The 144,179-nt window shown below is 42.8% G+C and overlaps 1 protein-coding gene and 1 pseudogene across 1 annotated transcript; one reads left to right on the forward strand and one right to left on the reverse strand.

Moving 5' to 3' along the window:
• Window positions 1-15,041: 15,041 nt before the first annotated feature.
• Window positions 15,042-118,164, reverse strand: LOC124798062 (ejaculatory bulb-specific protein 3-like). Its single transcript, XM_047261290.1, has 2 exons — window positions 117,944-118,164; window positions 15,042-16,538 (listed from the first exon to the last, which is right to left on the reverse strand). Exons 1-2 carry the CDS (start codon window positions 118,125-118,127, stop codon window positions 16,327-16,329), a joined length of 396 nt encoding a protein of 131 aa, XP_047117246.1. The 5' UTR covers window positions 118,128-118,164; the 3' UTR covers window positions 15,042-16,326.
• LOC124799617 lies at window positions 46,453-46,570 on the forward strand (annotated as a pseudogene).
• Window positions 118,165-144,179: the final 26,015 nt, after the last annotated feature.

Raw genomic sequence — 144,179 nt, forward strand, 5'->3', positions numbered from 1 at the left:
GGCTCATCTCCTTGGCTCATGATCATTTTCGTTGGACTCTAGACGACAGAAAAATCGTGGCCTTGTCGGATAAGGTGTGGGCTGTGTTAACATGGAATGGACTGTGTCCTCTGGTTCGGTTGCTTGGAGGCCATTTGCCGCCATTCGTGGACTTCATGTTTTAGACGACAGTGCGCCGTGTCACCAGGTCGCAGTTGTTCGCGATTGGTTTGAAGAACATTCTGGACAATTTGAGAGACTGATTTGGCCACCCAGATAGCTTGTCATGAATCGCATAGAACTTTTACAGAACTTAATCGAGAAGTCAGTTCGTGCACGAAATTCTTCACCGGTAACACTTTCGCTATTAAGAACGGCTACAGGGGCAACATGGTTCAACATTTCTGCGAGCGACTTCCAACGACTTGTTCGTGTCACGTCGAGATGCTGCACCACTCCAGGTATAAGAAGCTCAGACACGGTATTCGGAGGTATCCCTTGAGTTTTCTCATCTCAGTGTGTCTTCAGGAAAGACTTCCTATCAATTAAATTTTTTTTTGATATTAACAAACTACTTTTTTCCAGAACTGCTTTTTTGCTATGTCCTCCCTATTCCGACCATCATCAGTTACTTCTCCATGCGTATTCGATACCTCTTCTGCTGCTGATTATACCAGCGTCGAATAAATGAACTGTTATTGTTTTACTTTTGTTGTTCATGTTATAAACTCTTTTCAGTGGCTATCCAATCTATTCAGATCGTCACTAAAGTCCACTGGCGTCTCTGGCAGTAATACCGTGGCATAGGCAAACAATATTTCAATATCTTCTCCCTAAATTTTAACTCCGTTTCCAAAGCTTCACGGCTTACTGAATATCACTCCGTCTTCAGGCCACAAGTGGCCCATCGGGACCATCCGACCGCCGTGTCATCCTCAGTGGAGGATGCGGATAGAAGGGGCGTGTGGTCAGCACACCGCTCTCCCGGTCGTTATGATGGTATTCTTGACCGAAGCCGCTACTGTTCGGTCGAGTAGCTCCTCAATTGGCATCACGAGGCTGAGTGCACCCCGAAAAATTGCAACAGCGCATGGCGGCCTGGATGGTCACCCATACAAGTGCCGACCACGCTCGACAGTGCTTAACTTCGGTGATCTCACGGGAACCGGTGTATCCACTGCGGCAAGGCCGTTGCCCTTACTGAGTATGCGTACTGAATAAAATCAGAGATAAGCTACAAGTGTCAGTCCCTTCTCAACTACTTGTGCCTTTAAAAGTCCTTCGAATCTTATAGTAAAGGCTGGTTTCTGCACAAGTTGCGGATTACCTTTTACTTCCTTTACTTTATCCCTGATACCTTCAGAATTTCAAAGGGTATATTCTAGTCAATACTGTCAAACGATATGTAGAAATTTACAGATGCCATAAACCTAGGTTTGCCTTTCTTCAATCTTTCTTCTACGATAACTCTTTGAGGCTATATTACCTCGCATATTCCTACATTTCTCCGGAACCCAAACTAGCCTTCCCGAAGGTCGGTTATTACTGTTTTGTATTCTTGTTCAAATAGTTTGTGTCAGTATTTTGGAACTGTGACCTATTGAACGGTTGGTTCGGAGATATTCACAACTACCAACACCTGCCTTCCTTGGAACTGGAAATGCTACATTATTCCTGAGGTCTGACCATATTTCATCTGTATCATATCCACCGGTGAGCCAAAACACTATCATTACCTAGTCAATACCTTGTTGGTAAGATTGGAAGGCAATACAGCAGCGATTTTGCGTGACATGGATTCGATAAATCGTTGGTAGGTTTCCGGAAGTGTGCGGCACCAAGTATATACGCACAGATAAAATGATTCCAGTAAATTACGGACTGGTAGTTTGTGGGTGAGGATGTGGCATCCTATAGCGAGCCGGATGTGTTTCTCCGGGTTCAGATCAGGCTAATTTGGTGGCCATGACAGCAACGTGAGTGTACTATTACGCTCCTCAAACCTTTCTAGCACGATTCTGGCCTTTTGCCACGGACAGTTACCCTGCTGGAAGATGCCATGACCATACGGGAAGTCATAAACCGTGAAGACAGTCGATGATTCTGCTGTCATGGTGCAACAGATTCCAAGGAAGACGTGAGAAATTCCACCCATAGCATAAAACTGCCCCCATCGGCTTGCGCCCTTGGAATGGTGCATGGTTTGAGCAGCCGTTTGCCTAGTTGGCGGCCGACATATCCCAACGTGGCCATCGACTTTGTATAACAACAAACGTGATTCGTCGGACCTGATGACACATTTAAAATAATCCACTTTCCATTCTCAACGATCTATTGCCCACTGCAGCCGTAATTAATGATTTCGTTACGCAACATGGATAGCCTATTACGGTGCCCTGTGTTAAACATCGCGCTGGACGGTGAATTCCGAAACACTAGAGCTTGCACTAACATTGTATTCTGCTTCAGATCTGCCACAGATCAACGTATGTCCTGATTAACAGAGCGGGCAAGCAGACAACCTCTGCATTCTGTGACGGGTCTTGGATCTTCAACACTTTGCTGCCTACTCCCTGTTTCACCGTCATTCAACCATTTTCCGTAGATGCTCACGACAATACGACACGAGCAGCCGACCAGTTTCGCCGTTTGCGAGATTCTCGTTCGCATGAGCGATGCCGTGACGGTTTGCCCTCTAAGTCGCTCTTGTATCTGAATTTTCCCATCTGTGCCCGGATCGTCGATAGAATTATTCCCCATTCTCCTCTCTTCCATTTCTATACTTCCCTTACTCGTCAAGTGCTTGCAGCGCCGCCAGTGGGTATTCGGTCTAGGGGTGGGCAGTGGTCATACTGTTTTGACTCATATGTATTTATTGCATAGGATGTGAAAGAAAGACTGGCTTTCCCACGGGCTCAGTGATGAGGAAATGCCGTCTACTGACTTGTTTCTACTTAGGTATTTCAGTGCTTTGTTGATCTCATCTCGCAGTATATTATCTCGCATCTCATCTTCATCTACTATATCTCCACTTTCTAAAAATTGCCTTCCATTTCGTTTCCTTAGTATGTCATAATTATTTTATAGGAATTATATCCATTTTACAATCGTGAATAAAAATACATATGACTCGTAAAATTTCTTAAGTTCCGAGTGATGAATTTAAGAACATTTGCCAACGGTGATATCGTGCTATAATGAATGTTGAAATTTAAAAAAAAAAAGGTTCCTATGGGGTTCATCATCAAATATTAAACGCAACTGCTGGTTAATGTAGCCATTTTTCTCTGTCCTTCGCCGTTTGTATCATTTCTTTTCACTGATAACATTTCGTGATAAGGACAATTTGGGCCTGTCTCAGGTTTTTTCCCCCAATATTTTTCTTTTTAACATTTTTTTAAGAACCTGTTATATCGAATGAGGTGTCTAATTAATTTATTTTATCGAATTTTAGGCATGTGAGTTAGTAATTCCCACACACCATCTTTTACACATTACATAATAACAATTCTTTTACGGAAGAGGAGAACTTGTCAGGGGGAAACTTTTTCAATTTGTTTCCAACCATGACTTTTTTGTCTGTCAGAAATTTTATATAATTGCGTAAGTAATCAAAAGTTTTGGTGGCAACATTCTGCATTCCTTTCTGTGCTAAAAACAACTTTAATGTGGGTTAATGAATGACATTTTTTCTTGTCGTGTCGTAACTATTTACAACATGGTTTCTTTTGAATGCAGTGCATTGTTTACGACAAACTTCATGAGGTAATAAATATACGAAGGCTATTCGGAAAGTACGGAATGATCGATAGCGAAATGGAAACCACACTGAAAATCCGATGAAGCTTCGCATAGATGTGATGGGCAGTGTCCCTAGTATGCGTCTTTATAGAATCAAGTCACTCTTCTCATTTCTCAGTCCACAGTCCACAGTGAGCGCGTAAAGATGCCTAGTTTCTCCGCCTCCCCTCCTCCCTCCCCCCCCCCCCCTCGCAAATATGGACGCTTGCCGGGAGATCTCGTCTGATTTCGTGCAACCGAGAATCGAGCATAGCATAACTGTCATGTTGTTTCTGCTTCAAAAACGGAATGAGGACGCTCCTGCAGTGTTTCCAATGGAAAGTGTTTCATTGCCCACCATATGATCCGGACCTGCTTCCGTCTGATTTTCATCTCTGCTCAAATGATCCGTTAGCTCTGGAGACAAATTTTTGACACACACAACGAGCTGTAGTCTAGCGTAGAAATATGTCGGAAAGCACAGAGTGTGTCTTCAACGCCGAGGGTATTGGAAATTCGGTACAACGCTACGATACATGTCTAAGTCGGAGCGGCGACTGTGTAGAGAAGTGGCTGGAAGGTGTAGATAACTGTTGCCAATAAAACAGTTTTAATTTTCACTGTGGTTTCCATTTAGCGACCGGTCGTTTCTTTCTTTCCGAATAGCCCTCGTATTTGAAGTAGTAGTCAAAATGTCTAGCTCCTTCAACAGGTATCTACAAGATGATCATGGGTGACACCACGTATTTCTTACAGGGCACGTGTTTGAGCAATGAAAGCTTTCTTTCTTAAAGATGAGTTACCCCAGAACATTATATTATATGACATTGTGGAATGCAAACGCTCAAAATACGTCAGTTTAATGATTTATCCCTCTAGAAGATTTGCAGTGATCGTAAGTGCTAAATGAGACTGAGCCCACACCAGGATGGACAGCGAAGAAGAAATTTCGAAAGGAAATCGAAATTGAATGAGAAGAAATAAAAACGTCCAGGTTTGCCGACGACGTTTCAGTTCTGTCGGAGACGCCGAAGACCTTGGAAGAGCAGATGAACGGAATGGACACTGTCTAGAAACAAGAATATAAATTGAACTCAACAAAAGTAAAATAAAGGTTATGGAACGCAGTCGAATTAAACTGGACGATGCAGAAGGAATTATATTAGGAAACGAGACACCAAAAATAGTATGTGAATTTTTCCTACACGGTCAGTAAAAACACTGCTGAGGCCGAAGTGGAGAGGATATCGCATGCTGACTGGCAATAACAAGAAACACATTTCTGATAAAGAGGGATTTGTTAACATCGAATATAAATTTACATGTCAGGAAATCTTTTCTGAAGGTATTTGCCTGGAGTGTAGATCTGTACGGAAATGAAGCGTGGACGATAAGCATTTCAGACGAGTAGACAATAGAAGCTTTGGAAATGTGGTGTGCAGAATAATGCTGAAGATTACGTAGGTAGATCAAATAAGTAGTAAGAGATACTGAATAAAATTGAGGAAAAAAGCAATTTTCGGCACAATTTGACAAAAAGAAGGGATCAATTGCTAAGAGAGATCTTAGCAGGTGTCTGGCTTATACTGAAGGGAAGTGTGGGTGCTAAAAATTGCAGAGTGAGACCAAACCATGAATACAGTAATGAGACTGAAAAGGGTGGTTGTTGCCGTAGTTATTCAGTGATAAAGATGCTTGTACAGGTCAGGCTAGAGCGGAGTGCTGCATCAAACCAGTCTTCAGTCCCCAACAACCGTACCTCTCCAGTCTACTCCAGTTTTATTTAGTTTTCCAAACAGTATCTTCAAGTTCATTTTACCAAAAACCTGCTCTGAGTCAAGGAATGCGGCATTAATTTACGTGTTCCTTTCAATTATTCTTTCAAACATTATTCGTAGTGACATTTAGGCTTCCCTGCTTCCCTATCTTTCCCTAAATCTAAATTAGTCTTCTTCTAAATGTTAGATAATTTAATTTTTTAGTTTTCCTTTAACGATACTGAGTATCATTTTTGAAGCATGGCTTATAAGTGCCGAGGTTCTTCAGTTTGAAGACCATTGGCATTTCCTTTCTTAGATGTGATAGTTGTTCCATTTTATTAATTCCATTGATAGTGTTCCACACACACACACACACACACACACACACACACACACACACACAGAGAGATTTTTACACTTGTTGTTTCTTCTTACCTCCAGCATTCCCTTTCACTGACTGCGGGACGTATACTTACCACCAACTGTATTCCTTTATTGCATTCATAGGTAAATGTCGTACCACCTCAGTACACCTCCGGCAACTAGTTATAATTTTCTGCACCTGTTGTAGTTTCTGTTTGTTGCGAAATATTGCTTTTAATTCCCACGGAATGTCTCTTCAGACTTTCATGGGCCGCCGGAAGTATACATACCACCAAATAAAATTGTTATGGAGGCCAGTGGGAATATGCTTCCTACAAAAGAAATTTTTCTACGAGTTATGGGAATTGTACACTGAGATGACAAAACTCATGGAACAGCGATATGCACAAATGCAGATGGCGGTGTTATCGCGTACGCAAGGTATAAAACGGCGGTCCATTGATGGAGCTGTCATTTGTATTCAGGTGATTCATGTGAGAATCTTCCCGACGTGTTTATGCCATACGACGCGAATTAATTGAATTTGAACACGGAAAGGTAGTTGGAGCTAGACGAATGAGACATACCACTTAGGAAATCGTTAAGGGATTAAGTATTCCACAATCCACAGTTTCAAGAGTGTGTCGAGAATACCAACTTTGACGCATTACCTCTCACGCCGGACAAGGCAGTGGCCGACAGCCTTCACTTCACGACCGAGAGCAGTGGCGTTTGCTTATAGTTGCCAGTGCTAACAGACTAGCAACACTGCTTCAAATAACCGAAGAAATCAATGAGGGAAGTACGACGAATGTAACCGTTAGGACAGTGCGCCGAAATTTGGCGTAACAGTACGACATATCCTGCAGCGCCTATCTTGGGCTCCTGACCATATCGGCTGGATCCTAGACGACTGGAGTACTGTGGCCCCATCAGAGGAGTCCCGATTTCAGCTGGTTAGAGCTGATGGTAGTGTTCGAGTGTGGCGAGGACCCCAAGAAATCGTGGGCCCAAGTTGTTAACAAGGCACTTCGCAAGCTGGTGGTGGCTCCATGACGGTGTGGATTGTGTTTACATGGAATAGACTGTGTCCTCTCGTCCAACTGAACCGCTCATTGACTGGAAATGGTTATGTTCGGCCACTTGGAGGCCATTTACAGCCACTCATGGACTTCATGTTTCCAAATAATAGTTCGCAATTGGTTTGAAGAGCATTCTGGACAATTCGAGCGAATGCTTTGGCCACCCAGATCGCCCGACATGAATCCCATCGAACACTTACGGGGCATAATCGAGAGGTCAGTTGGTGCACAACATCCTGCACTGGTAACACTTTCGCTATTGTCGACAGCTGGAGAGGCAGCATGGTTCAATATACCGGCAGGGGGCTTACAACTATATGTTGAGTGCATGCCACGTCGAGGTGCTGCACTACGACAGGCAAAAGCCGGCCGTTGTGGCCGAGCGGTTGTAGGTGCTTCAGTCCGGAACCGCACTGCTGCTACGATCCCAGTTTCGAATCCTGCCTCGGACATGTATGTGTGTGCTGTCCTTAGGTTAGTTAGGTTTAAGTAGTTCTAAGTCTAGGGGACTGATGACCTCAGATGTTAAGTCCCATAGTGCTCAGAGCCATTTGAACCATTTTTGAACAAGTAAAGGGAGGTCCGACACAATATTAACTGGAATTCCATGACTTTTGTCACCTCAGTACAATTGCCTTAAATTAATATTCCTTTTTGCGGACTTCAGGAAACATACTTATCACCAAATTAATTGTTTACTACGCTCATGAGAATATGTCTTACTACAATTATTATGGTAGCACGCTGTAACTGGTGTACAAAAACTGCGTGGCTGACGTGTTTTACGCTATATCAGGTGTATAAGAACTGCTACAACTGTCAGTTTTTGTTTCTCGTAAAATTACTACTGTCGTCACGTCTTGTGTAGTCAGAACACACTGCCCTCTTTCTTCACTAAATACTATTGCGAATTGCTGCGCATTGATACACTCCTGGGAACGAGCAGAAATCGCCAAATTTTCAAATCTGGCGTACAGCGAGTCGCCTTCTACAGCTGTTTAGCGTCGTTAAGGGAATTTCGAAGTTTGTATTGTTGCAACCCATAACAGCATACAAAAGGGCGGTGCGAAGGATACTTACCACCATAGTTGCTGGTCCTAAATCACAAAAATAAAATTTTAAAAAGTTAAATATAGTCAGTTAATCACAGTTATAACATGATGCAAAAAAGTTGTCTTCGTTGAGTCGCTAGCTCAACTGCACTACGAAAGTGTTGAAAACTCAGCAAGGATGTTATCTTTTCGAGTCTCTTTGTTGTTGTCCAAGTTGTTTGAAGTGGTGTTGAATTCCGACTAGGTAATAAGTGTTCCTGTGAATTCATTTTCAATCCTTCCAGTTATTTAATCTAAATCGTAACTATGGAAACGGAAACGCAAAAATTGAGAGCTATCATATCTTCTTCCTTTGCTTTTAACGTGAGTCAAAGAGCAGTTTCGTCTAGCGATGCTGCACATTTTTACGAGCAACATTCAAATAAGCGAACAATATTTTAAATGATAATTGAGTCTTTTGTGTAGTTGTGATGATATTGTTTCGATACGTTACCTTCGAAAGAATGACGCTTCATAGAAAAACAGGCGAAAAAATATCATACAATATAAGCTTTCTCGGCTTGTACTGACATCACTCAAAATTTCCGGGCTACTGGGCCGTGGTCGATGTGTAAAACTTTTTCCTAACGTTTCCTCTAAGACTGCGGGAAACATCTTCGGAGGTAAAATGGAGAACTCCAATCAGAGCTCGACGGAGCTGTATAGGGGCCACCATAGTTTATCACGTGACGTCGGCTACGAGATTATCGCCGGCATTGCCAACGTTCTCGATTGGAAGTAATCGATCGTCGTTCTTACGTTGCATTGTTGATATCCGAATTTTGTTTAATTTAAAAGGTTCAAGCCCTCCAGAAAGAGTCATCACTTCTGTCTCCATACTGTTCATTTTTGGAGCACAACCTACCACCAGCTTAGAGACAGAAGTGATGACACTTTCTGCAGGACCTAACCATCATTTTGCAGGACAATGCTCAAGCACGTACAGTGCAACCTGTTACTGATTTGTTTGACTGACGGGGCCATACCACCTGCTGTACTCCCCTGACTTAAGCCCTAGTGAGTTCAACTCGATTTCTCAACTTAAGGAAACACTTCACGGCATTCGCTTCAAAACTGCTACAAATTCGCCAGTCAATAGACTGCGCCGCTCGAACTGTCAACACAACTGGCACTGCTAAGAGTATCCTACGACTTCCACATCGCTGGAAACGGGTTATACACAATGCTGGTGCCTACGTTGAAGGTCAGTAAAACTTTGAAACACGTATCTATTTTGTTCGAGCTGTAAATAAATAGTTGCCACTATTTAAGTTCCAACCTTCGTATTTAAGTCAGAGTATGTTCTCTCAAGAGGTCTAGCTATCTGGAGAGCATTTATGAATGTGTGGTTTGATCCCAGTATTAATAATTGGGTGTAACAAATGAAAATCACAACCTCCCCTAGGATGGAACGGACAACGTTAAAAAACATATAAATTTTTCATACTGTTGGTGTATTTGTGACTTCTTGTTGACAGGTGAAATTAATTAAGAAGACAGAAATCATTTTACGGACTTTCACAGATCACAAGTTCTTATCCATTATCAGTCCAGAAGTAGCTTCTATGTTGCTACCCTCACACATCTTGCAGTCTGGACATGGTCACAATATTGGTGTTCAGTGCTGCAAGTGTGATCTAACCGAGGCCTTTGATCTAGAGCATATCTAATTAGTATTTTGATTAATGTGAGCAGCTACTCTTGTCTGGGAGCAGTCGATTAACGTTAATGTGGCGACCGTCCTTTATTCATTTAGTTCAGTGAGCCCCAAGGGCACAGTCTGTCAAGAGTATTAAATGAGACAGAGGCAGTTAATTAGTCTCAGGTGTAGACCGACGAGAGGGCACAACGACATTCCTACAATAAAGACGAGAATCTGATGTTTCCTGCCAGCTGTTCCTTCACATAAGGATCCAGATGTTGGTTGACTATTTTGTTCAAATGGTTCAAATGGCTCTGAGCACTATGGTACTTAACATCTCAGGTCATCAGTCCCCTAGACTTAGAAATACTTAAACCTAACTAACCTAAGGACAGCACATACATCCATGCCTGGGGCAGGATTCGAACCTGCGACCGTAGCAGCAGCGCGGTTCCGGACTTAAGCGCCTAGAACCGCTCGGCACAGTGGACGGCTAACTATTTTGTCCGTTAGGACATAGTATGTTTTTATAAGGAAACTTATAATTCCTTGGTGACGAGAAAAGGAGTGGTGCATGGCAGACAGTATGTGAACGCTCGCTTCTTGTTTGTAATGCAGAGCGTGGTTTCGGAAATTAAGGTCATGTGCCCATAAAACATTTTTTATAGGAAAAGATTGGCAGTTTTTGTTTCTTAAGAACCTACCTCACTTTTTACTACAGTCTCGATGTCTACTTCGAAGCTTGTTGCACCAGCTTCTTCAACCTTTCTACACACAGTTTTTCCTCCTGGGAACTGAACGGCCTTGAGTTTCTTGCCATGATGAAAGCGCTATCCAGCAAGCAATTGTCAAAAGTACTAAACAGGTCGGTATTGAACGGTGGGTGGTCTATAACTGTCTGAAGTGGTCCAAAATCGCTAATATGATTGAGAGTCTTTGCTGTTTATGTTCGTCAGTAAACAATTTTGCTATCCATCTTGCGCACCATTGCTGTATCCGAACGTTTACGTGTAAATAATGTAAGCAGTGATGAGATCAAGACTACAAAATTCTTCAGTCAGAGCACCAGTAGCCAATTACTGATCTGATAGCAGTTCTTGGTCCGCTTGTAGTACGATTTCATCTGTCTGGATACTGTGCCTTCCACTCTGCTATTCATCATGAACATTTGTAAGGCAATTTTTCTCTCTCGACAGCGTCATCTATTTTTTCCTTTACTGGATACCCATAAAGTAGGGATCAAAGTGAAAGCATCTCATTGTATTGTATTGTATTATAGGGAACTGGGGACCTAAAAACGACAGAGAGGCTTCGTCCCCGCCATAGCCCTCAGTGGCTCACAACCCCACAACAGGCTACAACAGTCCACTCACCCCACCGCCGCCCCACATCGAACCCAGGTTTATTGTGCGGTTCGGTCCCCAGTAGAACCCCCCCCCCCCCCCCCCCCAGCCCACTCCACCGCCACGGCCGGGAACGTCTCTCACCAGACGAGTGTATCCCCAGCGTTTATGTGGTAGAGTAATTATGGTGTACGCGTACGTGGAGAAAGTGTTCGCGCAGCAGTCGCCGACATAGTAGTGTAACTCAGGCGGAATAAGGGGATCCATCCCGCATTGGCCGAGGCAGATGGAAAACCGCCTTAAAAACCATACAAAGACTGACCGGCACAGCGGACTTCGACACTAATCTGCCGGGCGGATTCGTGCCGGGGACCGGCACGCCTTCCCGCCCGGAAAGCAGAAGCATCCCATACTCAGGGAATGAGCGTAGAGGAGTAAATGCAAGACTCCTGTTTCGTCGCTATAGGCAAAGCTCTAGTGGAGGTGGTTTGCCGTTCTTTTGTTCCTGCCCGTTATGAAATGTCAAGTGTGAGTCTTTGATGGACCGCTACGGTCGCAGGTTCGAATCCTGCCTCGGTCATGGATGTGAGTGATGCCCTTAGGCTAGTTAGGTTTAAGTAGTTCTAAGTTCTAGGGGACTGATGACCTCAGGAGTTAAGCCCCATAGTGCTCAGAGCCATTTTAACCATTTTTGTTTTTTTTTTGTTTTTGGCGAGTGGATGAGTGTGACGGGAGCTTGTGCGGTTTAGCGTGGGGTTTTGTTTTGTTACGGACGAAGGGAAGGGAGAGAGTGAAACACGTTACCGTCACATAACCCGCACCTGCCGAATATTACCATGGGGGCTGCTGAGCTTAACGTCCCCATCCGACACACTGGTTACCATCATATGTGTCGCGTGTCCTCACTTCAAGAGGCTTGGAATTTAATCCAGGACATTGGCACAAAGACTGATGATCAGGAACTTCAGCCACCATTTCTTCAACCCTTACCGCCCAAATACTGGCAGCGAAAATTTTCCAGCATCAGAATTCCAACCGGTTTACCTATGAGTCGAGCGCCACCGCTCAGGTATGTGTTAGCAACCTCGACTACAGAGGTGCCTCAGGTAGATACCACTACTAATAAATCTGAGCAGCAATAAATCCTTTACACAAAACGTTCAATTACGCACGTACTTCGCTTCTGGCGGGATCAACTATTTTCGAAGCCATTGTTGTTTGTTTCCTGCTACAGTCAAACGCCTACTGCATCAAATCAGGAACTTCTGTATCTTCGTAAATAATCAAGAGATGGCGCTGGATTAGTGGGAGTTTATTCTGATCTGATAACGTTTAAATATAAGCAAACGGCTCCTGTTTTTCAGTTATACCTAGTATTTGTTGAAGCATAGCGCATGTTTTACTGAGCCGTTTTTGTTTCTTTATTTACGGCTCTGAAGGATGTTAAAATTAAGCGGATAGCTGAAGTACGAAATCAAGAAATATGGAAAGAATAGTTGAAGGAAGAGGTGCATGTTCGTAAACTCTTACCAAAAGACAGGGTGGACTGATGGTACTCGACTTAGAAATCCTGTACGGTTATCTTAGCTTAGGAAGGAGCAGTAAGGAGAATTTTTTAAGGAAAGAGAAGCACTAGAATATTTTGTAATGATTTCCTCTGATCTTTTGTATAATAATCCCTATACACGTGGACTGTGAATAAACCTCTCGTAAAAGTGGTCGCCGGTACACGTAGATTTCGCAATGTCTTGATGTATAGGTAGAACATAGATAGAATTGATATCTGAGCGGCCGTAATTTTCTAAAGACAACATGCTCTGTCTTCTAAAAAGTGAAATGGAAGATTAGGGTTTAATGTCTCGTCGGCATCGTGGTCAATAGAGACGGTTCTAAGAAGTCTTCATGCTTGAACACAGTACGGTTCCGTAGATCTGACAGTATTCGTCATCAATATAGCTCTGTAGCAGTACGCATCTCATGCTACGTGCTTTGCTTTGGTTTGCTCCACATATCATTATTTTTATTTTTAAACATATCTTAGGTACTAGCGATCAGGTTTATCGTGGATTTATTGGCTGTCCACGCATACAAGGATTAGTACACAAAAGAACAGAGAGCGACTGATCTGAGGACTTCCTTAAAGGTAAAATCCAATTTGGATTCCTCAGTGAGGAGACGCAGTGTTGGTTGTACGAGGCGGGGGATGTGGTTTAAAGAAAATCCGCGCTGCTGTCAGTTCAGAGTGACCGAGAAGAGCGTCATTCCATGTCAATACAGGTGAAACATAAAATGAAAGATATGTTAGGAAGTGAGAAACCTGCCTTCCAAATATCAAAGAACCCACTTATCTAAAAGGGACACTGAGTACAACAACCAGGACTGCCGTTTCTCAACGAATACTTCCTGCTGTCAAATATGAGTTTAAAAGCAGCGCAACAGAATAATTTTTGGAAACTTAATTTGTACCATAATGAGCGCCGCAGTCACATATGTAATAAATGAAAGTGGCATTTTTGCACTTAGGCTGTATTTACTTACACCTTCTTTTCTAAAAGCTGATTACTTATGGCACTGGGGGAAAAACTCTGCAAATCATTACAGTGTCTCCATATGCAGAGTTTGTAAATGTCTATCTGCTTTCATTTTCTGCCATCCTCTCCCCTCTCTCTTTTCTGTATTTCAAACATTCCTGTGATGCTGTCTTCCTCTCAGAGACAGTCTCGCTTCTCCTGCTGTGTGTCTCAGTTGGTTTTCTCGTTTCTCCGTTCACTTGTATTCGCCAACTCGTAGCACCGGTAAATGAATCCTTCATGTGTTTACATATTTGTCTTGTATGGATTGGTTCAAATGGCTCTGAGCGCTATGGGACTCAACTGCTGTGGTCATCAGTCCCCTAGAACTTAGAACTACTTAAACCTAACTAACCTAAGGACATCACACACACCCATGCCCGAGGCAGGATTCGAACCTGCGACCGTAGCAGCAGGGCGGCTCCGGACTGGAGAGCCTAGAACCGCACGGCCACCGCGGCCGGCTGTCTTATATGGAACGAACAATTTTCCGCAGCACACATTTTCTTTACAGGCTAAAGGAGAAATTATACTTTGCAACGCAAATCAGTACCATGCCGTTGAATAAGTCTTTTTGGGAACTTTGATTTATGCTTCGTCTCTTTTCTGATAGTTCTGCTTGTACTGTATTAATACTAACCAACTTTTTTTATTTCGTCAGTATAAAATGTTCCATCGTTTACCTGACTTTAAATTGTATAAATATATCAGTATCTTTTGAATGACTTCTTGAAGGCACGTACATTTTTAGGAGTTTCTGTAACAGCTCATTTCCATTTGCTGCCTGCGATTACATTTATCTCGAAACTAGGTACTTGTCTGAAATGATGTATTACATAACAATTTGCATTTCTCTGGGATTTTGCCCATTGAACAATGTATAATCACTTGATCATCAATTAGTGAGCTTCTATGGCCCGGGATAGCTCTCGGCTGCAACGATCACTGCTTCAAAGTGTTTTACATTTTGCAACAAGTCATACGGTAGAGAAAGACATAGATTCCATTCAGCAGTTTGTCATTACAATCATAAAATGTTCGTTTTAATAACTTGCATGTACGTTTTGTATTCTCTTTTTATGATATACGAAGATCAGATCGTTTCCTTTTTATGTGGTACAGTCACATTTTCGTCTAGAATTCTGTATAAAATATTCCTTACATAAATTTTTATCTTTACAATCCTTTCGATTCCGTTTCCTGATACATAAAAAAAATGAAATATCAGTTTCTGGTCCACTAGAAACGCTCGTCAAAAATATTAATATTTCCAGTTGCAAAGACATAAAAATACCGTAAAGTTTGTCACAAAAGTGTAATGTAAATAAGTAGTGTCATTAATTGTAGTGTAATAGCGAACATGAAGACATGAAATGCAGATGAACTGTTTCACAAAAACAAGTGACTAATCTGTACTACTTCTTTGTTTCATACTTTATCGTATAAAAGCCTTTATTTACATTTTATTATTACATCCAGAAGGCTAATCGAATACAAAGACACATAATAAATATCATGTTCTTAATAATATATGGTTAGTTATTTTAAATCGACCGTACGCCTTGTTTGAAAAAAAGGTATAGAGCAAAAGTGTTTATGTAAGACATTGTTTCTTTGGTCATCTCAGAGCGTTTTGAGACTTCTGAGTCATGATAAAGTATTTTCGCTTATTTACACCTATTGTCGCAAATATTTAATTTCGGTATTTATTATCCTAACCAACAGAAACGAATGTCTAGTGTTCATCTGAACTGTAAACGCTGCTGTGGATTGTCTATCCGCTGCCTCTCAGCAGACTTATGTGCTACATATAATGTATTCAGTGCTTAAACTAATGTAATATTTTCATGGAATATAAGTATGAGAGCCTCTGTTAGGCTGATGATTATTTTTGAGCTCTGTACCAAAGCTTCTGTCTCTATTTTCTACCAGACTGTTTCGTTGCCTGAGTGTTGACTTAGAAAGATGCAGTCTAACTTACGATTTACACATCCACTTGAAACAAGAAAATAGTTGTTTGGTAATGTTCTTGCACTGTTCCCAAACGAGCACATTCTGTAACATAAAGTATATAACCCTCCAAAAACTTCAAAGTGTAATGATCGTTTTGTATGAAAGAAATAGGCCAACAGAAAAGTGAGAAAATGAAAATGAGGAGAAAAGAATCCACTGCTAGAGAAGTACCTCAATGATAGTGAAAAACCGGATTAAACATGAATGACGGTGTTATCACCTGACATGATGCCCTGCATTATCAATGCCCCTAAAATTCTTATTATATTTCCTTACTGTAATTTGGTGATCACTAACCTCTTTCAGTAAAGGTACAATAGTAATAAAACATGTACCCGAAAAAGAAATAGTTAGGGAGAGATAGTGGAATTTGCACTTTGAAGTAGAGAAGTCGTGACGAGAGGCAGTGCATTCGAAAGTAGTAGTCCGTCGATCACACAGCGCCTGAATGCAGGCCGTGCGCAGGAGCGTCTGCTGGTTTGCATAACCAGCAGGCGTAGCCTCGCACACAGCAATCAGCTTTCTGCGTCTCGCAAATGCCTCGCTACCGTACACTCATTATTACGACACGATGACGAACAAGCAATATGAGCTAATCTTCCTACACAATTTAGGAAGGTATAGAATGTTTATCAGTCTCTTTCCTCCTCCACCATTCGAAAAGAGTTGTGCTGTAGACTACGTGTGGTAAAGGTGGCTGCGCCTACGCGTGCAGGAGGCGGCGATCGGGGCGCCGCCTGAGCAGGGCGCGCTCGAAGCTCTTGAGGTGTACGCCGGTGGGGTCCCAGTGCGCCTGCAGCTCTGCCCATTCGGCGGGGTAGTCTGCCCGCAGGCGTCGAATCACGCGAATGGCAGCAGCCTTCTGCACCGTCGTACACCTTGCACAGCGCGTAGCGATAGCCTCTGGCAGTATTCCTGCACAATACATGAAAAAGACTAATTAGGCACGATGTAGGATCCACAACATTTTATGGAATCATAAACAATTCTATATCAACGATAATCCGCATACTGCAACTGAAGACGTTACCAAAGAATCGAAAAGAAAGCATGGGGATGCTCACTGCTACTTGAAATCTTTCGACGAAAAAGTTAAATCGGATAAAAAGATATAAACGGTGGCCAATAGACTCTGGCTAAAGACATCTTAGTGTTGGAAAATTTGTTGTTGTGGTCTTCAGTCCGAAAACTGGTTTGATGCAGTCCTCCATGCTGCCCTATCCTATGCAAGCCTCTTCATCCGAGCATAACTACTGCAGCCAACATCCATGTGAACCTGTTTAATGTAGTAAAGCCTTGATATCTCCCTATATTGCACCCTCCCCCAACCAAAACTCTCTCTCTCTCTCTCTCTCTCTCTCTCTCTCTCTCTCTCTCTCTCTCTCTCTCTCTCTCTCTCACACACACACACACACACACACACACACACACACACACACACACACACACACACTATAACACGACCACACAACAGTGCTTGATAATTCAGATACTATTTATTTTTTCAATCTAGATTTTTCTCAATTTAAATGTGTATATTTTATTACTTTATCGTCAATGATAACTAACTGAAGGAATGTAATGTGCGTTTATGATAGACCATTTGAAATCAAAATTATAAACAATACAGCAACCGCGCCGGTAATGTCTGGGACCTTGGATTGTGTAGAATTCAAAGATAATGTTAAGGGCATGAGACTAAAATCGTAGACACAAGAGCGCGTGCAGACACAGAGAAAGAGTTGCAAGCCAACAGTGGTTGAGGGCTGACATAAAGTTGCTATGCTAGCGTGCCCAATTAAGTGTATTGTCGACTTGGTATTCAAAGTGCGACGAGACATGGTGAATTTACGAGTGGGAATTTACACAGGCCACAGTACAACGTTTAATCAAGAAGGATTGACAAAACAGATTATTTGAAGAACACTGTGTGGACAATATTAATGCTACGATATTGCAGCGATGCATGTCCCAAGGAACAGGTGCTACCGCGACTTCATCCGTCATGAAATACATTAAGTGAATTCGCAATTGCGAATGAAGACAACCATGAACTGTAGAATGAAATGACGACAATGAAAATTTGTGCCGGACCGGGATTCAAACCGCAGACGCATGGTTGACGAAATAAGGAAGTTTGGGTCTGGCCGTGAGTCGTGCACGGATAGCCAAATGGTAGGGCGACCGCTCGCACTACGCGGGTTTGATTCACGGCGCGTCACAAATTTTCGTTGTCGTCATTCCATTCTACAGTTGATGGTTGTCTTCATTCGCAATTACGAATTCACTTCATGTAATATTAATATTGACTGCTCGTTACTGGGAGAAGAATATGTTGCTATTTACTGTTTAACAAAATCATTATGTCGTGCCAACTACTGGTTCACCAGAAACTAAGAGTGTGCCATTTAGCAGTTTAGTATTGTAAAAAAATTGCAGATGTGATGGACTCAATATCTACGAACACTGCAGTGCATTCTGATAAAGTATAAGTAGCACTGATTGCCAATGATTTCCCTATGTCATAAACCGGCAGTAGCATCATTCATCTGTCATTGTTATTGCCTAGTGGCTCTTTAGTAATAAGACATGTTATTTACCTAAAATAACTTGAAAGCACCAGCTTGTAAAATTTAGTTTTTGCTTTTTCATGAAAGGAGAAAGTAATAAGTAATGAAAGCCATTAATTCATTGTAATACGTTTACTGTCTTCTGTAATTATTTGAGAGAGAAGTTTGTGCAAAATTGTAGGATGTGAGGTCCACCAGTTATGCAAAACACCGTTTTGTCAAGTACCCAAACATGTTTCAGCACCACTTTGCCATCATCAGTGGGTTTCCGTTTTATTTAATCTGTAATGTGAAAATTTTTACTAAATGATTACAAAATTATGTGGATATTTAGTTCAAACAATAGTTCCTGTCTTTTTGTTTATACCTTTACACTTGGTGTGCATGATTTTTTACGACCACTTCAGTGTTATTTATTACAGGTAGCGTGTCACACTGGCAGACCTCAAATCCTACAGTTTTAATGGCAAAAACGGGAAACACAAGCAGCTGAAGATCCAAGTGATGGAAATTTGTGCATTTAAAACTAACTCCAAAATATTGACAAACTGAAGTGATATATTATGATCAACGAAACGGGTTATAAGCTATGTGCTCTATAAATATCTTTGCGGGCGTAATTTCAAAATGGTTCAAATGGCTCTGAGCACTATGGGACGTAACATCTATGGTCATCAGCCCCCTAAAACTTAGAACTACTTAAACCTAACTAACCTAAGGACATCACACAATACCAAGTCATCACGAGGCGTAATTTCGGCGTTCCCTAACTGATTGCTGCTGTTTTATGACGTCATGTTGAAGTTCAGTGTTACAGAAGCTGTTACGGCGTTTTGATAAATCGTAGATGTTACTTCACAAACCCTACCGACAACAGACTTTGGGGGGAGTAACGTTGCTCTATCTATACCGCATTACGTTTTGCTACTAGATAAAGTGATTAGATTTTCACTGGTTCTAAATTGTTCCGTACAGGGATAGTTAAATTTCATTCAAGTCATTATCGTGGCATTTTCATTAGAGCTTCCACGTATGCATTTATCGTTGCCGTCTAAACATTTGTCAGTAATTGTTACATAACAACAGTTTCAAACTAACGTATAAAAATTCATAACTTTTGCTCAAACACAAGCTGTAGACAGAATATTCTCATTCAATAATTAATATTTCAGTTATGTAACTGATTACAAGCTTGAGTAACTACACATAATTAATTAACTTCATTACAAAGTTGTTTTCGATTGTTGTCTGTGCTTTAACGATCAGTAGTGCACTCGTCGGCATCCTTTCGCTCAACCATTCCTCGAAATAGATGCCCCTTCTGGAAGTTACAGAACACTAAGTCATACGTGTCATTAATGTAAGGGAAGATTTTGATTGGGTTACAAACCCTCCATAGCAATACTGTCTGTTCCTTCATGCTTCAGGATGTGTCCTTCTGTTAGACTCGTTGTGCCATGAATTTCATTTCTCCCCAATTCTATTCAGTACCTCTTCGTTAATTACCCGGTCTACCCGCCTCATCTTCAACAATACCCTGTAGCGGCACATTTCAAAAACAGCTATTCTCTTCTTGTCTATATTATGTACCGTCCACGTTTCGCTTCCGTACAAGGCTGCACTCCAGATAAACTACTTCACGAAAGACTTGCAAGCGCTTAAATTTACACGGAATGTTAAGAAATCTGTCTCTTTCAGAAGTTTTTTCTTGCTTTAGCCAGTCTGCTGTTTATGTCCTATCTACACCGGCCATCGTTTATTTTACTGCCAAAGTACCAAAATCCCTCTAGTAATTTTTACTTCTCATTTCATAGTATAATTTCCACAGCACTACCCGATTTAATTCGAATACTTTCCATTACCGTGTGGCCCAAGGAAGTGTGATGTCGTCTCTGAAGTTCTCAGTATACATAAGCGATTTCTCAGAACAGGGTCAGCGGCACTTTAAGGGTGTGAATGGATGATGCTGTTGTGTATGGGAGGGTATTACCGTTGAATGATCGTAAGAAATTTGCAAAAAGTCACGGCTAAACATTCCTGTTGGTATAATAAATGATAGCTCTCCTCAGGTGTGGATGAATGAGTAATGCTGCCTATGACGAAAAGAAAGAACCCGATAGATTCAAATTACAGAATTAGTAGTGAACACCTTGATCGCCACGGGTATGATTATTTATGGGTTGTACTTAGAAGCCATAAAATTGGGCGGTAAGAGAAGGCGAATGGAAGGTACAGTTTTGTTGGAAGTGTTCTCTGAGTGTGCAGTGCATCAGTAAAGCAAATCGCATACAAGATGCCTGTGAGACCAGTTTTGGAGCATTGATCCAGTGGTTGGAGTCATTAACAAGTATACGACACAATACACATCAGACGAATCCAGAGACGCGTTGCTGGACTTGTAACAGGTCGCTACGATCAATAAGAAAGGATGAGATTAATGTTCGTGGAACCTAAATGTGATTCTCCGATGACGTAGTTCTCAGGACAATCTACGGGTAAATTTCGACAACCTGGATTCGAAGGAAACCGTACGACCATTATGCCGTCAACATCGCATGTCTCCCGTTGAGACTGTGGGAATAGTAAAACATAGATTAGAGCACGTACAGAGGCACAAATTTAGTAATTTTTTGTTCCCCCGATACCTGAAAGGAATAGGACAGAAGAATGATGTATTGTTAGGATGTAGCTACCGCTATGCTCTGTACAGTGGTTTGGGGAGTATTTATGCAGAAGTTGATGTGGACATAGATGCATTATATCTACTGCATGATTCAACTAATCTTAGGGCACGAATTTCTGTATTTAATTAAAAATCTGGAGATAAGACGTAATTAAACGCAAAGACGAATGTTCCTTGCAGCCATCAATGTCTCTTTGCCTTTGTGAAGCCATTTGTCACAAACAGAAGAGATCGCAGTGATTGTGCTACACGAAAAAAGCACTGCCACACGCCGTAAGGTGGCTTCAGGCGTATAAATATAGATAGATGTCGGTGCATGTAGACATCCATTGATCTGGAACTGGATTTACAAAGCGCGACATAGCAATCGCCTGCTTGAAGAGAACAAGCACAGTGCAGCAGTTCGCTGGGTTGCCTGACCAGCAGGCGCTGTGCTTCTGCCTACGCTTGACAGTAGAGACTGCTCTGGTACGCTGCTGTCGTACATACTCTTTAACCTATCATTGTCATTATCATCTATACGCATGTTTACTTATTATTTCAGTATGATAAGAGAGTGCATAGGTGACAAGCGCAAGAATAACTTTCTAAATTGAATATCACATAAAGGTTTGTTTTATTGCTGTTGTAATATATCTTCTCACACTATTTCCTAATTTGCTCACTCTTAATTACTTTTCGCAACTTCTGAGCGAGAGTAGAAAGATAGTTAATGAGGGTATAATTCTTCTTTCTTAATGAAGATATGCAGTGTCTGACTATCGACATTTGATGCGCAACATTGTCGACTACAGTCAATGAAGTAATAATTCAGAGCGATGAGGATACAGCTTCTATTACAGAAGGAAAGGAGCAAGGGAGAGGTAAACATATATTCAGTTACTTATAATATGACGAGGTAAACAGATGCATGGATTCGACAAGTCCTTAGGAGGTTCTCGTGGTATGTGGCAGAAGGTGTATATGCACAAATCACGCAGTTAGCGTAAATTAAGAACCAGTGGGTAGAGAGCGCGTAAGTGGCAACGAATAGCGTTCCAGATATGACTCATGGGGTTCAGATCAGGCCAATTTGTTGGGCAGGACGTCAACATGAGATCGGTATTACGCTCCTCAAGCCGTTTAGTGCGATTCTGGCCTTAGGGTACAAACAGATACGCTGCTGGAAGATTCCATCGCCCTCAGAGAAAGACATCAACATTAAAGGATTAGGGTGGTCCACAATCAAGTTCACATCGTCCAGAACTGTCACAGTGCCCGTCATTACTACCACAGGTGGCATGGAAGCACAGGTGAATGTCTTCCATAGCATAATACGGTCCGCAATGACCTGTGTCAGGATACGGGTTTCCAGAAGTTTTTCGTCTGGGTGACAGCGTATCCAGAAACGACGCTATATTTTTGTGAGAGGAAATGAAAGAACATGGTTCCATCGATTCACGACCCAGACTCGATGACACCACATCCACTGTAACCGTAATAGACATTGTTGACGGGTAGTAAAGGGAGCAAGTAGGATGGTTTGCTGCGGAGCTCCATTTTCAAGAATGTTAGCTGGACATCGTGCTCGGAAACATTTGTGCCACTAGCAGCATTGGTTTTTGTCCCCAGGTCTGCCAAAAATCCTTCTTTATAGAGGACGAGCCTCCGACCTCCACGTTCTGTGATGGGTCGTGTGATGGATCGTAGTTTCACCATCGTTCAATCACTTTCCGTATCTGTTCACGATTGCAGCACGTGAACAGCCGACCAGTTTCGTCCTTTCCGCGATACTCGTTCCTAGACACTGAGGCATAAAAAATCTGTCCTTGTGAAAGACCATTAGACCCTTAAGTTAATGGATTTCCCCATTTTCGATCCTTGCCGTCGCCAGAATGAGTTCAGATTCGTATCTGCTCCGCATATGTATCGTCCCTGCCGCGTCACGTGCCACAACACCACATTCAGTGTCGCAGTGAGCTGCTGTCGTAATGTTTGGCTGATAAGTGTACTCAGTCCCAGCTAGAAATAGTCATTTTTCAGGAAATTTCAAAGGACTGTTGAACAAAACCTGAAAAGTACTAATTTACTGTTACTTTCTCTGTCGGAAAACGCCAAGATTTTCCAGTTTCAAATCGATAGTTTCTTAATATAGCAAAAGTTTTACTAGGTTTCTACATCACTTCAAAAGTGTGCGGCATCTTCAGTAACACTGTGATGAGTTTATTCTGTTACGCTTTACGGGAGAAATGTATTGTCTGCTCCCCCTGTCTCTCTCTCTCTCTCTCTCTCTCTCTCTCTCTCTCTCTCTCTCTCTCTGATGACGTAGAAAACCAGTTATTAATTCCTAACCTCCTGTCGATGCAATCGAAGTGCTGTTTTTGCAGGTGTTTCCTCACCTCGGCGTCGGAATCCGTGCAAATCAGATTGTTAAGGCCAAAGGGAAGACCTCTCCATCTCTGATCGTTCGTAGCGCGGCGTGACTGGAAATCGTTTCCAACAGGTTGGAGCAGCAGCCGGTGGAAATGCGAGCGAGCGCCAGGTCAAGACCGACCTGTCTGTTGGCTTTTAATGACGGATGCAGCCGGCGGCCGGCAGCCAGCAGTGCCGGCCAGTTTCGCAAACCATGAGCGCACCGGCCGCTGCCGCTCTCACCTGGACCATCGCGAGCGCGTACGCGCCTAGCTGGCGCCGGCGCCGCTTAGCGCACTCCTATCGTAGCGTATACAGCGTCTTTCATGAGGAATACACAGCATTGCCGATGATAGCATACACTAATTCGAATCAAACAGTACATATAACATGTCTACAATCTTCATTGGTTAGAGAGAGAAAAAAATGTGTGTGAAATCGTATGGGACTTACCTGCTAAGTTCATCAGTCCCTAAGCTTACACACTACTTAACCTAAATTATCCTAAGGACAATCTCACACACCCATGCCCTAGGGAGGAGTCGAATCTCCGCCTGGACCAGTCGGGTTATTGAGAGAGAGAGAGACAGAGAGAGAGAGAGAGAGAGAGAGAGAGAGAGAGAGAGAGAGAGAGAGAGAGAGAGAGAGAGAGAGGAGCGCTCTTAGAATGTAACCCAAAGAAAGACCCACAGTAAGTATTAAGCAAACGAAATTGATTTAAGTTCAGTTTTTTCATAATCTGGTCCTCCAACATCAAGCACTATTCACAGTTCGAACGATCAATTCGTCTCTTGGGTTTATGTTCCTTCGCCTTTCGTCCATCGACAAAGAAAAAATTTAAAGCGGTAAAAAGTCCGGGAGCCTTGGTGACCAGGAAATTTGACCATTTCTGCCTATCCATCACCCGGGAATGTTAGATTTAGATGATATGTAATGTTAGATTTAGATGATATGTCACCTGACAACTAGGATGTGCATTGGCCCACGACTCATAGTTGTGGCCAAAGGAATATCTTCCAGTAATGCCGGAAGCTCGTTTACAGGAAATTCGAGAAAACGAGGTCCTCTGATATGATGTACTGACACAACAGACCCAGTCAACTGGTTGTCTATCACACAACATTACATATTTTTAAGAGCGTGCTCCCGATATGAGCTACGACTGTTATTGATACCGTTAAGATTGAAAGTGGCTTCTTCAGTAAATAGTATTTATCTAATTTCTCGGCAATTGGCAGTTAGTGAACGACAAAATTCTAATTGTCTACCTTCATCTCCATCTGGAAGATGTTAAATTCTCTGTAAATTATAAGGATAACGGATGTCAGTATGTAATGTCCGTCATATTCTGGAGCACTGATACATATAGAAATTCTGCTTGTTCTTATTAAAGGAAATTATACTGTCCGAATAATATCTTCTAGTACCATTCAATGTGTTCATTTGACGTTCAGATGAAATATGATTGCTCGGTACTCCACGACTCCCACGCAGTTACTTGAAAACACGAGTAAACGTTCTTGAATCTGGTTCTCTGCAGTTAGAAAATCGCTACAGCATTCCCTAATAGCAGAGTTTCTAGTACAAAACCCACACACAAATATATTACAGGCAAAGTCAGCATCTGTAATTATGTGATACATGCTTAAACGACGTGACACAAATTCCTTATCACTTGTAGGCTTCTTCCTTTTCACTGACTTCTATGAAGCTCTGAAGGAATAAATCCTGTTCATTTATTTGTTTGGAAGTCAATAATTTGAGCGTATAACTCTGTCTTACTTCCCTACGTTATCTTAGTTCTCATGCATTTCATCCGATAACTGGAAATAGAATTATGTATTCAATTGAATTGAATTTTCTGCATTAGTGTGCTCACTGTGGTAATTAAACCTTAATTTTGAAGCAGTACTATGTTTCAGGTTAGAAATCAGTTGCAATCGTATCCACGAAGTTTTGGTTGACCTCTATTCCCTTTCCAATTTGTATATGTTTTAATTTTCACTTTTTCTCGTTTTATGCCTACATGTTTCAGAAACTCCAAAGCATTCTTTCTTTTTTTCGTTACTTCCTGACGTTTGTCGCTAACATCACCATTGCCTGACTTTTACCATCAATAACAATATAAATCGATTAAACCAAACAATAAAAGACAATATCTCCTGTTCTCTCTGTTTAAAACAGTGCTGACAACTTAAAATTTTTAGAAAGCCCCTACACTTTGTACTTGCGGTGTTTCTCCACAGTTAAGGTGAAACAATAGTTGCATAACAATACGAAAAATTCCAGAATGTATGAGTTTTCTCTGTATCAAGATATGTTTGAAGTACAAAATCATAGGTAACTCAGTTCTGTCAAAAAAATGGACATGTGGGATTTCTCAATATTCCCATTCAGTTAGTGTATCAACACACGACCTGAAAACTTGTGTTCGTAAACAGCTTTCTCTCCCTACAACCAATGAAAACTGAAAACATGTCATATTGAAAGCTTTATTTGAATTAGCCGATACTACTTCTTCCTAAAGTATTTAAAGTATTTGTTTTTCCTCGTGCAACACCTTATAATTAAACTTTGCCTTTGGCCTAGATTATTCTACAACCTGTTACCCATTCCAGAGATGTTTAAGTATTTATACTGCCCTCATAACACAGGTGCAATACATAGTTGAAATCAAGTAATGAAATATTAACACATATATCTGTGAAAATAATGTTTCATTTTGTTAGCTGTTCATTTCCGCTCACTGTGAACAAGTTGTGCAACAAGTAGTAATAAACAACAACTGAATACTTTCAGATGAACCTTTATTCTTCGACATGCATTCGTGCAAATTTCTCGAAACTGCAACTGTTACTCTATTCCAGTTGGTTATATTCCAGTTAAAGCGTGAGTAGTTCATTTTCATTTCTATTAATAAACTGTTGTCGTACACCACCATTTAAATACAACATAATATAAACAACTTATAATTTGTATAATACAGCCAACCGGTTCCAATAATATTTAACTTGACCTGGTTTCGACACCAGCTACTGGTATCTCCATCAGAAAAACTAAGAACAATTACCTATAAAAAAAACCATTAATACAGAGGAAAACCAAAAATAGATGGTTATTACACCGAAAATGCTTTTGTGGTGGCTATACTCAAATGTAAAGACAAATGAAAACTGATTGACGAGAAAAATTCTCTCGTCTTATAAAATAACTTCTTAAAATCGTATTTCAAACCATATAAAGTATAGTCACCTCAAAAAATTTGTCCTGTATAATAAACATGTATTCTTGGTTTTCCTCTGTGTTAATGGATTTGTTACCTTTATAGGTACTTGTTTTTGGTCTTTCTGGTGAAGTCACCTATAGTCAGTGGCGAAACCAGGTTAAGTTAAATTTTGTTGCAATGATTATAAAAATCATATTCTTGAACCATGTTTAAAACTGGAATATAAACAACGTTGAATGTAATTTCATACTTAATAAATTATTGACTTTCTTGTCATAAATATAAGGCAAGCTAAATCCTACTTCTGTTTTCTTACCTTACGCGCCAAACCTGAAAGCAGAGTTCACAGATTCGCAAATGGTTTTTCACATTTCCTTAGTTAAATATGTTTCGATTTTCCTTCTAATGCGATGTATTTTCCTTGACTCTGCTAACTTAATCGCAGTCTAGCGTTTCTTCAATTACGAGATTCGAGCTAGTAATGTACATAGATACATACATCAAAAAAAGTTTTTCATCACCTCGGTTCCGGAACCTGTACAGAAAATTAGAATAGAGAGAAACATAAACATCATTTCCGCCCTTTTTATTGCTTATGAAAACCACACATTTGCGTGTTGTACCACCAGACAGGGAGACCTTCAGAGGTGGTGGTCCAGATTTCTGTACACGCCGGTACCTCTAATACCCAGTAGCACGTCCTCTTGCATTGATGCATACCTGTATTCGTCGTGGCATACTATCCACAAGTTCATCAAGGCACTGTTGGTCCAGATTGTCCCACTCCTCAAGGACGATTCGGCGTAGACCCCTCAGAGTGCTTGGTGGATGACGTCGTCCATAAACAGCCATTTTCAATCTATCCCAGACATGTTCGATAGGGTTCATGTCTGGAGAACATGCTGGTCAATCTACTCGAGCGATGTCGTTATCCTGAAGGAAGTCATTCACAAGATGTGCACTATGGGGGCGTGATAGGGTTCATGTCTGGAGAACATGCTGGCCAATCTACTCGAGCGATGTCGTTATCCTGAAGGAAGTCATTCACAAGATGTGCACTATGGGGGCGCGAATTGTCGTCCATGAAGACGAATGCCTCGCCAGTATGCTGCCGATGTGGTTGCACTATCGGTCAGAGGGTGGCATTCACGTATTGTACAGCCGTTACGGCGCCTTCCATGACCAACAGCTGCGTAAGTCGGTCCCACATAATGGTACCCCAAAACAGCAGGGAACCTTGCTTCACTCGCTGGACAGTGTGTCTAAGGCGTTCAGCCTGACCGGGTTCCCTCCAGACACGTCTCCGACGGTTGTCTGGTTGAAGGAATATGCGACACTCATCGGTGAAGAGAAAGTGATGCCAATCCTGAGCAGTTCATTCGGCATGTTGTTGGGCCCATCTGTACCGCGCTGCATGGTGTCGTCGTTGCACAGATGGACCTGGCCATTGATGTCGGGAGTGAAGTTGCGCATCATGCAGCCTATTGCGCACAGTTTGAGTCGTAACACGGCGTCCTGTGGCTGCACGAAAAGCATTATTCAACATCGTGGCATTGCTGTCAAGGTTCCTCCGAGACATAGTAGGTAGCGGCCATCCAGTGCATTAGTAGCGCTTGGGCTGCCTGAGCGAGGCATCTCAGGTTCCTTTATGGTACAGTATATACAGTCAACGTCTATTTTCAGGAGTTCTGGGAACCGTGGTGGTGCAAAGCCTTTTTTGACATGAGTATATTTTAAAAATTGCCGACTTTCTGTTTCACTATATAATTTTACTCTCCACACAGAACGAAGTTCTAAGTCGATTTCCCAAAGTCTTTGTGGTTATAAAGTAAAAATTCGAGATCTACATTCTGTAGTCTACGTGACGTAAGCTCTTAAAAGCAGGTCCTTTATTGGAAAGTGAAGATTAAATGGTCCGGATTCATACGCGTGAAGATGATTCCAATGGAGCCTGCCGAAGTGGCCGTGCAGTTCTAGGCGATGCAGTCTGGAACCGCGAGACCGCTACGGTCGCAGGTTCGAATCCTGCCTCGGGCATGGATGTGTGTGGTGTCCTTAGGTTAGTTAGGTTTAACTAGTTCTAAGTTCTAGGGGACTAATGACCTCAGAAGTTGAGTCCCATAGTGCTCAGAGCCATTTTTTTGATTCCAATGGAAACATCAAAAGTGCATATTCCTAAAAACTGTACTTTCTATATGGCATTTTGCAGGAGTTACCCTTGCACTTAGACAAATGCCCAACAGTTGGCTACTCTTGTTGTATCACAGAAAATCCAGCTGTGTCATTACAAAGATGGTCGCCCCCTTGCCCACTTACACTGCGTTGAAGCAGCGACCTGCGAAAAGTTTTCGAGTGGTGAAGGTGTTAAATTTTGGAAATCCGCCGCAGGATGACACTACAGCGTGGTGATTAGTATATGTCCTGCAATAGGTGTGAGATAGGTGCTGGAAGATTAAAAGAGGCGCAGCTTCCGTGGAGGACGCCTCGCTCCCGGCCAAACACACGAACGAAAACATGTGCACAGTGAAAGAGCATTTGAAGGAAAACAAGCGTATTACTGTAAGTGAAATAGTCCTGTTTTGGATATTAGTGTTGGTTGGCTGCCAACTGCCAACTGACTGTACTGGTTCTCAGCAAGTCAGCGTAATTTTGTACTTAGAACCAACACTAATATCTAAAACAGTGACTATTTCGCTTACAGTAATACGCTTGTTTTCCTTCAAATGCTCTTTCACTGTGCCCATGTTTTCGTTCGTGTGTCTGGCCGGGAGCGAGGCGTCCTCCACGGAAGCTACGCCTCTTTTAATCTTGGCTGGCAGAACTGTTACAGGAAATGGAACCTGGGTACACCATCACCAATCTGAAACGAAAAGATTAAATAAAGAATGGCGCTATAGTTCTTCGCCAAAACTAAAATAAAATCCCCACTCAATCTCCGGCAGAGAAACTCATGCCTATTCTCTTTTTGGATGAAGAACAGGTAATTTTGGAGCTTTACCGGCAAAAGGGATTAACAGTGTGCAGATCTACTCTGAAATCACTTATCATTTTCGCCCTGCAATCAAGAATAAGCGACGAGCACTTTTCACTGCTTCGTTCCAAAACGACTACGTTGTCGTAGTACTGCCTGTTCAACAACTGTACAGGATGCGAAATACGAATGTCTCGAACACCCGGCGCTCAAAGAAGCTCTGGCACGAAAGCGTCAGAAGCGATGAAAAGGTGAAAAACGCGGGGGTACACACACACTTCCGAGGCAATGGAATGCGTGCGCTAAATATTAAATAAATAGTCAAGCTTTTCATTTGACTCACCATGGAATACGCACGGAGAAGTGGTAATAAAGAGTACACCCATGGTGGTACAATACGGTCAACATACTTATCATTTGTGAACAGCATGACGCGCTCCTGTTTGACTTAAATGCTTGGAGCGTACCGATATACTATGTACTGTTCGTTACAATTAATCAGCCACAACGAATACCAACAATGAGGTTTCCACAGCTTACAGGTGTACAGGTTTCAAGTAGTAATGAAACAGGAGAAATGCAGTTATCTGCGTGTCAGTAACCAGTTCAGTACGATAGCGACTAACATGGATTCACACTGATGTAACTTTAACATCACTGCTACTTCATTTCCTGGAAAGAGATTCACGATAGGAATATTGAGCAGAAAGCTTGCCGTAAGTTTGGTTCACCTCTTTTGATGCCGTTCTGCAAGTGTTATCTCGTTACGTTGTTACGGTACAGGTACAGGATATGCTAGTCAATTTGTGACCCTTCACCCACGTTTCGCGTTGGCTATAAGCAGTGAGTGCATCGAAGAAAGACTCATATCAGTAGTTAGAGCTGATAAACAACGTTTACTGAAGTAATATTGTCACTTGGCAGGTGGGCCACAAAAGTACGTTCAGCCGTAAAACATTTTCAAATAAAAATTTAAATTACAATTAGTTTGCTGGACGACCAGTACTGCACGAAATAGCGTGGTATAATTACTGGGGAGCTATTTGTGGTGCAGAAGTAGACCTCGACGGTGTCTCGACCACGAACTGTGTCCAGACTCTGTTAGAATTTTCGCTATAATGGATGAACTTACTGGTAGTTAATCGACAGCTTACTACAGTCGCTTTCCTGCCTTCAACGCAAGGCAAAACTGGCGGAGCTCCGATGTAGCCCAGAGAAAACTACAAAAATGCTTCGAGCAAAGTAAGCAGGGAATGCAGACCTGTACAGTCTTAACTGAGTTCTAGCATGGCGGTTCCCAGCACAAACTGAACACAATCTATCTGATGAAACGTACCCGGCACCTCTATGTAACGCTGATGCCACGAAGGGCGGACCCACCAGTTTGAAAGACAACTGTGATAGGGAAGGTGAATGACCGTCTTCAGTTTATTGGAAGAATTATAGGCAACAATGCTTCAGCGGAGACCGCCTATGGGCACTGGTGTGTCCTATTCTTGAGCACTGCTCGAGTGTTTGGGATCCATACCAGGTGGGACTGGAGGAGGACATCGAAGCAATTTAGAGGCGGGCTGCTATATTTGTTACCGATAGTTTCGAACAACACATAAGTTACGGAGATGCTTCGGGAACTCAACTGGAAATCCCTGGAGGGAAGGCTACGTTCTTCTCGAGAAACACTATTGAGAAAGTTTAGAGAGCTGGCATTTGAAGGTGACTGTCACACAATTCTACTGCAGCGAACATACAGTGCGTGCAAGGACCACGAACGTAGGAGGCCTATAGGCAGTCGTTTTTTGCTCGCTCTATTTGCGAGTGTAACAGGACATGTCCGAAAGAACAGATACCATCTTAGTATATATATAGTTAAGGTTCACCGGCCACTTGACCATCTTCTTCTTCTGTGCGAACGCACCAACAGTGCCCGAACTCTTACGGGAATCGGCAACGCGCCGCGAGTAATGAGTATAATGGGCGGGAGCACTACGAATGCAGTGCGGGACAAAACGTTGAGAATGTGGGTTTCGCGGGAGGCGTGCCAGAGATAAATCCCTGCAGTCGCACTATCCTCTGTGTCCTAGGTGGCTCAGACGGATAGAGCGTCTGACATGTAAGCAGGAGATCCCGGGTTCGAGTCCCAGTCGGGGGGCACATTTTCATGTATCCCCGTTGACGTATGTCAACGCCTGTAAGCAGCTAAGGGTGTTCATTTCATTGAAATGACTAGTAACGGTAGAGGCTACCCTCCGCCACGCACCGTACGATGGCTTGCGGAGTATCTATGTAGATGTGTATGTAGAAAAGGAGGTGTGTAGTATTGAGTCATCGCCAGAGCAGCAGTAGCCGCAGAATGAGTCGGTCAGGAGCGCTCAACGACTTCGAACGTGAACTAGTTACGTGAGTAACAAATCCATTAGGGGCATTTCAATCATTCTGATGGTATCCAAATAGATTGCTGGTGGTGTGACTATTATGTGGAAACTTGAGGCAACAACCACAGCTAAACCGAGAGCTGGCAGGCGTCTCGTGCTGACGGACAGGGATCACTGAGCACTGCGGAGGGTGGCAGGAATAAGATCACATGAAATCAGCCGAAGGAATCACTTGTGAGTTCCAAAGTGTTGCCAACAATCCAGCTAGCGCAATGACTGTGCGTATGGAGTTTAAAAGAATGGGGTAAAATTGCCGAGCAACTCCTCATAAGCCACAAATTTCTCTAGTCAAATTGACGAGGCAGTAGAAACTCTCACTAACGCCGTCCAGGACGCAATGGCGGGCACCATACCTGATCGCACCTCACAGCAACACAGTGCGTCCCTGTCCCAGGAAATCCTGCGCCTAATCTCAATGAGGAATCGCCTCAGGAGACAATGGCAGCGCACCAGGCGTCAGTACTTCAAACGGCACATTAACAGGCTACACGATAAAATACAAACACATAGAACACAACAGTGGAACCAAAAACTCGAAGGGCTGGACACCGCGCGACCTGGCGTGTGGCAACTAGCCCGTCACTTCACCATGGAGAAAATATATACCCCAACGCTTCAAGGACCTGACGGATCTGCGTACTCAGCAGAAAAGAATGCAGAACTAATGGCCCGCACACTCGCAGCGGCATTCACACCGAACCTGGTACCATCAGATCCAGTGTTCACACTTGCTACTGACCAGGAGGTTACACGCACTTTAACCCAACCATCGCGCGACGACGTTCAACATGCCAGCACAGCCTAAATCTCCTGGGCTATAATGCATTCCGCTGCTAGGAAAGCCCCTGGTCATGATGGCATTCAAAACCTTCTCCTCCAGGAGTTCACGGATAAAGCTACTGAGTACCTAACACACGTAACGAATGCCATAGTAAAACACCAACGCTTCCCCGCCTTTTGGAAGACGGTCAAGGTCCTGATGTTCAGGAAGCCGGGGAAAGACCACAGCCTCCCACAAAATTATCGACCCATCAGCCTTCTGAGCTCGCTCAGTAAGATTGTTGAGAAGGTGCTTCTCAGGTGCTTCTCAAACGCATCACTAGGCACTGCATAACAAATGACACCCTGAGACCGGAGCAATTCGGCTTCAGGAGTCACCACTCCACAACACAACGACTCTTACGGGTCGTGGAACATATAATACATGGCTTCAACACAAACAAAGCAACAGGGGCGGTGTTCCTGGACATCGAAAAGGTTTTCGACCGTCTATGGCACAACGGCCCCCCCATGAACCATGGACCTTGCCGTTGGTGGGGAGGCTTGCGTGCCTCAGCGATACAGATAGCTGTACCGTAGGTACAACCACAGCGGAGGGGTATCTGTTGAGAGGCCAGGCAAACGTGTGGTTCCTGAAGAGGGGCAGCAGCCTTTTCAGTAGTTGCAGGGGCAGGAGTCTTGATGATTGACTGATCTGGCCTTGTAACAATAACCAAAACGGCCTTGCTGTGCTGGTACTGCGAACGGCTGAAAGCGAGGGGAAACTACAGCCGTAATTTTTGCCGAGGGCATGCAGCTTTACTGTAAAGTAGTAAAAGAGTTTTGCTATTTGGGGAGCAAAATAACCGATGATGGTCGAAGTAGAGAGGACATAAAATGTAGACTGGCAATGGCAAGGAAAGCGTTTCTGAAGAAGAGAAATTTGTTAACATCGTGTATAGATTTAAGTGTCAGGAAGTCATTTCTGAAAGTATTTGTGGAAGTGAAACATGGATGATAAATAGTTTGGACAAGAAGAGAATCTAAGCTTTCGAAATGTGGTGCTACAGAAGAATGCTGAAGATTAGATGGGTAGATCACATATCTAATGGGGAAGTACTGAATAGAATTGGGGAGAAGAAGTTTGTGGCACAACTTGACCAGCAGAAGGGATCGGTTGGTAGGACATGTTCTGAAGCATCAAGGGATCACCAATTTAGTATTGGAGGGCAGCGTGGAGGGTAAAAATCGAAGAGGGAGACCAAGAGATGAATACACTAAGCAGATTCAGAAGGATGTAAGTTGCAGTAGGTACTGGGAGATGAAGAAGCTTGCACAGGATAGAGTAGCATGGAGAGCTGCATCAAACCAGTCTCAGGACTGAAGACCACAACAACAACGACATGGCACAACGGCCTCATTCACAAACTCGGCGACGCGGGATTCCCCGGCGGGCTGGTGCGTCTAATACACTCATACCTCACAGAAAAGAGTTTCAACACTGACGTGCAGGGATAACAATCAACACGACACGGTATACACGCGGGAGTACCCCAGGGAAGCATCCTAGGGCCCCTACTGTTTAACCTCTACATAAACGATCTCCCAACCACACACAACACAACGATGGCAATCTACGCGGATGACACAGCCAGCCTCGCCCATGATTCGAAACCATCAAACATTACATCAGACTGCATTTAGAGTGGCTGAGCCATGGTTGGAGAAATGGAGTGTTAGAGTAAACTTCGACAAGTGCGAAGCCGTTCTGTTCACTAGAAGACCGAAGCAACTGTGCAAACACCGATACTGCAGACCAGTAACTCTTCATGCACGCCGAATACGTTTGCGTGAGAAAGTCAAATACCTCAGTGTCTGGCTGGACCGGAAATTACTCTGGGGGGATCACATACAACACATGACCAACCGAGCAAGCGCGAGGCTCAAACAGCTCTACCCTATGCTCAACAGGCGTAGTACACTGAACAGAAGGGTGTCGAGGTCCATGTACATGGCACTTATTCGACCCCTGATGACGTACGCAGCTCCTGTCTGGGGATACGCTGCGCCTACACGTCTGCGCCGTCTGCAGCTCATACAAAACAAAGTACTCAAAATCATAAGCAATGCTCCACGATAGACACGCATCGCGGACCTTCACCGGGAATTCCGACTTGAGACTCTCACAGAGGTAATCCACAAACTCACCACAAGACTATACAGAAACTCCAAACATTCGCAAAACCCGTCTATTCTGAATCTGAGGAACTACAACCACAACCATAGATGGAAACATAAAAGACCAAAAGACATTCTTGTAAGGACCAAACATCTATGGCCAAGCACATGCAAACACAACGGTACAGGTGAGTCCCTGTTAATCAGACGCCATTACTGGATATCCAGCTGGAACACACTGCCGAATAACTGGCACCACGCAGGGAAGCCGTACCGTACACTGCATGAAGACAAGCTCCACACCCCCCCCCCCCCCCCCCCCACACATTGAGATGATCTATGGCCGATCTCCCACTACTATATAACGACCTTGATTGTTCCAGGAATGTAGCGGCTGCAGCAACTGGGATGCATCGTCATCGCTTGCCACGGTAATGATGCATGACCCATACTAACAAACCCAACCTTGCATGAACTATCGCAGCTATTAAGCCACTGCTGCTCTTACTACCCATCCCACTGTCGTAGAGGTTTTTTTCCCACGACACGAGCCTTGGCACTTTTTTCCCTCTGCTCTTCAAATTGCTACCCTCACTCCGTTTCGTCCACTATCTATCACCTGATGGACCGTGTTAATGCTTAATCTTACCCAGACGCACGGATAACACCACAGCCCAGCATCCTGTGATCCACTTACTAGATAACTAACGTGTTGACGGAGGTAGGAGTAGAACTTTTGGTCTGGTCACCACGTTGGTGCGGGCGTGGAGTGGCCCCATCTCTATTTTTGACTGAACTGTCGTGTTCACCACGCCTCAAGGACCTGAAGGCAAGGGCTCAGAACATCTTGAACTGTCTATACGACCCGTTGAGAGGGCAGGATGCGTATGCTCCAATTTTATAGGGCCTACATGTGATCGAGGCTGGACTTTGGTTGCTCAGGGTATGGGACAGCGAAGCCTTTTTACTTGAAGATCTTTGATGCTGTACTCTATGAGCGGATCAGGCTGGCCAGATTTGCTCAAAGGACCAACCTCATACCCAGTCTGTGTGCTGAACCGCCACTTATCATTCGGTGGCAATTTCTCATGGTGCGTCATGCGTGGAAGTTCTTCACTACTCCCACTTCCCCCAGCGTATCATACCGTTACTCGTCTGGCTATGGAATGCCTCTTTGCCAATCTTTTGGGATCCGCGCGAAGTGTGTGCTGGTGTGTGGCCATGCACAGGCTCAAATCTAGGGTTTTAACTGGGTGCCACCTTGCTTACTCCAGAGGTCCACACTGATTTTAGATTTAATGCCGTAGAGGAGAGCCACAACTATGTACCTTTATTCACGGATGGGTCTAACCGGTGGGATTCCGTTTAATCCTCATCGAGTTCTCAAGTACTCACTGGTTTTGATGCCGAATTATCCGCGATCTTAAGGGCACTGGAGGAGATGAGAGGTGTCGCGCGTTGCCAAACTCTCCATCTATTGCTCGTTCCTGAGTGCCCTTCAGCCTCAGAAACGCATGTATCCAGCCTATGAAGTAGTCCAGAATACCAAGAACGCCCTTCCCAACTTACAAAATCTGGGGAAGGACGTGTCCTTATCTTGGGTACCAGGGAGAACGAAAGGGCGGATAAAGCAGCCACGGTCGTGTGACGTGATCCTCAGTTAGCTCAGAGTGCCACTCCACTGCATGCTATCATCTCTCCGCCGATGGAAGAAGAGTGGGTGGAAGTGAGAGACAATAAGCTACGTTTATTAAAGTCCACAAAGCGGCTGTTGCGTACCTCCTTCCAGCCGAGCAAGAGGGATGAGGTACTCCTTAATCGTCTTCGCATAGGCCACAGCGCTATGATGCATAGCCTCTTGTTTCACCAAGAGGACCCTGCAATGTGTTTTATTTTCAGACATGAGGGCAGTGGTAGATTTACTGAAAGATCTGCCCGCTACTTTAAGTGACATTCGAACAAATGTGGTTAGTGTTTCGAAGTTTTGTGATATCTCCAACTTGCTCCCTAAAACTTAATGGCACGTTCCTAATGTATTAATAGGGTGATTGGCTCAACAATGTTTTCTGTAAGTGGCCAGTCAGTCACACTTCCGTGTGCTATTATTTTGGCTCCCCTGTCGTCTTTCTTTTTTAATCCCAGGTTTAGCACCTTTCACTCTTTCTCCGTTGTCTTATGACGCGACTGTGTAACAAAGCGAGTGAGGTGGTTGTGAGTGAGTGTCACTTTGTAGGTTCTAGGCCTTTTATGTACAGTCTTTTCTTTTAATATTTCGGGCACTGATAACCTCGTTGTTGTGCGCCCTAAAACACTAATAATCTTTTAATATTTGTGAGGGTGCTGATAGCCTCGCCGCTGTGCGTCCATTGACTGCAAGCCCACACAATGTAGTCAGTGCTAAGCGGTGCTTGAGGTGATGTAATGAGCAACGTCACAGGACAATGGACAACTGGAAACGAGTGATGAATCACGCTGTACTCTGCGGCAGTCCGGTGCAAAGGTTTGTGTCTGGCGAATGCCTGGAGGGTGAAATACGAAGGAGGCGGTGTAACGGTATGTGGGCGTTTTTCGTGGTCAGGGTGTGGTCCCCTCATTGCGGTTAAGAAAACGTCAGATCCTGTAAGACATGAACACGTTTAACAGAAACGTCTTCTGCGTGCAGAAACGAACAGCTCTGAGACGGTATTTCATCAGTATGACAGAGCACCCTGTCATAAAGCAGCATCTGTAAGGCAATGATTTGTAGACAATAACATTGCTCATGCACTGGCCTGCCCATAACTCCGTCCTGGACCCCATGAATATCTTTGGGATGAACCGAAAGTTCGAGTTCGCTCGAGACCATGGAGTCCATCGTCACTGGCTTCTATGATTTCGCCTGTTGAGGAAGAATGGGCTGGTAGTCGTGCACAGGCATTCAGACACATCACTGAAAGTATCTCTAGCTGAATCCAAGCCGTCATAGGGGTGAAGGTCGCCAAACCCCACGTTAATGTCCGCCAACAGGTCTCCAGGTATTTTTGATAAGATAATGTTTTTGATAAGTGCACATATTTCTGGCACCAGATTTCTTCATTTCATGTCAGATATTGCGCATTTTTTTAGGCACGGCACAAGCCTGTAGTAAATGTCATTAATACGCGATGACAAATAGTTTACTAGTAATGCAGTGTCCTTTACTTTTCTTGTGCAGTAGCACCCGTAGTCAAAGGATGTCAGAGGGTGTTCATTCAGAGCGTTAGCTGCCCTCTGTAATATAAAAACTGAGTGGACGGATCAACGATGAACTTTAGCAGGTGTCATGGACGTCCGCCCCGAACATATACAACGAACAAATTTACATCAGAAAAAAGGTGTAGCGTCTTTGATTCATAATCAAAACGTCTTCGGTCCCGGGTTCGAATCCCAACACTGCTTAAAATTTTGATTAATAATCAGCATTGGCGGCCGAAGACTTCCAGCATTCTGCCAACGGCCATGTCAAAGAGGGTGGAGGGGCGTACAGAGGTTCAGGGCACTGTCTTGTCCTAGGGGTGGGAAACTGCCCCTGAGGGCGGAATAATCAGCAATGATCAGTAGCATGAGGATGCAGAAGGCAATGGAAACCACTGCATTAAAGACACGTAACGTGTATCCACAGGACATGTGACCTGTAATTGAAGAAGTTTCATGATGTTCTCTCCATTGGCAAAAGATTCCTGAATAGCCCCACATTCAGATCTCCGGGAGGTAAACTCCAAGGGGGAGGTTACCACGAGAAAAAGATTTAATAATCAACGAAAGTATAAAGTTCTACGAGTTGGGGCGTGGAATGTTAGAAGCTTGAACGTGGTAAGGAAACTAGAAAATCTGAAAAGGGAAATGCAAAGACTTGATGTAGATATAGTAGGGGTCAGTGAAATGAAGTGGAAAGAAGGTAAGGATTTCTGATCAGATGAGTATAGGGTAATATCAACAGCAGCAGAAAATGGTATAACGGGAGTAGGATTCGTTATGAATACGAAGGTACGGCAGAGAGTGTGATACCGTAAACAGTTCAGTGGCAGGGTTATTCTTATCAGAATCAACAGCAAATCAACACCGACAACGATAGTTCAGGTATGCATGCCGACGTCGCAAGCTTAAGATGAAGAGACAGAGAAAGTGTACGAGGATATTGAAAGGGTAATATAGTGTGTAAAGGGGGATGAAAATCTAACAGTCATGGGGGACTGGAATGCAGTTGTAGGGGAAAGAATAGAAGAAAAGGTTACAGGAGAATATGGGCTTGGGACAAGGAACAAGAGAGGAGAAAGACTAATTGATTTCTGTAACAAGATTCAGCTAGTAATAGCGAATACTCTGCTCAAGAATCACAAGAGGATGAGGCCGGGTGATACGGGAAGATTTCAGTTAGATTACATCAGGGTCAGACAGAGATTCCGAAATCAGATACTGAACTGTAAGGTGTACCCAGGAGCAGATATAGACTCAGATCACAATATGTTAGTGATGAAGAGTAGGCTGAAGTTTAAGACATTAGTCAGGAAGAATCAATACGCAAGGAAGTGGGGTACTGAAGTACTAAGGAATGACACGGCTGAAGTTCTGTAAGGCTATGGATACAGCAATAAGGAATAGCTCAGTAGGCAGTACAGTCGAAGAGGAATGAACATCTCTAAAAAGAGCCATCACAGAAGTTGGAAAGGGAAACGTAGATACAAAGAACGTAACTGCGAAGGAACCATGGGTAACAGGAGAAATAACTCAACTGATCGATGAAAGGAGGAAGTACAAAAATGTTCCGGGCAACTCAGGAATACAGAAATACAAGGCGCTGAGGAATGAAATAAAGAGGAAGTGCAGGGAAGCTAAGATAAAATGGCTGCAGGAAAAGTGTGAAGACTTCGAAAAAGAAATGATTGTCGGAAGGACAGACTCAGCACACAGGAAAGTCAAAACAGCCTTCGGTGACATTAAAAGCAAGGATGATAAAATTAAGAGTGCAACGGGAATTCCGCTGTTAAATGTAGAGGAGAGAGCGGATGGGTGGGAAGAATTCATTGAAAGGCTTTATAAGGGGGAAGATGTGATAGAACAAACAGGAGTCGATTTAGAAGGGATAGGGAATCCAGCATTAGAATCAGAATTTAAAAGAGCCTTGGAGAACTTAAGATAAAATAAAGCAGAAGGGATAGATAACATTCCATCAGAATTTCTAAAATCATTGGAGGAAGTGGAAACGAAACGACTCTTCACGTTGGTGTGTAGAATATATGAGTCTGGTGACATACCATCTGGCTTTCGGAAAAGCATCATCCACACAGTTCCGAAGATGCCAAGTGCTCTCAAGTGCGAGAATTATCGCACAATCAGTTTAACAACGCATGCGTCCAAGTTGCTTACAAGAATAATATACAGAAGAATGGAAAAGAAAATTGAATATGTGCTAGATGACGACCAGTTTGACTTTAGGAAAGGTAAAGACGCGATAGAGACAATTCTGACGTTGCGGTTCATAATGGAAGCGATACTAAAGAAAAATCAAGACACGTTCATAGGATTTGTCTACCTGGGAAAAGCGTTGGACAACATAAAATGGTGCCAGATGTTCGAAATTCTGAAAAAAGTAGAGTAAGGTATAGAGAGAGACTGGCCATATACAATATATACAAAAGCCGAGAAGGAGTAATAAGAGTGGACGACCAAGAACGAAGTGCTCTTAATAAAAAGTGTGTAAGACAAGGATGTAGCCTTTCGTCTCTGCTGTTCAATCTGGACATCGAGGAAGCAATGATGGAAATAAAAGAAAGGTTCGGGAGTGGAATTAAAATTCAAGGTGAAAGGATATCAATGATACGATTCGCTGATCACGTTGCTATCTTGGCTGAAAGTGAAGAATTACATGATCTGCTGAACGGAATGAACAGACTAATGAGTACAGAGTACGGATTGAGGGTAAATGGAAGAAAGACGAAGGTAATGAGAAGTAGTAGTAATGAGAAGAGCGAGAAACTTAACATCTGTTTTGATGGTCACGAAGTAGATGAAGTTAAGGAATTATGCTACCTCGGCAGTAAAATAACCAATGACGGACGGAGACAGGACTTCAAAAGCAGACTAACAATGGCAAAAAAGGCATTCCTGGCCAAGAGAAGTTTACTAGTATCAAACATAGGCCTTAATTTGTGGAAGAGATTTCTGAGAAGGTACGTCTGGGGTATAGTATGGTATGGTAGTGAAACATGGACAGTGGGGAAACCGAACAGAAGAGAATCGAAGCATTTGTGATGTGGTGCTACAGACGAATGTTGAACATTAGGTGGACTGATAAGGTAAGGACTGAGGAGGTTCTGCGCAGAATCGGAGAGGAAAGGAACACATCAGGGAATGACTTCCATGGTAGAGGAAGCTGTAGAGGGCAAAAACTGTAGAGGAAGACAGAGATTGGAATACATCCAGCAAATAATAGAGAATGTAGGTTGCAAGTGCTACTCTGAGAAGAAGAGGTTAGCACAGGAGGAGAATTTGTGGCGGGCAGCATGAAACCAATCAGAAGACTGACGACCAAAAAAATATTCGTCTTATCTCTACACATCTACCACACTTAGCACACTCGATAATCTGTTCTTGTCATTTCTAATCTTTGTTTGCCCCCTATAATTAATCATAACTCCTTTCTTCAGCACTTTTCAGTGCTGGGGTAACTACTCCTTGAAGCTGTAGCTGGTGCCTTCTACACTAGCTATGCTTGTGCGAAGTGTTTCCCATAGTGTTCTTCTTGTATTGGTTCTATCTAGTCTCTTCTTTATCCGTCCACCTAAGTTGAAATCTTCTTCGAATTTCTCATCTCCCACGCATCTTTTCTTTGGGGCATTGCTCTCCAGAGCCACACTTTTAGCAACACCTTTGGTGTCAGTGTTTTATATCAGAGCTCTCTTCTCTTTAGTGAAATATAATCTTAGATAAGACTGTAGATGGAGGAACGTGGAGTCATATATTGTGGTGACAATAGTCATAGGATAGCGATGTGCACATGCACAGATGGCTGTAGTATCGCCTATACAATAGACAACGCAGTGACAGACGACCTTCACTTAACGACCAAGAGCAGCGGTGTTTGCACAGGGTTGTCAGTGCTAACAGACAAGCCACAATGGGTGAAATGAGCGCAGAAATCAATGTCGGACTTACGATGAATGTATCCGTTAGGGCAGTGCGGCAAAATGTGGCATTAATGAGCTATGGCAGCAGACGACCGACGCGAGTGCCTTTGCTAACAACACGACGTCACCACAGCGCCTATCCTGGACTCGTGACCACATCTGTTGCACCCTAGAAGCCTGAAAACCCGTTGCCTGGTCAGATGTGCCGCGATTTCAGTTGGTAAGAGCTGATGGTAGGAATGGACTGGGTCATCTGGTCCAGATGGACCGATCATTGACTGGAAAGGGCTATGTTAGGCTACGTGGAGACTATGTGCAGTCATTCATGGATTTCATGTTCCCAAACAACGATGCCCATGCCACCAGGCCGCAATTTTTCGTGATTGGTTTGATGAACATTCTTTACAATTTGAGCGAATGATTTGGCCACCCAGCCCACCTGATGTGAATCCCATGGAATATTTATGGAACTCAATCGAGAGGTTAGTTCGTGCACACAATCTTGCACCGGCAACACGTTCGCGATTATGGACGCCTAGAGGGGCAGCGTGACTCAATATTTCTGCAGGTGACTTCCAACAACCTGTTCAGTCCATGCCAGGTCGAGATGCTGAAATACGCGGGGAAAAAGAGGTACGACACGACATTAGGAGGGTTCGCATGACTTTTGACACTTCATTGTAATTTATCATTTATATAAAAGATACCTCGTAGATGACAATGGTCTGAAACTACGTCCCAGAGACGTCCAACAACGTGTAGTCTTGCAAATCTTACGAGCCGTCACAGCGCGCCACATTGTCCACGCAGACGGGAAGCCGTGCCGTTGCCCTCGTTTGGGTCGGCGAGCACGGCAGCCACGTTGCTCAGATGTTATCTTTGTCCCCATTCGGAAGCAAGGACGTCGGTCACGGTCAACCGGCCGCTGACATAATGGCAAAGCGTGGCGTGCAATGACTGTGCACCGATTCTGGTGGGCTTGCCGCAGGTGGTAGCCGAGCCGCGTAATTGTGGAAGGCTGCGACTCGACACTTACCGAACCTGAAGCACTGACGTTAATTCGCCCGTCTCTGTCATTCGATAACTGAAGGAGGGCGCTGTTAACACCGAAAACACAATACAGTTGATCGAATACACAATGGTTTATGCTGTCAACGGAAGAAGATACGATGGTCTTATTTGCTGTCATTTAACCCTTCGGCCACCGGAAGCAAACATTTATTGACAACTTGAGTTCAAAGCTATAGCTTTATTTCCCCTCTGCGAAGTCTACTGAGATGATCACTTCTAAGATAACTGAGAAAAATTTATACTTAAAAAACAACAAATTCAATTTATACAGAAAGCCTTTGTAGAATTAGCGCGCTTCATCCCTGCTTAGAAAAGTGGGAAAGATGCCAGTCGAAATTAGTGTGATGCCTAAAAATCCAATACTAATGAATACAGCTTTACATACTAATGCTACAACCAGAATGAGGGGAAAAAAGAAAAGAAATTACAAGTATAGGACTTGGTCGCGAATGTAGTTTATAGCTTGCACTTCTCTGAGTATATATAGACACTCTTTAAAAAAACAGATAACAAAATCACCTTACATTGTGTATAATAAAGACAATATATCGACTATGTTTAAAGAACAGATATTAAAATCAACTTAATGCTTATATATTACATGCAATAGTTTTATTACGCAGCTTATAGTATTGGAAGATTCCATTCTTACGGATACTCGAGTTATTCCCAAATATATTTTCTCATGTAAATAAAAAATATAAGAGATCTAGCCCCATCACATTAATAATGGCATTCTATGACGATAAATATTTTGAATCAAAATTTGTATTGGAGAAGAAAACATTAGGCCAAGTTACACTCTTTAGATATGGGAATAGTTAAAGGAGCAATAAAACTTAATTGATGGCGAAATTGATTTACCCGCAGTTAATGGCCGTATACCATATTACAAAAAATAAATCAATACATAATTAAAACTTATTAACTAATGTAATAAAATACAGCTACGACAACAGAATTAAAGAACTCGGGAAGAACAGTCATTCGAAGAATCACTTTGGTTTCTGTGGATTAACTGCCCTCATCAGCGACAGAGCACTTGGCCATGTTGGCAGAAGACCGACAAGATCATTTAACAGGACTAGGTCACAAAACTAATTTTGAGAAATCACACGCAACGTGCACAACCTAAAGGAGATGGCCATAGTCCAAGATATTATATTCCAGAAATTTCGCCACAGCAACTACCCATTTTAGAACATAACCCAGGGTGCTCAGCGATTCTTATGGGTGCTGTGTCAAACATGGTGTGAAATCAAAAGGAATTCTGTCAGTTACATCACTATTCGTCACGATCTCTTCTTTCCCTACCTTCTTGCCCAGCCCTGCTCAACAGTTATTAAGATACTGAATAAACGGTGTCAAATACAAGAGCGATGAAACAGATTTAGATTTTCAACGTTTCTCCCAAGTGCAACGCGAACAGTATGACAAGTCAGGTGTCAGTGACGTTATTTCTACGTTCAAATGGCTGCACAGTTGGCACCATGAATGTCAGGGCGGCATTCGCTTCTTCTGTATCGAGATAATTTAAGGGATGTTTCAACGGTGCTTTGGACTGTATTCAAAGATGTTTTTACCTATATCAGTCCATAAGAACGCCGGAATATTTGTGTAAGCAAAGTCACTCTCGATTCTCTATTGTATCGGAGTCGACCCGTGCTATTATTCTCTTTCTAATGCTCTTACTATTGGAAATACCTTAGATCCTAAAAACAGGAATAATAAAACAAAAAGTAAAAATAAAAACTTCGCAGTTATTAACATTTTTCGGGATATTAAGCTGTGATCGAAAGGATTTTCTCGATAAACCCCATGTTTCGTCTCCTCCGAAGGAATATACCTTCGGCAGTACTCATGGCTTCGATTGACTAAACACAGTAGCATGCTGCTGACACTTATCAAAAAATCAATTCACGCACAATGTAAGAGCCTGGGAAGTTGTCGTGACTGGAAGGCAAAAGAAATATCATTTTATCACCATTAAAAATCTAAAATAGTAAACTTGCCATTGGAGGCTACAGTGGAAGGACCAGCAGTATAAGGAATACCTTGCTCCTATGCTGACAAAACAAGCTGTATTTGGAATGCAGAGATAAGAGACAGGTACGTTGCAAAGAGAAATGAGTGCAGCAGTAAGCTAAACGAGCATTGAGGACTCTAAGGACGCCGGCAGCTGTGACCGAGCGGTTCTAGGCACTTCAGTCCGGAACTGCGCTGCTGCTACGGTCGCAGGATCGAATCCTGCCTCGGGCATAGATGTGAGTGACGTCCTTAGATTAGTTAGGTTTAAGTATTGTAAGTCTAGAGGACTGGTGACCTCAGATGTTAAGTCCCATAGTGCTTAGAGCCATTTTGAACTCTAAGGACAAGGTCTCAAGTTTCCCATAATCAATGCTAATTATAGTGTTACGTCTATGTAAGGATATGCCAGTGGTTGCCCTCGACACGTGTTGAGAGCATCAGACGAACAGATGCTGGAAAGTCAATTTCCCATACTCTGGAAGTAGGACATTCCGATTAAGGAACTAACCCTGACTGAAATCCTTGGCGGAGGAAACATTACAGGACCATAGCAAGAAAGCAGTACTCCCTTCCAAGGCACTTTGTTTCAAGTCAAGAGAAAGTACCTCTGGACGGAGCAGAACACCGAAAATAGAGACTCTAAAATTCCTTCGAGGCGCCACAGTCCGTTATTATTTCCTTACTCTGCTGTAGTTTTGTAGCCAGAGTAGTCAACTGTCATTTGTGTGGCCAAAAAACAGCTGTTTGTTGAAAGAACGCAAGTTCAATGAAGGTGTCCAGTTCATATTCAGACGAAACGCTAGGAGTGAGATACAGACCTGTTGGACCCTAGTCTACCACCTCAGCAAACCCTTTCTATATTACTGTTTGAAACGTAGGGAACTGAATGTACAAAACTTGGCTTCGGTGATAATTTTCTGAGGCAATATTGGTGTAAATGTAAAAATAAGAAAAGCGCGGAACAAGATCATAACCAGAACGACATTCGAGAATAAAGCTTCCTTCAGTGATGAAGACAGATGGCGATACACTTATTGGTTTCAAATATTGAACGGAGGCTATTGGTAAGGTAAAATTATTGAAAAGCAGTCTAGATCGCAATGATTATTTTATTAAAAATCACCGATTTCGGCCTAGTCTTAGGCCATTTTCAGAACAGCACCATCAGCAGAAGCTGACGATGTCCAGAAGAGTCAGTAGTCCTCAGTCACTGTAACTGTAGTTTCAGGGACTGATGTTTACTGATTGTTCTGGACATCGTCAGTTTCTGCTGATGGTGCTATTCTGAAGATGGGCTAAGACTAGGCCGAAACTGATGATTTTAAATAAAATTACTATTGTGATCTAGCCTGTTTTTCACTAATTTTATATAGTCTGCAACGGCCTTGCCGCACTGGATACACCGGTTCCCATCAGATCACCGAAGTTAAGCGCTGTCGGGCGTGGCCCGCACTTGGATGGGTGACCATCCGGGCCGTCATGCGCTGTTGCCATTTTTCGGGGTGCACTCAGCCTCGTGATGCCAACTGAGGAGCTACTCAACCGAATAGTAGCGGCTCTGGTCAAAGAAACCCATCATAACGACCGGGAGAGCAGTGTGACCACGCGCCCCTCCTATCCGCATCCTCAGTGAGGATGGCACGGCCGTCGGACGGTCCGATGGACCACTTGATCGCTGTTCTCCGAAAATGTTACCAAAAGTTTTGACTATTGGTAAGAGACTTGAATGTTTGGATGTACGGTAACACTCTCCTGGAAGAAGGGCAGGAGAAACGAAATGAAACTTCGCGGTTTGGGAGATTATGTGATGTTATTTCAGTGATTACAAAATTAGCTCAAATTTACAAAGAACTTGGCAGTAAGAGCCCACTTATCACCTTGACGTTGCACCCCCTCTGGCCTGGACTCATGCACTGATTTGGTTCGGAAGGATGCCATAAAGCCGTAGTATCCTCTGCCGAGAAAAAGCTGGCCCACAATTGTTGGAAATGGTGCCTGAGATCCAGGATGCTGGCATTGTGTCAGTGCTGAAATCGAAGCTGTTCCCTCACATATTCTATGGGGAACAAATCTGAGGATCTTGCTGGCAACAGGAAGATACGTTTGTTGAGGAGCACTGTTCTGTTGCAAATAGCAGCGCATGAGAGGCAACGCATTAGGACGCAAGATGCCCGTGCTGTACCGTCGCGTCTTCAGCATTCTTTCAATCCCCAGGAGTCGTGAAGTGAAACGATAGCCCATGGTTCCCAACACCATGGCTCTAGAAGCGAAACTGATGAGCCTCCCCGAAACTTCAGAAGTACGGGACCTCTCCCCAAGTCACCGTCGTAGGGACCGAAGATGGTCATTCGGGGCTGTACAAAACCTAGATTCAACGCTGAACACAACGCCACACCATTCATCAACCTTACATGCTTCCAGATCGTGGCACTACTCCAGACGTAGCCGTCTGTGTTGTGGTGTTGACAAACAGCAGCCTACGAAAGGGTCATTAGTTTCCTAGTACGGCTGCTGCTAGTCTCCGACCAAGGCGTTCGATACAGTTCCCCACAGTCGTTTAATGAACAAAGTAAGAGCATATGGACTATCAGACCAACTGTGTGAATGGATTGAAGAGTTCGTAGATAACAGAACGCAGCATGTCATTCTCCATCCGAAGTAAGAGTGATTTCAGGTGTGCCGCAGGGGAGTGTCGTAGGACCGTTGCTATTCACAATATACATAAATGACCTTCTGGATGACATCGGAAGCTCACTGAGGCTTTTTGCGGATGATGCTGTGGTATATCGAGAGGTTGTAACAATGGAAAATTGTACTGAAATGCAGGATGATCTGCAGCGAATTGACGCATGGTGCAGGGAATGGCAATTGAATCTCAAAGTAGACAAGTGTAATGTGCTGCGAATACATAGAAAGAAAGATGCCTTGTTATTTAGCTACAATATAGCAGGTCAGCAATTGGAAGCAGCTAATTCCATAAATTATCTGGGAGTACGCATTAGGAGTGATTGAAAATGGAATGATCATACAAAGTTGATCGTCGGTAAAGCAGATGCCAGGCTGAGATTCATTGGAAGAATCCTAAGGAAATGCAATCCGAAAACAAAGGAAGTAGGTTACAGTACGCTTGTTCGACCACTGCTTGTATACTGCTCAGCAGTATGGGATCAGTACCAGATGGGGTTGATAGAAGAGAGAGAGAAGATCCAACGGAGAGCAGCGCGCTTCGTTACAGGATCATTTACTAATCGCGAAAGCGTTACGGAAATGATAGATAAACTCCAGTGGAAGACTCTGCAGCAGAGACGCTCAGTAGCTCGGTACCGGCTTTTGTTGAAGTTTCGAGAACATACCTTCACCGAGGAGTCAAACAGTATATTGCTCCCTCCTACGTATATCGCGCGAGGAGGCCATGAGGATAAAATCAGAGAGATTAGAGCCCACACAGAGGAATACCGAAATCCTTCTTTCCACGAACAATACGAGACTGGAATAGAAGGGAGAACCGATAGAGGTACTCAAGGTATCCTCCGCCACACGCCGTCAGGTGGCTTGCGGAGTATGGATGTAGATGTAGATGAATTGCACGGGATGACACAGAATATTGCAGGGAGTACTTTACTTGTTCATGAATGGCAAGGGCAGTTGTGAAAGGGTTACGACGTGCTTAATGCACAGTACGACGATGCTCCCTTGCGGTAGTTAGACGTGGTCAACTGGCACCTTGATGACGAGTATGCCCGCCCCCTTGTTCCCATGCGGCCCAGCACCGGGCCACTGTCACATTTGCTCATCCCACAATATGAGTATCGCCGGACTCGTCGAGCCGGCCAAATGCAGACCCACAATGAGGCCCCTTCAATCTCGGTGAGGTGCTGATAATGCTGTGCCACACGCTTACGCGACGTATCCGTGTCATTCGCACTGCAGTGATCAGTCCGCATCTGACGATATTGAAGCCCACCACCCCATCAAGTCAGTAAGTTTAGAGACGGTGTTTTTAAACATTCTGTGACAGAATTACAAGAATCCAGAGAGAAAATCAATAAGCAAATCTTACTCACAAGAAAATTTCTCCATTAAAATTCGTTTCTCTAGTTCCAGTAACACATAGTGTAAGGGCGAAAAACTTATGTTACTACACAACTGGTACTGCCCTTTGGATTCTGCTGACATAATTTTTGGTTTTTGAGAACACATAATTTTGTTTATGAAATGTCACATTTCCACACTACTTGAGTAGTATAACCAGTAAACCCAGACCTTTTTGAAGTCCAAAGTGAGCAATATCTTATTGAGTTGTACCGATATACGTCCACTCATGGTACAGATACAAGATGTTTCAATAAAATGGACCTCTGTCGTAAGGTTATCGGGGTAAGTAGTATTTGTGTCAGTACAGTGCATATTTTAATAGTGTTCTGCATTCATTTATTGAACACAACAGGAGATATCAGAGAGAAATTAATCATCAACAATATATTCTCTCACGTTATCTGTAACAATCTGACAGTGCTCAGGCAGTTTACTGTTTTCAGACCTGCACAAACTATTGGTTCTGAGGTAAAGATGTCGTCAGACCAGATTTGCAGTGTATTTTCGATCGGAAAAGAGTTGACAGTTGCTCAACAAGGAATGGCAAAAGTAAAACTTTTAGGACATAAGGCCAGAGGAATAAGTCCGTGGTGGATGACTTTGCAAACAGACTCGTTCATAGTTTTGCTTGTGGAATCAGCAAAGTGTGTTTTATCGTCGAATAGAACAACATGACGCAAGTTTGTCGGTCGTTTTTACAGTGCGACACAAAGGTGAATCACTTTTTGACAATAAATACCAACTGGCACGTTTTGAACCACCAGATGCAATATATTATGTTCACGCTACCCTTTGCTCGAATACATGTTTTTTGCCAGGGCTCAGCTATTAATTTCTTTTTAAGAAGTTGACATAAAAGTAACATAACTTGTCACCAATAACAATACCGAGTAGTGATACTCAATAAGGGTACTGATGAAGTTCAAGCAAAAATGCAGTAACAGTCACTGAATTAGAGCATACGAGACTCGCTCACCAAACTTCAGAACTTTGCCTGTTTTATGCAAATCCCATGATGGTCAAATAAACGCTCGCAAATCATCACATATGTATGTTATCGAAACTTTTCAATGTGGAAAATCATTGATGCTAGAATGATCTTTCTTGAAACGAGAAAATCCTTTTCTGACCTGTTTCGCCAAAAAGATAGATATTTCTCAATTTACGACTATTTTACAGCACTTAAACGATGTTCATAAACTTCAAGTAAGCAAAATCCAATATCTAACTGCAGGATAAATACCAGAACTTCAAATAAGAAAATTGTGATTGACACATTCATAGCGCCACGCGGGGTCCGCTTTGTCGGACGGCGCCTGGGGTCAGGTATGTGGCCGGTAGCAGGTAGCTTGTGGCCGTCGCACGGCGAGGAGACTTTCGAGCGTAAACTATTCTGATCTTGACGTGGCCATGAACTGTCCCGTGGAATAATTTTTGGAAGTTTTTGCTATTACTGGTGGACTAGTAAGTGAGGCGAATTATCTTTGAGGTTCCATCAGACTCGTAACTTTAGCCGACAGCCGAAATCCGGTTTAAAAAAAAAGAAAAAGGGATGTAGACGAACTCCGGACTTCGTATTTGCAGCGCACGCGAAGTTCCCCCCACCTTTTTTTTTTTTTTTTTTTTTTTTTTTTTTTTAAATACGTTTCTTAGTCCTTTCTTCTTCGTGGAGGTGGGTTCTGTGCCAACATCGCATGACATCTTACAAAGTCTGTCAATGAAAACTTTGTTCAGTTTTTACTGTAGAGAGTGGCCACACCCTGATCGAACACACTAAGCTACGGCACTACCTTCACTAGACCGCAAGCTGATACGATACTTTTATAGCTCAGGATGAAGATGACACCTCCTCCAGACGCTTCTATAGTGTTGCTAGGTGGTGCATATTGAAAGACTTAGACATCTCGGAGACGGCCGGTTTTTTATTGGCCTCCTTAAGTGAACGACCTGGACTTAGTCACTGAGGCTGCTGACCAGCAGCCAGGTTTTATGCCTAATACTGAGCGTCTCGCGACTTCAGTAAAACTGTTTCTGGTATCTTCTTGAATCGTCTGCTTCTGAAGTTGACTTCTCTTTGTAGCTATGTGAATTGCTTACTGACTATCAGACCAGATTTGTGATTGGATACATGACCTCGTTGCAGACAGAACTGAACACGTCATTCTAAAGGACAAATCGACATATAACTGAAAAATTGGCCAGGGCATTGTTATAGGGCGGTTACTATTTAGAGCTTCTATTGATGATTCAGTGGATAGCACTGGAAGCTCCGTGCGACTATTCGCAAGTGATGCTGTTTTTCTATAGGAGGGTTGCAATGGCAGAAGAGTGTGGTGAAAAGCAGGTGTATCTGGAGAGGATGGACGAGTGATGCAGGGGCCGGCAGATGACCCTGGCTGTAAATAAATGTAGCATACTCTACATAAATAGGCGAAGAAATCCACTACTTGTTTGTTACACTTCTGTTGACAAATCACTGAAGCAGTTACTGCCTTTAACTAGATGTAAACATCCAGAGCGACCTAAGGCGGAATGATCGCATAAATCAAGGAGAATAGAAAGCATGTACTGGACTGCGATTCATTGAGAGAGGAAATGTAAACAATTAACGAAAGAATGGGCTTACATCAAAGGGCTTACATCGTTCGACCGATTCTTAAGTAATTTTCATAAGTCTGGGACACTAAAAAGTAGGATTAACAGAAGAGATAGAGAAGACTCAACGAAGAGTGGCACGTTTCGTCACGGGAGCATTGTCCCGTTGAAAAATTACACCACGATATCGTTGCACATGACAAGAGATACATAAGGACGCAGGATGTTCGTGATGTACCGTAGTGCCGTCAGAGTTCCCTAATCACTAACTGCCTTGAACTGAAGACATATCCGAGGACACGTCATACCACGGTGCCAGGAGTAACACCGCTTTGCCAGTCCAAAACTGTGAAAAAATGGGATCTCTCCTCTGGTCGCCACCATACTCCTCAACGATGTCATCCGGGGTATTGCTCAACCACAGTTCATCGTTGAACGGAGTGCGACGACATTCATCAATAGTCCATGCAAACTCAGTTACGACACCAATCGAAAGTAGCCGTTTTGGTTCTTTTAGCGGCAGCCTACGTATGAGACAGTAATTCCCTAGTCAGGCAGCTGTTACTCTCCGACCAATGATGTGGAACGACACAGTATGTTGCAGGGAGTCCTTTACCTTGTCATAAGAGGCTGGTGCAGATGATCAATTATTAATATACGCTCAGTGCACAATACGGCAGTCAGATGTGGTCGACCAGAACATTGGTGACAAGTATGTCTGACCTCACGTTTGCATGCAGTCCAACATCGGGCCACTGTCTCGTCTGAATTCCTGGATATTGCACGATTTAACCAGCTGATCAAATGGAGACTGAAAGTGAGGTCTGTTTCAAACTGTGTAAGGTGCTGATAATGCTTTCTCAAACATATACGAGGCATCTTCATTTCCTTCACAGTGACCACTCACCCTCTTATACTGGGTGTGACAAGAAGGTATGGACAAATTTTCAGGGACTAATAATCAAATGCAGAGGAAGAAAATAAGCTATACGGACATGAATCCAGAAACGCTCTATTTCCATGTCAGATCTCAGTCTCTACAATTCTTCAACGCATCAGTTATGGGAAACACACACCAAAAGAACGTATCACCACAGTGTAAAAAAACTAAATGAAATGTTTACAATGCCCGCCATTAGCCAATGATACATACATCAATCTGTGGTGTCACCGCCAGACACCACACTTGCTAGGTGGTAGCTTTAAATCGGCCGCGGTCCATTAGTACATGTCGGACCCACGTGTCGCCACTGTCAGTGATCGTAGACCGAGCGCCACCACACGGCAGGTCTCGAGAGACTTACTAGTACTCGCCCCAGTTGTACGGACGATTTCGCTAGCGATGCACACTGACGAAGCCTCGCTCATTTGCAGAGCAGATTGTTAGAATAGCCTTCAGCTAAGTCAATGGCTACGACCTAGCAAGGCGCCATTAGTATCTATAGAGTCTCACTTATATCGTCAAGAGCGATGTACAACAATGATGGATTAAAGTTAAGTATTCCAGCAGCTACGTACTTTTCTTTATAGCATTCATTACGTATCCTGTTTCAGACCTATCTCGAGCCTGCGTGGGTTAACGCGTGCATATCGGCTTCCTCACTCAGATAGTGTTCGTAGTGGTGGCTAACTGCTAACACTACACAATCTGCTGTAGCACTGAATCCTTGGTGAATCCCTGCAGAATTGTGTATCATTTCACAGCCTTCCACAACATGGGCACCAAGATCCTGTATATCTTGCATCAGTGTTCTGGAGAGCGTGGAGACCAAGGAATTGGTGCTCCTCCATCTGCTCATCTTTCACGGAATCTGTTATTTACAAAGCTACAAGGATTAACACTATAATGAGGAGGACTCCACTGTGCATGAAGTACTTGTTTTGCCGGCCGCGGTGGTCGAGCGGTTCTAGGTGCTTCAGTCCGGAACCGCGATAGTGCTACGGTCGCAGGTTCGAATCCAGCTTCGGGCATGGATGTGTGTGGTGTCCTTAGGTTAGTTAGGTTTAAGTAGCCCTAAGTTCTAGAGGACTGATGACCTCAGATGTTAAGTGCCATAGTGCTCAGAGCCAGTACTTGTTTTGTCACACTCGTAGACGCACGTGTTCTAACAGAAAGTTAGGAGTATTCTCTATGGAAGCATGGTAAGTTTCTCCCTTGAGTCTGGAAGAATAAGTGGAAGAATATGACACCGTGACAGACAGTCGCCAACAATGCCAACCAAAACGTTGGAAGAAGTTCTTTGTTGATTATGTGATTGCACAATTTGAGAAATCAGACAGACTTTACTAAAGAACAGCATTGGACCCAAAATTAAACCCTGTGAGACTCCCTTCGTGATATATATTTTGTCACTATTTTTTGCTTACAACATGGTTTCAATTTTTCAGCACAATTTTTGTTCCCTGTTTGTGAAGTATGAATCAAACTGATCATGTTTTCCACGATTAATGTGGCGATGAACAAAAGTAGAAAACGAGGTTGTTGTTGTTGTGGTCTTCAGTCCTGAGACTGGTTTGATGCAGTTCTCCATGCTACTCTATCCTGTGCAAGCTTCTTCATCTGCCAGTACCCTACCGTAACCTACATCCTTCTGAATCTGTTTAGCGTATTCATCTCTTGGTCTCCCTCTACGATTTTTACCCTCCAAGCTGCCCTCCAATACTAAACTGGTGAGCCCTTGATGCCTCAGATTGTGTCCCTTCTTCTAGTCAAGTTATGCCACAAATTTCTCTTCTCTCCAATTGTATTCAATACCTCCTCATTAGTTATGTAATCTACCCATCTAAACGAGGTATAGGATGGAAATATAGCCTTTCCAGCCCCGTGTCCATATAAAACATTTTATGCCCCCGTGTGTGAGGAATGTTTGCTGAATGTCTGCCTATATATTTTTCTTAGACGCCGTATATCCGACCAGATCTCGTAGGTACACTAAATGCGAAGAACACTAATATGTACTGGTGGCTGTTCTACATGTCACAGCGAATTGTAGTTCTAATAATTAATGATGTATTTATGCAAACTGAAGCAACGAATGAAAATTTGTACCTAATCCTGTATCTGAACCCATGTCTCCCACTTACTACACAGATGCGCTGGCCACTACGTCACCCTGGCACAGTGTCCTTTCGGAACAGCACGGACTACGCTAGCACGCCTCCCTCCTTAATCCAAATTCCCATGTATGCCTCTGTCCACTTCGTATTTACCCTAAACTCACACAGCATTGCAGAGGCTCTCCAAATGTTTTGGAACAGCATCTCTGCGTGATCTCTGGAACCATATTGATTCATCTGATTGAAGCACCTATGCCTAGATTTCAGACAGCATACCTCATTTCGTTCAGTGCTGAGGCGCTGTTCGAATACAACGGTGTTCTGGTTTAGGCGAATACCAAATGGGCTGAGGAGGGAGCCGTATTAGGATGTGTGGTGCAATTGTACAAAGTCATTGCGCAAGGATGGCGTAGTGCTTAGCGCATCTACCTAGTAACCAGGAGACCCAACCTTGCTACAAATTTCAATTCTTCGCCTCAGCCTGCATATATACATATAATCATTTACCGGGTGATCAAAAAGTCAGTATAAATCTGAAAACTGAATAAATCACGGAATAATGTAGATGGAAAGGTACAAGTTGGCACACATGCTTGGAATGACATGGGATTTTATTAGAACCAAAAAAATACAAAAGTTCAAAAAATGTCCGACAAATGGCGCTTCATCTGATCAGAATAGCAATAATTAGCATAACAAAGCAAGACAAAGCAAAGATGATGTTCTTTACAGGAAATGCTCAATATGTCCACCATCATTCCTCAACAATAGCTGTAGTCGAGGAATAATGTTGTGAACAGCACTGTAAAGCATATCCGGAGTCATGGCGAGGCATTGGCGTCGGATGTTGTCTTTCAGCATCCCTAGAGATGTCGGTCGATCACGATACACTTGCGACTTCAGGTAACCCCAAAGCCAATAATCGCACGGACTGACGTCTGGGGACCTGGGAGGCCAAGCGTGACGAAAGTGGCGGCTGAGCACACGATCATCACCAAACGACGCGCGCAAGAGATCTTTCACGCGTCTAGCAATATGGGGTGGAGCGCCATCCTGCATAAACATCGTACGTTTCAGCAGATGTTTATCAGCCAGGCTGGGGATGATGCGATTCTGTAACATATCGGCGTACCTCTCACCCGTCACGGTAGCAGTTGCTGTCCAGCGCGATCTGTCGGACATTTTGTGAACTTTGTTTTTTTTTTTTTTTTTGTTCTAACAAAACTCCATGTCATGCCAAGCATGTGTGTCAATTTTTACCTCTCTATCTACATTATTCCGTGATTTATTAAGTTTTCAAATTTATACTGACTTTCTGATCACCCGGTACTTCCGAAATCGGTAACAAAAGAAAAAAAAAAAGTAAGAACACCGCAAATAAAGAAAGTCGGGTGGAAAATTTCAAATGTATGTTCTTGAAATGTACCTGCCTTCCGCAAAAAAACTCGGCAGTAGTGCACGCAAAGGTGAGCGGCGCGTTGCGTAACAGAGAGAACCGATACGCGGTTGCAGCAGCAGCGGCGGGTCTGCGTATGGCGCAATGCGGAGGATCGGAGCGGTGCGCCGGGCCCCGGTATTTAACGCGATGCCCCGCTCTCATTACGCGCCTCTGCTCCGCGGATGCTCGCCGCTCGGTGAAAGTGGCCGCCTGGCTTGGGCTGCGGCGCGCGCTGGGGAAGGGGAGGCAGTCTGCACAGGCATTCCGCGGGCCGCGCCCTTGATCCCGCGGCCGCAGATCGCTGCTCGCTACCTGTCCGCACGCGGACTGCTGCCCTCTGGCTCGATACCGTTACTCGCGTGCACGCACCACTTCCGCTGCCTTTATTTCTTTATCTCATTCACTCTCCTCAACGTGGTTCAACGACAACCCATAAGAACTAAGTCCGTCGCTACACTAACTAAAATTGGATAGGTGTGGGTAGGACTCGGACACTGACGGTTCATTACAAGATGAATTTGGTCTATAGGCAGTGTATCCATACCGGGAATAGAAGTCACGAGTTCTCCCTGTTATCGACACTGATACTGGCAAGATATAGGCCCCACGGATTCCAAGACTTTACGGAATATTTTAATTTCAGATTTAAATTCGAACAAAAAAAAAGCACTCCGCCTTCAGGCCACGAGTGGCCTACCGGGACCATTCGACCGCCGTGTCATCCTTAGAGGAGGATGCGGATATGAGGGGCGTGGGGTCAGCACACCGCTCTCCTCGTCGTTATGATGGTATTCTTGACCGAAGCCGCTACTATTCGGTCGAGTAGCTCCTCAATTGGCATCACGAGGCTGAGTGCACCCCGAAAAATGGCAACAGCACATGGCGGCTGGATGGTCACCCATCCAAGTGCCGGCCACGCCCAACAGCTCTTAACTTCGGTGATCTCACGGGAACCGGCGTAATCACCGCGGCAAGGCCGTTGCCAAAATTCGAACAAAACAAATATATTTTCCTGTGATATACACTGAAGTGCCAAAGAAACTGGTATCTGCATACGTATTCAAATACAGAGATATATAGACAAGCAGAATACGGCGCTGCGGTTGGCAACGCCTATATAAGACAACAGGTGTTTGGCGCAGTTGTTAAATCGGTTACTGCTGCTACAACGGCAGGTTATCAAGGTTTAAGTGAGTTTGAACGTGGTGTTACAGACGACATACGAGCGATGGGACACAGCATCTCCGGGTTAGCGATGAAGTGGGGATTTTTCTCGTACGAACATTTCACGAGTGTACCGTGAGTATCAGGAATCCGGTAAAACATCAAGTCTCCGACATCGCTGCGGCTGGAAGAAGGTCCTACAATGGGACCGACGACGACGGAAGAGAATCGTTCAACGTGACAGAAGTGCAACCCTTCTGCAGATTGCTGCAGGTTTCATTGCCTGGGCCATCAACAAGTGTCAGCGTGAGAACCATTCAACGAAACATAATCGCTATGGGCTATCGGAAGCGAAGGCCCACTCGTGTACCCTTGATTACTGCATGACAAAAAGCTTTACGCCTCGCCTGGGCCCGTCAAAACCGACACTGGACTTTTGAAAATTGAAAACATGTTTCCTGCGCGGACGATTCTCGTTTCAAATCGTATTGAGCGGACGGACATGTACGGATATGGACACAACCTCATAAATCCATGGACCCTGCATCTCAGTAGGGGACTGTTCAAACTGGTGGAGGCTCTGTAATGGTGTGGGGCGTGTGCAGTTGGAGTAATATGAGACCCCTGATATGTCTAGATACGCCTCTGACATGTGACACGTACGTAAGCATCCTGCCTGATCACCTGCATCCAGTCACGTCCATTGTGCGTTTTGACGGACTCGGGCAATACCAGCATGACAATGTGACACCTCACAAGTTCAGAATCGCTACAGAGTGGATCCAGAACACTCTTCTGAGTTTAAATACTTCCACTGGCCACCAAACTCCCCAGACATTAACATTATTGAGCATATCTGGGATGTTTTGCAACGCGCTGTTCAGAAGAGATCTCTACCCCCTCGAATTCTTTTGGATTTATGGACAGCCCTACAGGATTCAAGCTGTCAGTTTCCTCCAGCATTAGTTGAGGCACTTGTCGAGTCCTCGACACGTCGTGTTACGGCACTTCTGCGTGCTCGTGTGGGCCCTACACGACATTAGGCAGGTGTACCAGTTTCTTTGGCTCTTCAGAGTAATTATAAATTAAAAATTATCTGATTTTTTCCCCCTTTATGTGTACTGTGAAACGTTTCATCTTGCCAAATTTCATGATACTAGGCCAACGAGGAGAAACTCTATATATTTTGGTGAGTGAGTTTGCGAGTATCAAAACATGTGACATAAATGGTCATATCTTTTGATTGTACTGAATTGAAATATTAAAGCTTCTGAAATAGGACCGTAGACATTAGCATGCGGCGTAAATTTGAACCTAATACGTCTACCCATTCATATTAAAACGGGATCTTAATAGACATACGGGCGGACAGACAGACATTCGGATAACAAATGACCAAATGAAATGGTTTTCATGTGATATAATTGTAAATTAACAACTTTAGGGTTTTTTTATTTTGCTTGTACTGTGAAACCTTGCTTCTTGTCAAATTCCATGATTTTAGTTCAAAAGCAAGTATCCTGTAGGTTTTGATGACTGAGTTTGCGAGTATCAGAATATATGACACAAATGGCCGTATCTATTTGTTGCACTGACTTCCAAGCTAATGTTTATTGTACGACCAAGAAACCATAGTCCTTTGTATGTGACACAAACTTCTACAGGGTGTACATAAAGTCCAGGAACACATTCAATTATTTATTGCATTAGCACCAAACATTGTACACATTCATACATATGTCATTTTGAAGAGAAACCCTGAAAGTTCTTTTTTCATGTATACCGCCACAACGTAGTTTGGTAATTTGCCGACAGTCAGCGCTAGTCGCAAACATGGCGAGTTCAGGTGTGGAGTGGGCTTTCTGTGTGTTGGATTTCGACAGAAACAAGTGTGCTACAGCTGTTCCACGGATATTTAATACCAAGTACGGTAAGAAGCCATCAACAAGGAAGGCGATTTACGACTGGCATAACAAATTCGTTACGACAGGTTTCTTGTGCCTGGAAAAGAGAAGCGGACGTCCCAGTGTGAGTGAAGTTTATGTGTAGTGTGTACGAGAGACATTCATGAGCCAAAGGAATCGGTGCGTCGTGCATCCTGTGAACTCGAAATTGTTCCAATGACAGAGTGTGCAAAGTCCTGCAACAGAAGCTGTCTATGAAACCACTCAAATTGGAGCTAGTGCAGAAGCTCAGTGACGACAACAAAGACAAGCGTTTTGAGAGTTATACGCATTTGCAACAATTGACTGAGGATGGGGACGGCATTGTTGATCGCTTAATTTTTAGTGGCAAAACCACTTTTCACACTAATGGCAAAGACGACAGGCATAATTGTCGAATCGGGGTACAAAGAATCCACACGAATGCATTGAATTTGAGCGTGATTCCCCAAAGGTAAATGTTTTTTGTGCCTTGTCACATCGAAAACTGTACGGGCCATTCTTCTTCGCCAAGAGCACAGTCACTGGATATTACTACTTGGACATGTTGGATCAATGGCTGATGCCTCAATAGCAATCGGACTCTCCATCTTTCAGCGGGATGGGGCTCCACCCCATTTTCATCGTGAAGTTCATGGGTACCTGAACACGGAGCTGCCACATCTATGCATTGGCCTTGCTACAGAAGGGGACAGCTGGTTCATGAAATGGCGTCCCCGATCACCAGATCTCACTCCGTGTGACTTTTTTCTGTAGGGGCACATTAAAGATCTGGTGTATGTACCGCCTCTACCACGTGATGTAGCAGAGCTCCGGGATAGAATACAGGAAACGACTGCCACAGTCGACGATGCCCAGCTGGGACAGATATGGCAAAAATTCGATTACCGTATTGACGTCTGCCAGGTCACTCATGGTTCGCATATCGAATGTTCGTAAAAAAATCTTTCAGACTTTCTCTTCAAAATGCAATACATATGAGATGTGTTCAATGTTTAGCTCTTGTGCAATAAATAATTGAAAGTGATTCGGGACTTTATGTACACCCTGTACTTCATACATCTACTCGTTCCTAAGGAAAAACAGCCCGACGGACACATAGGCAGTCTGATAACAAATGACCAAACAATTTTTTCGTGAAATATAATTACAAATTAACAAATTTCGGATTTTTTCCTTTGGTTGTAGTCTGAAATCTTGCTTCTTGCTAAATTTTAATGATTCTAGGTCAACCCTTTAGGATTTGATGGGAGTGTACGAATATCGACATAAATCACATAAATGGCCGTATCTTTTAGTTGTATTGCCTTAGATTCTTAGATCCCTAGAAAAGGTTTTTGAACCGTAGGTCAGACGAACAGACAGATGGATGGACAACAAAGTGATCCTATAAGGGTGCCATTTTTACCGACTGAGGTACGGAACCTAAAAACCAGAGGGTATACCTATAGGCGGCACTAGGTGATCACGTCAAAATCCTCTATGCTCTCTGGGACATACTACGGACTTACTCAACGTATCACCGACTTCACTCGTCCTTCAGATAACTGCAGTACATACTCAGATGTACAAAATCCTGCTCTTGTAGGCTACCCTTCTCAAGTACCTCCTGGAAGTCAAGGAAAAATGAGGAACTCAAAAGACATGGTAGGATGTCGATGTTTCTTCCTACACGTACACACCATCAGCCAGTATGTAAATGATCAGAGTTGCAATTTTCTGTGACAGGTGGAATGGCCACCATTCGTTGGTATTTTTCCTGTTTAGTGCTCTTACCAGACCTGGCAGTGTATATAAAGAGCGTGAAGAGCGTAAAATATTAAATGATCATTGGAAGGGGTGTAAGGCAAGAATGCTCACTGTCACAGAAGCCGTTCAACACATATGAAGAAGAACTGATGCGTAAGGTCATATAGGATGCAAAAGCTTTAGTAATTGAAGAAGAAAGTCTGAAGACTATAAAATACTCGGATGATCAAGCTGTGCTGGCGGAATCAGAAGAGGAACTACAAAAGATGCTGAACAGTATCGATGGTTGGGGCAAATAGCATGAAATGAAGATAAATATTGGAAAGACAAAGATGATGAGAATAAGCAAGAAGGAAGCTCCAGTTAACATACTCCTAGATGGAGAAAGCTAGAAGGAGTAAAATCCTTTCGATATTTGGGAAGTTTAGGGACCTGGAATTGAATCTGCACAGAGGAAATAATGAGGAGGATATTGATGGTAAAGAGAGTATACGAAAGGTGAAGCAGTTACTAATATCTACAAGAACTGCGATAGAACCGACCAAAAGACTTGCTAAATATTTCATCTGGAGTGTAGTGTTATATAGCAATGAATCCTAGTCAGTCAAGAAAAAGGGAAGAAAGAAATTTAAAAACCAATCTTAACTATGGAGAAGAAAGATTAAGGCGAAATGGATTGAGAGACTTAAGAATAAAGAAGTAATGAAGACAATAGGGGAAGAAAGATGGTTATTGGAAGTGATCAGAATAAGGAAAGTATCTTAGCTGAGACTTATACTGCACAGGAATTGCCTGTAACAAAGAATTATAGGGGGGGGGGGGGGACAATAGGGGAAGAAAGATGGTTATTGGAAGTGATCAGAATAAGGAAAGTATCTTAGCTGAGACTTATACTGCACAGGAATTGCCTGTAACAAAGAATTATAGGGGGGGGGGGGGGGTGGAAGGAATGAAAGGAACAGGTAGAGGGGAATTTGGATGATGGACGACATTAGAAGAGGACGAACATACTAAGAGATGAAGGATGATAGAGGGACGAGATGGAGAGCCTCCAGCTGAAACCTGTCATAAGGCAGAAGAAAAAACAAGAAGAAATAACAGGGGATACCCTCTCAACCGGTGAAGTTTCCTCCTCACGTTCTGGTTGCTTTACATCGTTTTGCCAGCCAGGTCTTGAGTGTGAATCCTCAATACACACCAGCGTGGAAACCATGGTCGACAAAAGGTTGTAAAGCACTCAGAGCTTTACGAATCTTCGAACATCGTGATAACGCCTCCAGTTCAAAACATCATAAACGTGTCTATGCTGCTTATTGTAACGAATCAGCGCTCTGAACCATTACGAACTATTGACCAACAACCAGATCATCTCTAGTATCGAAATAAAGCGATCTGAAACAAAGCGCGTAGAGAATCAGGGAGCCTCCACTCATTACCCGAGTAGAGGACACAGCTGCCTTTTCTATACCAAAACCAATACAAACACAGTGTCCATTATGATTCTAGAAGTTTTCCCGGCGTAATGAGAACTCTGAGTTTTCGGGCTTGCAGTCGTATCATGTTGACTTCTTGTCGAGATAATTCGGCTAACAACCATTCAGATGAATTTTGCAGTGGAGACTGCGTTCCGGGCGTTCCTCCTATAGGTGAGTAACATTAATCCAAATTAGAATTTATAAGAAAAGTTATGTTATTGTATTCCCTCGGGCACCCGTCTCGATCTGTGCACTCCTTATTGCTGTAAAGAATGATCTCGGTTTATGGAAAGCTATAATCTATAGCATACCATGTCAATATGGCAAAGTCTACGTTGGCCAAATCACAAGCATCCTTCATAAAAGGTGCGTGGACCGTCAGACTTGTCTTTCGCAAGCCACTAAGTCAGCCATAGCTGATCTTATAGTTCCACGGGACACACCATATATTGTTCTGCCACAAAGATCTTGGCTACGACCAGATGGTTTTGGGATTCAATTAGTAAGGAATTTGTGGAAATACGTTCGTCCGACGAAGGAAGGAAGGAAGATCGGGTTTAACGTCCCGTCCATATGGAGGACAACCTCGGATTGTTTCAAGGATGGTAAGAAAATCGACCGTGCCCTTTCAAAGGAACCATCCCGGCATTTGCATGGAGTGATTTAGGGAAACAGCAGAAAACCTAAATGTGGATGGCCAAACGCGGGTTTGAACCGTCGTCCTCCTGAATGCGAGTCCAGTGTACTAGCCACTGAGCCACCTCGCTTGGTGTTTGTCGGTCGATCTGATTAATCATGAGGGTGTTCAAACAGATAAAATGTGGTACCGGTGATTTCTTTAATTTCTTAACAAAGACAATATTTTACAACAATGCATGTTTAATGAAAGCTAATTTTCGTGGTTTGACCACTGCAGTTTAGCTCCACAGGATCCGAATTCGACAGAGGGCCGACATGCTCACCGTTACGCATGCACCACAGATGGAGCAATATTCCACAGAGGGCGCTAAACCTGACGTAGGGTGGTTCTGCAGCGAAAACCTACGCGCACGTGTCAACGCCAATTTTCAGTATGAAGTCGTGAGGTGTACCAGCAACCTCCAGAGTAATACTCACCTAATGAACATGACTGAACGGTTGTCAGTCGAAATACCGTGGCAAGGCGTTTACATTACCCGTCAGCAAGCCCGAAAACTCATGGAATATGGGGTATATTACTCGAAGCAGGTATAGGCTCGTATAGCTTCTTTGCGATATTATTGTTCGTTTCCGAAGATACGAGATTGTTTGAAGACATGCAAGTGCATGGTGGAAGATCAGAAAAAAAGTTATGTGACTTCATGCAATATGGTCAGATTTCTAGTCGCCCGCCTTTTCCGGTTGCGCTGACTCTGCTTCTTGACGGCTGACGCTCCCGTATGCTACTCAACGGGCTCTTAAGACGTCGCAAATAGATTTATCGGCAGTGTTTCAGAAACGCATCGCACCAGAACAATATTTGTCTTACATCATGTCCCACATATCTTTGCCACCTCATGTAATTGCAAAATGAAACAAAATGTGGAAAATTCAATTGGCTAGGCTTCAGCTATGTGAAGGATACACTCGCAGGAAAGCACAATCACTACACATAAACAAACTTCACTTTCAACACAAAGTTACTTTTTTTGGGGAGGAGGGGGTTGGGGGGGGGGGAGGAGGAAGAGTGGATTCACTGCTCTAGACCTTGTACGTTCTGGAATACTTAGACTTTAAGTAATGGAAACGGTGCCATAGTTTCTGCTTTGACACGGATTGCCTGCTCTGTCCTGAATCCTGCTGTAGACAACATGTGCCGTTTAAAAACACGTAACTTTCTATTGAAAGTGATGTTTGTTTACATTTATGAATTGTGCATTCCTGCCCATTGTGTGGACTTTTGACATAGGTGCATTGTTGGTCAACTGCATTTTCCTCATTTTGTTTCGTTTCGTGAATATATGAAGGGCTTATTTCAATAGTGGTACAAGTCCATTTTTGTTCATTCTGAGATACAGAGTCCTAAAGTTAAATGAGGGCTGAAAAATCGGCAGTTGAGATACCATATATATATATATGAGTACAGCAATCTTCAAGGTATGTTTTTGGCTTAAGCGATTTACAGCAACCACGGAAAAACGTAAGCCTGGATGGCCATCCACCAAAGTTCAGGCAGTTGACTCACAAGGGAAGTGCTTAACCTCGAACGCTCTGGATCAGACTAAAATGTGCTTAGAATATAAATCGGTCATCCCAAGAACAGTAGTGTGAGCCATTAACATGGAAGTCCGAGCGTCTTGCCACGAGAATCATTTGAGTGATAACCCATTCGAGAACTAAGAGAGTAAATTTTATGACGCCAAGAAACAAAATGTTTTTATAATAGGACCAAAAACACACGTCTTTCACTGCCGTGACTTGTTGTTGTATTTTATTCTATTTATGTTATCTGAACAAGAAATTGAATGTGTGTTTGTTTCTTCAATTTCCTGTTCAGATAACAAAAGTAGAATAAAATACAATTAGAACACTCTTCACCTCCAAATATCTTGGAGTAACTCTTGATCGAGCACTTACCTACAGAATACATTGCTTGAACACCAAACGGAAGGTATCTGCAAGGAAAAAATTCTCCGGAAGTTATCGGGTACAACCTGGGGGACGCATCCTCGCATCTTAAGAACTTCTGATGTAGCTCTTTGTTATTCAGCTGCAGAATATGCTTGCCTTGTCTGCTGCAGATCTAGTCACGCTAAACAAGTGGATATGAATGAAATCTGCAGACTCATTACGGTATGTTTGAGGTCTACACCACTTGATAAAGTTTATTGTCTAGCGGGCATCCCACCTATCCCACCTCCTCATATTCGCCGAGAATGTGCATCCAGACTGGAAAAGTCTAAGGCACTATACGGGTATCAGCCAGCAGTACTAAGGCTCAAGTCAAGCAAAAGCTTTCTCCATTCAACTGAAAGCCTCACTGAACCTCCTTCGAACTTCAGAGTCCACTCATGGCGTTCCAGATCCAGTCACCTTGCAGGGTGGATGATCCCAACCGAAAGCCACCCATCAGGTCACGAAGAAAACTGGTCAATATGGAACACCCTCAACAGCTTGCTCTCTGGAGTTGGAAGAACGAAGACCAACTTGAAAAAGTGGGAATTTGCATGCGACTCCACAGGATGTGAATGTGGTGAAGAACAGACGATGAGTCACCTTCTTGTCTGCAGCCTATGCCCAACGTCAAGCACGCTACAGAATGTCATCTATGCCACCAAGGAAGCATGCAAAGTTGCTGCATAGTGGTCACGCCGCATTTAATTGTAATGCTTATAGTACCATGTTTTGAAACATTTTGTATAACTTGTAAGCTGTAGTGTGTGTTTCTGACACGATTAAAAAAAACTAATTTTTCCTACTGACTAATAGTGTTGCACAATTACTTGTGGCCGGCCGGAGTGGCCGAGCGGTTCTAGGCACTTCAGTCAGGAACCGCGCGACCGCTACAATCGCAGGTTAGAATCCTGCCTCTGGCATGGGTGTGTGTGATGTCCTTAGGTTAGTTAGGTTTAAGTAGTTCTAAGTTCTAGGGGACTGATGACTTCAGAAGTTAAGTCCCGTAGTGCTCAGAGCCCTTTGAACCACTAGAATTATTTGTGGTGGTGGTAAGCTCCTGTGAGACCAAACTGCTGAGGTCATCGATCCCTAGGCTTACACACTACTTAATCTGACTTAAAATAACTTGCGCTAAGGACAAAACCCATACCCGAGGAGGACTCGAACCTCCGACGGGGGGTAGCCGCGCGAACTTTGGCAAGACGCCTAAGACCGTGCTGCGCACAATTATTCTGTCTTCAAAGTGTAAGATTTCAATGAAGTGGTCAAAACAAAGTGGAACAGGACAATATGCTCATTTAACTAAAGCCAGTTTTTCACATGCAACATCACTTCTTCGTTCAAGCAGTTTAGTATCATCGTCTGAATATTTAATTAATGTGGCCTTCAGTATAGGACTGCTTGAATGCAGAAGTGATCCTGAATGTGAAAATATGGCTTAAGTCAGTTCTTGATATTGTTCTGTGCTTTGACCACTTCATCGAAATCCCGCACGTGCACTAAATTGAATCTGAGTGAACTCTGGTCACCATGTTGCACCATGGGATCGAACCCGAGTCTTCCGCACGGCGGTCATAAAAGCTGCCTATTGAGCTGCGGATGCTTATTTCGGTCAGACAAATGAAGGAAAGTATCTTTATCTTCGGAATTTCAGCCAGCTGCAAACCTTTAAGTTGGCCTACTGCGTTTGAAGCACTCTTACACTTTTGTTAGCATGTGCTGGCCGGCGAGCCTGACATTCTGGAAGCTTCGGTACGCTGTGCACCTTTTTTCAGCAACGAGGCGGTAGTCAAGTCGCACTGACACAGTTTTATTACGTAACTGCAAAGTGAGTAGGTAGGTGTCCGGAGACAAAAAGTGCTGGGCGAACCATAAAAATTGGATCGATCGCAGTAGAAACTAAAGACGGCGTTGAGAGGAAGAATTGTGCTAAGAAGTCGAGTGGTCAGACATTAATAATTACATATATCAAAGTTAAGCAGAAGGAATGAGTGTGAATATAACTGGAGTTACTGATTATAATTTCCGTGGATTAACGACCCACGGAACACTGGAATAACAGTTGCAACCGATGTCGATGAGAAAAACATCAAATAATCAGTGACTTCTGTGGAATAATGTGGGTGTGAAAGATATAATTAGGAACTTCCAGTATTTTTGGGAATCAGTAAATTAAGTCTATATACGAAGGCTATTTTTCTTTCAATGTCCGATCGTCCTCGAAATCTAAACCACAGTGCAAGTAAAAAATGCTTCATTTGCTACATTTAGCTACATCTTCCAGCTATTTCTCTAAACAATAGCCGCTCCGAGTTGGAAATTTGTGGGAGTGTGGTAACAACTTTTCAATTCACTCGTCATAGAAGGCAGCTGCCTGTGCTTTTCACCAATTCCCTTTACTAGTCTGCAGGTCGTTGTATTCGCCAAAACGCTGTCTTCATAGCCAGCGATTCTTTCGAGCAAACACATGAAAATCAGAGGGAGATGAGTCTGGGCTGAATGGCGGGTGATCGAACACCTCCCATCAAAAAACGCTGCAGAAGCGTCAGTGTGCGGCCCAGCATTCTCATGAAACAGGACAATTCATTCGCTTGTTCTGAATTGCCTTCGTAGATGATTTTCTCAAAGCGCCTGAGCCACTCGCTGAACAAGACAATCGGTTGACATTCCCTTCCTGACTACGCGCATCTTGAACGCCGAGCGAGGTGGGACAGAGTTTGGCACACTGGCATCGCATTCGGGAGGACTAAAGTTCAAACTCTTGTCCGGCTACCCAGATTTAGGTTTTCCGTGATTTTCCTAAATCGCTCCAGGAAAATTTCGAGGTGGTTCCTATGAAAGGGCATGACCGATTTCCTTCCTCATCCTTCTCTAATCCGAGCATACGCTCAGTGTCTAATGACCTCGTGGTCGATGGGACGTTAAATAGTTTTCTCCTCCTCCTACTGCATCATGAACGTCTCTTTTGTACTTCTTCAAAGTTCCTGCCCCATTGCCACTGTTGTGAGTGTAGTATCTGAAGATAATTATAATTCAGTCCAAACAAACACAGTAGCAGGGAAATATTCCCTTGCTATAGATCCTTAGAGGTACCCAATGCATGCTTGCTAATTACACATTTGTGAGACAGGGGCGACATTATAACAGTGGCAATACAGAAAGAAATAACAACATTTATTAAGAATACGTTAAAAAATGGTACTTAACTTCGGTACAGTTTGACGTGTGGCACTTAATGTCCTAAACCTAATACAATGATATCTAATTACTCTGCTGTCTCTTGGCAGTCTATGACACAAAACTGATAGTAATATTGCAGATTCTCTTAACACTTCAGTTATTCCGTAAATTGCGACCGCTAAGTCAGAAGTCTCCAGAGAGCTATAAACAGTGGGCTGCACGCTCTGACCTAAACTGTCAAACAGCTGGTTCATAACTGACTTGTGAGTGTCTGTGGAGCATCGTGTCTTGGTGACTGTCGGTGGAAAGATTTCCATCTCCTCCAGTACGAGGTAGGAGCAATGTAGACCGTAGTTGACAGCATTCCCTGTTGGATGTTCACACTATCAGGGGCACATTCAACACACTAGAGAAATTGGGCGCAGAAGCAGTACGATGACGGGATTTGTGCGTGCCATCTGGAGGCTGCTGACCGGAGCTGAGGGACGCCATACGAGTGGTTTTGCTTAGTGTGGTGGCTGCCTCTCGAGGCATTTGTTGTGCATCCCTTGTTTGGCACACGTCAGTCGCACTTTCCTGTAGAGTATGAGACTACGGTATGTTGGGTGCATAAAATCAGGCGGAAAACCTCAGCAAGAAACAATCGAATAACAATAAGCACTTCACAGCTGGTGAGAGACTCTACTGCTCTAGGCATCTTTACGCGCTCAGTATGTCTTCATAACCGAGAACTGCGATATGACATGGTTGTTGGCATACTAGAGACACTGTGCAACACATCTACACAAAGTTTCATCAGACTTTCACGGCGGTTTTAACTTCAAGGCCGATCGGACGTTGAAAAAAAGAAAATTCTTCATACATAGTTTTGTTGTTTTCTACAAGTCCTGATCATATGTAAGTACTGAGTCGACAGCTATTAATTACAGACATGTCACGAACAACAGATTTATATCTCTGTTGGGTCTGATCTTTTGTAAGTCGTTTCCCTTAAAAGTACATTCGCCAAACAATAGCTACACAGTAATACACTATGTAATCAGAAGTATCCGGACACCTGGCTGAAAATGAATTACAAGTTCGTGGCGCCCTCCATCGGTAATGCTGGAATTCAGTATGGTGTTGGCCCACCCTTAGCCTTGATGACAGCTTCCACTCTCGCAGGGATAGGTTCAATCAGGTGCCGGAAGGTTTCTTGGCAGCCCATTCTTCACGGAGTGCTGCACTGAGGAGAGGTATCGATGTCGGTCGGTGAGGCCTGCCATGAAGTCGGCGTTCCAAAACATCCCAAAAAAATTCTGTAGGATTCAGGTGAGAACTCTGTGCAGGCCAATCCATTATAGGGACGTTATTGTCGTGTAACCACTCTACCACAGGCTCGATCGTGTTGTTAGATGCAATCGCCATCCCTGAATTGCTGTTCAACAGTGGAAAGGAAGAAGGTGCTTAAAACATAAGTGTAGGCCTGTGCTGTGATAGTGCCACACAAAGCAGCAAGGGATGCAACTCCCTCCATGAAAAACATGACCGCACCATAATACCACCACCTCCGAATTTTACTGTTGGCTCTACACACGCTGACACAGATGACGTTTACCGGCCAACTGCCATACGCACACCCTGCTATCGGGTCGCCACATTGTGTACAGTGATTCGTCACTCCACATAACGTTCTTCCACTGTTCAATCGTCCAATGTTTATGCTCCTTACACCAAGCGAGGCATCGTTTGGCATTTACCAGCGTGATGTGTAGCTTATGAGCAACCGCTCGACCATGAAATCTAAGATTTCTCACCCCCCCCCCGCCTAATTGTCATAGTACTTGCAGTGGATCTTGATGCAGTTTGGAATTCCTTTGTGGTAGTCTGGTTGGATTTCTGCCTATTACACATTCCGACCCTCTTCAACTGTCGGCAGTCTCTGGCAGTCAACAGACAAGGTCATCCTGTACGCTTTTGTGCTGTACGCGTCCCTTCACGTTTCCACTTCGCTATCACATCGGAAACAGTGGACCTAGGAATGTTTAAGAGTGTGGAAATCTCGCGTACAAACATTGACACAAATGACACCCAATCAGCTTACCACGTTCGAAGTCCGTGAGTTCCGCGAAGCGCCTCATTCTGCTCTCTCACGATGTCTAATGACTACTGAGGTCGCTGATATGGAGTACCTGGCAGTAGGTGGCAGCACAATGCACCTAATATGAAAAACGTATGTTTTTGTGGGTGTCCGGATACTTTTGATGACATAGTGTATATCTAAAAATTTTATAGGAGATGTTACACATCGCGCCACCGTACCCGATGATGCAGACTGAAGGTACCACGTAATTTTTTCCCGACAAAATGAGTTTGGAGTTTGACTTGAACAGACAACCGTTTCAAGACTTGGAAGTGCCTAAATCGGAAAGAGACGGCACTGGCATGCATGCAGTCCACCTTGATCCGAGAGGTAACACTACACTGCTGGCTGCAACGCAGCCAAGGGCGTGGCTCGCTTATGTCGAACCGCACTCGAGAATGGACGAGATTGGAGAGGAGAGCAAAATACGTGCTGCTGACCACTGGTACTATTCGCTGACCTTGAGTGGGTGGCTCAACCCTGAAATTATTTATGCGATTTAATAACTATTCCGCTCACACACAGAGAGAGAAGGAGACAGCCGAAGAACACGCAGCTCCCGTGCGTCGGGCCAGGAGTTGTGGCGATGAAGGGAGCGGTCTCGGCGAGGTCAGCGTGTGGAAGGGAAGCAGAAGTTTAAAGAAAATAAAAAGCTCACCGAGAAAAAGGCGGCAGCGCGCCCGTTACAGATGGCGCTGCTGCGAATTACGCAAGCGCCGGACCGGTTCGGGCTGTAAACAGGATCGCTGCAGCGGCTCCAGACGTGGAAAAGCTGGCCTCGGGGGCGACAGGTGGCGGAGCGGTGTGTTCTGGGCCTCACGCTCTGGCCTCTGTTTATGTTTGGCTCCTATTAATACGTCACCCAGAGCCAGCGTCTAACACGTGCCAGTATCACCTGTATTTCAAATACCCAAAAATTCTACCACGTTCACCATGTCTTACATACGCTATGCGATCTGCCGTGCTTTCCAGACAAATTGCCCCCCCCCCCCCTCCTATTCCATATTAAACATCAACGTATCTCCTGCACTGTAGGCAAACTTGAAACGAACCACTCCATTACTACCCGCCCCTCTCTCCCACTGATTTCCAACCTCAGTGCTCTATCGGAATTAAAGCAGCGCTTACTTCGACATCACGCCAGCACATTCTCCATAACTTCCCCCAAAGAGATTTTAATGCCCTCCATAAAAACCCGTTTTGTCGCCTATTCAGCCTTCCAGATTTCATACTTCCTGCATTACCCTACCTATGAGGGGCAGGCAAATGAAAACCGAACACTCGCCATAACGTGACCAGGGAATGGTTCCATTGAAAAGCAATCTCAACATATGTTGAGACATTTACTCCATTGGGAGATGAGAAGTGAAAGATCCTGGCTGTGCGGAGGACGTTGCAGTGTTTCCCAACGACATCACTGAAACATAGCCTCCGTCTGATTGGCAGGGTGGGGGCTGGCGATATCGTGCAACAGGATGATCCTTTTGATAGCATTTTGACTTTCCACGTTTCATCTCAAAATCGAGAAAATCGCTCACCCTATCCAAGCCGACTCTCTCGTTTAACTCACATATCACCATCATAGCTAACTTAATTCATACAGGGAAACAAAAACAGTAGATACAGCTGAGTAAGTAGGTTCTGTCTCTAGTCTCAGTTAAAAATGGTTCAAATGGCTCTGAATACTATGGGACTTAACATCTGAGGTCATCAGTCACCTAGAACGTAGAACTACTTAAACCTAACTAACCTAGGGACATCACATACATCCATGCCCGAGGCAGGATTCGAACTCGCGACCGTAGACTGAAGCACCTAGAACCGCTCGGCCACACCAACCGGTCTCTAATCTCAGTTGTCTGCCGTGCATATAGTAGCAGTTTCCCTGACATAACACCAGCTCATTCGGCACTGTGCTACGTTGTCGACTGGTGATGAATATACGATGATACGGAATATCTTCGTAGATATAATCGTCTCAAAGAATTTGTTACTAATACAACTCAATTAGTTTTACTGAAAGGTGGATGCAAACAGAAACTGCAGTAACAGGTGGTGTGCCCCAAGAAATGATGATTTTGTTAGTATTGTATGTATTTGTGTGGATCCACATCATCCAGATGTTTGATAAACGTAAACATGATCTGTAGTAGGCTGTAACGTGTTTTTTATTTAATTGTGCGATTAGTACATTTCGACTACTTGTCATTGTCAAATGCTTGTAAAAACCAACGTGGAAAAGCACTACATTGTCTGCACGCACCGCATATATAACTCTTTACACTTCTCACATTATGACAAAACATTACTGCACAAATTTCTTAAAAGCACATGGTTACTGACCCATTTTCTTAGTATATTATGTAAAAGATTTGTACAATAAGGTCACCAGACGGCACTCTCAGAGTGTTTGCAGACTGCGCTGTTGTCCACAAAAAAGTACTGTTGTTTAACTTTGGAGTACTTGACCCTCGTAAAATTTGCGATTGCAGTTGGTACCAATTCGACGTTCCCGTCAGTGTGGTGTCGTCAGTATAGCATGTGAAACAGTACATTTTGTATGTGACATACCATTGGAGACCTTGTAATTGTAATTAACTACAAATTATGACTTCCTTTGAAAAAAATATGGAGTAGTAAAATTTGCAATGTTTTAATGACCATGTGACACCCTTCCCCCAGGGTTAATGATCGTAAGAAAATACAGAACCACTTAGAACTTCCGTTTAATGTAGTGAATGCAAGTTCTGTTTCAATGTGGCTTACGATATGATAATGACCAAGACACAGTGAAAGATACGGATAGTATCCAATTACAAAATTAGGATAAACTTGTGAACTGGTACACATCGTTGAAATACTTAGGAGTAATATTAGTAAGTCATATGAAATGAAACTGAGACGTGGTATCATTAGTAATGAAGATGACTGTACACTCAAATTTGGTGGTGCGGCTTTGGGAAAGTACAGTGCATCTGCATAGGAAATCGCATACACCATACTAGTGCTGTTCAAGAGTTTATTCAATATTTGGAGTCCTTATTAAGCAGGCATGACAGCACATAACATGACAATCCAGACACGTGCTGTTAGAACCATAAGAGGTGTGTACAGTCCTGACGAAACATAACAAAGATGCACCGTGAACTTAAATGGAAATCTGTGGAACAAAGGCGAATACAATATCAAAGTGCCTGTATTTTACAGTATGAAATACAGACACAGCCCTACTGTATTTCATGCCAAAGAAAGGCAATCTGGCGAGCAAAACAATGTCTCTACCTGTACAGAAATCATCCGATTTGTATACATGCACTATGAGAAGCAAACACTACGACTTAGCCGCGGGGTGTGGCCGCGCGGTCTGGGGCGCCATGTCACTGATTGCTTGGCCCCTCCCGCCAGAGGTTCGAGTCCTCCATCGGCCATTGGTGTGTGTGTTGTTTTTAGCATAAGTTTGTTTAAGTAGTGTGTAAGTCTAGGGACCGATGACCTCAGCAGTTTGGTCCCTTAGGAATCCACACACACGCTACGACTATGGAAGTTTGGGTTGGTCCTGGAGACACGCTCAGATGACCGTCGAGGTCAAGGCGACCCTTAGCGTAAAGCGGGAAATACTGGTTCGAGTTCCTGTCCGGCACAAACCTTCATATGTTATTGGTAAATCGTATAGCCATTGTACAAACATATTTGCAATTTGCGAATGCATTTCATAAAGGAGAATATATTCTTGCATTATCCTACGGGGTAGACTTAAGGAACAAGTATTCGTGGAAGATTATCTAATAATTCTGTCCAGAATAGGACAAAGAGGGGGGGGGGGGGGAGATGGGAGAGGACTGAGACAAGTACGGCGGCATACTGTCATAGGTGAATAAGCAGAGTTCTTGAAAGCTGATGTACAGAGACAACCATACCACATGCAGCTATAGGAAACAACCAAACATCAAACTGAATCAACTATTACATCCTTAAAGAGTAAAAACCATTATGTGTATGGTGAAATTTTACTAGGATCATAAAGATCAATGCACCGTATATCAGTTCTGCACTCGGTCTCTGTGCGATGTGGCTATCAGGTTGACTCACTTGACTGACACATTTGAGTACTCGTCTGTGAAGACACTTTATAAAAGGTGTGATTACACAACGAACGCAATTACCGGCCAGTTTCTTTGGTACGAGTGTTTCCAAATATGTGGAAAACAATTGTAGGAGAATAGTTTCGTGTCTCATTATAGGTGATTCAGTAATAGACCCACAGTTTGGCTCCGGGAAAGGAGAATCCACAAAAAATACAATTTTTTTATTTGTGTGTGAGGCACTAGCAGGACTAAGCGATGGGGTAAGGGCAGTTTTCTTTGACTTAACAAAACCGTTGAATGTATGAAGTGTGCAATATTTTGACATACTAGCACTATTTGTTCTGATCACAGAATTTTATTTACTTCATTACACCGTACTCGTTTCGGCTGGACCCCGTTTTCAAAGGATCCAAAAATATAAAACAATATTTTATGGACAAAATAAAGACGAATGAATTTGTCCAATATAGATACACAGTATCACGTCAACATTAACTTTATGACATGTAAGAAAGTTCACATGTTGTGACGTTAATATAAACGAGACACTGTGTAGCTATAGTGGACAAATTCATTCTGCTTTTCGCTCTCTATGAAACATTGTGTTGTATTTTTGGAACCAAACCTCTGAAAATGAGGAATGCTGAAATGCGTAAGTTGTAGTGTCAATAAGTCATCGTGGTCAAGACCAATGACATCATAGTGTAACAAAATGATCTCGATGTCTCAAATTTTGCATAAGTTGAAACATTATGAGATTAGCGACAAAAAAATTCAACCTTGGCTAACATCATGTCTGAAAACTAGTAAGTGAAAGGCTGTCCTTCAGCTTGTACAAACAGAGAATGGGTTTGAATTTGACTGGGATCAAGCAAAATGGCGGAGGGGTTGAGCAGGGTGCTGTTCCGTGTCGGTTGCTTTTCTTGATACATGTAGTGGTCGTTGTTGTCTTCAGTCCGAAGACCGGTTTGATCCACTGTCTATGCCACTCTATCCTGTGCAAGCCTCTCCATCTCCGGATACCTACTGCAGCTTACATCCTTCCGAATCTGTTTACTGTACTCATCTCTTGGTCTCTTTTATACCCCACACTTCCTTCCAATACTAAATTAGTGATACGTTAATGTCTCAGAATGTGTCCTGTCAACACATTCTTCTAGTCAGGTTTTGCCACAAATTTCTTTTCTCCCTAATTCTATTCAGTACCTCCTCATTACTTACGAAATCTACCCATATAATCTTCAGCATTATTCTGTAGCACCACATTTCAGAAGCTTCTATTCTCTTCTTGTCTAAACGTTTATCGCCCATGTTTTGCTTCCATACATGGCTATACTTCCAGGAAAGACTTACTAACTCTTAAACGAATATTCGACATTAACAAATCAATTTCTTCAGAAATTGTTTTCTTTCCATTGCCAGCCTACATTTTATATCCTCTCTACTTTGGCTATCGTCAGTTATTTCCTGCCCCAATAATAAAATTCATCTTCTACTTTAAGTATCTCGTTTCCTTGTGTAATAATCTCAGCATCACCTGATTTAATTCTATTACATTCCATTATCCTGTTGTTCTGTCGATGTTCATCTTATATCCTCCTTTCAAGGCTCTGTAAATTTCGTTCAACTGCTCTTCCAAGTCATGTAATTTCTCTGTCAGAATTACAATGTCGTCGGCAGACCTCAGGTCTCCGAACTTTAATTCTTACTCCAAAATTTTCTTTGGTTTTCTTTACAGCTTGCTAAGTGTTCAAACCAAAAATAAATAAAACGACGCACCAAGAAGGTATTATCCAAATGAGACGGAAATCTGTAGATGTGGTGTACACGTACGGACAAACAAATGTTTACAATTTCAGAAAAAAATTGGATGGTTTTTTCAAGAGAAAGAACTTCACAAATTAAGCAAGTCAATAATGCGTTGGTCTACATCTGGCCCTTACGCAAGCAGTTATTTGGCTTAACATTGACTGACAAAGTTGTTGGATGTTCCTTTGCGAGATATCGTGCCAAATTCTAATTGGAGCGTTAGATCGCCCAAACTCTGAGCTGTTTGGAGGACGCTGCCCGCATTTCTCCAAACGTTCTCAGTTGGGGAGATATCCGGTGACCCTGCCAGTCATGGCAGGGTTTGGCAAGCAGGAAGGCAAGCGGTAGATTCACACGGTGTGTGCAGGCGGGCATTTCTTTGCTGAAATGTAAGCCCACTACAGATTACCATGAAGGGATAAAAACAGGGCGCATAATACTGTCCACGTACTGCTGTCTTGTAAAGGTGCCTCAGAAGACAACCAAAGGGGTCTTGATATGAAAACAAATAGTACCCCAGACCGCCACTCCTGGTAGTACGGCTGTGTGGTGGGTGATAGTGAAATTCGTTTCCCACCGCTGTACCAGGCATCTCCAGACACGTCTTGGCCAGGAATCTCATTTACTGAAGCATAACTGTCTTCAGTGATGAAACTCGCTTCGTATTGCGCCCCGACGACCAGCAAAAAAAGTGAGTGGAAACGTCCCTGACACTGGTGAGATACCAGATTCACTCTCGTCCGCCCTACGGACCGATAACTAGGAGCAATGGTCTGACGTGCCATTTTATATTACAACAGGATTTCTTCGGTTGTCAACCGCGCCACCGTTACATCACAGCGGTACGCCGACATTACTCTACGTCTAGTTTTGTTGTCCTCCGTGGAAAGCCATCCTGGGCTCACATTTCAGCAAGACAATGCCCGCCAGCACACAGCGATTGTTTCTCCTGCTTGTTTTCGTGCTTGCGAAACCGTGTCTTGACTTGTAAGGTCGCCGGATCTATCCCTAGATGAGAACATTTAGAGCATTATGGGCAGAGCCACATCCACAGCACGGGAGTTTGACGATCTAACACACCAACAGGACAGAATTCGGTAGTATGACCCTCAGAAGAATGTCCAACATCTCTATCAATCTATGCCAAGCCGAATGGCTGCTTGCGTAAGGACCAGATGCTGACCAACGCATTATTGACTTGCTCAATTTGTGAAGCTCATATTTTTGAATAAATCATCCAATTTTTCTGAAATTCAAAGGTTTTTTTTTTTTTTTTTTTTGCCTGTAGGTGAACATCATACCTACCGATTACTGTTCCTTTCGGATAATTCTTTCGTTGTGCGTCTCTTTTCTTGTTGTTGTTATCTTAGAGTGTACATATTGACTCAGCGACATGTGGATCAAATGGCTCTGAGCACTATGGGACTCAACTTCTGAGGTCATTAGACCCCTAGAACTTAGAACTAGTTAAACCTACCTAACCTAAGGACATCACACACATCCATGCCCGCGGCAGAATTCGAACCTGCGACCGTAGCGGTCTCGCGGTTCCAGACTCCAGCGACATGTGGGCGGCCTCTTTGTTCTCTAGGTGTTTCGATTATGCTGCAGAAGTTTCACTGGGAACCCTTACACGTCCTCCGTGCAATCCGATCTCGCCCCATGCGGTTTCCATATTTTTGGAACCCTAGAAAGAGGCTTCGGACGACGAGGTGCACGTGCGGATATAATCCTGGTTCCGCAGGCAACCACAAACATCTGCCGTGGAGCCACTGGCCGTCTTGTCTCACAGAGGGAGCGGTTATTAACAGTTACGGCGATTACCTTCCAAATAATGCACGGTTTACATACTTTTTTTTCTCTCTGTCTCGTTTTCATTTGGCTGTCCCTTACAGACCGACCGTGATTTTCTAAAGTACATCAGTTAAAAGTCAACAATTGGACGGTTACTTCTGAAGAGAATCTCTCATTTCTTCCCTGCATCGATCCGAAACACCTTCTGGCTCGTTTACATTGGTCTCGATGTTAACGACACGTTTATGATTTAGCAAAATTTGTTATATTTTTCTCTAACGAAATTTGTTTACAAAAAATATTTTATCGATTCCTCCGCTACTTCTTGGTAAAACTATTCCATATTTAAGGTTGAATAACAAGTACACAGTTTTAGTTCTACTGGTTTCCTATTCCATACCTTCCTTACCACACAAACTTCAATAATATAACTTGCGATACTTTAATATTCTGTGTTTTAACCACGTACTGTGATTAATATTGCACACTGCATAAAATGTTTTGTTCGCAATGTAAAACATGTTTGTTGTACAACATAAATGATGAGTGCTCCGTTTAAAAGTTTCTCATTCAGTGTTAAGACCTCACAAAATTTACCATTGTAACCATTGAACCTATAATATTGTGCAGTTCGATTATTTATTGTGGTCAACATTGTCGATTGTGTAAAGAGTAATTTCAAAGTTAAGAAACAACTCTACCCACAACAGTCTATGAAAGTGACTGTATCTTTACTTCTAATGTTTGATAAGCTAAGAACTAGTGTCCCTTTCAGACGCTAGTCAGTTGTTTCCTAAAGATGGCCGAATAAACCGAAAACTAGTTTCAAATAATCAAAAGTCAGTAGAACAAAAACAGTGTACTTGTTATTCAAGCTTAAATTAAAAATTATGAAAGATAGTTTAGTTAGAATTTTGTGCAGTGGACAACAGCTATTTGGAGATTACGATGGCGTTTAGTTAGGCGTCGAGAGTATTCCGATATATTTTAAAAAGCTACAGGACGTCGAGGAACCAGACATGAATGCCACGAGCTGAACTATTTGTCAGGAGACGTCCACTATTTTTTCACTTTCTTTTTCACGGGAAAGTGAATCGTTCCCAAAGATGTATTCATGTACTGTTACCAATTCGTGATAGCCCAGACGAATAATACAGGACTTGCATAAATGAAAGAAATGTAAGTAAGTTTGTTGTGGTGCAAATACTGTTGACTGAAAACCCAAAGCGGAGAAACGGAATTTTAAGATTTAAGATGCGTCAAATTGCAGGTCACTAGAGACTTGTCGACCGTGCTCTTCAGTGGAAGAAACCATTTAAAAAATTGCTTTAAGTGATGTAGAGTAATCGTACTAGACCTTACTGAGTTATTTAATGTGAATTATTAATCCAGCCTCTTCCTCACCGTGTCACCTTGCTTGGTCCGAAACCCGTACTAAGACTGCCGTTAGCCATGAAATGCAAAATACCAGTTTGTTTTTTCCGTTGACGGCCTTCGGATTGTCTTCCGTAACACAGATTTGGCAGTTTACTTGGAAGATGGAGCAGCAGCTCCTGTTACTTCGTTCCGTTAAGCCTGCCACAAGGCTACGGGAGGGGAGTGGCTACGACTACTGCAGTCGTCGCTTTGCTCCTTGAGGTTTCACTGACGACGACGTCGTAATAAAATTCCTGCTCGATTAGCGAGGAACTCGCGTTCAGTGCTACGAGTATTAATAGTAGAGGACAGGTTGTCCTCAGAACCGCCAATGGTGCGCTCTACCGCGATGCTGTATTGCCAGAAGTTGTTTCCGTATTGGTCTGCAACTGTGGCACTGACGTACATATTCTCTAAGATATACAGTGTGCTATAACTTTATATGGGAGAATTATTGTCTCATAAATAATAATAAGCACTGTCAGCTGCAAATTGACATAAGGTATGTCAGTTGTTTCCAAGCCTGGAATAATTAAACAAAATTCAACAGTGTGAAATTTGAAGCCCAAAATCGAAAATATCTATTGGTCTGAAACCTCTTTTTCACAAGATAATAATAATAGCTCGGTTATAAGACATACCCAAAAGCAACAAGACTACTGCGAGCGGCGTTACTGCAAGGAGAAACCAGAGATACATTGCGTGACAAGAAGGTGAAGCACCTGGACGGAGAGGAAATGAAACGATACTTAACGGGCTGAGAGGAGATGTGATGTTATTTCCGTGATAACAATGTCGGTAATTTCCAAGAAAAGTTGCACGTTAAAGTCGCAGCCATACTCCGAGCTATATATACCGAACACTCGACTCTCGAGATATTGACAACAGAGGCGACACAAGACGAATGTACTGAGAAAGGAAGTCATTAAAAAAATAATGTAAAAGTACTTTCACTAACGAAAATTTATTAAAGAAATGAATATCACATACGTTACTCGTGAGGTATATAGTTGTCGTGCACAGTACTATGCGTGCTGCAGGCAATGGGCACTATTCCTTCTTTTCTGTACCCAGGATACACTTTGACACGTTTTTTAGGAAAGCTGGAAGAGTTTCACAGGAGAGAGATTTGCCAGATAGTCATAAGTTGTGAAGATATAAAAACTGAAATATTTACAGCTCATCTCAATTCTCAGGTCTCCCATCCTTCTTAATAGACGATTTAAGTGACTTGCAAAGACGTTTAGTGTTCAGTGTGTACAGATGAGTTGTTGGACGAAGTCATAATCAGTTCCCTCAATTTCTTGAAAGACGTCACGTTTATGCCAGTGATTGTTAAACTCTTTATTTCCACTATTGCAATTTCGGCCTTAGGCTATTATCAAGTGCAGAATTTTTGGCTTTAAGCCATGTCTACTTTATGCAAGCTGTTCCCTCAGGAAGACTTAGTACCTGGTAAAATAAAATGTTTAATGAGAGGTACTAACGTTTTCTTTCTCCTGGAATGCGCAAGTAAAATGAAGCACTTTCTTGACTTCCGCTCGATTCTTCCAAAAACCCAGATGTTTTCTATTCCATTCTTAAGTAACAGTCCTCTTCCATGCCTGCTAGTGACGGTGTGGGATTCATCTACTTCTAAAAATTTGTTGACGACCAGTGAGGACACTATCACTAGTAACAATAATATGATGCTCCTCCCTACAAAACTGTAATAGTACAAAACCGTATTCACTAAAGGTTCGCACTAGGACACAATTCCCTTCCAAAGTAAGATTACGTGACCAGCACACAACAGATGTTATGCTCTGGTGAATATTTAATTTTGTACTGTCAAACCACGTGTTCTTTGATTTCACTGTCCTCTTAGCGTCACAGAATTTTCGCAGCCAGAGTGAAAGTAATTTCTCGCGCCATGATGTGGAAGCAATCCACATTACCAGTAGAATTCTAGGCATTTTTGCGTGTCACTCACAAGGAGAGATCCACAGCGTTGCGGTCCACTTTTTGAAACAGTCTGTACGGTGATGTAGGTTAAGGTCCGAGGGTTCACACCCTGCGGCCTTTCACTGTGATTAGCCCTCGTTTGTGTGTAGTAGACGATGAAAAAATTCCAGAGTTGCACGTGATGTTGTATAGTTTTAAATATGGCAACAATTTGTAGACTGGCTGCACACCGTAACTGTTAAGGTACTAACCTCACATTCATAAGGTTGTCGGTTCGAATCTTGTCAGATACACTTAATTGCTTTATTTTTAAATCTTTATCGCAATGCCTTTGATCATTATTTTTATTCATTTACTTGGTTTAAATGTAATTCTCTCTGTTCAGTTGTCACGCCGTATTTGTCATCGTATGAAATACATCATTTGCTCTCATTTTTCTTGCTACCACTTTTTTTCCACTTGGAAGGCTTGTTCGTGCTATTTTGATTAGTGTTATGTGTTATCTTCGATTTAATTGCTTCCATTTTGTCATCTGACATTTTCGCCCATGTTACTGAATTCACTATTTATAGTTCTCATTTTCCTTGGACTTCGTTTTACTTATAATCCCTGCATTCGTTTAAATCATCATCCAGTTATTTCGTCTACAATACAATGAGAATATATATTTTAAATGTTTGTATAATGATTAGCACACAAATAGATATACATCTTGTAAAGAAAAATATATTCTTGACACCACTGCACAGCCCGCAGCTCGTGGTCGTGCGGTAGCGTTTTCGCTTTCCGCGCCCGGGTTCCCGGGTTCGATTCCCGGCGGGGCCAGGGATTTTCTGTGCCTCGTGAGGACTGGGTGTTGTGTGATGATCTTAGGTTGGTTAGGTTTAAGTAGTTCTAAGTTGTAGGGGACTGATGACCATAGATGCTCAGAGCCATTTGAACCATTTGAACACCACTGCACAGTCAATATATATAAATTATTTCGTCTTTTGTTTTTTAACCGACAGATCGGCATTTCAAGATATTTGAACATTATTATGAATAAATAAAAATAGTTAAATTCATATACATAAAGATCCCAAGTGCAAAAAAAAAAAGATAGAAAGAAAAAATAAGCGCAATAGAAGAAGTTGGATTTGTTTACAGATAACTTTCTGCTACCAGTCAAGATTTTCTTTTATTCATGTTTTACACAGCTCGTTTCGGGAAATGATTCCCATTTTCAGGTGTAGATTTCTTTGTGTTGTTCCACTTTTTCGTAATGCTTTCGATGTGTGAGGTTCTGCTTTGTTTTGTTGACTTAACGACATTATATAAAGAAATTTATATATTGCGCATCGAAAGCATTACGAAAAAATGGAATAGTAGAAAGAAATCCACATTTGAAAATGGGAATCATTTCCCGAAACGAGTCGTTAAACCATAAATTTAAAAAATTGTGACTGTTAGCAGAAAGTTATTTATAAAGAATCCCATTGTCTTCACATTCGCTGGCTTTCAGGAAAACTATTTATAATGGACAAAATCATGTTGAAGAAGTTAAAATGTGGCTTAAAATGATGTGAAAAGAAATACAAATAAAATAAATTGCATTTCAAACAGTTAACTGAATTAAATTCTTTTAGATAAAGATTTAAAAACAAAAAGAAAATCAATGTACCTGACGAGCTTAGAACCAAAAACTTTCTGCATGTGAAATCATTACACTATCTACATCTACATCTACATTTATACTCCGCAAGCCACCCAACAGTGTGTGGCGGAGGGCACTTCACGTGCCACTGTCATTACCTCTCTTTCCTGTTCCAGTCGCGTATGGTTCGCGGGAAGAACGATTGCCGGAAAGCCTCCGTGTGCGCTCTAATCTCTCTAATTTTACATTCGTGATCTCCTCGGGAGGTGTAAGTAGGGGAAAGCGATATATTCGATACCTCTCGAAACCTGGACAGCAAGCTACACCGCGATGCAGAGCGCCTCTCTTGCAGAGTCTGCCACTTGAGTTTGCTAAACATCTCCGTAACGCTATCACGCTTACCAAATAACCCTGTGATGAAACGCGCCCCTCCTCTTTGGATCTTCTCTATCTCCTCTGTCAACCCGATCTGGTACGGATCCCACACTGATGAGGAATACTCAAGTATAGGTCGAACGAGTGTTTTGTAAGCCACCTCCTTTGTTGATGGACTACATTTTCTATGGACTCTCCCAATGAATCTCAACCTGGCACCCGCCTTAAATGGTTCAAATGGCTCTGAGCACTATGGGACTTAACTACTGTGGTCATCAGTCCCCTAGAACTTAGAACTACTTAAACCTAACTAACCTAAGGACATCACACACACCCATGCCCGAGGCAGGATTCGAACCTGCGACCGTAGAAGTCGCGCGGTTCCGGACTGCGCGCCTAGAACCGCTAGACCACCGCGGCCGGCGCACCCGCCTTACCAACAATTAATTTTATATGATCATTCCACTTCAAATCGTTCCGTACGCATACTGCCAGATATTTTACAGAAGTAACTGCTACCAGTGTTTGTTTCGCTATCATATAATCATACAATAAAGGATCCTTCTTTCTATGTATTCGCAATACATTACATTTGTCTATGTTAAGGGTCAGTTGGCACTCCCTGCATCAAGTGCCTATCCGCTGCAGATCTTCCTGCATTTCGCTTCAAATTTCTAATGCTGCAACTTCTCTGTGTACTACAGCATCATCCTACCACTCTGTTAGTTATAACTATTTTTAAAGCTATAAGGATTACGCGAAATTTCGAAATTCTTATTCGCCGATTACTCGCAAACGAGGGTTCACCAGGGCGAATGGTTGCAGAATACGATTCCTTGCACCTTACCCTACACCACCGAATACAGGGTGAAAAGTATTTAAATCGACAAACTCTGGGAGGTTGTAGGGGACATCAAAACAAATATTTTTCCCTAATGTCATTTTCTCCTATGAGGAGTATTTAAACGGGTAGAGAAAGATTTCTCTGGCAGCAAATTAATTAAACCAACAAACACTTTTCCATTTTTTATGACCACGAGACAACACATTAACACAACCCAATTTTCAAAAATGCCCCCATTGCGACATATACAGAGGTTACTCCGTCGGATCATGTTCTGTCTGACACGGGCAAAAACCCCAAGAGTATCCTGAGTTGTTCCTGGTGCTGCTACTATCCGGGCAACCAGATCCTCTTCTGATGCAACAGGAATTACGTAAACAACGTTGCGCATCTCTCCCCACACAAAAAAGTCCAGAGGGGACATATCTGGGGATCGAGCAGGCCATGGTACAGGACCACCTCTGCCAATCCACTTTTCTTGGAACCGTCGATCAGAAATCGACGCACACGACGACTTAAATGTGCCGGCGCCCCGTCATGTTGGAACCACATGCGTTGTCTTGTAGGGAGCGTGTCGTCTTCCAGCAATTCTGGCAATGCTCTGGTGAGAAAATTGTAATAGTGCCTGCCATTTAATGGCCTAGGTAGCAGATACGGCCCAATTAGACAGTCTCCAACAACACCGACCCACGCATTAACAAAGAACCACACTTGATGAATGCTAGTAACAGTGGCATGTGGGCTATCCTCACTCCAAACATGCGAATTGACCATGTTTCTATCACGCCCGAACGTTTCTTCATCGGTAATCAACACAGAGGATGGAAATGTAGGATGCATTTCACACTGTTCCAGGTACCACTGCGAGAACTGTGCTCTGGGTGGATTATCAACTGGTTCCGGGTTGTGGACACGCTGTAAGTGAAATGGACGTAACAACTGCTCTCGAAGGACTGTTCTTGCATTCGTCTGATTCGTCCCCACGTTAAGAGCAATTGAACGAATGTTGATTGAAGGATCCCGCTCCACATGCTGCGAGACATCTTTCTCAAATTGCAACGTTCTTAAAGTGCGACGGTGTCCCTGTCCAGGTAATCTGCTAAATGACCCGGTCTCACGCAGACGTTGGTACACAGCAGCAAAGGTCATATGATGCCGGATACGGCGATTAGGATATTGTTTCTGATAAACCCGCTGTGCAGCTCGTCCGTTGTGTGCGCTACGTAGTACGCACCAACCATGTCAGCGTAATCACCCCATGTGTATCGCTCCATTAGTAAACAGAGACAATGCCCTACTAAACTGGTGGACAGCAGTTGCCTACAACTGAAAAGCGTAATACGCCCTCTAACAACTAAATATCGTAATACGGCCTCTAACAACTGAAGAGCGTAATTCGGCCCCCACCGGCTGAAATAATCCTCATAGGAAAAAATGACATTAAGGAAAAATATTTGTTTTGATGTCCCCTACAAACTCCCTGAGTTTGTCGGTTTAAATACTTTCCACCCTGTAGGTTGTTTCAAAAAGTCGATCACGCCGATGGGGAGCTCTCCTTCTCAAACGGGGAATCAGCTGCTTCCACGTACGAGAATTTGACACGGAAATAGCGCTACATTCACTCGTGCTTCTGTAACATCCATGCGACGTTCTACTACTCTCATGCGACCTACTGTTGTCAAAGAAGAAAGTAATATCCATATTTCCTCCTTCGTGAGTCGAGCGTTCCATGTCTATCGAGCGCAGTGAGGCTGCGACTTCGAAGTCCCAGTTTCTTACGAATTGCCACAATATCGGCTCAAATTTACAAAGAATTGGCGGTATGAGCCTACAGTATGACGATGCACTAGCTCTCCATCGATGCATGCACAGATTCCGTTGGGAAGGTTGTCAAAAAGCTGTTGTATCCTCTCCTGAGGAAAGCAGGCCCACAACTGCCGCAACTGGTCCTTGATATCTTGGATAGTAGAACTGAGGCTGTGTTGATGTCTGAAAGGATTTCACACATGTTTTATCGGGGACAGACAGGGGAAGCTTGCTGGCCACTGGAGTACTTTAAGAGCAGGCACATAGTTCGTAGAGACACGCGCGATATGTGGAAGGGCAACGTCCCGTTGAAAAATGGTACCACGTAACTGTCGCATGAGAGGTAACTCATTCGATGCAGGATGTCCGTGACAAACAGTTATGCAGTCAGAGTTCCCTCAATCAGTACCAACCGTGCCCTTAAGGTGAATTAGATATTTAACTAGTAGCAGTAGACATTAAAGTTCCATTTTCAGTTCCCTGATTCACTCTTTACAAGTAAATAAAACACAAAGGAAATGATACTACAACGTGATCTGACTTTTTCAGGAATAATTCATCACATGCAGGTAAACGTAACGCAACGGAAACTGTCTTGGTATTCGAAATGACCTACTATTAGTTATGGTGACCTAGTAATGTATCGTTGTCAGAGAACACAATAAAGAGACGGTGCAACAACTGTTACTCCAGAACTATAGCCACAAACTCACCTTCTGTGATCTGAAAATAATTTAATGATGGTGGAAAATGATATTTGAACAAACTGCTCGGAGATGAAGTGGTTTCAGTCGAGGTTGTTGTTGCTGTTGTTGTTGTTGTGGTCTTCAGTCCTGAGACTGGTTTGATGCCTCGGAACATGTCCTACCAACCGATCCCTTCTTCTAGACAAGTTGTGCCACAAACTCCTCTTCTCCCCAATTCTATTCAATACTTCCTCATTAGTTATGTGATCTACCCATCTAATCTTCAGCATTCTTCTGTACCACCACATTTTGAAAGCTTCTATTCTCTTCTTGTCCAAACTATTTATCGTCCACGTTTCACTTCCATACATGGCTACACTCCATACAAATACTTTCAGAAACGACTTCCTGACACTTAAATCTATACTCGATGTTAACAAATTTCTCTTCTTCAGAAACGCTTTCCTTGCCATTGCCATTCTCCATTTTATATCCTCTCTACTTCGACCATCGTCAGTTATTTTGCTCCCCAAATAGCAAAACTCCTTTACTACTTAAAGTGTCTCATTTCCTAATCTAATTCCCTCAGCATCACCCGATTTAATTTGACTACATTCCATTATCCTCGTTTTGCTTTTGTTTATGTTCATCTTATATCCTCCTTTCAAGACACTGTCCATTCCGTTCAACTGCTCTTCCAGGTGCTTTGCTGTCTCTGACAGAATGACAATGTCATCGGCGAATCTCAACGTTTTTTTTCTTCTTCATGGATTTTAATACCTACTCCGAATTTTTTTTTTTTTTTGTTTCCTTTACTGCGTGGCCGGTTCTGCAGGTACCGCCGTGTGACAAGCTGTTCAGTGCTACTGTCTTGCAAAAGTAGTTTAATAACTCATATTTATATCTATGAAAGCAACGAAACAGCACTAAAGACATGGAGCTTTCTTCCTAACTTCAGGGCTACTACTTGATCCCAAAAACACAAGGATTCAACACAGAACAATCAATCAGTGTTACATTATTTACATTGTTCTCTTAGCACATCATACGAATACCTGCTCCATAAAGTGGATTTAGATTTAAAATGCAAAAGACGTTGGTGAATAAGATACCGGCTTGCTAATCCCATCACGTATCAAATCACATGTAACCAGAACGGGATCTGCGCCGTGATAACCACGATGGTCGCTCTACTACTTATTCGGTGACATTGCCAAAACCACCACACTGCACCAGTATCGCTCGGCGGATCGTAAAATAAAGACACATAATGTCTTGTCAAACGAAACTGTATGGTTCCAGAGACCTTTTCAAGTCTCAAACAACTAACCATGCGCTAACCACTACGCCACCCTAGCCGAGTGGCTTCGCCCAACTGTATTGGCTACCCCAGCACGCCTCCGTCCTCAGTCCCAATTCTCATTTATGCTTCAGACCACTTGATATTTTCACTAAACTCCAACAGCATTGCGGAGATGCTCCAGCTGTACTGGAGTAGCACCTCATCATCGAACGCCAAGGTGGTGTAGTGGTTGGTGCATCTGCCTAGTGAGCCGGAGATATGGGTTCGAAACCCGCCTTTGTATAAATTTTCATTCGTCTCTCAAGTCTGCATATATCTATCACGCATGTTTGAGACTTGAAAAGGTCTCTGGAACCATACAGTTTCATTTGATTAAAGCACCTTTCCCTGCATTTCAAGGAAGATCCCCCATTGCGTTCGATTGTGAGATGTTTTTCCAATACAGTTGTAGAGCGTCTACAATGCTACACTACTGGCCATTAAATTTGCTACACCAAGAATAAATGCAGATGATAAACGGGTATTCATTGGACGAACATATTGCACTAGAACTGACATTTGATTACATTTTCACGCAATTTGGTTGCATAGATCCTGAGAAATCAGTAACCAGAACAAGCACCTCTTGCCGTAATAACGGCCTTGATACGCCTGGGCATTGAGTCGAACACAGCTTGGACAGCCTGTACAGGTACAGCTGCCCATGCAGCTTCATCACGATACCACAGTTCATCAAGAGTAGTGACTGGCTTATTGTGACGAGCCAGTTGCTCGGCCACCATTGACCAGACGTTTTCAATTGGTGAGAGATCTGGAGAATGTGCTGGCCAGGGCAGCAGTCAAACATTTTCTGTATCCAGAAAGGCCCGTACAGGACCTGCAACATGCGGTCGTGCATTATCCTGCTGAAATGTAGGGTTTCGCAGGGATCAAATGAAGGGTAGAGCCACGGGTCGTAACACATTTGAAATGTAACGTCCATTGATCAAAGGGCCGTCAGGGCGAACAAGAGGTGACCGAGACGTGTAACCAATGGCACCCCATACCATCACGCCGGCTGATACGCCAGTATGGCGATGACGAATACACGCTTCCAATGTGCGTTCACCGCGATGTCGCCAAACACGGATGCGACCATCATGATGCTGTAAACAGAACCTGGATTCATCCGAAAAAATGACGTTTTGCCATTCGTGCACCCAGGTTCGTTGTTGAGTACACCATCGCAGGTGCTCCTGTCTGTGATGCAGCGTCAAGGGTAACCGCAGCCATGATCTCCGAGCTGATAGTCCACGTTGCAGCAAACGCCTTAGATAAGTTCGTACCGACTAAGGTCCAAAGCGAGGGGAAAGATCCACCGTGGTATAACAATCATGTACGAAAGGTACTACGGAAACAAAGAAAGCTTCATCATAGGTTTAAGAGTAGTCGAATCATAGCTGATAAGGAAAAGCTGAACGAAGCGAAAAAGAGCGTAAAGAGAGCAATGAGAGAAGCATTCAACGAATTCGAACATAAAACATTGGCAAACAATCTAAACAAGAACCCTAAAAAGTTTTGGTCATATGTAAAATCGGTAAGCGGATCTAAATCCCCTATTCAGTCACTCGTTGACCACGATGGCACCGAAACAGAGGACGACCGAAGAAAGGCAGAAATACTGAATTCAGTGTTCCGAAACTGTTTCACTGCGGAAAATCGTAACACGGTCCCTGACTTCAGCCGTCGCACGGACGCCAAAATGGAAAATATTGAAATAAACGATATCGGAATTGAAAAACAACTGCTATCACTTAGTATCGGAAAAGCATCCGGACCAGCCGAGATACCCTTAAGATTCTACAGTGATTATGCTAAAGAACTTGCCCCCTTTCTATCAGCAATTTATCGTAGATCGCTGGAAGAACGTAAAGTACCTAGCGACTGGAAGAAAGCGCAGGTCGTTCCCATTTTCAAGAAGGGTCATAAATCAGATGCGAATAATTATAGGCCTATTTCGCTTACGTCAATCTGTTGTAGAATAATGGAACATGTTTTGTGTTCTCGTATTATGACGTTCTTAGATAATACAAATCTCCTTCATCATAACCAACATGGATTCCGCAAACAGAGATCATGTGAAACTCAGCTCGCCCTATTTGCCCAAGAAATTCACAGTGCCGTAGACACTGGCGAGCAGATTGATGCCGTATTCCTGGACTTCAGGAAGGCATTTGATACGGTTCCGCACTTACGTTTAGTGAAAAAAATACGAGCTTACGGAATATCGGACCAGGTTTGTGATTGGATTCAGGATTTCCTAGAAGAAAGAACACAACATGTCATTCTTAACGGTTCAAAATCTGCAGATGTAGAGGTAATTTCGGGAGTACCGCAGGGAAGCGTGATAGGACCTTTATTGTTTACAATATACATAAATGACTTAGTTGACAACATCGGTAGCTCCGTGAGGCTATTTGCAGGTGACACGGTTGTCTACAAGAAAGTAGCAACATCAGAAGACTCGTACGTACTCCAGGAGGACCTGCAGAGGATTAATGCATGGTGCGACAGCTGGCAGCTTTCCCTAAACGTGGATAAATGTAATATAATGCGCATACATAGGGGCAGAAATCCATTCCAGTACGATTATGCCATAGGTGGTAAATCATTGGAAGCGGTAACGACCGTAAAATACTTAGGAGTTACTATCCGGAGCGATCTGAAGTGGAATGATCACATAAAACAAATAGTGGGAAAAGCAGGCGCCAGGTTGAGATTCATAGGAAGAATTCTAAGAAAATGTGACTCATCGACGAAAGAAGTAGCTTACAAAACGCTTGTTCGTCCGATTCTTGAGTATTGCTCATCAGTATGGGACCCTTACCAGGTTGGATTAATAGAAGAGATAGACATGATCCAGCGAAAAGCAGCGCGATTCGTCATGGGGACATTTAGTCAGCGCGAGAGCGTTACGGAGATGCTGAACAAGCTCCAGTGGCGGACACTTCAAGAAAGGTGTTACGCAATACGGAGACGTTTATTATCGAAATTACGAGAGAGCACATTCCGGGAAGAGATGGGCAACATATTACTACCGCCCACATATATCTCGCGTAATGATCACAACGAAAAGATCCGAGAAATGAGAGCAAATACGGAGACTTACAAGCAGTCGTTCTTCCCACGCACAATTCGTGAATGGAACAGGGAAGGGGGGATCAGATAGTGGTACAATAAGTACCCTCCGCCACACACCGTCAGGTGGCTCGCGGAGTATAGATGTAGATGTAGATGTAGACGTAGTCGAACTGTTCGTGCAGATGGTTGTTGTCTTGCAAACGTCCCCATCTGTTGACTCAGGGTTCGAGACGTGGCTGCACCATCCGTTACAGCCATGCGGATAAGATGCCTGTCATCTCGACTGCTAGTGATACGAGGCCGTTGGGATCCAGCATGGCGTTCGGTATTAAACCCACCGATTCCATGTTCTGCTAACATTCATTGGATCTCTACCAACGCGAGCAGCAATGTCGCGATACGATAAACCGCAATCGCGATAGGCTACAATCCGACCTTTATCAAAGTCGGAAACGTGATGGTACGCATTTCTTCTCCTTACACGAGGCATCACAACAACGTTTCACCAGGCAACGCCGGTCAAATGCTGTTTGAGTATGAGAAATCGGTTGGAAACTTTCCTCATGTCAGCACGTTGTAGCCGGCCGGTATGACCATGAGGTTCTAGGCGCTTCAGTCAGGAACCGCGCTACCGCTGCGGTCGCAGGTTCGAATCCTGCATCGGGCATGGGTATGTGTGATGTCCTTAGGCTAGTTGGGTATAAGTAGTTCTAAGTTCTAGGGGACTGATGACCTGAGATGTTAAGTCCCATAGTTGTAGGTGTCGCCACCGGTGCCAACCTTGTGTGAATGCTCTGGAAAGCTAATCATTTGCATATCACAGCATCTTCGTCCTGTCGGTTAAATTACGCGTCTGTAGCATGTCATCTTCGTGGTGTAGCAATTTTAATGGCCGGTAGTGTATTTGAGTTTAGGAAGAACACCAAGGGAGCTGAGGTGTGAACAGTAATTTAGGGAGGCGTGCTAGGATAGTCCGTGTAGTCGTGCAAAACCACTGTGCCAGGGTAGTGCAATGGTCAGCGGATCTGCCTAGTGAGCAGGAGACACGGGTTCCAATCCCGGACTTGGCACCGCTTTTCATTCGTCGCTTGAATCTGCATATATCACCTTTTGTTCAAAATTGTAACACTGAGTTGAGCTGTATATGCTTGTTGTAATCACTTCGTCAATACAATCCACTTCCTGCTTTCATGCATCACTCCCTCTCTTGCCCTTAGTATATGTTAATGCAGCCACGTTCGTTGTAATACCGTATCACACACGAGCAAAACACGTCTTCATTCTAGTGCAGCCAAACAGAATAGACTGAAGCAGAATGACTTGATTTTCTTCCAAACCGACACGCCATGTGTGGTGACCACGTCCTCGCTACACATTGGGGTGGAAGCCACTTTCATCTAACAGACCTCAGTCAGACTGGTGCAGCCGAGGTAGATGTGAACATACGGAACTCCATCAACTACTCGCGGGACAAAGCTACTTAAAAAACAGAATTTACGTCCGATTATGATGGATAACTTTCAGAGTGCCTGTGGCACAAATAGTACCCTCCGATACACACCGTAACGTGGTTTGCGGAGAACAGATGTAGATGTGATCGCGGCAGCCGTGTGCTACGGAGGAAGTGCCCTTGCAACAGATCGGTAGGCAGGCCGCGCCACGGAATGCGGTGCAGTTTGTCCGCAGGGCGATCCCGGCGCTCCTTTCACCAGACCACGCCTGTCCGGCCGGCCGCAGACGACCAAGGACAGCGCCGCAATTTCCTCGTCGTCCTTCTCGAGCGCCGCAACCATAAATCCTGTGTTAACGGCGCGCAGCGGGTACAAATACACCACCTTATACTGTCGCCGCATCCGGCTCTCAGGATCGCCCAACTTGCATTAAAGCAGTGTCTCTAGGGCTCAGTCACGACCTACGAAAAATGGTACCACTGTACCACTAATACTTGTCTTGTCAAACAATGCGAGACTCGTCTGAAAATGTAAGGGCTATTGGATTGAAAAGAACAAAGTGGCACATACTACCTTCTTCAGCCCATCTATCTCTCTGCCTCTCTCTCATTTTTCTACAGAGTATTAATAATCCTCCCCAGGTTTGTGAAAGCGTAGCAATGATACTCCTTCTGACTCCCTCCCCCCTCTCCCGCGCTCTGACTATAATAGGATAATTTACTCACGAGAAAGAGCTTCAGAAATTGCGCAAATCAATAACTCGTTGGTCCACCCCTGGCCTTAATAGAATAGTCATAGTAGTATAGTCGTTGCCCTTGTGCCCTTGGCATTTATTAACGGAGTTTTGGAATTCTCGTGAGGGGTATCGTGCCAAATTCTGCTCAATTGACGCGTTAAATGGTCAAAATCCCAAGATGATTGGAGTACCCGGCTATAATTCTCCAAAGTTTCTCAACTGGGGACAGATGTGGTGATATTGCTGGCCAAGGTATTGTTTGACAACGACGAAGACAAGCAGAGAAGCGGTCGCCATGTGCGGGCGGGCATTATCTTGTTCAAAAGTATGCCCTGGATGGCTTTTCATGATTGGCAGCAACAAAATTTGGCGTAGAATACCGTCGACGTATCTTTGTGCTTCAAGGGTGACGCGGATGACAATCATAGGTGTCCTGCCATGAAATGAAATGGACTCGAGATAATCGCTCCTGGTTGTTGGCCCATATGGTGGGCTGTCAGGAAGTCTCCAGACTAGTCTTCGTTGGTAATCGGGGCTCAATTCAAAGCGGAACTCATCACTGAAGACAGTTCTAATCCAGTCAGTGAGAGTCCAGAGCGAAGGCGAATCTGGAGAAGTCCTCTCGCATAAGGCGAGAGTTTCTACTGCTTGTCTTTGTGCTTGCGAAACCCTACCTGGCCTTTTTGTCGCCGAATCAGCCCTCATTTGAGAACGTTCGGAGAATTATGGGCAGCTCATGATTTTGACGCTCTAACTCACCATTCGGACATCATTTGGGACGATATCCTTCAGTAGGACATCGAACAGCTCTATTAATCAACGGTAAGCCGAATAAGTGCTTGCTTAAGGGCGAGAGGTGGACCATCACGTTATTGACTTGATCAATTTGTGAAGCCATTTCTCTTGACTGTATCATCCATTTCTTCTGAAACTGTAATCATCTGTTTGTCTGTACACATACATCACATCTACCTATTTACATCCCATTCGAATAATTCCTTCGGGATGGGTAGTTATTTTTAATTGTGTGTGTGTGTGTGTGTGTGTGTGTGTGTGTGTGTGTGAGAGAGAGAGAGAGAGAGAGAGAGAGAGAGAGAGAGAGAGAGTCTATTACATAAAAAATTTACTATTTAGTAGATTTGAATATACGCAGTGAAACTGTTCAATTAATTGATAGTTCCGCATATAAATCAGACTTGTCGTCTGATTGCTTTGCAGTTTTGAAGATGGCGGAGCAGCAGAATTCAAGGGAGTGCGAGGCAGACATTTTTATCACTGTTCCGGAAAGCGACTGGAGAAGCTACCAGGCGAGAAGCGCGGACGCTGATGTGGGTGGAAGACGTATCACGTGTAGGGGCCAACGTGGCTTCTCGTACCTTCTAGAAGTCTAGCGTATGGATACACTTCCGATGAAAACAAAAGCAAGGAGCAATCTTAATAGAAGGATACTCCATGAACTCAAAAGAATGGATTCGTTTACGTCCTTGAAGTTGGGGAGACACACAAAGTGTTCGGAAATAGTGCTGTATGGATAATAAATATACACAGTAAAATTCTCGTAATAGTAGTACGAGTGAGTAATTACACTCTAAACGACGTATCGCGACGGAAATAGGTAGATGTGATTTACGTGTACAGACAAACAAATGATAACCAGTTCAGGAAAATTGGATTAGTTATTAAAAAAGAAATCCCCTCATGAATTGACCAATTCAGTATCGCGTTGGTCCACTTGTGGCCCTTACGCAAGCAATTATTCGGCTTGGCACTGACTGGTAGAATTTTTGGATGTACCCCTGCGGGATGTAGTGATAAATTGTGTCCAAATGGCGGGTTAGATAGTCAAAATCTCGAGCTGGTTGGAGGGCCGTTTTCATAATGCTGCAAGCTCTCTCAATTGGAGAGAGATACAGCGACCTCGCTGGCAACGGTAGGGGCTGACAAGCACGAAGACAAATAGCAAAAACTCCTGCCGTGTGCGGGCGGTCATTATCTTACTGAAGTGTAAGCAGAGGATGACATGCAGTAAAGGGCAACAAAACGGGATGCAGAATATAATCGATGTTCCGCTGCCCCGTAAGAGTGCCGCAGTTGACAACCAAAGAGGTCCTATTATGAAAAGGAATGGTTTTCTAAACCATCACTTCTGGTTGTCTGTCCCACTGGTGTTCGGAGCATCTCCAGCCTAGTCTTCGGCCTGGAATCTCAGTAAATGGAGTAGAATTGTATTCAGCGATGAGCCCTGCTTCGAATTGACCTCCGATGACCAGCGAAGTCTTGTCTGGAGATACACCAGATGAGGTGGGGTGCTGCTTGCCTCCGTGCTTCCCAAACCCTATCTGGCCAGAAAGGTCTGTGAAATGTTTGGGGCATTATGGACAGGGCCCCAACTCAGAATTGTGATGATCTAATGCGGCAGTTGGACAGAATTTGACACTAAATCCCTCAGGAGGACATCCAGTAATTCCGTCAACCATTGCCAAGCCGAATAACTGACCAAGGTCCAGAGGCTAAACAAAAGCTTTGCTGACTTTGTAAATTTGTGAAGATCTTTCTCTTGAATAAATGATCAATTATTTTAAAAATTGTAATTATGTGTTGTCTATACTGATTTTCGTCCCATTTGGATCAAACCATGTTAAATAAATATACAAAAAATAAAATATGTAAGAGAAGATTGCACAGCGGGTTTCTTATTCAGAAACGGCTTTCGAATATAGGCTCTTTGTGAGAAAATTGTTTTATGCCTCGTGCAGTAAGGGAAAGTATCTACTAGCAAGTATTGGAATTCGACAGCGGCAGGATCGTGACCTATCATCATCAGTCCTGGTGTCTCCTATGGTGCACATAACACATAGCATTATTTGAAATTTTTTCGCAGAGCTAGTATGATGTTGGGAACACTGAAAAGTATTTTTTAAGGAAGTTGAGAGATGGCAGCACTTCATGTAATAGCAGTTCGTCATCGTTGTGTTGCCAGGCAGAATAGAAAATGGCTGACAGAAGAAAGCGTGTTTTCAGAGGAGAGCCTCTTTGTAAGTGTTTTATTACTACTTTATTCTATTTCAATGAGTATAATTTATATTGCATAATGTAAGTGAACAGTTGAAGAATAATTATTTAAAATTGCAATTTTGGTAATTTTAGAATTGTCTTTGAAAAATGCATTGGAATTCGAGTGTACCCTGTAGGGGACATCAGGACTTAGTGTAATGTATAACGTGATTTGTCAACAAAGCATATTTCATCTTTTTTTACAAAAATAATATTCTAATTGTTCACTTTTTATTCTGTGGTGAATATTAGATTGATATTAATTATGGTTCAGGAAATTGTAATCTACAGGTGAACAATTTTACAATTTTTTATCCAATTTCGAATTTTTTCCAGATTCAAAGGCGTTTGAAGATATTGTAAATGAATTATTTGATGGAGATAGTAGTTAATTGGAGCTCTCTGATGATGGTGATGATGATGATGATGATGATGATGATGATGATGATGATGATGATGATGATGATATCTGTACAGATCCAGATCACCATGTTAGTAATGAACAGGGATTAAATATAGCTAATGAAGATGAAGACGAAGCTGAAGACAGGAACGAAAGCGGATCTGAAAGAATCAGCTCTAGTCAATCTAGCACCGACAGGACATTTTGGAAGAAGACTTTAGATTTTTTCCCTTTACCACCTACACCTGAACATGAGGGACACGTGGCTGTTGGTGTGAACTCACCACCTCACGACTATGTGAGTAAATATCTGCCAGAAAATATCTTTAGCACTCTTAACGAATATACAAACGGAAGGTATCTTAAAAATACTGGGAGAGAGCTGAAATGTACTGTAGATGAAATGAGAAGATTTATCTCTGCAACAGTGATGATGTCATACTTGTGCAGTCCTAGGATTAGGATGTATTGGCCAAAAAGGCTAGGGTGGAAGGTACTGCTAAAAACATTTGCCGTGACAGATATTTTACAATTAGAAAACATCTGAAACTTGTTGATGATGATGAAGTGTCCCTCGAAGTCAAACAAAATAATAAACTTTGGAAAACTTATTCTTGAAAGTGTATGGAATGGTTGCAGATTGAACCCCAAGCACACTAACGTTTCTGTTGATAAACATATGATTCCATTTTGGGGTCGCAGTCCAACAACACAAGTCATAAAATGGAAACCTAACCCTTGTAGACTAAAGAATTTTGTACTGGCTTCAACTGATGGCCTTCCTTTTGATTTCTTCTTTTACCATGGGAATGGTGATCCTATAGTGACTGACACTCAATATGAAAATTTGGATGTAGGCGGAAAAACTGTTATAAAACTGACAGCGACTAATTCTCCTAGAGTTACCATATACATGGACCGTTATCTCACATCGGAGGATAGATAAGAAGTCTCGAAAGGTTGATCAGCTACTATAGAATAAGTGCCAGAATTAAGAAGTGGACTGTAAGGGTGATTATGCACTTCATTTATTTCGCTTTTTGTGCTTCATCGGTAGAATAGAGATGTGATCAAGATGTCCTGGATACATTGAAGAATGGCGTTCTAGCCCGCATCTCGTGGTCGTGCGGTAGCGTTCTCGCTTCCCACGCCCGGGTTCCCGGGTTCGATTCCCGGCAGGGTCAGGGATTTTCTCTGCCTCGTGATGGCTGGGTGTTGTGTGATGTCCTTAGGTTAGTTAGGTTTAAGTAGGTCTAAGTTCTAGGGGACTGATGACCATAGATGTTAAGTCCCATAGTGCTCAGAGCCAGCCAATGGCGTTCTAGACTGCTTCCAGTTCAGAGAGGACTGTCTATGGCATACATGTGAACCTGACGTGATATCTGATGATGATCCTGACTTCGAAAATGCAGCACCAAAGCGTTCAAAATCTAGAATTGATCACCCTCCTGATGCCCTTCGAACCAAAAATGTTCTACATCTACCAGAATTTCCTCAACCGGTTTCCAAAAATCGCTGTCGATTTCCATGGTGTTCAGCTAATAAGGCACGCATAAGGTGTTCCACCTGCAAAGTTTTCCTCTGCCTGCAAGATACATCCAACTGCTGCAAGCTTTATCATGGGCTGTGAAGACTAAATGAATTCAGTTTGTCATAAGAAATAAATGATTATGATAGACCTACTGTATTCCAAATTTTTTTCTATTGTACTTTCTTTTGTTCAGTAGATATACCTAGGTACAACTTTGTAACAATAAAACGTATTTTTGTAGTAATTTAAATAAATAATGCATCGATGAAACTACAAATAACGTTCTTAATTAAATATGATTTGTGGAACTTCATTACACCTTGAGACCTAACATCCCCCGTGGAGGACATCCCTTTGTAGGACTAGGAGCAATGAATGATTTTCTTAAACATTTTTCTTTTGTTTCTGGTATTGCTAATAAGTAAATTATGGAAGAAAATATAAAAAAAATTAAATAAAAATTTTCTCAGTACTGAGGAGGCTATGGAGTCTGCCGTCTATCGTTGCACGATATTCCTGCTCGCATTGGTCAGGGTCCTTCGACTGATTTATGTGTGTGGTAACGATGGGTTCAGGAGAGTCATACTCAAGGACACACAGGGTCTCAATTTTGGCGGCCGCTGCAACATTTTTGACTTGTTAAGGCAACTGGCTGTGCTCTGTCTTCGAGATCTTTGTGACTTTCTCTAAACTTCTCCCCTACTGAAAACGTCCGGTCAGGTGTTGCCCAGAGGCTGACACTCCACCACTGACCAGGCACTATGATTGATGAAATCTAACACAGAGCTGAAGCTGTGTGAGACGACCTTGACGTATCTGTCATCAAAGCTCTGTTATACTGAATAACTACCGGGTTAGAGCTTTTGTTGCCCCCAGAGATGGAAAATCTGCACTACATTTCTTATCCTGTATTCGATAGCCTCATGTACAGATTGAATCATGCATCCTTCCTGTTATACAGGGTGTAACGGGTATAACTTCAGATATTTTTGTATGTAGTACCTTATAATATACACACCTCATGTGTTGGTTGTTTTTCCTCTGCGTCTAACAGTGTTCCCACAATCACGTCATACAGTCTTCAACCTGATCTCCTCTACGAGACCGTAACTGTATCATTAAATGGGTTACTCCGGCTAGTATAGACTATCCGTTTTGTGCCCGTGCGTTCACACTTCAACACTGTACCTACCGCTCAGGGGGAAGTCAGCATTAATGGCTTCTTTTGCCACGTTCTTGGAGGTACTATCCAGCCTTAAAACATACGACGTGTAACTATTAGTCCGCAGTTGAAGAAAATATTGAAATAATGTTGTTTAGTACACCGTCCTCGGTCACCAATACAAATAAATATCTGCGCTTATAGCCGTTATACCCTGTATTTACACACAATTAGAAAAATTTCGTTATTTATTTTCTTTCCTGTTGTTACATTTTTAGTGGCCTGCAGAGTATGTAGCAGGATACAACATGTTACTTTACTTTTCTAAGAAGTACCCTTCCGGAATTTTAGAAGAAGTCGTAACGTGACGCACAACGACCCTCTCGTTGTGCCTATCACTAACCTGGATGAACATCTCTGTGACTCCTTCTTGTTAAATAAAACAAGCCTGTGATGAAACGCACTGCTCTCCTTTGGATCTTTTATATTTTACCTATCATTTATACCCTAGAAAGACCCTGGAATGTGGAGCAATACTTAGGAATTGGTCCCTTTGAAAACTGGTTATTCTGTCCAAAATGCGGCTTCGAGATTAACCTCTATGTTGGTAACACAGCTTCACAGGTTTTCCCCTCTCTCACCTCGTATTACATGACACTGAATTTCTGTTTGTTTTAGTAGGGTAATTCTATACGTATGGACCATGCTGTATATTGTAAACTGTAGCAGTCACACTCGGAAGTACTTCTACGTTTTGTCCTCTGTTAAGAATGGGGCGATGTGTTCTGTTTCCCAGAAACTCTTAAATACAGTCAAGTAACTGAGCTAACATTCTATACTCTCGATTTTTTTTTCATTTTCTGACAGTAAGAATGCTGATATTCATTGCGTTCTGCGTTTGTGGACTGACAGAGAGGTCTGAGTTTCACACGAGCGTTGATTTCCTCAGAGATTTTATATTTTCCGTGAATTTCTTAAATCATTTTAGCTGAATGCCGGGATGATTATTTGAAAAAAGTCACAACTGATTTTTTTACTTGTCTTCATGCCAAGGAGATACAGCGCCGCCTCCCAAAAATAGCACCGACTGCGAGACGTTAAATTTTAGCCTCCGTTACACAGAATTATATGGAAGGTATACGATTCGAAAAATGCTGTTATACCATTTAACAAACGCTGTAGATAACATTCACTATGCTGGACTTGCAAAGTTTATATAGTTTATGCCCTCACATACAGAAAGAAAGGACGACTTTCGTTTGATTCCAATGAAGAAACGGTTGTGATTCAAAACATTTCACTCTTTTTCTCTTTCATATACTGTCATCTCAAAAATAATATCGCACTGTTAGAAATGGTTCAAATGGCTCTGAGCACTATGGGATTTAACTTCTGAGGTCATCAGTCACCTAGAACTTAGAACTGCGTAAACCTAACTAACCTATGGACATCACACACATCCATGCCCGAGGCAGGATTCGAACCTGCGACCGTAGCGGCCACGCGGTTCCAGACTGTAGCGCGTAGAACCGCTTGGCCACCCAGGCCGGCTGCTGTCAGAGGTTTCCGGAGAAAATAGACACATTTTGTTAATCAATACATTTTCGTAACGTATGGAACACATGAAACAAGGAATAAGAAAGGTTAAGTGAAATTGTTTGAGTTATAGTTAGCATGACGTAAGGTCCAATGTGAACAAGATACAGCTGAAGTGACTAGATTGGGCGCAATAAGGTTCAGGTTGAAAAGGAATTCGAACTGTCGCTATTACCGCTAGTTTCAGGCAATAAATAAAAGCAAAAAATAGACAATGCGAGACTAGGATAGAAAGTAAGAGTGAGCAGAAACAAAGGAACGCAGTATAATTAGGGTTCCGTGCCTGCGAGTCTCAGCGCCTGCACCAACATGGCAGTGCTGTGAAGCGGGTTGCAGTCACGACCCTCTGTAGGCGGATTTCATAGCGTAAGCTTCAAACAACTGCGCTTCGTTCGAGTGAGGGGATATTTGCAATAAAGCGGAAAATTAATTATCGCATTTCATGGAATTGATAAAACTCTTTTTTTTCTGTTGTGTCGCAATCTGTCTGTGATAGCTTTTCGATGGCGTAGTGGAATTAGAAATAGCTGATTTCAAATGTGAGTGATTTCCTTAGTAATACGTGCAATGTGACATTTCGTCACTTTATTTGATCGTTATCTCTTTGACATCACGGGATGGTGTATTGCCTTCTCTGTATACGGCGTTAGATCCCAAGGCATTGGGGACTATGTACGAAAATCCCGTGGCATTACACTTACTTGAAAAAAAATGTTGTGATGGTATATATTTCTAAATAACGTATCCTGAGTACCAAACCAATAAGTCCAGTATCAAATTTCAAATAGTGATGAAAGTACAGCTTATTCAAAGACTTTTTAACATCTCTCTGATCAAGTAGTGACCTTATCACTGTCTGAAACTCGAAAATAGATGACTGCCATCGGAAATTGGTCGTTAATAAATAGTAATATGCAAGTCAGACTGAGAACTAAGTGACATATTCTGATCACTTACTGTTATTCCCTGTGTTCATGACAAATATTACCATTCTTCGTAGATCGTGAAGGTTTGTTATGGGTATATTTCTCCGTATTAAACATTTAAGAAACGTACCAAGGGCAGGCATTGTCTGCAGGGGACCCACTGTTAAAACTAAATTTTCAAAAACAGCCACAAGTTGCACTATGTGTTTTTTATTATGATCGGTTTCGCTCTTCAAACGAACACGATCATCATCAGAATATACAGTTTACAGTTGGCTGATAGCATTAAAGATTGGCTTCAAGTTGAATCAATTTCATCTTTGGCGCTGTCAGCGTCAGTGTCTTCATTTACTACCGTACTTTAAACGTAAGTAAGTACTATAGTTCAGCCAAATTAATCTTTAGATCTGTCAGCCAACTGTAAAGGCAATGTTTAACGCTGTCAGCTAACTTTAAACTATATGTTCTGATAATGCTCTGTTTCATTTGAAGAGCGAAACGGGTCATAATGAAAAGTACAAAGTGCGATTTGTGGCTGTTTTTGGAAACACATTTAAGAAATAAAAAGCTGAATTCAGCTTGATTATTTTTGTTTTGATGATCTACATAAAGCACGTCACAATACCTTCTGAGGAAGCTCACAATATCATGTGCGATCAATAATTTAAGGGTATGAAGTACCTGGCTCCATAGCTTTATTGGGAGAAGAGTGAGATACATTTTACATTAAGAATTATTTATGAGGCTGCTCTGCGCAAAACAGGCGAAGGGTATATTGAATTCTGATTAAAATAAAACATGCGAACAAATGTTTTGACTTTTTGAACAATTGGTATCTTGATGATATGTCAGCCAATTACTAAAATCGGGAAACCAATCAACAGTTAAAGACATGATGGAAGCAGGTGAACTGGCAAAAACGAAAGTGAAGTCGGTTTTATCTGCCAGAAATAGTGTGGGCAATGTTTCCTGGGCTGCAAGATGGATTCGTCTTACTGATCAACCTATAAAGAGCAAAGAACAACCGCCGAATATTACGAATCTCTTCTGGTGGTAAGCGAAATAGATCTGAATTAAAATGAGAAACAAGCTTCTTTGTTAAGCATTACGCACGTTCCCATGGATTTTCCATTTGTATGGAAAAATTAAGCAATATTAAGTACCAACTGTATTCATCAGACTGGCTCATTTAAAGAAACTTGTGGCCTAAAAACTGGCTGTTATACTGGCTTTGTTATACTGTCCTAATTTCTCTAATTTTACTCTCATTTCTCATTACGCTACAGGATGCAATATCTTAACATAGCAAACTATTCGTGGTAAAGGTTCTCGGAATTTCGACAGCAAGTGTTTCGCTTTTGTTCTAACTAATCATACCTTCAGAGCCATAGAGCCGTAATTTATTAGTAGATTCTTCCCACCTGACGGACTTTGGACGTAGCGCAACCTAAAATGAATATTTGTTAAAAAATAACTGAATTTTATTTCAGTCTTCTTCTCTTGAGCTTCTCTTGTGTACCATTCAACTGTCTCATGGGCAAATGATCGGAAACCTAGATTAGCAGGCTTTTTTCGAGCGAATGGATATTTATAATAAGTCACTATATTGAAATCACATTTTATACTGTTCTAGAAACGGTCTGCATTACGCTATATTGAGAGCTCTGCGCCATCTATTGATGTAAAAGTGAAATTAGCTTTAGTTGACTTCGTAAGTGATTTCAGTTTGTTCTGTTTTCTTGAAATTAGCGCTAATCACAAAGCTATAAAGGCTTCCCAGGAAGAATGGTCCATGCTGTGGGATATGACAGGATCGATAATTTGAAGCAAAAGAGTTCACAATACATGGGCTCTAAAATGCTTACCGTAAGAGCTATAACCACTTATTTTTTATGCTCACGCACAAATCTCTTTTACTGCAAGCTCTTTGCTTTCGACATTTTGAGATGTAGTATGGATCAAAACCAGAAAAAAAAGTCAAGGAAATGGGGCTCTAAGGTGCATAGATTAAGAGCTCTGAACACTTGTTCTTCTTCGCTATGTGAGACACATCTCTTTCACTGAAAGAAGTGCTCATAGTTCTGAAGTTATGCATTGCAAAGCAAATATTTACCACACTTTTTTGCTTCTAATGATCGTTCCCATCATAAACATGATTACTGACCACTCCTCCTCGGCACACTGTTTACAGAGCGTGAGCCCATAGATGTCCATAGTAATGCGGTCAGTGTTATGTGTAGGCGCAGCAGGAACAAAACACATGATGTGCACATAGAAAACGCAAGTGTAAATCCATCCATATAACCGCGCTGAAACTTCTCATTGTCAGCAACCAACCAAAGCGGCGAACATCTACCGCTCACGCGTCCACACCTCTGAGGTCGAAACATATCTGCAAGTGTGAAATTCGACTTATTTAAGGCAAACGTAGTCTGGAACGCAAAAGAACTCGCAGTGGTCCGACAGGTTCCCGGATAACATTATGGCTGACCGCCAACTGCCTCTGGCTCGCCGCTCATTGGCATTAATTGCGACAGTCTGGACCGAAAGTTCGGTCACGCACCCCACGCAATCCCATGGCGCTTTCTCCAGTGAGGCAACAACTTGTTTTGATTAATGGTATGTACGTTACTTGGCCCTGTCTACGAAACATGCAGGTAATTTTCGGTAGAAAATAGCTCGGACTAAAGTAGATGTTGTATGATAATACTTCATTCTTTACCAGTATCAGCGTTGTATTCACACTTTTAAAATGCGCGCATAAAACCTTAAAAATAACGTTTTAAGAAGTCCCAAACAAGTACTACTGGTCACTTCTTTCATGCCATGCCCACTGTCGACGGAAAGCGCTGACTGCTAGCGTGATGCAACAGTGCTGCTCAGTCGCTGTTGGAGTACGGTTTAGTCTTCGTGTTTTAATGTGTCTGTTAATACATTTCGACAAAACGAATATCGCACTACATAGTTTTGATCGCTCTATCGAATGGTCATGTAAAATTCTCGTTTAAAAAGATTTGTATTCGCAAAGGGAAACAGAGTGACGTCTTCCGTCGACAGTATGCGCCGCATGAAAGACGTGATGAGCTGTATTTGTTTGGGGCAACTCCAGCCACATACCGGAAAAAGAAATTGCAAATACCTACCGACACACCAGAGAAAATGAGCCTGACGCCTCTTAGGAAGGACACCTTGTATATATATGGGGTGTTTCAAAAATATGTATACAAGTATAGGTAACAGGCTTATTACACCAAAACAAGTAAAGAATTCTGGTAAACATGAGCTCTAAAACACATACCTTAAGTGTTAAGAGCACTTTCTTATCTTCAGAACTGTGTAACACATCTCTCCTACAGCAAGCTCTTTGTTTTCCATGTTTTGGAAGCTGTTAATTTGGACCGAAACAAGAAAAAAATATCCAGCAAACCTGGGCTCTGAAATGCATATCTCCAGACCTATGAGCACTTGTTCAGTAGAGGAAATGTGATTCACAATAGCGAAGACGAGCAAGTGCTCATTGTTCTTAAGGTACGCATCTTAGAGCGCACATTTACCGGACATTTTTTCTTTGTTTTAGAGTAAGGAATCTGTCGCCATAGTTTGTAAAAGTAATTTTGTAACACCCTGTATACAGGCGAAGCAGATAATGCACCGGATAAGGTTTCGTGAAAAAATTGTTGCGGTATTTCTAAAATATAAGCACAAAAGTTAACCAATTTCCCTCAGAGCGTCACACGAAGCACTTGAAATTTCGAGAGAGAGTGAAGCCAATCGGCACCAGATCGAATGCTCGTCCGCTGGTCTGATGCAACAACTGGTCTGTGGTTCTCAGCCGGTTTTTCACATCTGTCAAATTGAGTGACTGATTCCTCAGCTTGGTCTCCGAAACAAAAGAAACAAGCAATAACTCACGAGGCCGTACCGCTATAGACCTAGTGCAAATGTGACGACTTCTGGAACGATGTTAGACGGACTGTGTAAGTGCAGAGATGCTGCGGCTGCACTAGAAGTGATTGCATACACAATCATACGATGCGTAGGTGAGTGGCATCTCATTGCAACACTATGTGGCGAGAAGAACTGAATTCAGCCACAGAAACAAAATTACACTAAATGCAGTATACTGAACTGAACAATAAAGACAATGCAGTTAATTAATTTTCTACTGTCAATATGACGTTTTTTCTGTGCCCTCTCTTCTCCCGCCCTCCTCACATCCACGTCGTATTTTTCTCATTTCTCTATAACGGTGTCTCTGTCTAAATTCTCTCTCTTTTAGACTGACCCCTGCCAGCAAATGTTAATCATAGCATCATTCTCCGCAAGAATAAAAAGTTATCAAGAAGTGAGATTTTATCGAAATAGCGCTTTTCGTGCGATATATGTTTTTGCCTGCAGCTGAGCTGAGAATACGGAGCTGTAGCCTGAACTATATAGCCAAGAGTATCACTCTGCAAGAAACAGTTTGCAAAATTCAATGTATTATGACCCTAAATTGTTGTTGCAACACTTTCGTGAATACTAAAAAAAGAGGAAGTCTTACGTTTCCTGAATTTATGTGCGGTCTCTTTTCAAGCAGCTTTTTACCTTTTAAAGAAAAGTCCCTCTACATGAAAATTCAATTTTGCGTAAATTTAGAAATTACATCAAGAAAGCAAGGAGACGGTTTGTCAATAAGAGATGCTAAGGTTCGAATCACATATAAGAAATATCGTTTGAAGTACACAGTCTCCCCGCCATTTCGTCTGCATGAACGTCATCATGTATCATTCACAACACATCTTAAAGATTCCATTTGTAAGATATGAAGTTCAGACAACTACAAAGTTCTAGACGGGTGAAATATGGAAAGATTCTTATTTCAGTAGTACACATGCTTCAAATTATGGTTTCCAACTTTTCAGGAATTTCGAATGTTTAATATGGTAGTTACAAATATTTGTAAATCCTGTGGGGATGTATCACAGCTTCATTAATGAGGATGGCCCATTCAGGCGGTTGAAACCACGTATCTGAAAACATAATTGTAACTGTGTCGGAAAAAAGAAGAAAATATTTTAAACACTTGTTTCAGAAACCTCGACGGCGAACGCACATCGGGGACGAAAATAATGTTCTGTAAAAATACAAATATTTTGTCAAGCAAACTGAGCAATCATACACGAAAGTAATAAAGCTCGATAAATAATGCGTGGTTATAATTAATGTACAGCTACACATAGAAGTCCAGTGTAGGCTGTTACTATCGTATGACAGTGTAACTTTGTAGTCACTGTAGTGCGTTAATGCGGTCCGATGTACGTTGAAAAAAATTAGTTCCAGTTTTGGCCACCAGCTGCAAATCTGACGCTGTGAGTACCAGAAATAGGTATAGAAATGTTTCCATATGTAATGAATTATGAACGGGACGTGGGCAGGAAAGGTCTAACAAATGAGAAAGTCATATTGTTCATTTTGTTATTAACTGCCGCTTATACAGTTTGTTCAATATGAGCAAGAGGGAAGTTTCCTGATATGGTGTACAGTGCCAGATTTGCACCTTGTGGTCAAAATTGGAATTAATTTTTTCAGTGTAAATCGGTTCCGTATTAATGTGTTAGCATATATACCAAGTTTCGCTGCCATATGATAATGACAGTCCACACTAGACCTCCGTGAGTAACTGCATCTTAATCATAACTAACCGATATAGGAGTGGTATTTTACGTTCATTGTGGAAAAAATGGAAGATAATGCGTACAAACAGGGGAAAGAGTGCTACAGCATACAGTTATACCACTATTCATAGAGTCTGACCCTGGTAGCTGAGTGGTCAGCGCGACGGAATGTCATACCAAACGGCCCGGGTTCGGTTCCCGGCTGGGTCGGAGATTTTCTCCGCTCAGGGACTGGGTGCTGTGTTGTCATTATCATCATTATTTCATCCCCATCGACACGCAAGTCGCCGAAATGACGTCAACTCGAAAGACTTGCACCAGGCGAACGATCTACCCGATTGGAGACCCTAGCCACCGGCATTTCTATTTTACTACTGATAGAGCCCCGGATATTAATGGGAATTGTGCAGGTAATACTGCGAGTGATGTACAGTGTAACAAGGATAAGAAATCGGCTGTTAAATGAGTGAAGGACTGACTTCTGTTTATTTAGGACACTGAGACAGTGCAGGGTATGATACTCAGGTCACAGCACACCTAACTCTCGTGCGATCTATGCTTCAATATTGCTCCACTGTATGAATTCTCCTTAAGCCGGAGTCAAGTAGGAGATCGAGCGAAATAAAAGATGTGCTATTAGGTTTGAGACTGGCCAAAGTAAGCAAAGAAGAATACTTAGGGATTAACGTTCTGGTATTGAAGAGACCTTTAGGGGTGGAGATCGATGTCTTCGTACGAAAGATTTATTCACGTGTCGGTGTAATTTTAACGGGAGTTCTTCAGCTAAAAGCTACTGGTCAAAATCAGTGAACCAATGTTGGAGATACGTCGCAAAACTGTTCTTCTATCTTCTAAGCATATTTTGCTAAAGGACTAACAAGAGAAATTACAATAGACACAGACGCAGAATGACTTGTTTTCTAAAGCAGTAAGCAGCTAGAAACGAGGGGAAATAACCTCTTATATTAGCTACAGCCTTTCCTCCGGTGTACATATACATTAAAATATAGAGCGTCAGTTACCTTTGTGTGTGCGTCTTTTATCAGAGTGATGCTGCAAAGAGTTAAAATTTAAGTATTCGGCCGTTTATTACACAGACTTAACAAACATCCTCATCTGTAAACGCAACAAAGTCTTATGATAGCATCAAAGTTAAACTGCATTGGTCTTAACAAATCCGTTTAACAACCATGAATATTTAAACACCACAATCTGTATTACAGGTCGACTTTCTTAAAAAAGGTGTTGTGAGTGAACGGCCTTAAGACGATACTTCTAAATTCGTCCTTGTATTTAAGCGAACAGTTACGTGAAATACAACGTTTTGTCAGGGCTCCGCGGTTACTGGCTGTTGTTTTTTCCCGTTCGCCCTTCATGAACGAGGCCTGTCAGTCGATAAAAAGACAGAAATTGCTCAGAAACTGAATGAGAAGAAAAACACCACAGCTGTGTTTGTTGGGTGCAGGACAACATACAGCGCTACAGTGGTCGTTCAACCCAGTATGGTACTTATACCGAGCGCAGTCTACGAAATATTCCAAGTACCTTTCAACATTTGAGTGGGCAATTATGCATTTTTAAACTATGGAACTGGCAGATTTATGTAATTTTGTAACCAAGTGGATGTTCGATGAGACGAAACTGGTCGTAGCTAAATAAATGCACCTAAAACAACAGCTGTGGTAGTTTTCTTAATACTGATATTAATCGTCTGTGAAAGGGCATCACTGTCACGATTACTTGTTACAGAAACCGTTCACTAATACGGGAAGGAATAAACACATCTAAACCATCCTTTCAAGTTTAAGGAGCAAACAAACACAGCCTATGATTCCAATTTCGATTACAACGTTTGAGATTAATATGTGTAGCAAAAATGAGAACAAAACACAATACGCAACGGAAACTGGTTTCCCCGACTAAAATCTTCAATTGCATAACCTGTATCTCCATTTGTTTCAATTTTTGGAACGAAAGCAGATGTGTTTTGATTTCGTCCATGAAAAAAATACGGTGCGTTCCCCGAGGTATTTCGTAATACCGTCCTCTGGTTAACGAGGCGCCCAGTAAGGCAGTGGTTCTAATTGGAAGCAGGAGTTGTCTCCTCGCTGCCCGGAATGGCCAGCAAGCAGCGGCAGCTGTGAGGCGACTGCCTGCCCACCACTCAGGCGGTCTGACAGGCTTTGCGTTCCGTCTGGGCCCGCCGTTTCAAAGTCCTGCTCTCTCGCCGAGCAGACAAATGTCATCGAGGTACGCGCATTCAGACTGCGTCATTACGACAGGGCATTTCTATAGTTTCACCGACTTACTTGTACTCTCACTAATAAATACATTCACATTTGGAGAGGGGTAGAGTAGTGGTTAACGCATAGGTAGTTGTGTATGTGTGTTCCTGACGTTAGACTTGCAGGTTCCAGTCCCCGTGATGTCACTTAGGTTCGATTTTCCTCTGTTTCTCTAGATAGATTTAGAGGAATAATACTAGGATGATTACGTTGAAACGTACGCGATTCCCCTTGCCGTGTTAGAGCTTCTGTGTGGTCTCCAATGACGTTGTTTCCTGTGGGAGGTTATCGACTGATGTCCTTCAACTCAGTTGTAAATTTATACACATTATTATCGCGATACGCCACAAGTGCTCAACTCCTCACTCCCAAAAGCATGAGAATGCATTTCTTGCAGTAACGGGTACATGATATGAAGCCGAAAGGAAGTTGAGAGATATCACTTTGCCGATATTCGATATTTCTTGGATATCATCCGCAGATACGCACCACTGCTTGAAGAAACAATTTCACAGTTGACGTATTTTCAAGCAGGTTTGTAAGTAGGCTGTTTAGATTTTTATGCTGGTAACGCCACGTAATGCTCTCTATGAAAATCGCTGACTGCGCTGTGTGCAGTCTGTGGCTGGTTGGACTCATTGTTGGAACATTCGGTAGTGTAGTATTGGGCAGTTGGATGTGAACAGCGCGTAGCGTTGGGAGAGAGATGCCAAAGTTTTTGGAGGTTACTATGAGCGGACGACCTGGACGTGTGTCCGTCAGAAAAAGGAAATTTGTAAGACTGGATGCCATGAACTGATATGTATATATATATACTGACTTTTGAACACTATTAAGGTAAATACATTGTTTGCTCTCTGTCAAAATCTTTCATTTGCTAACTATGCCCACCAGTAGTTAGCGCCTTCAGTAGTTGGAATCTTTTATTTAGCTGACAGTATTGGCGATCGCTGTATTGCAGTAGTTCGAGTAACAAAGATTTTTGTGAAGTAAGTGATTCATGAAAGGTACAAGCTATTGTTACTCAGGCCTAATCTTTTGTAGGGATAATTGAAAGTCAGATTGCGTTGCGCTAAAATATTGTTTCTCAGTTCAGTGATGAACAGAATAAGTAAAGACAAAAATGTCTGAGTACGTGGAGTTTCACTCGGCTGTTTCTGTATCAAATAACGTAAGAGCTTTTCTAAGGGGAAGTTTCAGGTTGTCGGCCAAACACAGGAAATTAAAGAAGAATCAGCGTATTAGACAATATTATAGTTTATCATCACTCGAGAATATCTCACTTCCAGTCCGTAAATTTCAAGGACATTAAAAGCACTCATGTCGCAGCCCGCATGAACTGGAAAATGAAAGAAATGAGAAGTGCTAAAATACAGGTTATCAAATATTTGAGCACATACAGTCTAAAACATTATAAATTACTGTATCTTCACGCTACAACGTCTTCATTTTCGGTACTTTTAGGAATACTAGTAATCCCTCTCGATCGAAGGCAAAATCTAATGGAAAACTTTATTGATCAGATTTGATCGGACAAATATCGGTTTTGCAAAAATAGGCACCTACAAAACCATTACAGCACATCTGTTGTAGAATGATAACAATATTCCAAAAAACACTGTCCCTTTTGCAGTAAGTTTCACTTTCTGAGGAAACATTTCGGCACATAGGACAGCTCCCATCCGAATATCAATTTGATAACTGAGAATGCAATGATGTATTATTGTTCTGAGGAAAAAAAAGGTATGAAAGTTTGAAACACGTCGTCCTCTAATAAACGAGCTCACGATGCTTCCGGTCACACATTTCAGAAAACTGACGCATAATGTGTGTTTTTACATTTGCCAATTTTGATTCGACTTCTTGATCATTTCTATCTCTGTGAGCCTGCGAATGAATATTCTATGTTCATGTTTCACCTGTAATTGTAATATAAGCAGTTAGGAGTTCTCGTCAACCAGATAAGGTCGCCACACCTCTGTCGTTGTTGACTGTAAGTTGCGCTGTGAAACACTGAAACAAGAGCCCCGGATCTGTGTTGTGTGTCACGGCTCAGTGCCTCGATCGCTGATCAGAAGAAGCTGTGGGTGGCGTTACATAACGCACTGCGAGAAAACCACAGACATTTCACGTTCTATCAATGTTTCACAGAACCACAACGTCCACGGGAGAAATTTAGTGCAGACAAGAGAAAATTGAACGGAAAACCATTCGTCTCTTTGTCATGCGTCTTAACTTGACGAATATGCTGTCGTCCATACGCCATCTCGAGGTCGTTGTTGCAGACCCGAAAATTCAAACGATGTCAGGTAAGTACTGGTATGAACTATGTTTGACGATGAACCAGGATAATTAATAGCAGCACAAAATATTAATCTAAATTTGAATTGCTCCAATTGGATTACGATTCCACTATTATTCTGAGTTCCAGTGTAACGCTGTCTTCGGAGTAGCAGTCACCTTTCACCGTAATCAGTTCATATTTCAGAACGGATAAGTACGATCCTGATAACTCTACACCTACAAATGTATTTCGCAAATCACCATATGGTGCATGGTGGATAGTGCCTTGCAGCACGGCTGTTCATTCTCTTTGTTGTTCCACTCACAGATGGAGAGAGGGAACAGCGTCTGCCAATATGCTTTCCGTACGAGCCCTGATTTCTCTTTCCTTGTGTTCGCGCTCCTTACGCAAAATGTACGTTGTTGGCAGTAGGATCTGCAGTCGGTCGCTGATACCGATGCTCTAAGCTTTCTCAATAGTGTTTTGCGAAAGGAACGTCTTCTTTCATTTAGGTATTCGCATTGGAGTCCATCGATCATTTTCGGAATACTTGCGTGTTGATCGTAGCTAACGGTAACACTCTTGTAGCCAACCTCTTAACTTCTTAGTTGTCTTCCTTTAATCATATTTGGTGTAGTATTCACAAAGGGGTCACACAGGTGTTCTGTACGCGGTAACATATACAGGAGTTACGGTTTCCCAGAATTCTCCCTATTACCGCTCGCGTTCACTACAGCCGACCTTAAGACATGCTTGTCCAGTTTATGTAGCTTTAGCAGCACACCACTGATACTGTATTCGAACATTTTCCTAGTCATCTGCATTAAATTACATTATTCCGATTTTAGATCAAACTGGGAATCATCAGTTACTCATCAAAGACTCTTTTCCGTACACTACGGGGCTATGAACAAATGAAGGGCTTATTTCAATAGTGGTACAAGTCCATTTTTGTTCATTATGAGATACAGAGTCCTAAAGTTATATGAGCGCTGAAAAATCTGCAGTTGAGATACCAGAAATATTCAAGCATATGGCTTCTTGCTATAGATGAACCTTTATTTCTGTTTATTTGGATCATTAATTTCAGAATCATTATAGGCAGAAAAGTGGAGGTAATGGACTTGCACCACTACTGAAATAAGCCCTTCAAATAGACTTTTATGTATACAGAGAGCAAGAGTGGTCCTATCACACATGTCGAAGAACATACTGAGAGATGGGATGATAATAATTTGTTTATTCATATTCAGATACCCACTGTGAAGAAAATTCATTTCCAGTGTGACCGAGATACGTCTCCGACTTGTTGAGAGTCAGAAGGCAGCGATTTGTCGATGTATGGAGGGATCGGCATACATAGAGAAGATATCGAACGAATATATCGCTCGTGTGACCATCTTGGTATAAAATAAATAACTTCACAACTGTGAATAACGCTTCAGGCCTCTGTCTTATGACTGAGATAACAGTAAGGAGGTGTTCCTTGGAACATAGTAACATCATCCAGTCCGAGCCTAACATCCATGAGCTGCTGCGAAACCTAATGTTCACATGAATACCGTCGTACAGATTCAATCTTAATTTTTTTCTTTCTCACCAGGTACTGGTTGATTGTAGCGGAAAATTGATGAATGAAATGAGGTTTCTTTACGTGGTGCACCGGTACTCAATGAAAAATATTGAAAACGTACGTATTAGAAAGGATAGTCGGCAACTTGTTCCAGTTATACGACACTATCACACAAATACTGAACTAACTGGATAAACAGATGATGAAGGAAGATGTCAAAATTGAGTAGCTTTCCACTTTAGCATCCACATTTCGACACACTTACGCGTGTCTCTAGAGTAGCTTATGTTTAGCGTGGATGTTTCCTTTTCTTTAATTTATTAGCTTTCGAGCCATCTCAACAGTGGAATGTCATTTATGACACTATGAACGTAAGGACGACACAACTCCCAGTCCTAAAGCCGAGAAAATCTCCGACTCGGCCAGGAATCGAACTCGGCCCCTTTGGTTAGCAGTCTGCCACGCTGACCGCCCGGCTACCGAGACGGATAAGCCTGGAAGTTTATAAGCTGTGAAACACATTACCGCGCATCGGAAACGTGAAATCATTTCAAAGCTTAGGTTTGACAGGATGTCAATAGTTAATTTTTAATCCATAATGTTTTGTTTTCGCGTAGGGACCACGGGAGTGAAAAGAAAGTCTGTTTTCTTGAACATTAGAGTTGTCTTGGGAGCAAGAATGAATCTCATGTAGTTCCCACACAAACTATCTACGTCATTGTATGAAATACTAGCGTGCGGGAACGTAATACACTTAGGGTCTCTGCTTCGAAAATTTAAATACACGGCAAAAGTTTTTGAATCATACGCAGTCTACTGCGCATTAACAAACGTCAAACCTTTTACGTTGGAAAATAAATTACTTAGCCTTCATCTAGATCTGTATTCCTAATGTTCCCTCACGGTGTATGTACCATTAGCTGATTGTGTGAGGAAAGAAAATATTATATGTACCTCTCTGTTTCAGCTCGAAATTCTTGAAATTCATTCTCGTTGTCATTATACGAATTGTAAGTTGCACTATATCAGTTTGAGAAAATCTGCTCTTATAGCTGAAGATGAAGGTGAAGAGACAGGTTATGATTTACCAGGATACAATTAAGACTCTGAATTAATGGCGGTTAATAGAGTCCAGCCTGAATGTGGGGTTTGGGCGGTTTCTCACTTCTGTAAAGGCAAAGGTGTGTTTCTTGTTGTGGATTTTGAACAGTTTCCTAAAACTATTGTGAGTGACTGAATGCTTCTATCTAAACGTATACAATCGATACTACCCATTAGTTGTCGATCTAATTTAGTCCGAGTCTTCAAACTAATATGTCGATGGTACTCTAAAACCCAATAATACAAGCAATTTAGTTAAATTATCGTAAGCAGTTCCATCATAAATGAATGTTCCATTATTATCGACATACATCGCTGCGATCAACGAGAGCAAAGTCAGTGTTGATAGGAACGCATGATAGCTTTTTCATTCCGACGATGTTCGTATATGTTTAGTAACTGGAAATATGTACACAGAGATTTAAAAATTATAAATTCTATTTTTTACAAGACTCTGAAGTAAATAATGTATACACAGTCTTACACCAGCACATTGCCAGTATAGAGGTATTACAAGAGTAGATCGACTTTCGAAATTTTCTAGTTGTAAAGAGCAAATACCACTAGAACTTAATCTTGCTCCCAGAGATGGATTAATACATTGGACTCGGATTGGGAAGGGGGGACTGCCGTCCAAATTCCCGTGTTATCACGCTAGTTTAGTTTACTTTGGATCACTCCCTGCAAATTCCAACGTGGATAATTCTTTAGGGACTGGTTTCTAATTAAAACAGTGCAGTTCGGACAGTAAGCTTTAACATTTCTTCTTTCGAATGCCGTATATGAGGATAATGCTGAGCTGAGCTTTGGAGCAACCACGGAGTCGAAATCAGAGCTTACTATAGGGTAACACACGAAACTCGAAAACTGTTGTGAGGATTTGTATTTGCATTCTTTTATCTCCTAATAATATAATTCTGTTGTATGTATAGCACTCGTTTATATTTCAGACTGTAATATTTAAGAGGTACTAGGTGGGATCCAAACAAAAGAGGACGCGTGGAAGTTATTACTAGACGGAGCAAACTGTAGTGCCCATCGGAGCGGGACTTGGTGAAGGGTTCACGACTAGTTGCACTGCGGTTCTTCAAAGCAGTGGGCTTCTTTACCACTCCGTGCAATCAGGAAAACTGTGATGGAGTATTTCGTCGCAGACAGACACGACAGCTTCCAATTGCAGACGTCATATTTATTGGTGATGGAAAGGAGAGACAAACGATAGTCGTAATAGAGGAGGAGACACTACATGCTGGGAATACGTTGGACGTCGAGTAACTCGATAATGTACGAGTGAAAGCAAAAGGGAAACTATGTTAAGCGGCATCGGCTTCAGCTACGTCACAGGTGATAGAGATAACTGTGTAATTTTGCATCAGTTCTTGCGATGTTGTGAGGAGCAGAGGAGATATTAAATCTACGAAAACTGGACATTCCTGACAAAAATAGTTTTCAAGATTACCAAAATATGTCTCATAAAAAATTATTCTATTCTATTCCACTCTCTAACGGATTTATTTTTAAAACTACCATGTGAAACGAAAGATGCTGCGTAGACAACAAGACAAAGTTGAGAAATTGACATAGTACGTGATATTCTTACGTAAAAATTACATCTCTCTGTAGTTTAGAAACATGTAGGTTACCGTAGCCGTGTCAGTCTCGTTAAAACGCTTCCAAGTATACTGCCGCGTCATCTTATTCGCCAAGTGTTAAAATACTAAAATAACCCACATTTTGGTCAAGAAGCAGAGGCCATTCTCAAGGTCAGCGCCGAAGAAGACCATTTTAACACAACCGAAGCGTCGGTTGTGTCAGAATTTCAGAATTTACAGTAATTTTTAATATGATACGGCAACACACCTACAAGGATTTTAACGAGATTTTGTGCAGTTTATTTGGCCTGGACGTGGAATTTTACGTAGCGCGGTGATGAGAAATTCTGGCCAAAAAGTCCACTTGCCGGTATGAAACATCAACCTTAATCTGAGGAAGAAATTCCTGAGGATGTGTGTTTGGAGCACAGAGCAGCATTGCGTGGGAGTGAGTCATGGACTGTGGACAAAATTGGGAAGGAAGAGAATCGAAGCTTTTGATATGAGGTGCTGTGGAAAGATGTCCAAAATTAGGTGCACTGATTAAGGTACAAGGAGGCTCTCTGTAGAGTTGTCGAGGACAGGAAGATATGGGAAACATTCACAAGAAGAGGGGCAGGATTATAGGATGTCTGCAAAGACAACAGGGAATAACTTCCATGGTACTAAAGTAAGCTGTAGAGGATAAATATTTCAGGGAAAGACAGAGACTGAAATACATCCAGCAAATAATTCGGGACCTAGATTGGAAGTGCTACGGTGAGATGAAAATTTTGGCACAGGAGAAGAATTCGCGGCGTGTAGCATTAAATCAGTCAGAAGACTGATGAAAAGAAAATTTATGTAATTGATAATTCTTCCGGGTTATATGGCCGTTGTCCATGGAATTCTTCTATTCCTAACGTTTCGTCCAATACTACATTGGACATCTTCAGAGGTATGGCTGGTCCTGCTGAGTCCTGCCGACTCAGTCCTTCCAACGTAGTATTGGACGAAACGTTAGGAACAGAAGAATTCCATGGACCACGGCCATATAACCCGGAAGAATTATAACAATAGTACCATCCGGTCGTGAAAGCTTTCACTGTATGATGTATGTAAGTTTATGTATACGTGGAGGATTGTCATACAATGTTGATCTGTCGCTTGACACTTAGTATTAGCGCTCCGTTTCTGCCCCCGTCTGTCTCTCGTGCCTGCCGGATAGTGCAGAGTGCAGTGAAGGTGTGTCGGGCGCGCGCCACTCACTCTTGAGCTCGGTGCCCTCCGGCGGGCAGCGCTTGCGGCCGAGCAGGCACTGCACGTATCTGGAGACGAGCCGCTTGTTGGAGAGCAGCGCGTCTATCTGCTCGGCCGTGGGTTCGAGGCCCGAGCCGACGCCGGCCGCCGCGCACGCCGCCGCCAGCCACAGAAACAGCAACAGGACTCGCATCTCGCGTCTTCAGCAGCGGCCAGCAGCTACACAGCCCACTACTGGGTCCGCGGCCGCCGCGCGCCGCCCTATATATAGCGTCGGCCGCGGCTGCGAGGGGGGGCGCCGGCCGTGGCCGAGGTACGGTGTCGGCACACGCACCGCCGTGCGTGCCCACACTGCAGGCCACGTGCCACCCGTCATCGCAGCCGTTCCAGGTTCCTGACCTCCGCAGGCACCCAACGGCACGATTGGTCTCAATCTGCAACATTCTCTAAAGTGTCTCTCTCTAAAAGACATACCTCCTGAAGCCTAGAACTGTTTCTGTTACAGCCCTCAGACCGTAGAGTATTCTGACGCTACTCTACTCGCTAGTCCATCTCGTGTAAGCCTTTTCACCTCTGCAAAGCTACTGTAACATACGTCATTTCAAATGTTCATTCTACAGGGTGTTACAAAAAGGTACGGCCAAACTTTCAGGAAACATTCCTCACACACAAAGAAAGAAAATATGTTATGTGGACATGTGTCCGGAAACGCTTACTTTCCATGTTAGAGCTCATTTTATTACTTCTCTTCAAATCACATATACATGGAATGGAAACACATAGCAACAGAACGTGACTTCAAACACTTTGTTATAGGAAATGTTCAAAATGTCCTCCGTTATCGAGGATACATGCATCCACCATCCGTCGCATGGAATCCCTGATGCGCTGATGCAGCCCTGGAGAATGGCGTATTGTATCACAGCCGTCCACAATACGAGCACGGAGAGTCCCTACATTTGGTACCGGGGTTGCGTAGACAAGAGCTTTCAAATGCCCCCATAAATGAAAGTCAAGAGGGTTGAGGTCAGGAGAGGGTGGAGGCCATGGAATTGGTCCGCCTCTACCAATCCATCGGTCACCGAATCTGTTGTTGAGAAGCGTACGAACACTTCGACTGAAATGTGCAGGAGCTCCATCGTGCATGAACCACATGTTGTGTCGTACTTGTAAAGGCACATGTCCTAGCAGCACAGGTAGAGTATCCCGTATGAAATCATGATAACGTGCTCCATTGAGCGTAGGTGGAATAGCATGGGGCCCAATCAAGACATCACCAACAATGACTTCCCAAACGTTCACAGAAAATCTATGTTGATGACGTGATAGCACAATTGCGTGCGGATTCTCGTCAGCACAAACATGTTGATTGTGAAAATTTACAATTTGATTACGTTGGAATGAAGTCTCATCCGTAAGGAGAACATTTGCACTGAAATGAGGATTGACACATTGTTGGATGAACCATTCGCAGAAGTGTACCCGTGGAGGCCAGTCAGCTGCTGATAGTGCCTGCACACACTGTACATGGTACGGGAACAACTGGTTCTCCCGTAGCACTCTCCATACAGTGACGTGGTCAACGTTACCTTGTACAGCAGCAACTTCTCTGACGCTGACATTAGGGTTATCGTCAACTGCACGAAGAATTGCCTCGTCCATTGCAGGGTCCTCGTTGTTCTAGGTCTTCCCCAATCGCAAGTCATAGGCTGGAATGTTCCCTGCTCCCTAAGACGCCGATCAATTGCTTCAAACGTCTTCCTGTCGGGACACCTTAGTTCTGGAAATCTGTCTAGATACAAACGTACCGCGCCACGGCTATTGCTCCGTGCTAATCCATACATCAAATGGGCATCTGACAACTCCGCATTTGTAAACATTGCACTGACTGCAAAACCACGTTCGTGATGAACACTGACCTGTTGATGCTACGTACTGATGCGCTTGATGCTAGTACTGTAGAGCAATGAGTCGCATGTCAACGCAAGCACCGAAGTCAACATTACCTTCCTTCAATTGGGCCAACTGGCGGTGAATCGAGGAAGTACAGTACATACTGACGAAACTAAAATGAGCTCTAACATGGAAATTAAGCTTTGCCGGACACATGTCCACATAACATCTTTTCTTTATTTGTGTGTGAGGAATGTTTCCTGAAAGTTTGGCCGTACCTTTTTGAAACACCCTGCACTCAAGCTTTGCTCTCTCACTACAATTTTAATCAGCATACTTTTTCCAGACACTTCCTCCCATTACGAAATTGACCATTCCTTGATATCTCAAGATGCGTCCTTCCAACCAACACGTTCTTTTAGTCAAGTCGTGCCACAAATTTCCTTCTATCGTAATTCGAACAAATATAGGAATTGGGGTACTATGGAATACCATTTACTTTTGTGAGCTTAAGGGGGGTAGGACGTCAAACGGGCCGACTTGGAGCAGGAGAGGCACCGCAGGACATTTCAACTTCCACTGTCTATACTTTTACAAATAAGTTGATAAAACTTTCTCGGCATGACCTGGAAGGATTCAGGATTCACTCTCATAGCAGTGGAAGTTGAAAAACATAACAAAATATTTTTTTTACATGTGCCTTCATTTATTGCTGTATGTACACTCTTCTTCATCAGTAAGAGAGATTCTTCTATGAGTTTTGCACAGCATCCAAACCATACTTACAGGTGTATGAAATTCTAGAATTTTCCAAATCTATTAAAAACTGTGGTAAAAATTGAGATAATTAACTATAAAATTTGAGTTTTTTCTGAACATTAAGTTTAAAATGTAACACCTCATTCATTTTTTTATAAATTAAATAAATTCTAGAGTTTCACACACCTGTAAGTATGGTTTGTATGCTGTGCAAAATTCATCGAAGAATCTCTCTTCCTGATGAAGAAAAGTGTACCTACAGCAACAAATGCAGCCAATAGTAAGTGAAAAATGATGAAATTTCACATGTAAAAAAATAATTATTTTGTTATGTTTCTGAACTTCCACTGCTATGAGTGTCAATCCTGAATCTTCCTTGTCATGCTGACAAAGTTTTATGAATTTATTTGTAAATGTATAGACTGTGGAAATTAAAATGTCCTGTGGTGCCTCTCCTGCTCCAAGTCGGCCCGTTTGACGTCCTACCCCCCTTAACTTAAGACTAGAATCTTTAAAATATCCAACTTCAAAACGAACAGAGACTCAAACTTAATCTGATTGCAGCGCTTATGGCCTCAGTTGCTTTTGCGCCCAAAACCAAAATCCAACTCTCATTGGTTACGTTTTGTGAAAAAATAATTTAGAAATATTTTTGTCTTAAAAAATAAATTCAATGAAAAAATGTGTCAAATAAGACAGTCGTGTTATTTGGAAAAGACAGCCCAAAAAAATAAAATAAGAAAAACTACATTCGGAAGAGAAACAAGATGTAATGAGAGACATTATCTTATATTATCTGTAAAACGATTCCTAATACATTTTTCCTGTTGAGTAAGGAAACTTAGCTTATTTTATTGCAGAAATCACAGAAGCAGCCTTCCTCTCTGCACCCGCACAACGAAGGTGGGTACACAGAGAGCTAGACAAACAATTCTCCAAATCTTTCTTTATCTTCACACATTCAGCATCGTTGTCTTCCGAATGGTACTAATTACATTACAGATCATACATCAGAAAGTAAAAATTCAGTGTTGCCATTTCAGCCATCCTTCGAAGTAAATTCTATATTCACGAAGAGATTCCTGTCTTAGAACAGTTTTCGCCTTTGGTCTGTTGCTTCAATTCGTTCGACGTCTAACTGACTTCTGTATGGCGAACAGTTCAGTACTGGGAATCGACGGCAAACCAATGCTAACAACAATAGCTCAGGTATACATGCCGGCCGGCCGGAGTGCCCGAGCGGTTCTAGGCTCTACGGTCTGGAACCGCGCTACCGCTACGGTTGCAGGTTCGAATCCTGCCTCGGGAATGGATGTGTGTGATGTCCTTAGGTTAGTTAGGTTTAAGTAGTTCTAAGTTCTAGGTGACTGATGACCTCTGAAGTTAAGTCCCATAGTGCTCAGAGCCATTTTTTTATACATACCGACGTCTGAAGTAGACAATGAAAAGATACAGAAAGGATATGACGGTTCATAAGATGGCAGTCTAAGAATGATGGGGGACTGGATCGCGATATGACGGAAAATACCAGAAGAAAGAGTTGCAAATGAATACAGGATTGATAGTAGAAATTAGTAAGGAGAAAAACTAATTAAGTTGTGCAGTAAATTTCAGCTTCTTACCGCGAATATTCTGTTAAACAATGACAAGAGGAGGAGGTAAGGGTTTCAGATTCCAGCAAGGAAAGATTTCAGCTGCATTACATCATGATCAGACAGAGATTCCCAAATCAGTTATTGGATTGCAAGTTATACCCAGGAGCACAAATTAATAATGATTGAGACGAGGCTGAAGTTTAAGAGACTCGTCCGGAAGACTGAATTTCTGATATCATAGGGTTTAGTGGCAACCAAGCGACTACTCAAGTTGACGTGTAGAATCTGTAAGTCAGGGAACGTATGTCAAACATTGGGAAAAAAATTATCCACGCAGTCGCGAAGACAGCAAGGCAATGCTAGGTAAGTTTGGGTGCTATCACGCAACCAGCTTAAGAGTTCAGACATACAAGCTTAAGAGAAGAATAATATTCAGAAGATTGGAAACGCCTGAGGATTTGTTAGATAACGATCAATTTGGCTTTAGGAAAGGTAGGGGCACCAGAGAGACAGGTCAAACGTAGCGATTGATAATGGAAGGACTCAAGAGAAATCAAGACATGCTCATAGAATCTGTCTGTCTAGAAAAAGCTTTCGACAATGTAAAATGGTGTAAGACGTTCGAAATTCTGAGAAAAACAGGAGTACGCTGTTGCGAAAGACGGGTAATACACAATATGTATAGGAACCAAGAGGAAACAATAATATTAGGAGACCATGAAAGAATTGCGCAGAGAAAAACGTTTATAAGTCAGAGACGCAATCTTTCATCCCCATCGGAGAAGTAATGGTAGAAATAAAAAAAGTATTCAAGAGTGAGATTAAAATTCAGGGTGAAAGGATATCAATGATAATATTCGCTGATGACATTGCTATCCTTAGAATAAGTTATGTTGAATGGAACGAGTAGTCTGAGTACAGACCATGAACTAAGAATGAACGCAAGAAAGACGAAGTAATGAGGAATAGCAGAAATGAGACTAGCGATAAACTCACCGAAATTGGTGACCACGATGTAGACCAAGTTAAGGAATTTGGCTACATTGGAAGCAAAATAACACATGATGGTCGAAGCAACGAATATATGGAAAGCAGATTAGCGCAGACAAAGAGGGCATTCCTGGCCAGTGGAAGTCTGTTAGAATGAAACATCGGCCTTAATTTGAGGAAGTAGTTTCTGAGAATATGCTTTTGGAGCACAGCATTATATGGTAGTGAATACTACACTGCGGGAAAACCGGGAAAGAAGAGAATGCAAGCGTTTGAGATCTGGTGCTACAGAAAGATGTTGGAAATTATGCGAACTGATAAGGTTTGAGAAGGTTCAGACAGATTCGACGAAGAAAGAAAGATATGGAAGACACTGACCATAAGAAGTGACAGCATGAAAGGACGTTTGTTAAGACATCAGGGAATAAATCTCACGGTACTGGAGGGAGCTGTGGAGGGTAAAAACTGTTGGAGAAGACAGATATTGGAATACATACAACAAAGAATTGAGGACGTAGTGTGCAAGCGCTACTCTGAGATGAAGATTTTGGCACAGGGGGAGAATTCGCTGAGAGCCCCATTGGACCGATCAGAAAAATGACGAGACCCATTTTTGGAGAATAGCTTGGAATAAACGACCTTCCAGCTCTTCTGCCTCTAATGGTCATTTTATTTTTCGGTGGTTATGGTACAGGGTGTGGACAAAAATTTTGGAAATACAAAAAACACAACCCATTACCATATTTAATACAGTGTAGGAAAGCCGTTGGCGTTCGAAACAGATTCCATACGTCTCGGAACGGATAAATACAGGTCCTATACGGTTTTTACTTCCTGGAAAACAGTGGTACGTTCAAGTAACCATAATGGCGTACGGCTTCCACGCACCCTTCTCTCCAAAATAGACATCAAAGGCTCAATAATACTGAGATCTGGTGACTATGGTGGCCAGAGGATATGCTACAATTCATCCTGGTGCTCACGAGACGAGTCCTGGACGATGCGACCTGTGTGAAGAGGAACCGTGTCGTCTTGGAACACAGCATCACCATTGGGGAACTAACAATGTACCATAGGATGGACCTCATCAGCCAAAATGGTCACATTACTCTGAGCAGTAATGCTACCTTGCAGAGCAGAACCATGGGACGCACATGACGAAATGTCTGCGAAAATCAGCACCGACCCACCGCCGTATTTCACTCTAGGGACGTAAACTCGGCCAGAAGTTGGAAGCTATGTGACACAAGAGTCGAGTGACCAAATTCCGTTCTCGCACTGCTCCATACTCCAGGTTTTATGACTTCAGCAGTATGTTTTCCTGTTACGGGCATTTGCATCCTCTATGGGTGGTTTTCGAACTCCAGCTCGCCCTCCAATACCATGATTATGGAGATCTTTTTGTGTTGTTTTGGTCATGGTAGGGTTCGAGAGTAAGATGTTCCGTTCTGTAGTGAATTTTACAGCTGTTGTTCTCTTATATTCCGTCACAATTCTTTTCAATGATCGTCCATCACGACCACTTAACACACACTTTCGTCCGCGTTGCGGCATAGCGGATGATGATCTTCCGCTTTCGATGTAAGTGGAATATATCTTCGATACGGGTCCTCTTGATACACCGAACACTTCGGCTACGTTGGGTACGGAACCACATTGGTTACGGTTGGCAACAATTTGCCCACTTTGGAATTCAGTTACCTTCGACATAATGTACTCACATCTACACAAAACACTCTTCTGACCACGGCTGACACAAAGTATTGAGGACATTGGACAGGGGAGCGTTCGTGGTGAAATTCATCAGCGTGCAAACTGCAGAATTTTAGCATCTAAGATATACGTGTAATATTGAATACAATATTTTGAAAATTTACTTGCAGAAACTCCACAAAACTAAAACACAAACTTTATTGAAGAGTGAGCAAAAATTCTGGTCGACTCTCATTACGGAGCATTAATGGAGTCCTGAGAAGACGTTTACGATATTCTCACGAAGCAATAACACCTGCAAGAGAAGGAACGCTGGTACGCCACATTACTCGACTATTTCGTAATTCCCGAATCTTCTGTAGCTTCTCCTCCGTTATTTGTTCTATCCATCTACTCTTCTTCATTCTTCTGTACCACAAAACTGCAAAAGCTTGTATTCACTCTTGTCTGAACCGTTTGTCGTCCAAGTATAATTTCAGTACACTGCTACACTTCATACAAATACCTTCATAAAAGATTTCCTAACACATAAATTTCTATTCGACCTTAACAAATTCATGTTTTTGAGAAACGCTTTTCTTGCTATTGGCCGTCTGCATTTTATTTCCTATCTAATTCAAGCATCGTCACTTAGTTTTCAGTATAAATGACGAGACTCATCTACAATTTTAATGCCTCATTTCCTAATTAAATACCATCAGCATCGCATCGATCGCATTCCATTACTCTTGTTTTACTATTCTTGTTGTTCATATTATAACCCTATTTCAGTACACCACCAATTCCATTCAACTGATCTTTCAATTTTTTACCGTCAGCGACAGAATCACAAAGTCATCAGTAAAGCCCAAAACATCAGTTCCTTCTTTATGAACTTTAATTCCCTGCCAAAATTACTCCTTAGTTACTCATAGCTTGATCGATGTAGGGATTGAATAACATTGGGTACAGGCCACAACCCTGTCTCACTCCCTTCTCAACTGTTGTTTCCCTTGCATGTCCTTTGACGCTTCTAACTACAGGTTGGATTTAGTACAAGTTATAAAAAACCTTTCGCTCCACCTATTTTATCTCTGCAAGCTTAGGAATTTCAGGTATCCCTGACAACAGCAATGAAGGCTTTCTCCAAATCTATAAATTCTATAAACACAGGTTTATCTTTTCTGTCCAGTCATCTTCGATAAGTAGTAGGCTTAGTATTGCCTTATGTGTTTCTATGTGAATCCGCACCTCCAAATTTTCATATAGGTCTTTCTCTTTTCTGCACGGGTCTCTTTAATTTTGCTGTATTCGATATCTGTCTTTCCTCTAATCTTGCATATTTCTGCAGCCTTGTATTTGTTCTCTAGTCGTACCTGCGTAGCCATTTTGTACTTTACTAGTTTCATTTCTTAGGCATCAATGTTCCCATTGTCTGCTTCTGGTGCATTTTTGTACTTTCTCCCTCCGCCAGTGCAATGCAGTACCTCTTGCGTCGTTCAGGGACTTGTACTGGACTTTGTCTTCTTGCTTATTTGGTCCTCTGCTACCTAGAATATTTCCTTTCTCGAAGCTACCCATTGGTTTTATATTGTATTCCCTTTCAATCAATCGTAGCCTACACATCCATTTGAACCCCTCAATAAGCTCTGGTTCTTTTATTTATGCAGGTCCCATTTCTTAGTTTCCTATTTTTATGCAGTTTTTTCAGTTTTGATCTGCTGTTCATAACCTATAAATTATGATTAGAATCCACACCAGTCACTGGAAACACTTTGCCGTTTTGATTTCTGTTTGTCTTGATTTCTATTTGTATTAGCATTATAGTAATCTTTCTCAAAGCTTGGTTTAACCTCAGGTCTCTTCCACGAATAATACCAAATTACGACCTTTATAATCCTTAAACTAAGTGTTAGCAATGTATAAATTGTTTTCTACGCAAAATTCTACGAGATGTATTCCCCTTTCATTCCTTTCTCCCAGCCATTTCCTATTACAATTTTTCTTCTCTTCGTTCACCAACTATCGAATTTCTGTGCCCTATCAAATTTAAACTTTCACTTCCACAACAAAGTAACTGTCACTACATGGATGGAACCGACGATTAGAGTACACGAGCAATTACCTTCCTCTGGATCTGTTAACGGAGTAACTATTGCACTATGTCAAAGAGGGTCCACTTACATTTCATCGTGGCTCTTATCGCCACAGTTCTAAAGATTGTTTATTTTGCTAGGTACCTGTGCAGAAGGTGTAGGAGACTTAATTTTATTAGTTTCTTGTTGCGGAAAGAGGTGGTAATCTGTTATTTTTATTTGAAAATTATTAATATTTTCGTGACTGCAAACATGGCTGAAACTTAGGTTTTAACAATTTAGTGACAGTTGTTTTACAGCTCTACATCCAGAAAACTTTTGTATAAACAGTTTTCACAGAAATTGCTATCTAATAACATTCATTACTACTGTATGTGGAATGCGTGTTATAATCATTTCGGCTACTTGTATTGTTGCAGTCACACCACATCACACCGCAAACAACCATCGTCCCTTACTCGAAAAAGATTTTGAGATTTCGAGCGTGATCCTAGTCGTAATTTTCTGCCTAACTTTTATCAGCTGCAGTAGGAGACGTAGTCAGTATGTGTATAACAAGAATATAAATATATACTTGGTGGAAAATTAAAACTGTGAACCTGACCGGGACACGAACGAGGGACCTACCGATTAAGCTATCCAAACACAACTCACGACCCGCCCTCACAGCTTTACTTCCAACAGTACCTCATTTTGCATGGATAGCTCTGTCATTATAGTACTTGCCCCCAAAAGGCAAAGATCTGTCGTTCGAGCCCCGATCCGACATAAGAATTTGATTTGCCAGCAAATTTGAAATCAGCCACACTCCAGTGCAGAGTGAAAATTCATTCTGGAAGTAATGTAAATTCCTCGACATTCAAGGATTCGAAAAGCCAAAATTTAGAGCGCTTTGCTTGTAGCGATAGCAAGAGAAGTTGAACCGTTTTTCATATCCCCGCCGGGGTCGCTGCCTCGTGTCGTCACAGAACGCCAAGTAGAGGTATATTCTGCAGCTCCTTCGGAATATAACCGGCCTATTTGCTTTAATTACCTTAATTCCTCTAAATTATTTAATTTTAAATAACCTACTTCACTTAAATTCCTGTGCCCTCTATATATTTTCTTGTATATTACACACATCAAAGAAAGGTTTCGCACCATCCCGGTTCCCAGAACTCCTGAAGATAGACGTTGACTGTGGATTTTGTATCACAGACATAGTCTCTTTGACTGTTTAGAGATTTCACTAAACCCACAGTCAGCCGCTGTAGCTAATCGGTTCTAGGCGCTTCAGTCCGGAACCGCGCGACTGCTACGGTTGCAGGTTTGAATCCTTCCTCGGGCATGGATGTGTGTGATGTCCTTAGGTTAGTTAGGTTTAAGTAGTTCTATGTTCCAGGGGACTGATGACTTCAGATGTTAAGTCCCATAGTGCTCAGAGCCATTTGAACTAAACCCAGCCGTGCGGGATTAGCCGAGCGGTCTCAGGCGCTGCAGTCATGGACTGTGCGGCTGGTCCGGCGGAGGTTAGAGTCCTCCCTCAGGCATGAGTGTGTGTGTTTGTCCTTAGGATAATTTAGGTTAAGTAGTGTGTAAGCTTAGGGACTGATGACCTTAGCAGTTAAGTCCCATAAGATTTCACACACATTTGAACATTTGAGCTAAACCCACCCAAAGATGTAACCAACCATGCATGAGCAGCGCCTATTAGATGGAGGGGGTCCGACAGCGGATCAGTTCCAGTCATTCCACCAAGAAGGAGGTACACGGCTCATGTTGTCTGTAGTTCAACCATGCCTACGGCCAATACGGGTGTTCGATCGTGCCCGTACTGTTACTTTGTGCCAGGTAGGGCTCTCAACAAAAAAAATTGTTCAAATGGCTCTGAGCACTATGGGACTTAACTGCTGTGGTCATCAGTCCCCTAGCACTTAGAACTACTAAAACCTAACTAACCTAAGGACATCACATACATCCATGCCCGAGGCAGGATTCGAACCTGCGACCGTAGCAGTCGCGCGGTTCCGGACTGCGCGCCTAGAACCGCTAGACCACCGCGGCCGGCTGGCTCTCAACAAGGGAAGTATCCAGGTGTCTCGGAGTGAACCAAAGCGATGTTGTTCGGACATGGAGGAGGTACAGAGAGACAGGAGCTAACGATGACATGCCTCGCTCAGGCCGCCCAAGGACTGCTACTGCAGTGGTTGACAGCTTCCTACGGATTATGGCTTGGAAGAACCCTGACATCAATGCCACCATATTGAATAATGCTTTTCGTTCAGCCACAGGACATCGTGTTACGACTGAAAATGTGTGTAGTAGGCTTTATGATGCGCAACTTCACTCCCGACGTCCATGGCGAGGTCCATCTTTGCAACCACGACACCATTCAGCGCGGTACAGATGGGCTCAATAACATGCCGAATGGACCGCTCAGGATTGGCATAATGTTCTCTTCACCGATGAGTGTCGCATATGCCTTCATCCAGACAATCTTCGGAGACGTGTTTGGAGGCAACCCGGTCAGGCTGAACGCATTACACACACTGTCCAGCGAGTGCAGCAAGGTGGAGATTCCCTGCTGTTTTGGGGTGACATCATGTGGGGCCAACGTACGCCGATAGTGGTCATGAAAGGCGCCGTAACGGCTGTACGATACGTGAATGCCGTCCTCCGACCGGTGGTACAACCTTATCGGCAGCATATTGATAAGGCATTCGTCTTCATGGACGACAATTATCGCCCCCATCGTGCAGATCTTGTGAATGACATCCTTCAGGTTAACGACGTCGCTCGACTAGAGTGGCCAGCATGTTCTCCAGACATGAAACCTATTGAACATGCCTGGAATTGTTGAAAGGGCTATTTATGGATGACGTGATTCACCAACTACTTTGAGGGGTCTACGTCGAATCGCTGTTGAGTGTTAGGACAATCTGGGCCAATAGTGCGTTGATGAACTTGTGGGTAGTATGCCACCACGAATACAGGCATGCATCAATGCAAGAGGACGTGCTACTGGGTATTAGAGGTACCGGTGTGTACAGCAATCTGGACCGTCATATCTGAAGATCTCTCTGTATTGTGGTACAACATGTAATGTATTTTTTTTTCATGAGCAATAAAAATGGCGGAAATGATGTTTATGTTGATCTCTATTCCAATTTTCTGAACAGGTTCCAGAATTCTCCGAACCGAGATGCTGCAATACTTTTTTTGATCTGTGTATAACCGGTAAAACCCACAGCTTTATGAAAATCGTATTTGATTTTAATTTTCTGGCAGCTTAAAACTGCTTGCCTGGGAAGCGAACACGAAACTGCCAATGCTCTTACCGACTGAGATATCCGGGAACAATTCATGATCAGTCCTTACAGGTTAATTTCTTCCATTACATCTCTCCTTCTTACGAAGCTTCACCGCAGCTGCCTTGCATACTTCGACGAGTTAGTATTCTTTAGGAAATAAGTATATCACGGAGAAATATTTCGTCACGATGCACGCATTTTTGAGGGGACTAATCTTTCACACTGCAATAGATCTAAATTAGCCAAACTGTAGACGCTGGTGTTAAATACAGCGAACAGCATCGACATATTCGCCAAACCAGCTCCAGGAACAACTTTTTCTCTCTTTGACAGAGTATTTGTCACATTGAGACGCGGTAGCCGTAATGTAGAATAGATGAAAAGTTACGGTCTTTTTTCTATCCTATCATTAACATGTTTGCAGTTTTCGCTGTCCGAAGCAGTGGATGCTGGAAAATTTCGATACCTATTACAGTGCCTTTGAAATAATCTGCTCCTCCAGTAGACGAATATTTAGGCACAAAGTTATGGACAAGATCCCTACAGACATACATAATTAAGGGAACCAATATTTACAGTGAAATACTACGTTGTATTTGTAGCCGCCTTTTAGGACTCTATTTATTACTCGCTGTCCACTAAAGTTTATTTAACAACCATTTGGCATGGTCTTTTAGTTTTCGTTTGTTTTTCTTGCTCATTGTAGTAGTTGTCATTACACTCCAATGCTAGAGCGCCGACCAGGAGGGGAGGGGCGGATGAGGGGTTAGGAATGGAGGTGATGGTGGGGGTGTCGTTTGCCAGCGCGGCTGAAGTTAAAGTGAATTCCCGATATCACAACTATCACTTAGTATTAATTATTCTCGTAAAGTAAGAAGCTGTATTAAGAAAGTCGATATCTGATTGTTGTTTCTATTAGTAGGGAAATAGTCTGATTATTATTCAGAAATAAATTGGGAAACGGTTGGAATGCATATTTATTGCGATATCTTAAAACATTATTGTTCATTAATCATAATCTGGATGGTTATCAAATATTTGGTCGTGAACGTCGCAGACCACGATCTGAGAATGAACCTAATTAAAGAGAAAATGACTAGCATTGACTACCCTAGAATACGAAGGTATAGATCCTATATGATACTGATGAAGCCTGTCTGCAAATGTAATCGAAATGTCGGTTATTAATATGCACAGTGTATATAAAATAATGGATGATTTCATAAGGTTATAATTTCGTCAACGCTTAACATACCGTAATAAACACGAAAACATTAAGACCACCGCCAAACGCGAGGTTGGATCCCGCCTGGTGGGGGTTGCGGGTATGTGACGCGGAACAAACACGGGCGGGGGGATCATCCTAGCGAAGATATGGGCTGCACATCGTGAAATCCATTGCGATAAGCGACATTAACAAAGTGCAAGTTATTATTACGCAGAGCCTGTGAACGAGTATCTTGAAAACGGTGATGCTGGTCGAATGTCCGCGTGCTACTGTCATGAGCATCTAAGGAAAGAGGTAGAAAGTAAAACCCGCACTAAGCGCTAAATGGTTGGACGCCCACGACACTTCACAGCCGGTAGAGTTCGGACGATTGTCCGCTCTGTATAGTAGGATACAAAGATGCTGGTCTGTGACACCTCCGCCGAAAGAGCACAATGCTGTTGCAAGCACAAGTGTTTCGGAGCGCACCGTTCATCATACACTATTCAACATGGAGCTCCGCAGCAGACCGCCTCTACGTGCTCACGTGTTGACCCAACGACTTCGTTAGTTACGATTGCTGTGGGCACGAGACCGTCGGGGTACGACTGTCGATCAATGGAAACGTTTCGGTTCATCGTGTGAATCATATTTTTGCTACACTAGCTCAATGGTCGCCTCATTGAACGCCGTCATCGAGGTGAACGACGGCCGAAACGTGTAGCACGCCACGGATGCAGGCTGGTGGGTGCAGTATTATGCTATGGCAGACCTTCTACTGCGCTTGCAGGAGACCTGTGGAAGTAATCGAAGACACGCTGACAGCTGCGAACCACTTGCATCCTTTCATGCTTCATGTCTTTCCCAACGGCGATGTCATCTTTCAACAGTGTAACTGTTCTTCTCTCAGAACCAGAACCGTGCTACAGTGGTTTCAGGACCATTATAGTGAACTCATGATGAAGTCTCGACGACCAAGTTCGCCTGATATAAACCCTATAGAACCCATCTGGGTCGCTTTATGGCGCCATCACCGCATACGCAATTCAGAAAGCATTTGATAGCGTCTGTAGAAGAAGGGTCTGAAAAGAACTAAAAAGAAGTCTGTGGCAAAAGAGACAACTAGCAGAATGGAGCAGATGAACTGTGGGCGTCCAAGCTGTGTGATAGAGGGAAATGAAAGGACGGATTGGTTCCAGCAAACGAGTGGTGTGAAAAAGGGCAGTGGATTGTCACCTCTCCTCTTCACTGTAGTCGTAGACGAGGTAATGACCAAGATGGGAGAAAAAACTGGGGAAGACAAGATGAAATCAGTGGTGTTCGCGGGTGACTTCATGATATGGGGAGACAGAGAGATGGAGATTCGGGAGCAGCTGGAATCTTGGGAAGAAACTGTGAGACAGTGTGGAATAAAATGTAATGTAAACAACGTGAAATGCTGATTACAACTACGAAGAAACATAGACCACCTCGCGAAATGAGAACTTTGGAAATGTGATAGAGGAAAATTGAAGAAATGGGAAAGAGATCAGCGAACACTGCAGACAGGCGTAAGCATTCCTGCTACGTGTTGGGAGTCTTGTTTGAAACAAGGAGTCCCACAATAAAGCAAAGGCGTAATATGGAGAAGTTACTACATTCAGTACTGACCAATACATCTGGAACATGAGTAATGAAGAAAAGACATGTAAGCAGATTACAGGCATGAGAAATGAAGTTCCTCAGAAGAAGGAGAGGAGCAACAAGGAGAGACAAGATGAGAAACGAAAGGATAAAGGAAGTAATGAAATATGACTCTTCAGAACAGGATAGAAAATGATTCAAATGGCTCTGAGCACTATGGGACTTAACGTCTGAGGTCATCAGTCCTCTAGAACTTAGAACTACTTAAACCTAACTAACCTAAGGACATCACACACATCCATGCCCGAGGCAGGATTCTAACCTGCGACCGTAGCGGTCGCGCACTTCCAGACTGTAGCACCTAGAACCGCTCGGCCACCAGGCCTGCCAGGATAGAAACACCAAGGCTAATATGGCGTGAGCAATGGAAAACAAGAGGATTCCTAAGAAGATACATGAAATGGTGATAGCTGTGAAGGAGGAGTGTGTTGAAAAAAGAGGCGAGGACTGGATCAGAGGGGACAAAGAAAAGTGGTGGGAGAAACAGGACTAGATGACGAGGCTTATGTTTCAAAGAGACCCAGCCTTGGGATGCAGATTGTTCAAGATGATGATGATGAAAAATACTGCACACAACAAATTAAATGTATCATTGTCGTAAATACATTACAAATTTTAAATAAAATCAAATCTATATGTCGTTGTTTGTGGCAGCTACTCTACGTTGGCTTTAGTATGTTGTATAATGAAGGATTTTTTATGCTCATCATAAAACGTTCTTAGTGTATTCCGAGGTGAGAGAATTTCCCTTTCCACAACCTGATTTTTTATTATAATCTAACTTTGCATTTCCTTGCTTCGAGCGAAGCAAACTCATTGATTATGTCACTGAAGTCAATTAGTAGTTGTATCGTATTCTTTCGACAAGATAGCTAAATTTGACAGCCAGCTTTTATTATTATTTCCATTATCATCTCATTACCCATACTTTCAATTAAGTTTCAAAATATCGAAATGAGGCGCCCTATCAGTGCTGTTTATCAGCTCTCTCTCCTGGACTTGAAATCAGCTATTTCGTCAACTTGTTCTGCTGTAGCAATATCTCTGCTTTATCTAACATGAAAATTAACTACACAGTTTTCAAGATAAGCCGTTTTCTAACAGGAAATTATAGTCAGGTGAAATTTATTTCTCGTTTCACTTATTGTTCTATCAAATTATTTGAAGTACGCCAGCCAGATAACTCTAGCTCCAATCCTCAGCTAATAGAGATCAGCAAAAACCGGGAGTCTTCGTTCAAACAACACATATGCTTCAGCACTCGCTTGGTGAGTTTCGAGATCCGGTCGTACCGTAGGAAATAGCAGCAAGTACTCCATTGATGGTGTGCATCCGGGTGTTCTGACGACTTGTTGTTTCTATCCTTTGCACATTGTTTCGATGCCGACTCAGCCGTCTTCTTCATTTGCTGCCAGTTTTGCTGTTGCGTGTACTCGTTACGTGGACTCTAACGAGACTGTCAATTATTATTGGTCTCACGCTGCTATTTATACCGATAGCCGACCCACTTTACGCTCTGTGATTCTCTTCTGTTTTTCAGAGGCGTTGGTATTTCGTGAAACGCTAATTCTCTGAGCAAGTTCCAAGTCTGATGGATGCTATGGGCGACGAGTTTTGAATAAATTTAGTGACGAACCCCAAGCGTTATTTAAACTGAAACTGCCGTATCTATTTGTTAAATTTCCTGACATCTTTATTTCGATAAACTCCTTACTTATGCCGTCCCAGAAACTAGGCGGTTGCAGCAAGATACTGGTCTCATCACAATTCATTTCATGATTATATCCGAGGCATTGCTCCGCGACAGATAATTTACTCGGTCGTTACTTGGGCGTGACTCATCTGTTCTGACAGTGACCCCCTTGTTCGGCATGCCACGTTTGCATGGAATGCGCTACATCCCCAGCTTTCGGAGACCTATGAGCCTGCGAGGTCCGTGTTCATGCCGTTTCTTGCTTGACAACTTGTCTTTACGGAACTGTCACCTCGTTTCTTATTCGATTTACTGGCGTCACTAAGTTGTTGGCTTGCCTGCTCGTGAGTGGAAGCAGCAGCGCGTATCGATAAGAGCGATCGATGATATTTCCGGGTCGTGGTCTGTCGGCAGTTCGGTCGGGACGCAGCGGCAGTGACGTCCGGACAGCCAGTACTCGCCGACCGGTGGCGACACACATGCACTCTCCGACGGAAGCAGACTGGAGCGGAACGACCGTTGGTTGGTCGTTCGGTCGGTCGTCTCATCGGACGGCATGTATTTTGTCGCCGACCGCTTATGGAAACTCTGTGTGTGTCGACTTTTGGTCTCTCCTTGTTGTTCCGCAGTGATTGGTTTCAGGATTGTCGGGGTTCTTGGTGCAAGTGTTTATGTGGAACTGTGTGTAGTTTCTATAATTTCCACTGAGCAGTTATGAATGCTGTCGGCAGACTGGAGTAGTCAGTTGGTCAGTTGCGACAGAACAGCAAGGAAGGCTCCGCAGCGTGAGGGCAGGCCGGGGTCGCTAGCGGCGTACACGCGCGGTCAGAGTTGTGTGGCACTAGCTGCGAGAGTTGCAAAGTTCGTCGCCCACCAAACCTGCATACTGGAGTTGAGTAATCAGCGAACCTGTTATGAAACCTCAACTGCTGTGACATCTCTTCTTTGACTACTGTTTGTTGCTTCCTGGGCTCTTCCCGCAAGGAGCAACGTGATGGTGTGTTGGAGTCGGCAAAATTTGGCAGCCGTCTTCCTGTATGGTGTTTAACTTTTGAAATGATTATAATTTATTAGTGAAGTGGCCGTTAACGTTCCGGTTACCTGCCCTGGTCGTTAGCATAGTTTTCTGGCAGTGTGTTTTCCTCGCTGTGTTGATGCTGTCCGGCACAGCATGTAGTTCGACAGCTTGATGTTGTTCTCCCTTTCCCTTTGAGTGGTTATTGTGCCTTGACTGTGTTTAGACGCCTGCTGCGATCCTCGTCCTCGCTGATATTTTTGGTTGTCGTCCCGTTGGTCGGGTGGAAGGTAATTGATTAAGTTGTTGGTTGGTTCTTCAGCCGTCCCTGGGTCGTGCTGCCACCAGATTATTTAGTTTTACGCTTGGCTGCCTGTCTCACCTAAACTGTTGTTAGACTTTCCATCCCATGCCGGCCCTTGGAACACTTCTGAGCACCACTGTACTGCTGTTTGTGATTGTCATTTTCTTTTGTGGCAAGTACTGTGCCAGGGCTTCAGCCGTGTATTAATTTGGTCTGTTCTATGCTCAATATATGCCCTTCAGCGGAACGTATGTGAAGTATTTTAAGATTAGGCCTTCAGATGTGTTTATTTTTTAGTTCTTGTTGAAATATTATTGGGCTTTCAGCCGAATAATTAATTTAAATTTTCCTTAATATGGCTTTTAGCCGAAATTTGTAAATGCTTGCCTTTTAAACAATATATATACACGTGTGTGTGTGCGCGTCTAAAATTATTACTAAGCAACGACGTGGAAACTGTACTATGAAAAGTTCTCATGTCAACATAAGTTATTCTTCTGATATGTTCCAGAATTCGTTACTATTGCAGCAGAACCACCCACTGTTTGTGTGAGAGGGTCTCTCTTCCTGATGTTCTTGTGCCTTTGTTCCGCAGCGGCGCGGGATCGGCAAGCCCGTATCAAAAAATGGTTCAAATGGCTCTTAGCACTATGGGACTTAACTTCTGAGGTCATCAGTCCCTTAGAACTTAGAACTACTTAAACCTAACTAACCTAAGGACATCACACACATCCATGCCCGAGGCAGGATTCGAACCTGCGACCGTAGCGGTCGCGCAGCTCCAGACTGTAGCGCCTAGAACCGCTCGGCCACTCCGACCGGCTAGCCGGTATCTCCATGAAGGAATATGTGTACCACAAGTGTTGCGTGTAGTCATATAAAAATAAGCAGAAGTTTTCTGGGTGTTTGCGGATCCGTTAATTGAGGTAGGACTTGGGTACCAGCCGATATCCACTTAGTGGGATGTGGGAAACCGCCCAACAACCACATCCAGGCTGGACGCCACACAGACCCTCGATATCAATCTGCCGAGGGGATTCAATGCGCGTGTGGCTCATCTCCCCACCCCAGAAACGCGCTTCTAATATGCGCGGCTGTGTGAGTGGGTTTGCTCTGTCAGAGCATCAGTGATTGAAAGTAACAACAGAAAACAACTGTAGCTCCTTTATAGCTTGCACTGAGCTATAACCATTTATTTCAGTTATAAAACCAGTTTCTGGACTATTTTTCACCTGTAGCATGCTGGAAATTCGTGACAGTAATTTGTTTAATAACAGTTTTATCTGCCCCTGATCCCAACACAATACTATGTCAATTGAAATGAAATTGTTCTCAAATAAAATATCCGTATTACCTCTTTACAACAATACAAAAAGAGACTTTCAAAATAGACTGGAAAAGTAACAAAAATGACATATTACAGAATACTCGAACAATACTGCTTGGCACCGTCAAGAATAGTAAACACAAACCGGTAAAGCTGGTTTTAATCGCAGTTATAACACACAGCCGCTTTAGTGAGGCGGTGGATATTGTTCGGATTCTGCTCGGGGAAGCCGCTCTACAAAGCAAACGAACAGCTTTCAAGAACATAAACTCTACTAACTGACTTTTACTGAGGACAGTGTCATATGTACAGGGTGTACATAAAGTCCGGAAACACTTTCAATTATTTATTGCACGAGAACTAAACATTGTACAAATGTCATACGCATTGCATTTTGAAGAGAAACTCTGAAAGTTTTTTTACAAAAATTCGATATGCGAACCATGAGTGACCCAGGAGACGTCAGTATGGTAATCGAATTCTTGCTATACCCGTCCCAAAATGGCTGGCAGTCGCTTCCCATATTCTCTCCCGGAGCTCTGCTACATCACGTAGTAGAGGTGGTACATACACCAGATATTTAATGTGTCCCCACAGAAAAAAGTCACGTGAAGTGAGATCTGGTGATCAGGAAGGCCACTTCATGAAACAGCTGTCCCCTTTTATAGCACGGCCTATCCATCGATCCAGCGGCTCCGTGTTCAGGTACCCACGAACTCCACGATGAAAATGGGGTGGACCCCATCCTGCTGAAAGATGAACGGAGAGTCCGATTGCATTTGAGGCAACAGTCATTGCTCCAACATTTCCAAGTAGGAATATCCAGTGACAGTGCTCTTGACGAAGAAGAATGGCCCGTGCAGTTTTCGACGTGACAAGGCACAAAAAACATTTACCTTTGGAGAATCACGCTCAAATTCAACGCATTCGTGTGGATGCTTTGTAACCCGATTCGACAATTATGCCTGTTCACTTTCCCATTGGTGTAAAAAGTGGCTTCGTCGTTCAAAATTAAACGATCAAGAATTACATCCCCAGCCTCATTCAGTTGTTGCAGCTGCGAACCAAATTCAAAACGTTTATATTTGTCGTCGTCATTGAGCTTCTGCACTAGCTCCAATTTGAATGGTTTCATAGACTGCTTCTGTCGCAGGACTTTCCACACCGTCATTGGAGCCATTTCGAGTTCACGGGATGCACGACGCACCGATTTCTTTTGACTCCTTATGAATGTCTCTTGCACACGCTCCACATTCACTTCACTCACACTGGGATGTCCGCTTCTCTTTGCTGGGCACAAGCAACCTGCTGTAACGAATTTGTTGTGCCAATGGTAAATGGCCTTCCTTGTTGGTGGCTTCTTACCGTACTTGGTTCTAAATATCCGTCCAATAGCTGTAGCACACTTGTTTTTGTCGAACTCCAACACGCAGAAAGCTTGCTCCACACCTGAGCTCGCCTTGTTTGCGACTAGCGCTGACTATTGGTAAATTGCCAAACTACGTTGTGGCGGTATACATGAAAGAAACTTTCAGAGTTTTCTCTTCAAAATGACATACATATGATATCTGTTCAGTGTTTGGTTCTTGAGCAATAAATAATTGAAAGTGTTTCCGAACTTTATGTACACGTCGTATGCATCAGTATTCATCTTGGAGTAAGCTACGGGACAGCTAGTCGACTTGACGCTGCTCGGTATACTCAAGTTGTAAACTTTTGATTCTAATAGTGAGTCAACTATATTCTGGTGGTGTACTCTGTTTTCAACCGGTCTATTGTTTGTTGAACACATCAAAGGTAATTTGCGGACCTTTTGCATAACGGAAAGAGATTAGTCTTCTCGACCGCCCACCGTCTGCTCCACACCACGATCCCATCTGGAATGTGAGTGCGGAAACGAAGCACAGGATGCGGAAAACAAGGCTGATTGCGCCAAACGACCGATATGATTTGGCAAAGTAGCGTGCCTGTCTGGTCGGAGATAGCCGAGAATGAACTTTGATCCAAATTCTCGAAAATTTTTTGGTTTCGTTGTCATTTTGTGATCTGAGTGACGTGTACTTTAAGTTAACGTACGGCACGTCTGTTCAGTCCTATAAAGTCGTTCTGATGTTTTATTACTTTTAGCCCTTATCGATTGCATTGGACAACATCAAGACCCCTGTCGTGCAGCTCGAGTTGTGGCTTCGTGAGGAGGTCTCGTTTCCATTATTTGCTTTTGTGAGATGACCATTTTTAGTTTCAAAAAAATGGTTCAAATGGCTCTGAGCACTATGGGACTTAACTACTGAGGTCATCACTCCCCTAGAACTTAGAACTACTTAAACCTAACTAACCTAAGGACATCACACACATCCATGCCCGAGGCAGGATTCGAACCTGCGATCGTAGCGGTCACGCGGTTCCAAACTGACGCGCTTAGAACCGCACGGCCACACCGGCCGGCTATTTTTAGTTTCTCAAGACGTTGTAAGTCAAGGCAGCGTCTCTGACTTCTACTTCTATACTAGGCCACACTAAACCATCTGCGTCTGCCCACTGTATTACTTTATTCGGAGGCTCTCGGCGATCTTAATGGTGTAAGAAAACCGCATATCCGAGTCGTTTACTTCGATACATGAAAGATTTTCTGTTCCAAAACACAGAACGCGCACTCAGTTGTTCGGAGTACGAATCTGTAACAGCTCTTAGGGACCTATAGTCGGAAGATCATACGAAAAACTAAGATCTTCTTCTTTACAGCACGACTGAAGTATATTAATTGTCCATAACGGCGCAAGGATATTGGCCGTAGTCGGCACGATACAAAACACGAAAGGAGACGTTTATCACTCAAAAATAAGCTGAGAAGCTTATCTCAACAGTGTACTGTGCTAGGGCGGGTATAATAGGTACTAAACTTTCTTGAGACTGAGATCTTATGTCTACGATTCAGTGTGGTTTCAGAAAGCGTCGCTCGTGCGAAACTCAGGTTGCCCTTTTCTCACATGATATACTGCGAAATATGGATGTAGGGCAACAGGCTGATTCCATATTTCTAGGTTTCAGGAAAGCTTTTGATAAGGTGTCCCACTGCAGACCCTTGAGGAATGTACGAGCATGTGGAGTAAGTTCACAGATATATGAATGGCTCGAAGACTTCTTAAATAATAGAACCCAGTATGTTGTCCTCGACGGCGAAACAAGGGTATCGCCAGGAGTGCCACAGGGAAGTGTGATAGGACCGCTGTTGTACTCTGTATGCATAAATGATTTGGTGGACAAGGTGGGGACCAGTCTGTGGTTGTTTGCTGATGATGCCGTGGTGTGCGGTAAGATGTCAAAGTTGAGTGACTATAGGAAGATACAAGACTAACTAGAAAAAATGTCTAGTTAGTATGATGAATGGCAGCTGGCCCTAAATGTGAAATAATGTGAGTTAATGTGGATTAGCAGGAAGATCAAACCTGCAGCTTTTGGATACGGTATTACTAGAGCACTGCTTGACACAGTCAAGTCGTGTAAATATCTGGGCGTAACGTTGCAAAGCGATATGAAATGGATGAAGTATGTGAGAACTGTGGTAGGGAAGGCGAATGGTCGACTTCGGTTTATTGTGAGAATTTAGGGAAACTGTGGTTCACATGTGAAAGCGGCTGCATATAAGACACTGGTGCGACCTTTTCTTGAGTATTGCTTGAGTGTTTGAGATCCATAGCAGGTCGAATTGTAACAATTCAGAGGCGGGCTGCTAGACTTGTCACCGGTGGGTTCGAACATTGTGTAAGTGTTACGGAGATGCTTCGGGAACTCAAATGGGAATCCCTGGAGGGAAGGCGACGTTCTTTTCGAAGAACATTATTGAGAAAATTTAGAGAACCGGAATTTGAGGCTGACTGCTGAACGATTCTACTGCCACTAACATACATTGCGCTTAAGACCGCGGAGATAAGATACGAGAAATTAGGGCTCATACGGAGGCATACAGACAGTAGTTTCTCCCCCGATCTATTTGCGAGTGCAACAGGAGAGAAAATGACTAGCAGTGGTACATGGTATTCTCCGCCACGCACCGTACGATGGCTTGCGGAGTATCTATGTGAAGATGAAGATGGGTATACCATTCCAGGCAGCATGAGCTTAACATAGTATTATGCGTGAAGGAAGAGCAAATGTAAGGGACAGTCAAATAAAAACAAGACAGACGGAAAAAGGAAGTAAACTGTTTCTTATTTCAAAAGTTATCGCATAACTGTTGATACATTTATCCTACTGGCAATACCTTCACGGCAAAATGTTTGCGGTTGCTTACAGAGCCATGATTGTGCCCAGGCGTGCATATCTACGAGCCAAACAAACCTTTTGTGAATGCGTGCAGCTCTTTGTACGAGGACTTGCTGCTTTGTTCGGCCTCAGCCATTTCTTTATTTTCCTTATATTAGCACAGAGAGACCATTTCTCGTCGCCAATTACGATACAGGATAGGAATGGCTGCTATTATTCACGAACCAATTGATGACGGGCAAGCAGATATGCACATATGGCCACCCCCTGACTTTTGTGATTTTGGTTTAGAACGTGTGGTACTTGTATACCTATTTTTAACCACATTGTATGCAGATGTCGCACGATGGTGAAATGATCACAGTTCATCCCATTTGCCAATTCGCGAGTACGCTGACGTGGATCGTTGTGGATTAAACCGTTTAAGGGAAGGTTTACTATCTTTCGATTGAAAAATTTGATTTTTTTAATTGCATTTTTGGATCCATAAAAGTGTTTAGAATCCACCCTGAAAGGTTTTTTCCGAATACGGAACGGAAATGTTTGTCATTCGCGGTTGAACAAAAAAATGCACCTGCCTGAAATCGGCCTTTATAACGCACCAGTTTTTTTCTTTCGGAGGACGAGTTATTGTTCCGGTGTTTGGGAGGAAACACACAAAATTCAAATGAAAGTGTGTTTGGAAGTTTGCCCCCAAGCATTTGCATTCTGTTGCGAGGACTGTGGAGATTGCGACTCTCCTGACAGTGAGCAGCTTCAATGAAGGGTATTCAGCAATTCTGAAGACCATGACAACGATGGACGTCACCCTGGGACTCTATTAAACGCAGTTCGCCAAGCATTTGGACGACCACCGGATTCAAGCGGCGAAAACCGCTTGTCACCGGCCGTACGAACGGCTCTGGAGCAGCGCAGGATGGCCCAGACTGAGCAGAACGCCCTCTATGACGAAGAGGAAGGACTAGTTTATGGACCCAGAATAGCAGATTGAACGTACGTTGCATAATATTGCATTTATATGTAGTCAAAACTTCAAACGCGTTTTTCTCGAAATGACGTTTTTTTTATCTCACGGTATCTTCAAATCTACTGAACCGATTGGCATGGTTCTTTGTTTCCGACGAAGCTAACTAAATTGTCTAGGAGTTGTGCCACTTTTATTCCGATCCATCAACTATTAATATTTTTACTTGGCCGACGAAGTCGAAAAATCTATGAAAAAACTCTATTTTTTTCAAATGGCCGCGATTTTGTTTCCTATTGTCCAAATAACCCAAGCGAGGTACAACTCCTATAGAATCTTATGTATTTCGCTAACGTCAACTCAATTTCGATTTCAGACGGGTCGGCTGACGTGTGACATACCGTGCTTAGAGGTCTACATCGAAATTTTGTTTCGTTCCGACGGCAGTTCCGCCTTTGCTGTTCAACATTTCCGGTCGAAAAAATTCCAGTTTGTAGAGGAAATATCAATAAACAGTTTGAGCAAGTTTGACATCGATATCTATAACATATTCCGAGAAAAAAAATTCTCAAATAACATGCTTTTTCGGGCCAAAGATAGTAAACCTCCCCTTAAACTTTCTTAATTAAACTCAGGAGGTCTTCCTGGAAGTTGAGATTCACTAAAAACAAAACTGTCCTCTTTAAAACGAGTAAACCATTTTCTTGCCGTACTCTGTGCAGTCGCTAAATATCCTTCAATTGAAGTTAAACACAAGAATATTTCGAAGAAATTCCGATTGCTCCACTTCGCACTCCATCTTCCAGAGTCCACAGCTCCACACACTATCATCAAATGACTAAATGACAATATGTATTCTGAAATAACAACAGTGAACTACAAATAAAACATGACAATAGATAAATAAACCCATAGCGACCGGATTACGAACATCCAAAGGAAAAACGATACGAACTTATGCACCAACCTAATAGTAGAGTTCTTTTGAAAAAATGTTGTTTTTGTTTGTGCTAATATGCTTATTACGTTCTCCTTGATTCGCCGTCCAAGTGTCAGTAGAATTGCTTCACTTTCTCTACCGTCGTCGTCTTGAATTTTGTTGTTACATTTATCGCTAACACGTTTCTTACAATTCCTCAATACAGGCGTGTTTTATGATTTGATCTCAGTTTTCTGTGTTCAGCAGTCTGTCATTCCATTCAACATGTGCTATAAATCCAACAATCTCATCAGTGAATCTGATATAAGGGGTGAACAGCAGAAGAGGAAGATTGTGTCCTGGTTTGAGCCATGTTTAATCTAGTCACTTCTCTCTTGGCATTTCATCTCTGTGTTCCCTCTGATTCACACATTGTATATTACTCTTCTTTACTTGAGCATATATCTAATCGTCAGCATAAAACAATAATTCATAAACAGACTGACGTCAGATATAGAGCACTATAATAGCGCACCTCCGGCAATGGACCGGGAA

The sequence above is a fragment of the Schistocerca piceifrons genome, chromosome 5, assembly GCF_021461385.2.
Source record: "Schistocerca piceifrons isolate TAMUIC-IGC-003096 chromosome 5, iqSchPice1.1, whole genome shotgun sequence".
Classification (NCBI taxonomy): domain Eukaryota; kingdom Metazoa; phylum Arthropoda; class Insecta; order Orthoptera; family Acrididae; genus Schistocerca; species Schistocerca piceifrons.

Coding starts and splice junctions, on each gene's coding strand:
- LOC124798062 (XM_047261290.1), bottom strand. CDS start 118,127: ATGCGAGTCCTGTTGCTGTTTCTGTGGCTGGCGGCGGCGTGCGCGGCG. Junction 16,539..117,943: donor GGAGGGCACCGAGCTCAAGA/GTGAGTGGCGCG, acceptor TGTATTGTGCAG/GAATACTGCCAGAGGCTATC.